Source organism: Pinus tabuliformis, chromosome 6 (genome assembly GCF_031772625.1).
Source record: "Pinus tabuliformis cultivar Carrire ecotype Pingquan chromosome 6, CPIR1, whole genome shotgun sequence".
NCBI classification, from domain to species: Eukaryota; Viridiplantae; Streptophyta; class Pinopsida; order Pinales; family Pinaceae; genus Pinus; species Pinus tabuliformis.
Window position 1 is genome coordinate 2,088,750,699 of NC_142292.1, and position 144,179 is coordinate 2,088,894,877.

General features: G+C 39.8%; 1 protein-coding gene across 1 annotated transcript; it reads left to right on the forward strand.

Annotated features, from left to right (window-relative positions):
- Positions 1–21,420: 21,420 nt before the first annotated feature.
- Positions 21,421–89,117, forward strand: LOC149267589 (uncharacterized). The gene is made up of 7 exons (XM_089433620.1): positions 21,421–21,839; positions 22,548–23,027; positions 23,251–23,424; positions 23,885–23,935; positions 24,051–24,247; positions 87,924–88,011; positions 88,137–89,117. Exons 1-7 carry the CDS (start codon positions 21,825–21,827, stop codon positions 88,383–88,385), a joined length of 1,254 nt encoding a protein of 417 aa, XP_089289746.1. The 5' UTR covers positions 21,421–21,824; the 3' UTR covers positions 88,386–89,117.
- The last annotated feature ends 55,062 nt before the right edge of the window (positions 89,118–144,179 follow it).

Genomic DNA, 144,179 nt, shown 5'->3' on the forward strand with positions numbered 1-144,179 from the left:
TCACCCATTGTCTCGATCTCCATTGTTGAATTACTCTTGCTACTAGGAATTCGAACTACCTATGGAAACTGAGTATCTACACTGGTGTATTCTCCATCTGCCTATCGACCTCCTCTTATAATCTCTCGTTGGGACTACAACGACCAAGATTAAAACTTAATTGATGATTGAGAGCATCTCCAAGTCGATTCGTGTGAGTTTTTACAGAATTCTCAGCTTTCTCAATTAATTACTATTAATTAACCAGTTTTCCTAAGTGGGACTTGGGAAAATTTTAAATGATGGTCCAGTAATTTAATTGAGCTATCTTTAGGTGGAATTTCTATAAACATTTCTAGGTTTTGAAGAAATATTGTGTTTTAGACTCTCCACAAAGTTTAAAGAGTAGAGTACCATCTGATGCTACAAAAAATAACAAGACCTTCGTTTAGGATGTCATCAAATTAGAATGAAGACTAAAGACATTCCGAAAACAACATTCAGAACTCATGAAGGTCATTATGAATTTTTGGTCATGCCTTTTGGCCTTACTAATGCACCTTCCACATTTCAAGGTTTGATGAATTCCATTTCAAACCCTTCCTTAGAAAATTTGGGTTATTATTATTTTTATGATATACTAATCTACAACAAGGCTTGGAAGGATCATGTTCAACATGTTGACAAGGTGCTCAAACTATTGGAGGAAAAACATTTGTATGCAAAAACGTCCAAATGTTTCTTTAGGGTACAGAAGGTGGAATATTTGGGTCATATTGTATCTCATGAGGGTGTTAAGGTAGATACTAAAAAAATTAAAGTCATCAAGGAATGGAAAATCCCCACAACCCTAAAGCATCTTCAAGGATTTCTCGGGTTGACAGGATATTATTACAAGTTTGTTAAGAATTATGTGAAAATATCAGCACCTCTAACAACATTACTGAAGAAAGATGCATTTTTTTGGACTCCAGAAGAAACTAAGCCCTTTTAACATCTTCTAGAGGCAATATGCCAAGCTCCGGTTTTAGCTACTCTAGACTTCACAAAAACCTTTATGGTCGAATGTGATGCCTCGGGAATGTTGACCTAGGTTGTCATTGATGTCAATATGGCAATATTCTAGATACTAGATGATGATATGAAGCCAAGGGGAAGCAGAACAGATCCATGAAGAGACAGGAGCAAGGCCATCGGGATAGCCAAGCCATAAGCAAGAGTTTGTTAATGGAGAAGTTAACAAAGGAGGCATATCAAAGCTACTGCAGAATATCAGAGCAAGAGAGGCATATTGCAGAATATCAGAGCAAACAAGAGGAGGTCTTTGAAAGACACTGCCAAGCCTGAGGAGCCACATTGGAGCAAGAGGAGCCATATCGGAGGAGCATAAATAGAGCCTATCGGAGCTACAAGAGAAGTAATATATGCCAAAGGTTCGGAATCCAAAGGAAGACTGATCAGAGGAGCATAGAGGAAGAGCGGAGGACACAACAGAAGAGAAGTTAACGGAGGAGTATTACAGTGGAGCAATATATAATATTGGAGGAGCCACATAGAACCGATAGAAAGGAAACAACGGAGCAATATATAAACAGAGTTAATGGAGTGGAGCAATATATACTATCAGAGGCGGAGCAGTATATTATATCAGCGGGTTCTATTAAGTGTCACCCTCGAAACCTTTGATTGTGACAATGTATGCGGACCCGATGGTCCTATTATATCGCATCCGCGGTAATCACAATGTATAAAGGGCTATCAACCCCGAACCACCGATTGTGAGATATATATATATATATATATATATATATATATATATATATATATATATATATATATATATATATATATGGACCCGACGAAGGCATTAAAAACAGTCTATAATAATATCACGTCCGTCATATCGGGAGTTATGTATCGCAGCGCTTAAAGCCTTGTCACATTAAAACTGTGATTGCGATAATAACACGGACCCAACTACACCATTGCAATATAAGTTAATCTATTATCGCATTCGTCACATATTGCATATATTATAAAGCCTTGCCACACTAAAGCGCCGATTGTGATAAAGTTGTGGAGCGGACCTGATGCAGTTTTAGATGCAGGCATAATGTTTTTTGAAGTCCGGCCTTAAGCGCTCGGACGGGTTTTTGTCCATGTATTCATGTGTAATTCAAATATTTGTATTGCTCGAGGTTTTTAAGGCAAAAAGCCTATAATAATGGTTCTGATATTTCAGTAGGGTGGAACAATGTCGATTGCGATTGCGATGGTGGGCTCACCCTGATGGTACAGTCTCTCCAAATGAAAGCCTCCATAAGCACTGAAGTCCTGTGTATGAACGTTATTGAAAAAAAGGGGATCCCTCTAATATCTTTTAATAGGCAATGTTTCTCTGTAATACGACCTCTCTTCCTCCTGAACATGTCCTGTGAATATTGGAACGCTCGAATAGACGGAGAAAACCGAAAGCTGGGAAGTCGAAGAAGCAAGCGAGCGCAAAGGGAATGACAACGACCGAGGAGGAAGCTGATAGGATAAGCGAGCGTTGAGGAAGCCTAAGAGCCAACGAAAAGAGAAAATCGATAGACAGAGCATGAGGAATGCATAAAAACAGGAAAAACAGAGAACAATGGGTGGTTGTGTTGTTGAAATAGTTGAAAGAAGTTAGAGGGTCCAGCAGAACAGAAAGAGGGTCCAACAGAATAGAAAGAGGGCCGAAGGACCAACAGGACAGTAGACATTCGAAGGGTAGAAGTAGCTAGCAGAGAAACAATCATGCTGAAGCATTCACTGTGACAATAAGAACATATGCTTGAACAGAAAGCAAGTTCTTAAGCAGAGTTTAGTGTAGCTATAGTGGACTCACTAAACTTGTGTGGAGATATGATCAGAGGTAAGCTATTGGAGACTCTATGTGGACTGTATGAAGAGTTGTAAAGACTCCTTCATGAGAAGACTGGTTGTCATTGATGTTGTAGCATGGAGACTATAGTGAAGCTGTAAATAGACAGAACTAAGTAATGAAGAGTTCTAAGAGCAGAACATTACTATGAAACGTGCCTTGACAAGATTAGGTCAGAACCCTTGGGGCTGGTGCCTAAGAAGTAAGAAAGATTGGAGTCCTTGGGGCTGGTGCCTCAGAAGTAAGAAGGATTGGAGTCCTTGGGGTTGATGCCTTAGATGTAGGAAGGATGAGTGTCCTTGGGACTGGTGTCTCAGGAAATGGAAGGATTGAAGTCCTTGGGAATTGGTGCTCCTAAGTCCAAGATTGGTACCTTGGCGAAATAGAGTTGGAGCTCTGGAGGTTGGAGCCTCACCAAAGTCCAAGATGGTGCTTGGGAACTAATTGCAACCATCTATATATTGTATCTATTTTACTGCAAAGATTATATTAATAAAAGCATTTATTCTTGTTGTTCATATTGTGTTTTGAATATAAATGTTTTAACTAGTAAAACACTAGTCGTAAAAAGAAATACTGATTCACCCCCCCTCTTAGTATTTCCAACAAGAAAATGGAATTGGTGTTGTTTTAATGCAAGAAGAAAGACCCATTACTTTTGAAAATCATCTAATCAAGGGAAAGTATTTACATAAACCTATTTATGAGAAGGAAATGTTGGAAATACTAGATGTCCTAAAGCAATGGTACCCTTACATAATGGTAAGACACTTCAAGGTAAAAAAAGATCATGACAGTCTTAAATACTTTTTGGAACAAAGATTATCTTCAAAAGAGTAGAAAAAATGGGTCACTAAGATGTTGGGTTATGACTTTGAAATCATTTACAAAAGAGGGAAGAAAAATGTTGTTATAGATGCACTCTCAAGAAGGGATGAGGTTGTGGAAGCATTGCTCTATGCCATTTCTATTATCCAACATGAATGGATAATTGAAGTAAGGGAGGAATGGAAGAATGACAAAGAGGTGTGGGCACTCATTCAAAAGTTGTAACAAGATACCTGTACATCTGATACATTTATCTGGAAAAAAGACTCATTATGGTACAAAGATTTCTTATATGTATGTAAGAATTCCCAACTCAAACAAAAGATTCTTTTGGAATTGCACACCTCTCCTTCAGGAGGCACTCAGGATTTTTAAAAACTTACCACAGTGTCAAGAAGGATTTGTTTTGGATGGCCTTAAATATGATATTCAGGAGTTTGTGGAAGAATGTTTGGTTTGCCGACAAAATAATGTTGAGACAATTAAAACCCGAGGCCTATTACAACATTCCACGATTCCAAGTTAGGATTGCGAGGAGGTCTCAATGGATTTTATCATAGGTTTACCCAAGTCCACAGGAAAGAGTTTCATCATGATGGTAGTTGATAGACTTATTGAGTATGCACACTTTTGTGCATTATCTCATCCTTTTAAAGCTAGTACAATTACTACTACATATATGGAAACAATTTTAAAGCTGCATGGAAACCCAAATATTATTGTAAGTGACAGGGATCCCATTTTCAATGGAAATTTTTGGATGGAATTATTTTCTTGTCTTGGTGCTCAAGTAGCTCATAGGTCATCATATCATCCTCAATTTGACGGGAAAACTAAGATAGTGAACAAATGTTTGGAAGGATATCTTCATTTCTTTCTATCTGATAAACAAACACAATGGGTCAAGTGGTTACCTTTGGCTGAATGGTGGTATAAAACTTCCTTCCATACTACAACAAAAATGACCCCATTTATGGCACTTTATGGATATAATCCATCGTCCATCACATCATCTTTAAGAGAAAATTTTAAGGTTCAAGCAGTGGAAGATAACATCGAGCATCAACAACAAGTTCTCAAACTCTTAAAGGATAACCTAACTCTGGCACAAAATCAAATGAAACAGCAGGGATATCAACATCAGAGTGAAAGAAGTTTGGAAGTGGGCGAATGGGTATTTTTACGGCTACAACCATACAAACAAATGTCCCTTAAGCAAGCTAAGAAGGATAATAAATTATCACCCAAGTACTATAGTCCTTACAAGGTTTTGAAAAAGATTGGTACTATGACATACAAATTGGAGTTTACTGCATCTTCCTGAGTACATTGAGTTTACCATGTTTCATGCTTAATGAAGGTTATCTGTGACAAGCTCCCTGTTCAAACAATATTGCCAGAACTTGACGAGGAAGGAAAAATCATATTGGAGCCTGAAGCAGTCATGAAAATAAGAACCCGAAAACTATGAAATCGATCAATTTCAGAGTATCTCATTGAGTGGAAGAACTTACCTGCTGAATATTCCACATGGGAGGATGAGATTTATACAAAAGAATCCAAAACTACTCAAGCGTTGAGGACAACACTTTTTTGAAGGAGAGAGGCATGTTAGGTCCCTAAAATACTATTGTAGCCCCCTTATTTTTATTGTTACTGTAGTTGATCCACGTGGATATTGGTGGCCACCCGCTTATTCCACCTGGAGCCCCACCTTTTTTTTATTCCATTTTTCCTTAATTGTAGCAAAATTTACTATTTTTGGCAAATTTTCTATTCATGGACTTCTGAAGTCGTTTTGAGGCCCTAAATGGTATTTTTTTGGAAAATGGCCAAATCCATTGGTTATGGCACGAATTTGTAGTAAAAAATTATAGTCCTCAGATAGATATTTCTAACGTGGTATCATACACATCAAATGAAGATCATATGCCAAAGTTACGACCTTAAGAAGTTGATGTACCAATTTACCACAAAAGAGCCAACAGACCTTGGCGCTTCCTCTCCTAGGGTTAGGTTTTTGGATTTTTAGGGGTTTCCATTGTTTCTCAATAATAAATAGGCCCTCAAGTCTCATTGTAACATATTCATAAGGCATGTAGTCGCCACATATCTTCTCAAAGATAAGCTACCATCACTTGAGCTAGTTTATTTCCATTATGCATTAAACAATTTTCAATACTTTGTTATTAATGAATTGAAGTTTTGTTTTCATTGTATCTCTATGTTTCTGTTTATGTTTGAATTTCATTTCATTCCTTCATAAAATCTAGATTAGTGTTATCAGAGTGGTCTGCTCTTTCTCCTTTTTTTTGTGCATGTCCTCAACGAGGTTGGGGTATAAGGAGTTGGGACTTGAACTGGTTGAGCCTTTGGAAGACCATCGCCGCCGACACTGACGACCTCCCATGGAGGAAAAAAAGAAACAAAAGGGAGCTAGAGTTCCTATCAAACTATTGCTCGAAGAATCTCTCGAGCAGCAAAGGAGAGAGATGATGGACAACTTTTCCCAACTCCTTCATCGAATGCCCACTGACAATGCATCTTCATCCAATAGTCACTTTGGAGGCATCACCCCCTTCAAAGTACAAGTGAACTTCGATATCACTATATTTTAAGTTCAAATAGATGTAAATGTTGTAGATAAATGGTTGAATATATTGGAAGGTTATTTTTAGTCCATAGATTCTTCAATAGGGAGAAGATCTTTTTGCACTTATTAAGGTTGCCCCCCATGTCAAGGACTGATGGGAAATTTACTGTGAGAAAAGGCTTGAGGAAACCTCTTTGTTTACAGTCGCCCCCTCTTGGAACTCTTTCCAAGATTTTGTCAAGGAACAACATTATCCTGTGGGGAGCTACGAGGACAAGTACATATAGTGGAGCACACTACGACATTAAAGGGACCAAGATGTGCATGAGATTACAAATATTTTTCATACTCTACGCACAAAGTTGGGTATCAAAGACTCTTAGCAACATCTGGTGCTCATGTAACGGGACTGTCTGCCCAAATACATTTAAGAAGAAATGGAGTTCCTGGACATCTCGTCGCTTGGTGCAGCATACCGATATGGTGCCAAGATTGAACGAAAATTTAAACAAAAGAAGTGCGACTTTGGATCTACAAATCAGAAGCATGGCAAGAGCACCCGTAAATTGTAGAGCAAACAACAGAGCCATGGTGGAGCGACCTAGGACAACCCATCAAAGCCACAAGCCAAGAATGGTACCACAAAGACAAAGAAGGACACAGGAAAGTAATGCGAGTTCCACAAGAGCTCCACTCACAACATAAATGAGTGTCGCGCCAAGCAGTCATTGGTGGCCAAGCTGGAAGCTTAAAAGTCTGATGCATGTTCTGATTCTGAGCCAGAACCCGACAAGGGGAAGTAGATTATTGACGTAGAACCTAGTGCCACTGTTGCCACCACCAAGGTCTAGAACATTCAGCCTGAATATCCAGAGGAGGGGGAGCATCTGTTGCACTCATAGATGTGGATGAAGGGTTCTCCGCCGCAGTTCATTATTTACAGCGGGAGCCAAAAGAACCTCATTTCAGCATAGGTCATGAAGTGGTTGGTCCTACCGACAATACCACACCCACAGTTGTACACCATCAGGTGGCTTCACCAAGGACGAGATCTTCATGTCATCCATCAATGTTGCCCTCCCTACAACATCAAGCCCTTCACAAATGAGGCACTGTGTGATGTTGCTCCTCTTGAAGTTTATGATGTGTTATTATGCCAATCATACTTGTGGAAGCATCATGCTGTGTATGAGTCCAGGCCTCGCATTATTATTATTACTTTGGGAAATAAGTTATACATGATACTGGAGGTAGCCCCACTTACCGCCATCTCTTTGATCTCTGCTAAGCAATGTAGTAAGATCATCTCCCAGACCAAGAAATTTGTTTTATTTCTGATTCACTCTCAAAGCAAGGGGAAGATAGTGGCCACATCCATGGCCCCTAGGAATGGTTCCCCCATGCAGCAGAAACAGATGGATAAGGTCATGGAAGAATATAAGGACATATTCTCCTCACCCACAGGGGTACCTTTGCACTATCAAGTCAAGCATTCGATCGATCTGATTCCTGGAGCACCCCTACCCAATGGGATGATATATTGCCACTCCATTATGGAAAATGAAGAAATCAAGTGACAGATCCAAGAATTGCTACAAAAAGGGCACATATGACCAGGTTCCTCACCCTGTGGGACCCCGATTGCACTTGTACAGAAGAAATATGGAACCTAGAGACTTTGCATTAATTATTGGGCATTAAACAAAATCAATGTCAGGAATAGGTATCTAATCTAATGGATTGATGACATTTTTGACCAGCTTAAGGGGGCCAAGTATTTCAGCAAGATCAACTTGAAGTCTGGCTATCACCAGGTGTCAATATAACCCATCGGTGTATGGAAGACCACCTTCAAATCCAAGGAGGGCCTTTTTGAGTGGTTGATCATACCTTTCGGTTTGAAAAATACCCCTGTAAATTTTATGAGGTTGATGGATCATGTCTTGCAGCCTTTCAAACGACTCGTTTGTAGTTGTATATCTAGACAACATCCTCATCTTCAACAAGAGTTGGGAAGAGCACCTACAACACATTTGGTAGGTCCCTCAAACCTTGCGACAACACAAACTATGTGCCAACTTGGAGAAATGCACATTTGGCATGAGCCAGGTCCAATATTTGGGCTACATCATTGATGAGCAACGCATGCATGTGGACTCGGCTAAGATCCAAGTATTTCGGGATTGTCCAGCCTCGACCACTCTAACAGAGCTTCGTAGCTTTTTGGGCCTTACCAATATTTATCAAAGGTTCATGTTGGGATTCTCTCATATCACTTGGCCTCTGAGTCAGGTTACCAAGGGCAGAGCAAAAGAAAAGTTTTCCTAGTCAGAGTCCCAATAGAAGTAATTCATTGAGACGAAGCACCACCTTTGCTCAACACTTGAACTCACATTGCCATACATGCAACAATCATTTGAAATTGAGACAAACGCCTCCACCTATGCCATTGGTGCAGTTCTCACCCAGCAAGGGCATCAAGTGGCCTATCACAGTGGGGCACATTTTGATATAATTCAGAAATACCCCACCTATGATAAATAGATGTATTCCATCATGTAGGCGTGCCGACAATGGAAACATTACATTTAGGGGAAGGAAACGATCATACACACAAATCATCAACCTCTTCAGTTTATCCAAACACAAGGGAAGTTGCAAAACGATCGACATCAGAAGTGGTCTACATATCTACAACAATTCCACTTGAACATTAAATACAATAAATAAACACCAATCATGTTGCAAATTGCCTTAGTTGGTCCACAGTTGCAACACTAACTATTGTTCTCAACTCTTGTGGCAGCGAGACCTCTGGATGGTTGTAATTGTATAAAAATGATCCTGAGTTTTCCACCACATACTAGATGTTAGTGGATGTCAAACAAGTACCATATTCCACCTCCATGATGCATTATTATGCTACCTGGGCCACCTTTGTGTTCCTTCAAGCAAGCATGCCAAGCTGATTTAGGAGGCACACTACAATCAGGTCGCATGACACTTTGGTGTGGATAAAATTGTGGTCATACTATAGAAGTATTTTTATTGGCCAAAACTCCAACATGATGTTGGAAAATATATTAGGTCCTCCACTGCCTATGTCATTTCCAAGCTAACCATCAAGAAGCAAGGCTTGTACACTCCGCTGCCTACTCCAAACCAACCCTGGGAATCCATCTCAATGAACTATCTGTCGGGCCTCCCTTCTACCAAGCATGGTAACGATTGTGTATTTGTGGTTGTGGACACATTTTCTAAGATGTCTATATTGACATCTTACAAGAAGAGTATCACATCAGAGAACACTATCAAACACTTCTTTGAACGAGTATGGGTACATTTTGGAATCCTGCATACCATAATATTAGATCGGGATAGCAGGTTCCTAAGCACATTCTGGTCGAGCCTCTAGAAATTATTAGACACTAAGCTCACCAAGTCAACTACATTCCATACCCAGACTGATGGTCAGACAGAGGTCGTCAATAGGATAATAGTGCACATATTTCATGTACAAATTCAAGCATCCACGAACCTGGGATGAGAGACTTCCTCATGTGCAACACATTTATAACAGATCTCTCCATATGTCGGCTAGTTGTTGTCCTTTTCAAGTGGGTCTGGCTTTTCAACCATTGTGTTTGATTGATGTTGCCATGCCTCATGCGACTACACAAATAAAATCCACACATGTACAATTCAAGGCTGATAAAGCAACTAGTTTATTGAACACATCCAACACATCCACTAGAAAGTGCACGACATTTTGGATAAGTCTAATGCCAAGTGACATGATTAACATAGGGTACCGCACAAGTTTCAGGTGGGCGACAAATTTTGCTTGCATTTACAGAAAGAACACCTTACCAGAGTCCATCGGAAGCTCAAACCACTCCAATATGGGCCTTACACCATCACCAAGGTTGTGGTAGACACTGCTTTTGATCTCAACATTCCCCCATTCCTTGGCTTGCACCCAATGTTCAATGTGGACCACCTTTGACCATACTTTCCACCATTACTGGACACATCAGACATTGTAGAACAAATAACACTAACATAGCTAAACATAGACTACATGGAACAAGCCACAACTGATCAGATCATGGACACGCATATCCCAACATTGTTTCTTTCAATTTTCGTAATTTTAGCACAATTTAGTATTTTTGATAGTTTTTTTGGTCTCGAACTTTCGGAGTTGTTTTGAGGCCCTAAATGATGTTTTTTTGGAAAATGAACAAAACCATGGCTTATAGTATGTTTTTCAATTGAAAATTGTAGTCCTTGAATATATCTTTCTAACAAGGTATCGTACGCGTTAGACAAAGATTGTATGCCAAAGTTATGACCCCGGGAAGTTGATGTACCAATTTACCCCAACAGGACCCACAGACTTTTGGTGCTTCATCTCCTAGGGTTAAGTTTTTGGATGTTTAGGGTTTTCCATTATTTCTCAATAATAAATAGGCCCTATAGCCTCATTGTAATACAGTTCAGAAGGCATGTAGCCACCCCATCTCTTCTCAGAGATAATCTACCATCACCTAAGCTAATTTATTTCCATTCTACATGTAAACTATTTTTAGTACTTTATTATTAATGATTTGAATTGATGTTTTCGTTGTATCTCCGTGTTTCTGTTTATATATGTATTTCATTTCGTTCCTTCATAAAATCCAGATCAGTAGCCCCCTTATTGTTATTGTTGTGCTCATGTAGCCCCCATAATGTTATTATTGTGCCTTTACATATTATTGTTATGTAGGCTCTAATGATATTGTGACCCCTTAGACTCCTATATATACCAAGGAGGTCTTGTCATTTGTATCATCAAAGAATTGTTCATTTATGTGTTGTAAAGGAAGTTTCCCCCTCGAGGAGGCTTATTTTCAAGTCATTGATTCGTCTTTTCTTTTGTTTCCTGATCTGGTTACATAACAAGTGCTAAGGAGTGCAAACTGATTGGGTAGTCATAGGCATTGTTTGTTGGAACAAAGAAAGTATATAGGGTTCCGTGCATCGCTAAAGGAGTCAACTTTAACAAGTATGTTTTTTGGAAGGTCACGTGGAGAGAGCTTTTGTTTCTAAAGTCAAAAGTTTGGTTTTGTTTCGAATGTTTGGAGTGCGGGATCTACCCAAATTTTTTAGTATCACACAAATTTGGTCCTCATATATTTATTTGGGATATTTGGTATTAGATCTAGTGCATTTTTTACTTGGGGAAATGTAAAAATGGAAAATCCATTCATTGATTTACAAAGCTAGATGGAGATGATTATAAAAATTGGAAATTTAAGTTGCATACATCACTGGAAAACTATAATACTTGGTCAATAGTAACTAGAGATAAAACCAAGCTAGTAGGACTGACAACTCAATTCAAGAGTTGGAGCGCATAGAGACCAAAGCCAATATATTCTTGAGAATGTCCATAAATGAGAACATTATTATGCACATTAGGGATTGTACTACATCTCAAGCAACATGGGAAACACTAAAAAAGTAGTATGAAATTCCCAATACTAATTGAGTATTATTTTTGAATAAGAGGCTTTTCTCAATTAAGATGGAGATAAATGAAAGCATTAGTGATTTTCTTTCTAGAATAAAGAAAATTATGATAAAAATGGTGCTATTGGCGAAAAGATTTCCAGTAGTGATCTAGTAAAAATTACTTTGAATGGGATGTTAGATGATTATCGTACGTTGTCACTGGAATTTTGTAGGAAAGAGCTCCTACCTTTGATGAGTTAACAAGTATTATCTTGCAAGAATAAGAAAGAAGGAAGAATTTTACTAGTAGTTCTCAAAGTTTAGATTTAACACTGGTAGCCAAAGGGAAGCAACCATACAAAGGAAAGCCACGGGACAAGAAAAAAGGAGGCAAGTCACAATCAAAACCACATCAAGGCACAACACCACCAAGGAAAAATACCTATATGAAGAAGAAGGATGGATGTTTCTATTATGGTAAGCCTAGACACTTTTCTAAAGATTGCAATAAAAGGAATTTTGATGAGTCCAAGCATAGAAGGCATTCAAGAAATTTTGTTGCTAAAGAAGTTTCAATTAGCGATAAATTCAAAAATCTCAAATTATTCGTTTCAAATGCTAACTTATCAGCATAAATGGATGATATTAATGCATGGTTTATTGAATTTGGTGCTTCAATTCATATGACATGCAAAAAGAATGGTTTGATACCCATCATGAAAATAATAATGGTACTCATATCTATCTAGGAGATGATAGTTCTCATTAAATCAAAGGTTATGGTGATGTACGAGTAACTTTACCAAATGGCCATGTGAACCAAATACAAAATGTGATGTATGCTCCTGGAATCAAGAAGAATCTAATGTCGTTGTCCACTATTGTAGATCAGAATCTCAAAATTGAATTCTTTAAATCACATTGTGTTGTTAAGGATATACATGACAACTACAACATCACAACAAAAGGAGTGAGAGTTGGAGGTTTATACAAGCTTGATGTAAATAGGCAAGATCATCGTGTTGACATCCACCATCATGACAATATAAGCTCTTTGGTATCAAAGGTATGGCCACCTTAATTATCTTGACTTGTTTTTACTTCCAAGAAGCAAAATATGGTAGAAGGGATTCCATTGTTAAAGCATGAATATTCAACATGTAAAGGGTGTGCATTAGGGAAGATGCATAGGGAAGAGTTCCCTACTCATACAAATAGAAGAAAAAGGGATATTCTTGAACTTGTGCATACAAATGTGTGTGGGCCTATGTAGACTAGATCTTTAGGAGGAGCATATTATTTCTTGATATTTGTTGATGATTGCACAAAATATAATTGGGTTTATTTCATGAGAAATAAGAGTGATGTATTTGAATATTTCAAAGAGTTTAAAAACTTGGTTGAGAAGCAAACATGAAAATACATCAAGATCCTTCGATCTTATCAAGGGGGAGAATATACATTAGGAACATTTGTGAAATACTACAAAGCAAATGGAATTGTACAACAATACACAATGCGACATACTTTGCATGTTATATACCTAGGGGGGATAATATGGGGTACTAAGGGAGGTACCCAAGGTAATAATGTAATAATGAGATGGGCCATAGTAATAAATAAGGTGGTTAACCCATATCATGTAAGTGACCACATGTAGTTAATAATAATGTAATGAGCCCATGGTATTAGTTGATGATATGAGGGAACCATGGTAATGACCCATGGTATTGTATGTATGAGGCCTATATAGAGGCTAGAGACTCCACATGGAGAGAGTCAAGGATTATTGTATGAACAGGCATATGGCTTGTGGAGTGTTCTCCTTCCTTTAGGAGTGAATGTATGGTGTTGCCCTACCTTAAGGGTTTTGATAATAAAGAAGCATTTATCTATATTTGATCTTGATATTCTTGGGTTTATTTCTATTCTCGTATAATATCTTTGATCAATAAAGAAGCATTTCTATCTATTTCTCTCTTATTGTTTCTGGGTTTATTTCCATTATCATATATTTCCGGGTTAGATCTATAACAAGTGGTATCATAGCACTTTCTTGGACACAAGGGGAGATTTTTTTTTTTTAATTTTTTGCAGGATTTCGGGGGCGGCGAGTTTGCAGATCAGATCTGTGTCTTTTGGTGAAAGATCTGAAAAATATAATTGTAGATCTGTATTCTTTGTGAAAAAATACCCGATTTCAAAAAAAAATCAGCTGAATCAGAGTCCGGATGAAGGAGATATCGCTGATTTAAAAATCAGTGGGGTTGCAGAGAATTTTCGGGGCAGCGAATTTGCAGCACAGATCTAGACGTCCTGGTGCAAGATCTGCAAAATCTAATTGTAGATCTGGATTTCTTGAGAAAAATTACCTAATTTCAAAAAAAAAATCAGTCGAATCGGAGTCCGGATGAGGAAGATATCACTGATTTAAAATCAGCTCTTTTTTGCAGAAATTTTGGTGACGGCGAGAGAGTTGCAGCGCAGATCTGAAATTTTAGTGTCGGGATCAAGATTTCTATCACATGGATAGATGCAGAATGATTGTTCCATTTCTGAAAACAGGTCATAATAGGGATTCTGAGCAATATTGACTAAACTGTGACAATTTCAAATTTTCGCCAAGTAAGTGAATTTTTTCAGAACCCTCTTCATGGCGGTTCTATGTTTTACAAGAAAAGATAATGGTCCTACTATTGAAGAATACATAAAAACACACAAGTTATTATGGACACATCATTGGAGAACTTTTGTAGTGTTTAATTTTGAAGATGAGGCAGCCACATGGTGGGGATTACTTAACCAAAAGAAGTGTTCCAACCTGCCCGATGAAGAATTTGAAAAATTACTTTTAGACAGATGGTCTCATGCTAGAAAACAAGATAAAGAGAAACATGTGGGCCTATTTCCTACTGGTATATCCTTATTGCAGGTTCATGGATTGATTTAGACAGAGAAGATCATTGTTTCTATAAATCCTAGTTGCAAGCATAATTTTATCAATGTTAATTTGGTAAAAAAATTACAAGTTCCAGAAAAATACATTGAAAACACACAGGTGGATGATGAGGATGTTCTATTGTATAAGGATTTGAAGATTTTTATGGATAAGTATGTGTTGCATGGTGATTTTTATGCTTCAGATATGGATAACATGGATGTTGTTTTGGGATACCCTTTGATGGAATTAGTGGGTACTATCAATATTAATGTACAGAAGAAATTCCTGAAGCTCTGGTATAAAAAAGAAGAAAATTACATTACAGGATATTTCCATTAATAAACAGGTAGAGTGCAAGGAGGCTGAAGCAGAAGGTGTTCCAGGGTCTGATATATTAGATGACGAGCCAGTGATGATAGACAATCAAACACAAACAGAGACGAAAGCAGAAAAGGTTACAGATGCTGATACATCAGAGGAGGACTCAGTGGTGGAAATCATATTGGAAAAGAAGACACCACAACAGGCACCACAGAAGGGTGAATTAAATAAAAAGACACCGTGGGTTAAAACTTCAACATATCATCACCCACATCACCCCGCAAGAAAATAACCAACAAGATGGCAACCAATTAGCCACAAGGACAATAACCCCCGTATGACGAATAACGAGGAGCGACGATCCACCTACTACACACAGAAGAGCTGCCACGGTCAACTTCCATCTCAAGCGAGCGAGGCACTAGCGAGATCGAGGGTTCACCTTTCTCTTGGATAGCTAGATGCACGTTCATGGTATCAGTGGACTACTCTTTTGAGTAGATCTTATATAAAAATATAAGATAATGCAAGTAAACCCAAAGATAATATGAAATGATTCTTTATAGATCAAACCCTTAAGGTAGGGCAACACCATACATTCACTCCTTAAGGAAGGAGAGCACTCCACAAGCCATATGCATGTTCATACAATAATACTTCTCTTCATATCCTCTCCATGTGGAGTCTCTAGCCTCTATATAGGCCTCATACATACAATACCATGCATCATTACCATGGTTTCCTCATACCATCAACTAATACCATGGGCCCTTTACATTATTATTAACTACTTGTGGTCCTTTACATGACATGGGTTAACCACCTTATTTATTACTATGGCCCATCCCATTATTACATTATTACCTTGGGTACCTCCCTTGGTACCCCATATTATCCCCCCTAGGTATATAACATTCCACCCCCCTAAGCATGTTTCGTCCCCGAAACATGGGAAGAACACAAATAATAAGATCTACTCAAAAGAGTAGTCCACTGATACCATGCACGTGCATCTAGCCATCCAAGAGAAAGGTGAACCCTCGATTTCGCTGGTGCCTCGCTCGCTTGATATGGAAGTTGACCGTGGCAACTCTTCTGTGTTGATGTGTAGTAGGTGGATCATCTCTCCTTTCTATCCGTCATGTGACTACTTGGTTTCCATCTTGATGGTTGTCTTGCGGGGTGATGTGGGTGATGATATGTTGAAGTTTTAACCCACGATGGCTTTTGCTTGACTTCACCCTGCTGTGGTGCCCGTTGTGGTGTCTTCTTTTTCAATATGACTTCAACCACCGAGCCCTCCTCTGATGTATCATCACCTGTAACCTTTTCTTCTGCAGCCTCTGTTTGTGTTTGATTGTCGATCATCAAAGGCTCATCATCTGATATGTTAGTCCCTTGAACATCTTCTGCTTCAGCCTCCATGTGCTCTACCTGTTTATGGATGGAAATATCATGTAATGTAATTTTCTTCTTTTTATACCATAGCTTCAGGAATTTCTTCTGAACATTAATATTGATAGTACCCACGGATTCCATCCAAGGATATCCTAAAACAACATCCCTATTATCCATCTCGGAAGTATAAAAATCACCATGCAACACATACTTATCCATAGAAATCTTCAAATCCTTGTACACTTGAACATCCTCACCATCCACTTAGGTGTTTTCCACGTGTTTTGCTGGAATTTGCAATTTTTTTGCCAAGTTGACATTTATGAGATTTTGTTTACAACTCGGATTTATAGACACAATGACTTTCTCCTTCTGAATCAATCCATGAACCTGCAATAAGGAGATACCAGAAGAAAATAACCCTTTAGGTTCCTTGGTTTCCTTCTTTTCTATAAAATCTTTTCTAGGATGTGTGTCTGTCTGTGTGATCTTATCCACAGGATTAGCTTTACGGTCAAAGTGGTCCATAAGATCTTTTGTGAATGTGTCCCAAGTCAAGGGCCTTTGATAGCAACGTTGATGCCATTGCCACCATTGTTGTCTTTCATTGTCCAAGTACATTATTCCCACACCCAACTGAGTTTCATCATCCATGATGTAATTCAATCTAAAATATTTCTCCATTTCTGCTAGCCATTTGGCTAGATGAGAGCCATCAAATTTATACAAGTCCCTGAAATTCTGACCTAGGGCCGCCATAAAGAAAAAATTCACTTACTTGGAGAAAATTTGTAATTGTCACAGTTTCGTCAATATTGCTCAGAATCTCTATTATAACCTATTTTTGGAAATGGAGCAACCATTCTGCATCTGCCCATGTGATAGAAATCCTGATTCAGACACTAGAATTACAGATCTGCGCTGCTACTTTCCCGCTGTCACCCAAAAATTCTGCAAAAAAGAGCTAATTTTAAATCAGCAATATCTCCCTCATCTGGACTCCGATTCGACTGATTTTTTTTTTGAAATTGGGTATTTTTTCCCAAAGAATCCAGATCTGCAATTAGATTTTGCAGATCTCTTACCAAGACGTCTAGATCTGCGCCGCAAACTTGCTGCCCTGAAAATTGACTGCAACCCCACTGATTTTTAAATCAGTGATATCTCCTTCATCCGGACTCCGATTCAACCGATTATTTTTTTTGAAATTGGCTATTTTTTCGCAAAGAATACAGATCTATAATTATATTTTGTAGATCTTGCACCAAAACATACAGATCTGACCTGCAAAGTCGCCGCCCCAGAAACCCTGCAAAAATGAAAAAAAAAATTCTCCACGGTTTGCCCAAGAAAGTGCTCTGATACCAATTGTTGTAGATCTGATCCAGAAATATTATAGATCTGATATGAAATAGCTCTGATACCAATTGTTGTAGATCTAACCCGGAAATACTATAGATCTGATATAAAAATATAAGATAATGCAAGTAAACCCAAAGATAATATGAAATGATTCTTTATAGATCAAACCCTTAAGGTAGGGCAACACCATACATTCACTCCTTAAGGAAGGAGAGCACTCCACAAGCCATATGCCTGTTCATACAATAATACTTCTCTTCATATCCTCTCCATGTGGAGTCTCTAGCCTCTATATAGGCCTCATACATACAATACCATGCATCATTACCATGGTTTCCTCATACCATCAACTAATACCATGGGCCCTTTACATTATTATTAACTACTTGTGGTCCCTTACATGACATGGGTTAACCACCTTATTTATTACTATGGCCCATCCCATTATTACATTATTACCTTGGGTACCTCCCTTGGTACCCCATATTATCCCCCCTAGGTATATAACATCTTATTATTTGTGTTCTTCCCATGTTTTGGGGACGAAACATGCTAAGGGGGGTGGAATGTTATATACCTAGGGGGGGATAATATGGGGTACCAAGGGAGGTACCCAAGGTAATAATGTAATAATAAGATGGGCCATAGTAATAAATAAGGTGGTTAACCCATATCATGTAAGGGACCACATGTAGTTAATAATAATGTAATAGACCCATGGTATTAGTTGACGATATGAGGGAACCATGGTATTGTATGTATGAGGCCTATATAGAGGCTAGAGACTCCACATGGAGAGAGTCAAGGATTATTGTATGAACAAACATATGGCTTGTGGAGTGTTTTCCTTCCTTAAGGAGTAAATGTATGGTGTTGCCCTACCTTAAGGGTTTTGATAATAAAGAAGCATTTATCTATATTTGATCTTGATATTCTTGGGTTTATTTCTATTCTCGTATAATATCTTTGGGTTAGATCTATAACATTGCAACAAAATGGAGTATCTGAAAGGAAGAACAAAACCTTAGTGGAATGTGCAAGGAGCACGATGAAAGGTAAAAATATTACTAATGCCTTTTGGGATGAAGTTATTAGTATTGTTGTTTATTTAAAAAAACAGAAGTCCAACTAAAAGTTTAAATCATAAGATTCCATTTGGAAACTCTTTATGGGTATAAACCAACAATAAACAATTTAAGGATATTTGGTATTTGGAAGTAAAGCCTTTGCTCATATTCCAAGTGAAGATAAGAGAAAACTTGATGCAAAAGCTATCACATGCATTTCCATTGGTTACTGTTCTGATCATAAAGCATATATGATGTTCGATCCTTCTACAAGTAAAGTTTTTGCAAGCATAGATGTTTTGTTCCATGAACATATAGATGAAGGCCATAAGAATGACAATGATGATGCATGCATTATTCCTCATGATTGTGATGATGTCTCAAAAGAAGTTGATGACAAACATGAGCAGAAACAAGAGGAAAAAATGTAGTCAAGGGAAATTACTTTGATATATGGTAATAGAAATGATAATGTGACAAACATCTTTACTAAGCTTTTAGGAAAATATAAGTTTATGTTATGTAGAGAAAAAGTTGGGTGTAGTAAATAATTCATTTCTTCATTAAGGGGGAGACTTGGAGATAATGGAGAAATGTTCTAGATTTGTGTGAGTTATAAGGTGGTGTTCTAGAAGTCATTGTTTTCCAATGTGTGTGAGTAGTAGTTTAGTCAGAGTTCTTATATTCCAGGTTGTCATCTGTATTGAGTCTATTGATCCCATCACTATATAATGAGACACATTGTTATGTATTTAGCACGAGCAGACCCATGTATGGATTAATATAAGTTTCATTTATCAATTCTCCACGATCCTTATTAGTTTAAGTTTGATGACCATATAAGAGTTGTTGCCTCCCACCCGCAATGGCTACGAACAATAATGCTAAGCCATCTACCCAACTTCTTATTCTTGTATGAAATATCTAAATAACATAGAGAAAAGCATAGACCAGTGAAGTCCTTGAGGAGGTTGATCTACAAAGAGTTTGATCATCATGGTATGATCAAATTGTATTGGCAGTGGAAGAGGAACAAATGTTCTGGGTGACTCTTTGCCACATCCTTGCTGGTTTGGAGCTCAGACCGCTAAAACTCTTGGTGGTTTAAAAAATTCGTTGTTCAACATTATGGAAGGCAAAGGGGAGTGGAGAGATTTGTGTTCTTAAGTAGGAAGACATAGGGGAGTGGGGAGTCCCTATTATTAAGCAATGAGACTCCTTTGTAATGGAAAAAAATAATGCCAAATGTATATGTGATACTAAGTGGCTAAATTCATATTTTAGGTGGAAAATTCAGTTAAATTAGATAATTTTTGTTGGAAATGATTGTTTACTTTAATTGAAAGCTTTGACTATGGACATTTTCTCCTAGAAGTTTTAGTCCATTTAAGGCAATTTAAATTGTTTCATTTTTGAAACAATGATTAGATCAATAAATAAAGTAGAAGTAGAACTTTCCCTTCATTAGAGTAGCCATAATATTTGAACCTACGTACATGTTAACTCATTGCTTACTATATTCCATGCTAGGTAGGAAAGATAAATAATCTATTTGAATAAGGTGTTGTGTAAGTTTTACTTAAAATGGCACACCCTTGCATGTACTAGGGAATTTTTTTTATGAATACTTTATTGTTGTATATAATTTTTATTTTTTAATTGATTTGAAGACTTAAAAAATTTCTAAATCATATTTTTGAATTGCTAAGATTACAATTTTTTATAATGAGATTACATATTTTGAATTTTAAACAAAATATTATTTAAAAAAAACAAAAAAAGATTGATAAATAACACCAAGAAAAAATGACTTTAATCAATGTTTTTGTGCATGCCATACTTGCTAGTCAATGTTGCATGAATAATAAAAACTAACATAATATAATGTTGTATGAATAATAAAAACTAAGTGAGAAAAGATAATGCATAAAAATACATACCAGATAAATATGTAAAAGATAGATTCCATTAGTCAATGTTAGTGTATTAAAATTTGGAAGCACTTATCAATTATAAGTTTCATACCTAAAAAGATAGATTCTATTAGTAAGTGTTAATGTATTAGAATTTAAAAACACTTATCAATTATAAATTTCCCCGTTCACATGACAAGATATATTTAACCATATTTCTTATAATTAATGTTACACTATTAACTTTACATAAATATCTTTGATATTATCTCTACAAACTTTTTACTTTCATCAGACACATTTATTTATTATCCTAAAAACTACCCTCTATTCTCTTTTACAATATATCTCCTTTATTCTCTTTGGTCTCTCTTAATATGCTGATTATTATTATTATTTTAATAATCATTTTATATTATTTTATCCATATGAATTAGTTAATATAAAAAGTATAGCTGTCTTTATGAATTAGTTAATATATAAAGTATAACTGTCACCGTCTATCTCCAAATTATATCCCACCCCCTAATATTGGTACGAGAGCGAAAGAAAAACACATCTTAAGAGAAAACACTTTGGTAACGCCCTTCCAACTTGACAAAGCTTTCCATTCGCCTTTTCTATTACACAAAGTATATACAAATTTTTATTTGTCACTTTCACAAAATATATACAAATTTTTGACGAATTATAGTTTTGGAATATGGAGCTGCTGCGCTACAAATATTAATGAAAACCCATCTCTACGACCTCGGGATCCGCATCCGCACACAAGTGATCACGGGGTATCTTCCCACTGCAGGCCTGTCTGGTCTTTTTGTTCATGATCCATACCAATGTGACAGAGGTCTTGAGTTCCATTCTCCAAGGAAACCAGCAAGGATAAAGGATAATGCAAGGTTGATGTTGAGGATAGGCTTATATTTACTCTGTCTCACTAGTCATTCATTGCTTCTCTGTTTCTTCTTCTTCGTTCTTTCCTCTCCCCTTATCCACACAACGTACAATTCATTCCATGGCGACACTCCTGGTAAGCTCTTGCTATTTGTTGAAAATACTCGCATATGTGAAGCTGTTATAGTAACATGGACATTTCTGGTTTTATACATTATAATTAGGCCTTCAAGAGAGAAAGCCATTGCTTATCATTTCAAGGAGTGAAACATATAATGTGGGTTTTGTAGGCATGGATTCCATTGTTCTTGGTAGATTAATTGGGTATCCAAGAATCACAGCTGTTGTCATTTTTATGTTGAGAATATTCGATTATATTAAGGATTCTGTTCAATATGTTCATTGCTGATTGTATTAGTAAGGATTGATTCTGAGTACTACAGGCACCAAAATAGGAAGCTGTGTTTGGGTGCAATTCTCCAAGTTGATGGGATACCATCCTCTCTAACTCCAGCACTATTATGGCTTAGAGTGCCTGTGTGCTTTGTGTGCCCTCGCTATTTCTGGTCGTCTTTGTGATGCATTTTCCATATTGCAAGTTTACAAAAATCACAGTGGGACAGGGCTTAGAGCTGGCTGTGTGCTTTGCTGTAATTCCTGTTTGTTTGTTTGTTTTGTTTTGTTTTGTTTTGTTTTGTTTTTTGTTTTTTTGTTTTTGGTTTTTTAATATTATCCCATATTAAAGGCAAGCTTTCAAAAAATCACACTGGGATATCCCTCGTTGGCCCTCCCTTTCCACCTTAATAGTACTGCTACTGACCAATGCAATAAAATTTGGTTACAGGTGCAGGGCGTGCTAGCAGCACGGTATCTGAGACCGGGGACTTTCACTGACCGTCAACCTCATCTGCCCAGTAATGGTGTTTTAGCTGGCTCTAATTTTTCCCTTGCATCATACACTGGTCTAAGAAAAGACTTGTTTCTGTCTCAAAATAATAGAGTCTACAGTCACTCCTGTTCTGGAATATCAAAAAAACATAGTGTTGTTGTAGTTTCTGCTGCTGCAAAACCTCTGAACCAGTTGCCATTTTGGAGCTTCATTAACAAACATGGAAGAATACAACCAATTATGGATCCAAACACTCTTGCTAGTGTGGTTGCTATCTTTGACAGAAACAGAAGGATCCAATACATAGGCTTCTCTAAGGATTTGAGGAATTCTTTAAGAACCTTGATGGGTCGGCGTCCTGAACTTTGCTACTTTTACAAGGTGCACAACCTTAATGCTTTTGATCAGGAGGTCATGCTCTCCATCCGTGACCAGGTAAGAAATCTTTTTCCTTTGTTTATTTCTTCAACTCTCTTGTTGCATGTGCGTTGAAGAAAGGCCTACTCAAGGGTTTTATCATACATGGGTCCATGCCCAATTGGATCAATCATCAAATAGATGCATTATGTCTAGATTTTGTTCATATTGAGAGTCACCCCAAACATACCAGAGTGCAAATGATTGGGTGCGCTGAAAAGATACAATCTTCTGGCATCAGTGGATTTCAGAACTTGGTTCTATTCCACCCGGTAACGCAAATCCCAGCGATAGGGTGCTCTGGGAGCAGCCAGCTACAGCAGATGCTATTTCAGAAAGGGGAAGAGCTGCAGCTGCAGCTTCAAAAGCAAAGACCCTCCAGCAGATGTTCCGTGACAGAGGCATTAAAGAAGAGGTCTGAAACTCTTTTCTTGCCTCATCTGTTTGCTTCTTGGCAATAAAATTTTCGAAAGCATTATACACTTAGTGGGCTTGAAAATATATATCAGGTAATTTTAATACCTTTGTAATGGGCTTTACAGTGTGGCCTTACAGTAGATGGTCTGCTTCATGTTCTACTTCTTGCGAGACCAGCATCTGATTTTTGAATTGAAATTTGATAATAAGTAGAATGTGGTAAGACTAGAATATCCTTAGAAGTTAGAACAGTAAATAGTACAATTCAAAATATATTTGTCACTTTCAGTTATGGGAAACTAGTTTGAAACAACTTGTCTTGGGTGTCTTGTTACTTTCAGTTATGGGAAACTAGTTTGAAGCAGCTTGTCTTGGGTGTCAGCTACGGCTACAGCCTGCATTGATTTTTATTATGATATGAGAGGAGTAGTTGACAGCATCCTTTTTTGTCAATACAGATGATATTTGACCCTGTTTTACTGGAGCAAGGAAAACTCAATCTTCTTCCAGTATGATCTTTAGCTTGCCCATTGTTTAATCTATGAATGAGTAGCAGTTTGTTTTTTTCTTGACGATTGACTCTCTTTCCTAATCAAGAAAAAATTTCTGGGTGTATCTTTACAGTCCAAAGATCTGAGTCCAGAAGAATTGGCTAGATCTGCTGTAGCACAAGCTCAAGCAGGAGCCAAGAGGAAGAATGTATCTGTGCCAGTTCCATCTGGGGGTGTCATAGAATATGATATTGTATATGAGATGAAGTTTAAGACAAATGGTGGATGGATGTATGATGTTGCTGTGACATACGAGGATAAAGAAACAAAGTAAGTGTCACGATTCACACTTAATGTCCAATGCATAGGTTTCAGTTTGGTTTTCTTTGGAAGCAGTTCTTGTTGCCATGACAATGCATGCATGTTCTATGTCATGTGAGCTTAACTGCATGTTTATTATTTTCCTATCTTCTTTTTCTTCACTGACTGCATAATTTATTTCAATAGAAGTCAGTTCAGCTATAGTTTACCATTATTTGTCTGTTGCTGAGTTTCACGTGTAAACATATATCTAGCTTATCCCATAACTTAGCATGTCACCATAACTGTGTCTAATATAAGAGAGTATTCATTAACAAAACCAAGGCATAGCACAAGAAGGTCAACATATATTGTGGGTATCCTTGATACCTTAATCTTCAACATAAACTTAAATTAGATTATCATTACAATGCATGATGAACTGTACAATACTCTCCCACAATATGATTGATTCAATACAATATGAATAGGGCTAAAGCCTCTCCTATATATAGGTTTGGGTTCACATCTTAAGGTCCCAGGTGTGGGACCACACCCCACAGTTGTCAACATAGGTTGGCCAAGGTACTTGAGAGGTTGCGGTTGCATATGCCTCAAGTGGACCCAATCAGCTCCGACTGTTCTATGTTTGCCCAGCGTGATATCCAACAGATCACCATGCTAGCCATCATCATGCCAGTCCAATGACCACTGCACCTACAGCTGCTTCAAGTTGGGGTCACACACTACATCCCAACACCTTACTTGAAACACAACTTGGGGGTCAATATTAAATAATTACATCAACATCCCACCCTAACTTTATTGGCTAGAGACCAATACAACGTGTTCAATGCTGGCAACCATTAAGTGATCAATATCAAGTATAGTAATGCTCTATAAAGAGAAGCCTGAAGCACTACCACCTCCAAAACAACAACTCCACATGATCCTCTTTAAAAACAGTGAAGTAGATCATGCACCAAGTTCTGAAAATATCTTCAGTGGTGAAAAACAAGAGCATCTGCCCAAACGATCAGAGAAGGAACCAAAGTTACCTCAAATGTTGTCAACAAACAATGCCCATGCTATCAAACAAAACTCCAGTCAATCAGTGTGCTATTCAACAGGGCACCAAACAAGGTGCTACAGTCGGTTTACAATCTAATCTCACAACTTGGTTTCACACATCCCAACATTCCAACGAACTTATGAAGATCAATGAGTATCCAAGTCAAACAATCGTATTAACAACACTCCTGTAGGTAGTAGGTACTCCAAGCCATCTTTCAGTGAAGTCTTCAGTTTGCACACTGTCAGCACAGTGTAAGCAACATCATGTTGGGTTTACATAGCTCAATATCTCGAGTTTCAACATCATCCACCCTGAGACACAATTCAAGGGGTTGAAAACTGTGGCACGACAACCACATACTAATCATGCTCCCAATTGCTGCCACCAAGATGTTAATATTGCTACTGCAGCTGATCAATCAAGAAGAATAATGGGGACTGTATGACTGAGCAGTGGAGGACACACATGTATGAAGTCTTCAAACATCTATTCAAATGTTTCCACGAGCAATTGACAATCTGTTGGCTTTTTAGTACCTCATAAAGTGTCTAGTGGGGCACCATTAATGGCAGCAGCAAGCAAAAAAGATCTGGGCACATGCAAAGATGGTAATGCAGCATTCCATACAGCAGTCCATACAACAACCTTAAGGACAACAGCAGCAGTACTTCCTCCTTCAGCAGATCTGTATAATAGTGAATAAGGGCACAAGGGAATTTACAGAGGTGAGAAAGATAGAGGGCACATGCATGCCAAAAGCATTCATGCACCATCATCTGTTTCAAATTAGCAGTTTAGTTCTATTTTTGAGTTTTTCTTTAATTAGTAGTTGCATGCACACTGGCACAATTAGTTAGGGTTCTTTGCATGTGGAAAGTCTCCAAGAATAGATAAGGTGCAGATCCCTAGAAGAGAGAGATGCATGCATGCATACTTTCACTCTCCTCTCGTGTACTAGATGGCAGAATTGTGAGACCCCAGGTTTATCCTCAGCCTCCCCCTTTGGGAGGCCAACTGATTTTATTGAGATAGGTTTGGTGGTACCGGTCTGTACATCAAGCATTACATTCTTAGAGTGTTAGAGAGATCATCTGCAGGCGGACTCATAGTAGAGCACCTCTCGCTCATTGGACTACTTCCTAGACATAGAGAAGCAGCCAAAGATCCATTTGGAGTTTACTTCTCTTGACCTTCGATGCTAGGAGTATCCCTTGCTAATCAGACCCCCATGATGGTCTTGGAGGACTCGACAAGAAGCCATTGCCCTGTTTGTCTCCCTTGCCCTTGGCCATCAGACTCAAGAGACGTTGACATCATTAACCTTATCGTTCAATTGTTCTTTCTCTTTCAATAGGTTCTGGAGTTGTCCAAATTCACTTAGTATTTTGTATCATCATACCTTTGTCATGGTTTTATACATATGTTTTGATGTTATACTTATGTAGGTTTCTTTGTCTATTATTTTCAACTTTCCTAGGAGTTTCTTTTGCACTCCCACATTGTATTCATACAGGTTGTACTCTTAAGCCCATTGACCTACTTTGGTGGTCATTTGTTATACGTTAATATAATGATCTTATCTTATCTTATCTAGTGGGCACACCTTCCTAGGAATAGTTTTTTCATGCATATTGAGGGCGCTAATCATGAGGCTAAGAATACATCTAAGGTTTAGGTTTATTTCAGTTAAGGTACTATTGTGCATGTGTCCGCAATCATTTGTACCTCCTAGTCTATAAAGGAGAAGGTAGGAGCATAGGTTTTATTCATTCAGTTTCTTAGAGTAGGAAGTAGTGGGTGAAGGGTAGAGTTTGAAGCTTTTTGTGTATTTTCTATTTTCAAGGGTAATAAACAGTTATGTGATTTGAGTTTTCAAATCTTTGTGCTTGCTGCTACCTTCTTCAGTAAAAACTAGATTTTAGTTCTCATAGAGATTTCAATTTTTGCTTTCCTAAGTAGATCAGTTAGAAATTAGACTAAAGTCTAAAACTATTACTATGTGTTGAAGAATTTCAACATGTTAGACTACAAAACCTCTTGGAAGCAACAAACCCTTGTGACTTCTAGAGAAGGAGGTCAAACTTCCTAGAGACCCCAAAGATCTAATAGAGTACAACAAGAATGTAGTGAATTCAACGTGAGTCTTATTGGATTTGGTGAAAAATCATCCAATCTCTCATATCATTGGCAAGGGCACTGTGAAGGAGATGTATGATGCCTTAGAAACCTAGTAACATAGTGTGAGTATATCTATGAAGGTGCTTCCAAGGAACAAGCTTAGCACGATTGCATGTTGAAGACAAATAAGCTATTTGATGAAGCTAGTAGAGCTAAGAGACCAACTTAGTGTAATTGACAGAGTCGAAGATGATGAGCTAATTCAAATTGCCGAGGATGGCTTTGGTTCATCTTGGTACACTTGTGTCTAGGTTATTTGTGGCTAGGAGTAGCTACTTGACTTCCAAAAGTTGTGGGATGATTTCATTAGAGAGGAGATGAAACTAGAGTAAAGACGAGGATGATGGACTAGACCTAACCCTCATTGGAAGGTGAGGAGAGGACGACCTAGGAGAGGTGAGAAGGGCAAGGAGGAAGAATTAGATTCTTTGTGTCTGTTGAAGAAAATGTAACTAGGTTCGGTTTTCACTATGACTTGTAATTATAATATTATAAAGAAAATTATTATTCCTCGCATAATGGGTTTCATGAGCAAGATGTGATTACCATAGGTCAAAGAATTCTCCTTGATGTCTTTAGGTTTTTATGTTTCATTATAAGTATTATAATAGTCATAAGGTCAAAGGTTTACACTCCAAGAACAAGTGTCACTATCCTCATGCTAATCCGCTCTACAAAAATGCTATAATATCCTTGATGATATGTCGGCCTAAATTCAAGGCACTCCTGTTGGCTCAAGGTACTATCGTTGACCCATATATATAAGGTGTGACGTGAAGTCTAAAGCAACAAGTCTTCGGATCATTCATTATAGTCAACGAAGATTGTATGCACAGTGATATCTCGGTGAAGTGATCAAGGGTAATATCAAACTCTCGAAAGCCTATCTCGGAGGTCTATATCTATGTAGTGATAACTCTCGGAAGTTTGCGGATCAGTTCACAGTCAACGAAGAAAAGGAACGCATACACAGTGAGCATGGTAAATATCTCAGAAATCTGCCTACAATATACATACAGTATGTCAAAGTCTCTTGGAAGTCTGTTATGTATCTCGGAGGTCTCTCGGAAGTCTATATGTTATGATAGCTCTCGGAAGAAGATATATATATATATATATATATATATATATCTATAGATATATATATATATATATATATATATATATATCTATAGATATATATATATATATATATACAGTGTCTTCTCTCGGTGGTGGCTCGTGTAAATATGTACTGTGACTACAGCTCTCGTTGGTGGTTCATGTAAAGATATACTGTGACTACAACCCTCGATGGTGGCACATCTAATCAGTATCCTAACCAACAAGAGTATGCAAGAGAATTGTGGCAACCGAGAAAAGAAGGAATAGAAGATAGTGACTAGAAAAGAAGGACATAAGGAGAAGGAGTACAGTGAATTGTGGACTAAACAGAGCTGAGGATAGTGACAAATGTCTTGGAGGTAACCTGGTGTCTGTTTTGTCAAGGATCTTGGTATTCATCATCTAAACATCTATAAGAAGAGATTGAAGGGTTTTCCTCTCAAGAGGAGAGGTTTTAGCCCTGACAGAGAGCCAACATCTTGTGTTCTTGTTTATGTTTTGATAGCAGTTTGATGAAGTACACACACATGCCTTAATAAGAGAACAAGAAGATTAAACTAATAAGGACAAATTGTAAAAAGACTTCACAAATTGTTATCAAGTAACAAAGAATCACTCTACACCTAATTGACCTAGATTCTTCAACATGGTATCAGAACTAAGGTGACACATCAAGGAAAGGGCATCTCAAGAACACTCATCAAGAAACGACATCTACAAGGTTGAAGCATCAAGCCTAGAAATCTCAATCACTTCAAGGACAAGAAGGTCTACAATCCATCATTCATCAAGGAAGTCTACATAGCAAGAAGAAAAGCCTTACATAAAGGCACCTACAAAGAAGAGCAGATTGAAGCAGGACCTACATCAAGCTACAAGTCATCAAGCAAATCTCATCATCAAGCAAGTCCACTTGGAGAAGGCAACTTGAAGAACATCAAGATCCTAGGAAGGCAAGTCATCAAGTCTTCAAGGAGAAAGCAAATCCACTACATCTCAAAATCTATTAAGTAAGTATATGTCCACTTCTGAATATACATCAATGTCTTTTTGCAAGGAAAGCAACAAATTGGTAGGTACCAATAACTTTCTTGCATGGAAGAAGAGGACTGATTTACTTCTCAAGAAGAATGAACTCGTAGAACATGTCAAAGGGAATATCGCTATCCCTACTAAGGAACAAACTCAAGCCTTATCTAAGTACAATAAGGATGAGACAAGAGCTCAAAGGATTCTAATAGAATCAATCAAAGACCCTCTCATTCCTTATGTCTCCAAATTTGAAACATCAAAAGAAATTTATGATAAGCTAGTAGAGCTATTGTCGATATCCACAACCGGAGAAGTAATATCTATAGGGAATGAATTGTACAAGACAACAAAGGAAGGAATAGCTCCCTACTTCATGAAAATCTTTGAAATGAGAGATCAAGAGCTTGGGGAAATCATGTTTGACAGAGAGATGACAACTGTAGTACTCAATGCTCTACCTGAGGATTGGGGCAACTTCACATCAAGCATATATGCCAAGAAAGAAGCAACCACACTCAGTGAAATGTGGTCTCTATGCAGGACACAGGAAACTAGACTTAAAGCAAAGGAAGATGTAGGATCAAAGGAGCAAGCATTTGCTACCATGGCCAAGAGAAAAGGGAAATTTGGCAAGTTTGGTCCACGAAGAAAAAACAACAAAGACATGTCCAAATCCAATGTTTTGGATGCCAAGAATATGGAAATTACAAAAGGAATTGCCCTAAGCTTAAGAAGGACAACAACAACAAAAGAAAGAGGAAAGAAGCTCACATGACTCAAGAGGTGAAAGAAGAAGAAAAGAAGCGAAAGAAGGAAGATCCTCTGGATCTCTACTATGACTAGGTCAAACTCTTTACATCAAGCCTTCTTTCAAAGTTTTGAGTAGGATAGGAGCATGTAGGAATAAGATAAAATTAGATATCATTTTGGGATTCAACTGCGTTAAGTAAGTCATTCAAACGTATGACCATTTCCATGAGAGGTAGTCGTAACTGACTAATTTCTCATGATTTTTGAATAGTTCACTTAGCACTCATTGCATCGGGTGATGCTCACAGGGGTGAAGAAGTGGGATTGAAACTAGTGAAATGTGGAGAACGAATCACATAGCATCAATCATCACTTCCGGGGCTTGCACCCGGTAACCAGGACTTCCCAGGAGGTCACCCATCCCAGAACTCCTCTGGCTCAAGCGCGCTTAACTGTGGAGTTTTTCCCCACAATCAAGCCCACTTAGCTTGCTACCCCATTTGCAAAACCTTAGCAAGTATTGTGCCTCATGAACCATTCAAGTAGAGATCCCTTGACTCTTTTTGAATTTTAAGTATGGGGGATTTACGCAATGCATTATATTAGATATCATTTTTGGGATTCAACTGCGTTAAGTAAGTCATTCAAACGTATGACCATTTCCATGAGAGGTAGTCGTAACTGACTAATTTCTCATGATTTTTGAATAGTTCACTTAGCACTCATTGCATCGGGTGATGCTCACAGGGGTGAAGAAGTGGGATTGAAACTAGTGAAATGTGGAGAACGAATCACATAGCATCAATCATCACTTCTGGGGCTTGCACCCGGTAACCAGGACTTCCCAGGAGGTCACCCATCCCAGAACTCCTCTGGATCAAGCGCGCTTAACTGTGGAGTTTTTCCCCACAATCAAGCCCACTTAGCTTGCTACCCCATTTGCAAAACCTTAGCAAGTATTGTGCCTCATGAACCATTCAAGTAGAGATCCCTTGACTCTTTGAATTTTAAGTATGGGGGATTTACGCAGTGCATTATATTAGATATCATTTTTGGGATTCAACTGCGTTAAGTAAGTCATTCAAACGTATGACCATTTCCATGAGAGGTAGTCGTAACTGACTAATTTCTCATGATTTTTGAATAGTTCACTTAGCACTCATTGCATCGGGTGATGCTCACAGGGGTGAAGAAGTGGGATTGAAACTAGTGAAATGTGGAGAACGAATCACATAGCATCAATCATCACTTCCGGGGCTTGCACCCGGTAACCAGGACTTCCCAGGAGGTCACCCATCCCAGAACTCCTCTGGCTCTGCTTCTAGAATCTAGAAGCATGGAGTACATGTTGGAATTTCTAAGTCTAACTATTAGAAATCCTCCATGTACTTTCTGATTTATTTCTTCCTACTTGTTCTGTTAATTAACAAGTTATTTACCATGTAAATACTGAAAATAAATACAAGGACATGCTCAACACATACAGATCATCAGCTGAAGGAAAAAAACAAGAACACAAGTGACACTGTTATTTTTGGACTAATGTCCCCGGAAAAACCCAATGCGGGAAAACTGCTACAGCTATCTGAGGTTTTTATTATTAAGCAGTTTCAGAATACAATCTGGGTGCCAGAAATGGCTCGCCCAACAAATAATTCTCTCGGCAGTAGTACCTCTCGGTCGAAGACAGATATTCTGGCTAAAAACCCTGGATGAACAATCCCACAGCTCTTAGCTCCAATCTGCCCCACGAAATCTCCCAGCGTCTGCCTCTCTGGCCCAACGTTAGCCCAACTAACCTTGCGTTAGCCTCTGGAGGCTCCACGTCACCCACGCTGTCTCTCCTCAGGCACTGTGCAACTCTTGGCTGCCTCTGCATGGCTTTTGGCTGCCTCTGCGTGGCCTCTAGCTGGCTCTGCGTCCCTCTCTCCCGACTTTTGCGCTAATGCTCCTGGTACCCTCCCTGCCTCTCTGCTTCTATATTCACTGCAACTCAGCTACAACTTCGATCACTCCTTCGATTTCCTCAGCAAGCCCTGCCTCAGAAAATCGAATTCTTGATCAACTCGGTGTGTCCTCCAAGTGACCCTCAAGCCTCCTCTTATACTTTTCTCGTTGACAATTCAACGACCGAGATTAAGTCCCTAATCAATGGCTAAGATTAGATCTGGCTTAATCCATGACTTTTGGACCATTCTAACTCAATTTTATATTAATTCACATTAATATTATATTTTCCCTAAGTTTAGACTTAGGGAATCCATTAAAAATTATTAATTATTTTAATATCTCCCAAACTGGTTAGATTTTACCCAAACCATTTCTGGGTATTGGAGATCTCATATGCCTTAGCCTCTCCACCAATTTTCGTGGCTAGAGCACATCCGATACTACCCCAAATCAACAATACATAGAGTTCTAGATACTCATGAAGAAGTAACACTTATATTGAGAACAAAATACATAGTTAGAAATATCTTCTAGAATATAGGAGCATGATGGACAAAGCTCAAGATATTCATGTAGAAGGAGCATACCTAGTATAGGACCTCATCCATAATGAAAGAAAAATTGATCATGATTAAGAATCTTAGAAGACCTCTATCATGAAAAGAAAAGAAACATTTGCAAGGTAAGGGTCTTTAAGATCCTATGATGGAATCTTCAAAAGAAGGTTCATGAACCAAAGCAAATGTCTTATTGGGAATCCATTCATGGGATTTAAGAAAAGGATGATATGCAGGCAAGCTAAGATGAAGCAAGAAGGGCCACACCAAGGACAACCAAATGAAGCTAAGATGATCAAAGGAGAATCAAGATGAGGTATGTATGCATCAAAGTTTAGTCATGTTATCATTTGTATATTATTGAGTCATGGGAATAGTTCTATAACATGATCAAGTATGAAAGAATCTCTTTCACCAAGAACATGCTCGAAGGCATGTACTACAATGCAATGAAGGTCAACAAAAGAATATGCTCACATAAGGAGTATAAGATTGTTGACTACGAAGCAAGAAGAAATGTTGACTAGTCCAGGAAGCAAGCAATGAAGAAATGCTCTCACAAGAAGCATAAGATGGTTGACCTATCTATCTAAGAAGAAGCAAATGAAGAAAGAGATCAAGCATGTGAAGAACACCATGATCACCGAGAATCACTATCTGACAAGATACTTTGAAGATATCTCCTGAAAGAAGGCATGACAACTTTGACAAAGGAAGGAAGGACCCTTGACACCTATGAAGGCCTTGGAGATATGAAATATGCAGATAACTGATTCTACTCTACAAAGATGTCGTGATGAAGAAGCCATCCAACAAAAGAAAAAGCAATGTTGAAGCAATATCAGGATGAAGTCATGATGGGCTACTAGGTCGAAGCATGTAAACAAGCAAGTACGACGAAGCATCCATGAGAAATGTATTCCGAAGCATGGACAGATGACAAAGGAGTAGCTAAATGACAAGAAAACCTGATGTATGACAGGAAAGCCACTTTCCACGAAGGAAACAATGACATGACAAACCAGGAAGGAAAGTGATCGATGGATGGTGCCCCACTTAGAAGAAGTTCAAACAAAGACTTCACAACATCAAAGAAAGGAAGGGGATCAAGCAGCTGAAGGACCCTTGAAGAAGAAGTTGCCGATGAATGAAAGAGTCCCTAGTTAAGAGGGAGCTCTGACAGGTCCCTGATTAAGAGGGAGTTTTGAATCACTCCTGATTACAAAGGAGTGACAATTGTGTTTTTTCCATTTCATGGGTCATGCACTAGACCAGGACTAACAACCGTAAGTCTAGATGAAGGCCATGAATGGAAATGTAGACACAAGATAGACACAACATTCTTGTCTTCACTTGGGAAGAAAGAATGGGAGGATTGGGTAATCATCTGGCATTCGATACTCTTTGAGGATGTGTAGGGCATCCAAGACAAGAGTAGGCAAGAGGACCAATATTCTTTGAGGGTTGGGAACCCAAGACAAGAATAGTCCTAGAAGGTCATACTCAGTGAACACCCGGGTGGGTATGTACCTTGAGAGACAATGATAAAGGTGTCTATAATCATTGGTCTCGCCAACATTGTGCTCTGATCTATTGAGAGATAGAGCTGTTAGTCAAGGCCTTGCTATGTGACAATGTTGGTTATAATGATGCTATACAGATGGATTACTAGTCCGACTCTTCTTATGAGATCTCTCTAGTATTGAGAATAGTGTTGTACCATTTAATGAATATCTCCATAGTTAAGAGGGAGTGTTGAAGAAAATGTAACTGGGTTCGATTTTCATTATGACTTGTAATTATAATATTATGAAGAAAATTATTATTCCTTTCCTCATGGGTTTCATGAGCAAGATGTGATTACCATAGGTCAAAGATTTCTTCTTGATGTCTCTAAGTTTTTATGTTTCATCATAAGTATTATAATAGTCATAAGATCAAAGGTTTACACTCCAAGAACAAGTGTCACTATCCTCATGCTAATCCGCTCTACAAAAATACTATAATCTCCTTGATGATATGTCGGCCTAAATTCAAGGCACTCCTGTCAACTCAAGCTACAACCCAGTGTTACTTGGGAGTGGGAGCGAAAACGGGGAGCGAGAGCGAAAATAGGTGCGGGAACGACATTTTCAAAAGCTCCCGATTTGGGAGCGAATCCTGAAGTGTTTTATATATATATATATATATATATATATATATTTTGATACATATATGTCAACAAAAACATGTAGAATGATGAATTAGATATAAAAACATAAAAAATAATAGATTGATCATTGAACCATATAACAACAATCATCTAGAAGTTATAATCTTCATCAACCACGTCCACAGGTTAATAACATACAACATATTGAGTCTCATGAATCATGATTCATCAATCTTAAAGTTTCAATTTCAAGCTTTCAAAATTGAAAATTCAATATATAACATTTATCATCATTGATCACCAAAGTTGTACTTGTGAACTAAGTTTAACCATTACAAGAAATAATATCTAACATGAAACGAAATGTTATAAAATGAAATGAAATGAAACAACTTTCACGAAGCATCATATTCATAATTCATTACCAATGAGTTATAATTGCCAACTTCAAACTTCAAGCTTAAATTGTCATATATTGTTTACAAAAAATATCATAATAAATGTGAAAGAGTCAACGGTTATGAAAACTACTTGAAACTAGAAAAGACAAGTAAACTGTAAATCTATTATCTACTACATGTGGCCCTTGCCACGAGAAGTGTCTGATGTATGAGCAGGTCGTGGTGGTCTTCTAGGAGTCTCCTCCCGCATAGACCGACGACCAGAACCAGAAGGCACATGCGCTCCACGTGAGGGTGTACATGGAGGCGACGACAGTAAAGGAACAAGACTCAGAACTCGAGCACTGCTACTGGATGGTGGAGGTGGCATGGTTGTTGCTTCATCTTCCTCTCTCATAAGTTCCACTTCCAAATTATCATCCTCTGGGTGGCTGTCCCAAATTTTATATGTTGGATCCTCATAAGCCCGATCACAATAATGACTCAACAACCTCAAGTTGTAGTGCACATAAACTAAACATTCTACCCGGTTTTCATTGAGTCTGTTTCTTTTCACATTATGTATGAAGCTATAGGTGCTCCAACACCTCTCTGTAGAAGAAGTATTTACAACCTGTGAGAGAACTTTTTTTGCCAATTTTGGCAAAAGTCCCTGGCCGCCATATGCTTCCCACCATGTGAGAGCATCAAATCTGTCTCTATCTTCCATTGCATGGAAGGTACCAAACAAACCAGTGCAACTAAAGTATCTGCCTAATTCAAGACGCAGACTAGCACATTCCTCCCTGTCAGGTATCAACTTGTCTAATGCTTGCAAATATCCTATAGATACCTCTTCATCTATATGGGGTTTGACCCTAACCCCACCCCCTGGTGCAAGTTGGCCCAACCAAGATGCAGAGTAGTATTTTGGTGTAAGGATATATGCCAAGGCATGTAGTGGAACATTAAGTTTATCCCACTGTGTACACGCACAATTGTGAATCAATGTATACAAGTTGGGATCGTTTTAATGAACAATATCTTTTATTTGCCCCAACATGGTATCCATCTGCTCATACACTTCCCCAATCAGTGGTTTATTTGTATCTGCAAACCGAATCATGTGATAAACGGGCTTGGTGAATTCCAATACTTGCCTCACACGTGCCCAAAACATACCATCAAGAGCGGTCTCCTCTTGTTCAAAACCTTGCTTGTCAGCTGCATTTGTAGCCCTTTTCTTTAATACCTGTCAGTGTGGACTTGATACCATGCTAGCCAATGATTCTCTTACCTTCAAAAGGCGCCTGAAGTTGAGGTAATAGCTACCAAATCTAGTCCGCGTAATCTTCCAGAACTCCAATCTTGAGTGACTGCGGAAAAGGCCATGGGTATTGCTACGATTTGTAATAAATTTTATCATTTCTTTGCCTTTCTTGTACAAATCATCAATCCATTTGTATTGTTGGTTTTTGTTCTTAACAATATCATGCATCAAAAGGTTCATTGTGTGAACCAAACACCTAGACCAAAATATGTTGGGGTATTTATCCTCAATAATTGCTCCTGCTGCCTTACAATTAGGAGCATAATCAGTGATGACTTGGATGACATTGTATGCCCCAATACAGTCACTTGTTTCAAGTAATGGTTCTGCAATGTTGATGCCGGTCTTGAACTTGTCTGAGTAATCATATGCTGAAAGAAAGATGGCACCACTAACATACACATCAAGAACACTTATCAATGGCTTGCCTTTTACATTTGTCCATCCATTAGATACAATGGACACCCCATGCTCAGTCCAAGAATTTGTCATTCTACTCAAAGAATGTGATAATTTTGCTTTTTCGTGATTAAGTTCAATGGTTCTAGCCTTGTCATACCCAGGGCTCTTGTATCCTTTAGGGGCATCATTTATGGCAGAAACCATTTCATGCCAATAAGGTGAGCGAAGAACATTGAGTGTTATCCCACATGCATAGAGAAACCTGTAAACTTTTGAATCCACATCATTCCTACACCCTTCATCAAGGAAATCTAATATGCTTCTACGCCTTAAACTTGGTGACCCTGTGCCTCCATATCCACTGCCTTCGGAGGATGCTGAAGGAGTTCTTTGTGCATGTGATTGTGAGCTTTGTTCAAAGAAACCCTTTGATTTTTTAGATTTGTATTGGGCTTCCTCCTCTTCCCTTATGTATTTGGCTCTATCTGCTGCTGACACACCTGTACAAGTTTTGATTCGTATTTGTTTATCTCCATCCCCTGGCCTTTCCCGCAGAGGTGCTTTCTGGAACGGCTATATGAACCTGTGTAATTATTGTTGCAATGGGGGCAATGAAATTTAGTGGTTCCACCCACTTTCCTTGCTTCATACCTATTAACATATTTCCACAATGGAGTTTGGTCTTGTTTATTTTTTTGAGACTCATGTTCACTCTCCTCCAGCTCCTCCTCTTCGGGGTTTTCATCAAATCCACTATGACCCACTTCTTCATCCCCTTCTTCATTTTCAACCCTCTTTTTTCTACTCTCCAACATCATAATAACCAAAAAAGAAACTAAGAAGAAGGAAATGCCAAGAAATATAACCATGATGTTTGAAATTTGAAGTTTTGAAACTGCAAAAAAATGGAATGGGAGAATTTTATTTATTTATTTATTTAGGAATGAACATTAAAAAAATTTGCTAGAATAGGGCCTACTTCTTTGGCCCCCAATCTCCCCTTGCATGTCCTTTCTCCTTGCTCTCTCCTTGCTCCTTGCTCTCTCTTGCTCTCACTCTCACTTGCTCTCTCTTGCCCCTCGCTCTCTCTTGCTCTCTCTTGCCCCTCATTCTCACTCTCACTCTCTCAATTTCTAAAATAATGAAATTCATTTGAGGGAGGGTTTATTTATATTCCCTCCATCCCTCCCTTCCCTCCCTTTATTTTTTCCAACTGTCTTTTTTTTCTGTTCGTTTGTTTATTTGTGCGAATTTTTTTTGGGCGTCGCTCACGCTGTCAGGAGCGACACTCCCCAATTCGATTCAAAAATAGGCAGGGAGTGGAATTTTTTTTTGGGAGCGTGCTCTCGAGTTTCTCCCGCCCAGTGCGCGGATTGGGAGCAGGATCGAGGGGGTGGTGCTCCCCCGCAACACTAGTACTATCGTTGACCCATATATATAAGGTGTGACATGAAGTCTAAAGCAACAGGTCTTTGGATCATTCATTACAGTCAACGAAGATTGTATGCATAGTGATATCTCAGTGAAGTGATCAATGGTAATATCAAACTCTCGGAATCCTATTGCGGAGGTCTATATCTATGCAGTGATAACTCTTGGAAGTCTGCGGATCAGTTCACATTACAGTCAACGAAGAAAAGGAACGCATACACAGTGAGCGTGGTAAATATCTCGGAATTCTGCCTACAATATACATACAGTATGTCAAAGTCTCTCAGAATTTTGTGATGTATCTCGGAGGTCTCTCAGAAGTCTATACGCTGTGATAGCTCTCGGAAGAAGGACTATATATATATATATATATATATATATATATATAGTGTGTGTGTGTGTGTGTGTGTGTGTGCTCTCGGTGGTGGCTCGTGTAAATATATACTGTGACTACAACTCTTGGTGGTGGCTCATGTAAATATATACTGTGACTACAACCCTCGTGGTGGCATATCTAATCAGTATCATAACCAACAAGAGTATGCAAGAGAATTGTGGCAACCGAGAAAAGAAGGAATTGAAGATAGTGACTAGACAACAAGGACATAAGGAGAAGGAGTACATTGAATTATGGACTAAACAGAGCAGAGGATAGTGACAAACATCTTGGAGGTAACCTGGTGTATATTTTTTCAAGGGTCTTGGTATTCATCATCTAAACATCTATAAGAAGAGATTGAAGGGTTTTCCTCTCAAGAGGAGAGGTTTTAGCCTTGGCAAAGAACCAACATCTTGCATTCTTGTTTATGTTTTGATACCAGTTTGATGAAGTACACACATATGCATTAATAAGAGAACAAGAAGATTAAGCTAACAAGGACAAATTGTAAAAAGACTTCACAAATTGTTATCAAGTAATGAAGAATCACTCTACACCTGATTGCCCTAGATTCTTCAACAGTGTCTAGGGAAAAAATACGTAAGTCATATCAAGTGCTTTATGTGCCACAAAGCATGATCAATATGCTTCTTAGTGTCCCAAGAGGAAGAAGGGAAAGGGTAAGCAACAACAACAATAGTAGGAGTCTGCATGGAGTGTAGATTCCTCTAGTGGGGATGATTTGATTGCCAACCTAGCTACCCACTTTGCCATGGTGTCTAGCCTTTCCATTTACACAATTTTATGGGTTGGATGCTATGTTTTGAACATGTTTCATGAGCAAGAAGGAGAAATGTTTGTGGGGTTGGGTGATGATGCCATGTATCTTGGGAAGGGATTGGTTTCCATATCTTTCTAGATGTCTTTAGGTGACGTTCTTGAGTTAGATTTTGTCTTGTTTGTCCTTTTTTAATGAAGAGTATGCTTTCAATTTTTTGCACGATAGATTTACAATGTTTGGGTTAGCATGATGGTCAACAAGTCACCATTAGAGACAAAAGCCATGGCTTTGGTCGAGTTTTGGCTAAAGGAGTGTGAGAAGGTTGCCTTTACAATTGCTCACATATCCAATTGAGTAGGTATGACAGGATGCTATGAAGGAGGGTTTCTTTAGACTTGAGAAGACAATTACGAAACCATTTGTGGAATCAATGATTGATTCCTTGATTGTAGCTGGTGTGAGTATGGAAGAGTGCTTGAATAAGATTGTGTTGTAGCTGCTACAACACCACCCAAATTTTGGGCATATTCAAATTTTGGGTGCCCTACCACTCGCCCCAAGCTTTTAGGGTTTTGATAGGATCCTCAACCGGTTTCTCTCCCCGCGACCTTGCCTATCCAACCCCTTGGGTGCGCCCACTCACGTTTCATGCATCACATTCACGCATCATGTTTTATCTCAAATATAGGCCTCAGAATCGCATTATGATTTCGAAGGTCAATGGCTTCATTGATGCGTTAAGAGTCTCGTGATTTTAAAACTCATCTTTGGATGATACGCATCGTGATCAATGGATGTCCTATATTTGAACAAGCATGCGTTCAACGTGGTTTCCCATAAGAGTGACAATATTAGGGTTTGGGAGAAACCCTAGATTGTTAGAAGAGTGATCCCCTCCCTATTGTCACCATATCCGCGTGCCTCTAGGGGTGTGCTCCCTTCAGCATCACATGGCATCATCGTGGGATTCATAACAACACATTTTCCTCAGGGCCTTGGCAGATCCTTCACCTCAACATGTGTGTTAGGGTCTGTGGGAATTATATCTTTCCCTTGCATCCTTATAACTCTGGAATATGTGATTGAAGGTCCAACCTTGTTCTGAATCAGTCCTCACTCTCAGATATATATTAACAAGCTATTTCTAGGCATTTATCCTATGACTTGGAAATTACCTTGGCCTCATATAATACCATGACCACTTGTAATTAGGAAGCCTATTAAGATGCTTGAATGTTGAATTGATTTCCAAGTGAAAGCATAATTCACTCAACCATACAATCTATGACACCTTAATTTGGGATAGTTGGGATGCACGTTCCTTTAATGAGTTATTTCCATATTTTCATTAAGTTCCATGCTTCCATGTGCAAATATATACATGTGTATGTTGTTTTGGTAAAGTGATTGGTTTGTTTCACCTTTCCCTGCAGGGATCAAGGGGAGGTGGCTCGGGCACATGTCCACGAGGCAATCATTTGCCACAAAACTAATGTCAAATGCGGGCTTGAAGGGTTTTGACAATGAGGGGAGTCAAGGGTCATGGGAATTAAATGGGGCATTAAATGGAATGGGCATGGGTGCACACCCACCAACGCAATATCTACACTAAACAATACCTTTCTTTTTGAGTCAAAGCGTTCTTCATTTATTTCAAGAATTGGCAGTTTCGTCAAAGTGCGTTAACTGCAGGCTGGTGCCCCTCTGGGCTTTACGGGTGATTCCAGAAGAAAGGAAGTGCTTTTTGTGACTTGTGCCTAAGGCGAGTACCCAAGGCTAGGCAGTGTCTCAAAAGATAGATAGATGAATAGAGGCATTGGAAAGTATGACCCAAAGGCAAGATAAAGCAGTAAAGAATACTGGAAACAAAACTAGTTGAGCTTCATGTCATTATTCCCAAAGCACAGTATCATTTTATATGACCCAAAGGCAAGCTAAAAGCCTAAAGGCCTTTCAACAATCAATATCAACCTTGGATCATTGTAAAATGAGTTGGAAATCACAAATCAACGTTATATTAAAGTAGAGGTTTTGATATATATGTATATCCAATGAGATGTCAAAGCAGAACACTATGATGCTCACATTTTCAGGCCTCGCACATATTAGTGTTCGTTAGAGTGGCACTTTTCAAAGAACATAAATATTATGTGTATACATGAATTGGTAGCCTCAAAGGCATCCACGACAATCATGAATAAAGTGATTTTGGATCATCGAAGGCACACCTAGCGATATCACGTGGAGAATATGCTACGCCAGTATAGTATTGGGGTCATGTTACAAGGAGACATTTTGCCGAGTGCGTTGCCCATATTATGTCGAGGTGTCTATACTGAAAAGTGCCAGTGGTTAAACTATGCAGTGAGAAAACCATATAAAGAAGGCATGTGCTAGAATCATGCCCACACCAACCCATAAGGAACAAAGAGCCATGGACGCATAAACATTGGCAAGGCATTTAGAAATCGAGGACAAGCAAGTGCGATGCATTTGACAAGGGGAAAAGATGCTAGTAGTTTAATGTCAAACACTGAGAGTGTAATGAGTCCAAATGCCAAAATAAATGTAACAACTTGCATGGCGTTGCAAAGAGAATTACGGAACCTACACAATATATCCAATGCATCAATGAAGGCTTGGAAACTTTTAATCTAGCTTTATGGGATGTGATAAGGGATAAATATTTTAGATACACATAACAATGTACATACACAACACAAAAGTGATGCACAATCAGTGCATGAAGAACACGAGCTGCCAAGGAAATAGAGATACCACCCATAGTTTTGGCCCCAAGGAGCTGTTGCAGAAGTTGAATGCTGACTTGGACTCATTCTGCAAGTCGCAGTTCCCTTTATCAAGCTCGAGAGTCGCAATATTGCAATCCATGGGCAGCCAAAGGGTGCGATTGTATTACAGTGCGACCATGCGACCTCCAGAAAGTTGCACTCCCATCCAGTGGCATTATCACAGGGATCTACTTGCTTCATAAAGACCACTGACTTTCTTTTATATTTACGAAAAGGGTCGTGGTAAAGACAGTTGAGTTTGCGATTATTATTATGTGAAGTCTTTTTATACTCCCGTTGATAGCCCAACTAAGGCACAACCATCTCATCCATTTCATGCGTCGATTCCAGCAGCCCCGGGTGAACTGAAGAGGAACGAATTAGCGAGATCGACCCCGGTACCTCATGAAGCGCCACTGTGGCTTATGATATGTTCACATTTCACAGCGAGACTATCTACCTGCCGTACTTGCTGGGATTAATATTTTACTAACAACGAGTCATGGTGGTTCACAACAACAAGATTTGACGCATTATGGATGTCCATCTAGGCTTGTTCCAGTCCTCTCAGACCTACACAACTCCGTAACATCCCATGATCTCTCTGAAAGGGAATGAAGGCAGAGTCATCACGGTGCTGCGCTAAGGGGGATAAATCAACGCACCAGGGCACTCGTTAAATCACAGTACCCCCTCGAATGCGACTCTGTGACCTCTCCCAAGTTGCTAGGTCGCAAAATCACCCCCAAAATAGGCAGAGATTGGTGCGACCTCTCTTGTCCTGCGACTGCTGCGACTATGCGACCGATTTTCAAGAATCTCCTCCAACAAGTCGCGAGGTCACAGGCATGACCAACCATCGAAGTGCGACTTCCAACAAGATGCGATTATGCGATTTCTTGATCACAATTCTGTCCACCTTGTTTATGTCACACTTCTTAAATGAGATTAGTTTGAATACTCTATTCCAATTCAAATTTGCCTTCTTCACTCATGGGAAATCTCGAACTAGGCATTTAAGAAATTCAAACAGGTGTGGGATGATTTAAAATAGGGAAATTTCAGTTGGGCAGTAAGAGAACACGTCTAATTCCGAAGAGAATTTAAACGAATATGAAGAGATATCATATTGGATTGAAGAGTTTCTGAGGAAACTTCGGGGGATGCTACACTATTTTGAGCAGGAAACAGGGGTTGATTAGTTTCGACCAAGATTTTGGACTCCGATCCCCATAGAGACCTCTTGCTATCAGAAGGGGCAACATTTTGGCCTCACCATTGTTGTTTTTGCTACTGCATTTTGCTGTTGCCGCGACAATTCTAAGACCAATATCCTATCCCAAAGATGAGGGAGCTATATGCCCTATCCTAGGCAAAAGGAAGCTATGCGAAGAACGACCCAGCACCAACACTTGTGAAAATGGACTCTTTCTTTCCCCTCAAACTATTCATTCATTAATTTATCTCATTTATTTTCATTGACTGCCATATGTTTATCGCGGGTTTTAATCGATGATTATGTCTGTGCAGGATTATTATTGGAGAATGATTCAAAGCTTATGAGGATTATGGAGCATTTTTCCATCCCAAAGGGTTGCGACCATAGCACATCCAGACAAAGCCACACATTCATTGGTTGCTCAAAGTTGCCTCAACCACAAAAGTTAGGAGGAAAGCAAGATGTTGGTCCATGCAGAAAGATTACAGTTTATCATGAAGCTTCCTTGGCTAAGGTTCTCCTCCAGCAAGCTGGATGATCCCTTGCGAGCTTCAAGAACCCCCAAATAACCCCAAGGCACATCACCAAAAGATTGATGTATGTGAGCGAAGCATAGTGGCAAGAGAACTAACCGGTTCAAGAACCAAGCATCTGCATCATTGCGACATATGGGAAACAAGCATTCTAGGGTTCGAATGACCCTCTACATCCCTCCCCTCTCTCTTTCATCATAATGTAAATTTCACCCACCATCATAATAGCCACTATATTGGGACTGATGTGGGCATGTAAAATCATTCTTGGCCTGAGAAAGAAGTGGGAAAACCTAAGAGTCATGGGGGTAGCCGAAGGGACACGAGGGAAGGCCAAGGGTCGCAGTAGGTGAACAGTCACCTCATCTCTATAAAAGTTTCCCTAAGCTTCATTTACAAGGACTTTTAGCACTTGAGTTGAGGCAGAGATAGATAGCTGATGTATGCTTGAGAGCTAGGGTCACTTGCCTCTTAGTAGCTAGTAGAGTGGATCTGCAGTGGGTTTAGGGTTGTGGCATCGGGCGACGGTATGAACAGTCCATGTTCCACTATTGGGTATTGACCAATTGCATGATATGTATTTGAAGTTGTAGCAATATTAATAAGATTGTTTTCTTTTACCTTTTTGCATTGATTCCCATGCTTACTCATGGTGGTTGTATTAGTTGTCTGGTACCTTCACCATATTTGTATGTGTGCTTGCATATATGCAAGATGTTATGTACTGATACATAGTGGTTGCATTTATGTTTCGCTTTCGAATCTGTGTTTACTTGTCCCTTGCCATGTCGGTAACCTATGGTGAACTACTTTGCAATTGACCTCTGGCATGTTCCTGTTTATTATGTCCGATGGGGTTTTAGCTCACTAATCCCTCTCATCGTTTATCTCTTCTTATCGTTGTTGTGACTTGTTGGCACCTCTTTCTGCAATTTGTCAATCTTGGGCTGATTTTGTTTCGCTACCCGAGCACTTCATTCTTGCCCCACTCTGGCATCTTCTCATTTGATAACCAAGAGCAGAAAACATTCATGGTGGTAGCTAGGCCCACATACCGAATGGGGCTCCTATCCCAAACGGTGTGAGGTCTAATTGGGACTTCACACTGAGGAGACCCCTTAGTCGTTGGCGGTACATTTTGGCCCGTCAACAGATTGTTGCAACAAGATTTTCTCATTAAGGGGTAGTTGACCTAGATGAAGCTCTTATTGCACCGAGAGGTGCTCTACAACCTAGTATGGAGAGATGTTGTAGTGTCCATAAATGATTGTAAACATTTAAATATCGATTCTCCAATATGGGGAGATGTTGTAATGTTCGTAATTGAGTGTAAGCATTTAACTGTTGGGTCAAACGGTGTGAGGTCTAATTGGGACTTCACACTGAGGAGACCCCTTAGTCGTTGGCGGTACATTTTGGCCCGTCAACAGATTGTTGCAACAAGATTTTCTCATTAAGGGTAGTTGACCTAGATGAAGCTCTTATTGCACCGAGAGGTGCTCTACAACCTAGTATGGAGAGATGTTGTAGTGTCCATAAATGATTGTAAACATTTAAATATCGATTCTCCCAATATGGGGGAGATGTTGTAATGTTCGTAATTGAGTGTAAGCATTTAACTGTTGGGTCAATATGAGACGAATGTTGTAGTAAAATTGAGCATTAGATCAAATAATAATGTCCGATCAATTAAAAAGGTAATAAATCTAATAAATCAACTCAATTCAATTTCTAATATTGTAATTTTGTTTTTATTAATAAAATTACAAACATTTTATTTTGGGGAAAAATAATAATATGCATATTACATTAAAATAAATTTAAATCATAACCATGATATTTCAAAACATATAATTAATAAACATTTAATTAAAAATAAAAATATTTCTAAATATAGAAATGTGAAATATATATAACATCCAAGTCACATGACATGAGGACACGGGACACAGAGGGTAAATACGAGTATTCAACACGAGACACAACGACCTCAAAAACAAAACACAGGGGACGTGTTATATTTATATATATTAAAAAAATACTGAAATATAGTGTCTGTTCTGTATTTATTAGAATTTAGAACATCTACAGATATGAATTGTGATGATATCTATTTAGTAATTACAATTTTACAATTTTAGAACTAGTTAGTTTATTAATTTATTACATCAATTATATTCATAGTTCAATGTTCATTGTTCATGTCATTAACAATTGTTCAAGCACATAAGAACTAGAAATTTAGAAATATTGTGATTGATAAAATAAAACTAGAAATTTAGAAGTAGAACATAGATATTAAAACCATAAATTTCAGATTTTTCATTAAGTCATCAAAATCAAAATGTATTACATAGATACCGAGGGAATGCCATTGGAAAATACAAAATAGAGTAGATACAAAATAGATAGGAATATTATAACTTGTTAGTGGTAGTAGTCATGACTCACTAGTCACGACTCTATCAATAGTCCAGGTCCCCCATGTCATAATCACCATCACTACCACTTCCATCTGACTCTGCTCTGTTCTCCTCCTCTATGTCCAATACAAGATCTCCTGCTGCATTGGTTGGTGTGGAGGATGACCCCTTAAGAGGCTCATTATCAAAAGTGATTGGCTTTAGCACTAGGTCATTAAGATCCACGTTGGCTAACGCCTCAAGAATAGACACGAAATTGAAAGAAAAAAATGAAAAAAATCAAGGCGCAATACTTTTTACTTTGGAATTTTAGTGGGACAGGTGTCCTGATTTTAGGACATGTTGAAAAATGTGTTGGACACGTTTTATGGTTTGTGCCGTGTCCGACACGCAAAATATGGGACCCCTAAGGACGTGTCCTGTGACTTAGTATAACATAGATGTTAGATATAAATTATTGGCCATATAAATTGAAATAATGATTCATATTAATAACCATTATATTTTGGAACTTCATATTTAAATCTAATCAATAAGCATATAAAAATTCAATATTTATAATTTTTTTTTACAAGTTATATGTCTATCTATCTATATCGTCAATGCTATTCATATCACATTACAAAATTAAATTAAAAAATATATAAAACATCAAAAGAAAATTTCTGCATATACATATATGTATTATCAGGGTTTAATTAAAATAAAAAATAAGAATATTTATATATATAGAGATGTGAAATTTATATAAATATAAATAATACTATTAAGAACTAGCATAGATCCATCTTGACTTCAAATCTACCAAGCGCCTAGAGGAATCAAATCTTTGGAGGTGTAAATCTTTTCTCAAGTTTTGAACTCAAAAAGAGATTTGCATCTTGAGAGATTTGATCCCTCTTGAGGCTTGGTAGATCCAGAGTTAAGATGGATCTATGTGGGTACTATAGTTGTGAAAGGGTTTTCCTAGGAGCGAGTTGCCTTGGATGGGTTGATGTATGCACCACTTGTTTTGGATTTCAATATGAATGAGATTGTTCTCATGTTGGGGTGTTCTGAGTCAAGTGCATGTTTCAATTTGTTATTTGATAGATTTGATATACCTGTCATGGTTTTGTATATGAGTTTGTTTTTACATGAAGTTTTGAACAGTTCATGGTATGGTTTGAGAAGCTTTTGACTAGTGAAGATGGCATGAAGGACGAAGGGAGGTTGGTAGGTTACTGCTGTAGTGTTCCTTGTATAGAAAGTTTTCACCTTCAAGATTTGCATTAATTTTCTTGCAAACCTAGCACCTGACACTTAATTCCTTGTAAAGTTAATAGATCTATTAATTAAATGCAAAACTAGGCATGTTAACACAATAAAATTCAACAGAAGCGAAATATACATCTCAATCACAATAACATAATAGATCATTCCCAATCAAAACTCTTCATTAATAAAACCTTAGAAATTACTTGGGCTCCTGTCTTGGGAAAATGGCTCAACTAAGAAAATACAAAATACAAAATAAACCTGGATTTGATCTAGCAAATTTACCCTAGCATTGTTGTTGGTTACAGATATGCCAAGATCTTCCTTGTGGGTTTGTCTTAGTCCTTTGAGATACCCACTGAAATTAGTTGTTGCCAATCCCTCGATTGGTATGGTCTCCCTCCCTCCCTTTGAAGGTTGACCTCTACCAATCCTATTGGCAAGCTTGGTACTATCCTTTGTACCATGCTCTGTTGGCCAAACCCTGCCGACACCTCTACTCACAACTTGTTGCGAAAGATCCCTTGTCCAATGATTCCTTGCTTCCCACAACATCTCGCAGATATTTGATCACACCCAAAATGGTATGCTACTTGCGACACAACCCTCAATTGCAATCAAATTATTGTGGGCCCTGACAATGCCTTTGGCTTACCTCCTAGATTCATATCTACTGACACAAATTCTCCAGTAGCCCAATGTCCTTGTCAGTTACCACTCGTAGCATGGGATCCCTACGTGGGTTAGATGGTGACTTCTATTGATCAACTTTGCTCAACAACTATCCCAACCCAACCTTTCCTTGGCTTCTCAGATCGACTGTCTCCCAACACTCTGCTAATCCAATCCCTTCTGCTGGTCGTACCTTGACATTGCTGTGACTTGCACCTACTGGCTGCCTCTAAACCCAACTCATCTTTGTGCAACAATTGACAGCTTGTCGACTTATCTCGGCATGCGCCCTACATATAGCCCGCGTTGGTCCTTGGTGGCGGCTGCAATTACTATCTTTAGCCCATAGTCGATCCCACATTTGTGCTTCGTGCACACAACCATCCATGCATCGAAGTCGTACTGCTCTTGACCTAGTTCTTGATTGTCCTCCTACCCTTACCCTGCAACCATGCTCCTTGTAGTGGTTTCTCGTGTTTTGGCCCAAGTTCCCCCTTGATACAACCCTACCACAGATGTTGTTGGATTTGTGTTGCCACACACTCAACCACCCCTATCAATGCCAACAACTGATTTTGGCTCACTATCAGCCACAACAAAAACTCTTTTTTTGTTTAATTAGCCAAAACCTCTTTTTTTATGACATGATGTTTTAAATTCAGCCTGTGTACTCAACCCATAAACCACTTTTTTCTTTTCACCTTATCCATAGTACGACATAGGGCTTTCGACCTAAATATTTCCTTTCTACCACATACGGTTGCGGCCAATCCTTGCTCCAACAATGCCTATAAAAATTTGGCACCTTGAGATCCAAAGAGTAATTCAAAGTTTATGCTCAATACCATGTTAATTTTCTTGGGCTCCCGTCTTGGGAAAGTGGCCCAACTAAGAAAATATAGAATATAAAATAAACCTCGATCTGATCTAGCAGATCTACCCTAGATTGGTGGTTTATCTTTTTTGTAGATTTGGATTTCCATCCTCTTGGCACGATCTTGGACCCAGCACATTGAGAAGCCTCTCTCAATCTATTGTTGTTGTAGTGTGTCTTTCCCATCTCCCTAACTTTGCTTTTATAATATTACATTGAGCTAAATCCCTAACCCAATAATAAATATTGCCTCACTTGAGATCAAAATATATTCACTAATGTAATTTACTTTACTTTTCCTAAGTTTCTTTAGCTCAATAAGCTAACATAATATTATGTGGCTTTTCCTAAGTTAGAATTAGGCTAAGTTACATTAGCAACTTGCTCACACTGAGCAAGTGTTCGAAGGAGAATGTGGGCAACTTCTGCATGCCTAAACATATAGGCCTGTGTAGGGATACCTGCACAAGCTACAAACATCAACAATTCAGAAGAGAGTTTAGAGTATATATGGAAACTATGATCGATATTCATGTTTCTTCACATTCATTGATGGTCAATTGTTTGACCAAGCCGCTATAAAAGGGGATATTCTAGATGTAGGAGTATCTTGTGTTTGGTAGAGAACATTTTCCTTGATAAGAGGAAATGTTGGATTTTTGTACCTTGTAAAGTGTCTAATAGAGTCCCATTAAGGCAACAAAGAACAAAGAAGAATGGGGCACATGTAGGGAAGGTACTTCAGTAGAGATTCCATACATTAGCCTTTAATGAAAACATCAACAATACACCCTCCTCTAGAAAGTCTATATAACAATGAATGAGGGCACAAGGGAATTCATGGAGTGAAAATAGAGGGCACACATATGCTTTTGGCATGCTTGCACCATCATTAGTTTAGTTCTAGTTTAGATGCCATTTCATATTTAGCAGTTTAGTTCCACTTTTGAGTTTTTTCTTAGTTAGTAGTTGCATGAATGATTAGTTAAGGTGCTTTGTATGTAGAAAGTTTCCAAGGATATATGGGGTGTAGATCCCTACAAAATAGAGATGCATGCATTCATACTTGCACTCTCCTCTAGTGGGTGCACCTTCCTTGGAATAGTTCTTTCATGCAGGTCGAGGGTGCTAATCCCAAGCCTAGGAATAGATATAGGGTTTAGGTATATTTGAATTAAGGCATTGTTGTCCATGTGTCCACATTCATTGTACCTCATAGAAGGAAGGGGTATACGTTTTATTCGTTCAATTTTTTAGAGTATGAAGTAGTGGGTGAAGGGTGGATTTTGAAGCTTTCCATGTATTTCATATTGTCAATCAAGACTCCCTCATCAACAAGTCATCCTCAAACAAGCCCATGTCATCACATGAAAGGGACGTCATGGAGCTAGGGTACGATGTCATCATGTAGAGTAGTGTACCATCCCCTTTAAAGGGGTCACATGTCATCATCATCATCATCATCAAATCTCCTTAGAAAGGAGACAACATTTGTCAAGTAGGTGCAATGCCAGCATGAGTGTGTCTTGTTAGCTCCGGGGTACATCGCCTCTCTAAACAACACCCTAGCTCTAGAGGGCAACATTCAAGGTCCTTGAGGGAGAGAAGACTACCATCAATTGTGTTGAGGCATTCCAAGGTCAGTACTCCTCAATAAATGGTCAACGTCCTAGGTCAAAGTACCTAGTGGAGTCATCAATTGGGGTTGGACATCCTTTTTGAACTATTGGAGAAGCATCATACAATCTCTCAAGGGATGGTAACTATACCTAGGAGCAAAGATCTAGCAACATACTCACAGAATGAAGTGAGTTCGACATCATAGGTGCACAAACCATAAGAGTATTAGAGTGGGCCATATTTATCGTTAAAGGCATCAAAGTACACAAGCATAATCTTCAAATGTCTTTCTAGCTTATTTCTTGTAAATGAGTTACCTTGCTTAGGTATGGGAGGGTCATCACAAGGCCCTATTAGGTGCTTCCAACCCTAAGAGGAGGAATAGTTCCTAGCTTGTCCCATCAATTAGTAGGTGTAAGTGATCAATGACCTGACAAGGGGTTTACTTCATGGAGGATGCCACTGTCTTGTACCAACTATGAAATTCACAACATCTTTGAAGTTTGAACATTATGATGTGAAGAGGGAGCAATTGTGGGACCTAAGTTACCCCTTTCTTCAAATATTTTTACGACCCCTCTTGTGTGCCTTCTTCATCAATAATTTTCACATATATAGCTTGGGTTACAAGCTTTAATTGATTAATGATTGGCCCCTTGAAGATAGAAGCGATTCTTTGCTCATCGGGGTCGGGATATTCAAAGTTCCTTTAATTTGTATAGATCATGCTTTAACTAGAAACTAGTGAGGGTTAGTGAGGGGGTAGAGATCAACATAGGATTTTGTCCATCCACTTTCTTTGATCCTTGCCAATGTTTTGCATTTTAACGTATGGCTCATGCTTATTCTTTTGTTTCTACTACATCAACCACTTAGGTCAAAGTTTCCAAGCCCCTACTCAAAGATGAGGAAAATAGGGAACTGATATTGCCAACAAATAGAAATCAACCCAAAGATGGGATGTGGATATAGGGGAAGATGGAAAGGTGTTGTGCATAGATTACCATGGACATGCAACATCAAGTAGAGCCTCCTACTTGTGCTTCTCCTCAAGGAAGGTCATGTTGGACTAGGTCTAGTGAAAGAAAGACCTCAAGGAAAGTCACATTGGACTAGGGGCAAGTGATAGCCACCAAAGTGAAGTGAGGGAACAAGAGTAGAGTCAAAAGCGGTCTAATATCCAATGCAACCTATGATCCATACTGGAATGCCCTTAAACATTAAATGAAAGCATTTGAATACAAAAATGGTTAATGTACCTCATATTTGATGACCCACGTTCATTAGATTTGTAACTTATATGAAGAATGCACTAATTGGAGAGTGGATGATAGGCATTGAAGGCTAGCGATATGTGGATCATGATAGGGCTGTTGGTTGGTAGGTTGAGACATCAGGGGAAAAAAATTCTCCTAGGGGTCACCCACATGGGTGGGTAATGTTGAATTTCCACAATCTTGGGTCTAGGATAGAATCTTAAAATCTCTGACGCTACCAAACCAATCTCTACAAAACTACTTTGCATAGTGCAATATAAACAACAGTATATCACACATGCACAAAATATGGAAAACTTTTTACAATTTTCAACCCGACTTCGTTATATTAAACAACATAATACATCAGTCTAGGGCTCCCAGACCAAGGATAATGGCCCTCATACATCCACTAGTACAGGATACAAAACTGGGGCTTGGTGTAAGTACATTGACAACCAAACTACCCTCAACAAGATACTCTAACCATTTGGTTGTTGCATGCTCTCTCAGCTCCTCTCAGTCATACCCTGTACCTGCCTGGTCCTTCGACCCCCAATTTGCAGCTGCCTCTATCAATGCTCCAAGTCCATTTGGCCACTGAACCTCGACTATCCAATCTACTCACTAGTTGATCGTTCATCCATCAACGCATCAACACATCGAGACTCCTGTTGAGTTGTTCACAACTCCACTTGTGAACAACTCTCAATTGCCCACCGTTGCTCCTCAGCTACTCAGGGACTTCAACCCACTATGGTCTTCCTCTGTTGCTCCGATGTGTGAAAATTCCTGAATCTAACACATCAAAAACCCCTATTGTAATTACTGGTTTACAATCTCCTACTTGTTCTTTAAATTAACAAGTTATTTAATTGCATAAACATCGAAGTAAACACTATTGCAACCTTCACAAATATACAGATCATGCACTGAAATAAACTGAGACAATAACACAAGGGACACCATTATTTTTGGACAATCGTCCCCGGAAAAACCCAATTCGGGAAAATCGGTGCAACATATAGAGGGTTTGTATTATTAAGCAGATTTTGTGAATACAACTAGGGTGCCAGAAATGGCTCACCCAACAGAGAATATCCTTGGTAGTAGTACCTCTATCCGGAGACAGATATTCCGGCAAATCAACAACTGGATGATCAACCCCACAGTGACTCCGGCTGTTCCCTATGCTGGGCAGCGAAAGCTGCTCCAAGCACTGCTCAGGAATTGCGTCACTCCTCCTGGAGCTGCATCACCCTATCCTGGCTCATAATCTGCTGATTTGCTCCTAGTCTGCGCCATAGAATCTCCCCAGTGCTGTCTTTGAAGCCCTCTATGACTTTTGCGTCAGCCTCTACGACTTCTGCATCAACCTCTACATCCCTCTGCGTCCTCTGTGTCAGCGCCTGCGACCTTTGCGTCAGCCCTTCTAGGGCCTGCGGTGTCTCTCCCAACACTTCACTGCCTCTCTGCTATTTCTTTTTCAGCCTCGTATGGAAATCCCTTGCTGAACTGCCCCTCACTACAACTGATCACTAACTCGATTTCCTCAACAACCCCTGCCCTAGAAAATCGAATTCTTGATCTCTCTTGGGTGTATCTCCAACTGACCCTCAAGCCTCCTCTTATACTTTTCCTGTTGATGATTCAACGACCGACATTAAGTCCCTAATCAACGAATAAGATTAGAACTGGCTTGATCCTTGTCACTTAGAACTTTCTCACCCATATTATATTAATACACATTAATAATTTAATTTTCCTAAGTTTAGACTTAGGAACTCATTAAAAATATTAATTATTTTAATATCTCTTCATCCAGGTGGAATTTCTCCAAACGATTTCTGGGTCTTGGAGATCTCATGTGCCTTAGCCTCTCTACCAAATTTTATGGCTAGAGCACATCCAATGCTACACAAAATCAACATGATGAAGACAAACATAGGGCACAGAGCGCTGCCACCTATCACTGCAAGGTGTCCATCTCCTACAATAAACACGAGCTAGGAAGACTACCCATCATCTATTGTAGATGTCCTTCTCCACACACATGTCTCGGGCTCCACAAACTGCTCTTGGTTGATCAGACCCTTGCCTCTCTCGCAACTACTTTCGTCCATCAAGGTGTTGCTCACCGAGCTCCAACTTGGACACTATCTCACTGTCCTCTAGCAGACCATAAGTGCCCAATCACGTCCGCACTTGGTCTACTCTCACGTTGCCCTCCAACGGTCCACGATTGACCAATCCTTGTTGTAGCATCTTCTCCTAGTTAGGGCATCCAACATCTAGGAAACCCTTCCACATGGTTGCTAATAGACTTCCAAACTATGTTGCCCTAGGACATCATTCACTAGCATCAATTCAACCTTAACACGTCAATATAATACATACCTAGCCCATTCCTGCACTCGTGTTCCTGTACTCGTGTTCCTGCACTCACGCGTTCTTGCACTTGCTTTCTTGCATTCGCGTTCCTATACTCACGTTTTTGCACTCGTGCATTCCTGCACTTCGTGCATTCCTACATTTCGTACTTTCCTGCACTCGCGTTCCTGCACTCACGCATTCCTGCACTCGCATTCCTGCACTTGCGTTCCTGTACTCACATTCTTGCACTCGCCTGTTCCTGCACTTCGCATGTTCCTGCACTTCGTGCATTCCTATACTCGTGCATTCCTACACTCGCGTTCCTGCACTTGTGCGTCCCTGCACTCATGCATTCCTGCACTCGCGTTCCCACACCCGAGCTAGCTTACTTGATGTGTAGACTATGAAAGATGCTTCTTGGATGTGTTAAATGACTCTCCTCCACCTTATATTTATACATAATACAAGGGCTCCATGAATTAGTGAAGAGACACATATATTGGTCAAATTTTACTTCAAGCCTACATGACTTGAAAACCAATAATTACTTGTCAACTTCAAAAATTCATTTGTCTAGTTCTACAACTCAGAATTCGACTATTCCCGAAGCATTGTATTCTCCTTTCTGCCCTCTATCGTCATGCCATCACATGTAGAATTGTGCTTTTGGAATTGCCCCAAACACGATGGTTGCAAAACCCCAGGCTTGGGTTCTAAGCCCACAAGCCTACTTTTGGTGCTTTGACCTCCAACCCTCGAACAATAGGGCTTGGAGTACCTCCTAAGCTACACAAAAATCAACACTCCCTCTTAGTGAGCGAGTTACTTTCAAGACTAGGAAGTAACCATCATCATTCGGCGATGACATTAGCCCATTTGGCATCCATCACTACAGCATACCCTGTAGAATGAATCCGACAATCTTGGTAGTGCCTCTGCCTCATCATATCTGAACCTGAAGATCCCAAACCTCCATAGCATTGCTCACTCTGAGGCTAGACTCCCTTTGAGCCTACGCGATCTCCACTGGCTTAGTCCTGCAAGCACTCATCCTCCTGGATCAAATACCACTCGTGCAAATCCCTCCAATCTCAGATATGCAACATCACGATCCGATGAAGCCTCTAGCCTGCCAGTCTGAAGTCCATCTCATGAAGCCATCTCGATCAACCTAATCTCGTCCAAGCCAAAGAAACCGTCGAGTTATCCCAACCATCCATGACAAGACATAAGAAGTCCACGATCTACAAATCGCCACACAACGTATTGAAGTGCACCAGGTTCACCACCGATCCACCAGAACTCCCAGCCCATCTCATCATGTAGTATGTCGAGACCACATCTCCATGTCTTCAGCTGAACCCTTAGCTCCATGATCCAGACACCCACAACTCACTTTGAGTTGCTTTGCTGTGCGCACTCTGATTCACTGTCCTTCAAAGTAGCTTAGATATCCTCTGATACCTTGTTGAATTTCCACGATCTTGGGTCAAGGATAGAATCTTAAAATCTTTGACGCTACCAAACCAAGAATCGCAACAGAACTACTTTGCATAGTGGAATATAAACAACAGTAAATCACACATGCACATAATATGGACAACTTTTTACAATTTTCAACCCAACTTCGTTATATTAAACAACATATAATACAATAGTCTAGGGCTCCCGTACTAGGGATAATGGACCTCATACATCCACTAGTACAAGATACAAAATTGGGGCTTGGTGTCAGTACATCGACAACCAATCTACCCTCAACAAGATACTCTGACCATCTGGCTGTTGCATGCTCTCTCAGCTCCTCTCGGTCGTACCTTGTACTTGCCCAGTTCTTTGGCCCCTGATCCGTAGCTCTTGCCTCTATCAATGCTCCATGTCCATCTAGCCATTGAACCTCAACTATCCAATCTGCTCACTAGTTGATCGTTTGTCCATCAACGCATCAACACATTGAGACTCCTGTCGAGTTGTTCATAGCTCCACTTGTGAACAACTCTCAACTGCCCACTGCTGCTCCTCAGCTACTCATGGACTTCAACCCACTATGGTCTTCCTGTGCTGCTTCGACGAAGACCAACATAGGGTACGGAGGGCTGCTACCTATGACTGCAAGATGTCCATCTCCTACAATGAACACGGGCTAGTAGGACTACCCATCATCTGCTGTAGATGTCCTTCTCCACACACATGTCTCGGGCTCCACAAACTACTCTGGGTTGATCAGACCCTTGAGCTCAACAACTGCCTTTCACAACTACCTTTTTCCATCAAGGTGTTTCTCACCGAGCTCCAACTTGGACACTCTTTCGCTGTCGTCCAGCAAACCATAAGAATCACGTCCATACTTGGTCTACTCTCACACTACCCTCCAACAGTCCACGAGTGTCCAATCCTCGCTGTAACATTTGCTCCTAGTTAGGGCATCCAACACATAGGAAACCCTTCCACATGGCTGCTAATAGACTTCCAAACAGTGTTGTCCTAGGACATCATCCATTAGCATCAATTCAACCTTAACACATCAATACAATACATACCTAGCCCGTTCCTGCACTCGCGTTCCTACACTCGTGCGTTCCTGCACTAATGCGTTTCTGCACTCGTATTCTTGCACTCACATTCCTGTACTTGTGTTCTTGCACTCGCGTTCCTGCACTCGTACGTTCCTGCACTTGCATTCCTGCACTCACACGTTCCTGCACTTTGTGCATTCCTGCACTCGTGTTCCTGCAATCGTGCGTTCCCACACTTGTGCATCCCTGCACTCATTCATTCCTGCACTCGCGTTCCCACACCCCAGCTGGCTTTCTTGATGTGCATTGTGTATACTATGAAAGATGCTGCTTGGATGTGTTAAATGACTCTCCTCCACCTTATATTTATACATAATACAAGGGCTCCACGAATTAGCGAAGAGACATCTATTGGCCAAATTTTACTTCAAGCCTACATGACTTGAAAACCAATAATTACTTGTCAACTTCAAAAATTCATTTCTCCACTTCTACAACTCGGAATTCAACGATTCTCGAAGCGTTGGATTCTCCTTTCTGCCCTCTATCATCTCATGCCATCACATGTAGAAATGTGCTTCCAGAATTGACCCAAACACGATTGGTTGCAAAACCCCAAGCTTGGGTTCTAAGCTCACAAGCCTACTTATGGCGCTTTGACCTCCAACCTTCGAACACTAGGGCTTGGAGTACCTCCCAAGCTACACAAAAATCAACACTCCCTCTTAGCAAGGGAGGTACTTCCAAGACTAGGAAGTAACCATCATCATTCGACGATGACACTAGCCCATCTGGCATCCATCACTGTAGCATACCTTGTAGAATGAATCCGACAATCTCAGTAGTGCCTCTGCCTCATCATATCCAAACCTGAAGATCCCAAACCTCCATAGGGCTGCTCCCTCTGAGCCTACACGATCTCCACTGGCTCAGTCCTGCAAGCACTCATCCTCCTGGATCAAATACCACTCGTGAAAATCCCTCCAATCTCAGATATGCAACATCATGATCCGATGAAGACTCTAGCCTGCCAATCTGAAGTCCATCACATGAAGCCATCTTGATCAACCTGATCTCGTCCAAGCCAAAGAAACCCTCGAGCTGTCCCAACCATCCATGACAAGACATAGGAAGTCCACAATCTACAAACCGCCACACAACATACTGAAGTGCACCAGGTTCACCACCGATCCACCAGAACTCCTAGCCCATCTCATCATGTAGTCTATCGAGACCACATCTCCATGTCTTCAACTGAACCCTCTACTCCATGATCCAGACACCCACAACTCCCTCTGAGTTGCTTTGTTGTGCACACTCTGATTCACTGTCCCTCAAAGTAGCTCAAATATCCTCTGATACCATGTTGAATTTCCACGATCTTGGGTCTAGGGTAGAATCTTAAAATCTATGACGCTTCCAAACCAAGAATCTCATCAGAACTACTTTGCACAACGGAATATAAACACCAGTAAATTACACATGCACAAAATATGGACAACTTTTTACAATTTTCAACCCAACTTTGTTATATTAAAGAACATATAGTACAACAGTCTAGGGCTATCGTACCAGGGATAATGGCCCTCATACATCCACTAGTACAAGATACAAAACTGGGGCTTGGTGTCAGTATATCGAAAACCAATCTACCCTCAACAAGATACTCTGATCATCTGGTTGTCGCATGCTTTCTCAGCTCCTCTTGGTCGTACCCTGTCCCTGCTCGGTCTTCGGCCCCCGATTTGTAGCTCCTGCCTCTATCAATGCTCCAAGTCCATCTGGCCACTGAACCTCGACTATCCAATCTGCTCACTAGTTGATCGTTCGTCCATCAATGCATCAACACATCGAGACTCCTGTCGAGTTGTTCACAGCTCCACTTGTGAACAACTCTCAACTGTCCACTGTTGCTCCTCAGCTACTCAGGGACTTCAACCCACTATGGTCTTCCTGTGCTGCTCCGATGAAGACCAACATAGGGCACGGAGGGCTGCCACCTATCACTGCAAGATGTCCATTGCCTACAATGAACACGGGCTATGAGGACTACCCATCATTTGCTGTAAATGTCCTTCTCCACACACACATCTCGGGCTCCACAAATTGCTCCGGGTTGATCAGACCCTTGAGCTCAACAACTGCCTCTCTCACAACTACCTTTGTCCATAAAGGTGTTGCTCACCGGGCTCCAACTTAGACACTATCTCGTTGTCCTCCAGCAGACCATAAGTGCTCAATCACGTCCACACTTGGTCTACTCTCACACTGCCCTCTAATAGTCCACAAGTGACCAATCCTCGCTGTAGCATCTGCTCCTAGTTAGGGCATCCAACACCTAGGAAACCCTTCCACATGGCTGCTAATAGACTTCCAAACTGTCCTGTCCTAGGACATCATCCACTAGCATCAATTCAACCTTAACACATCAATACAATACATACCAAGCCCATTCTTGCACTCACGCGTTCCTGTACTCGCGTTCCTGCACTCGCATTCTTGCACTCACGTTACTGTACTCGCGTTCCTGCACTTGTGCATTCCTGCACTTCGTGCGTTCCTGCACTCGTGCGTTCTTGCACTCGTGCGTTCCTGCACTCGTGCGTCCTTGCACTCGCATGTTCTTGAACCCGAGCTAGCTTTCTGATATGTAGACTATGAAATATGCTTCTTGGATGTGTTAAATGACTCTCCTCCACCTTATATTTATACATAATACAAGGGCTCCACGAATTAGTGAAGAGACACATCTATTGGCCAAATTTTACTTCAAGCCTACATGACTTGAAAACCAATAATTACTTGTCAACTTCAAAAATTCATTTCCCGACTTCTACAACTTGGAATTCGATGATTCTCGAAGCGTTGGATTCTACTTTCCGCCCTCTATCGTCTCATACCATCACATGTAGAAATGTGCTTCCAAAATTGCCGCAAACACGTTTGGTTGCAAAACCCTAGGCTTGGGTTTTAAGCCCACAAGCCTACTTGTGGTGCTTTGACCTCCAACCCTTGAACACTAGGGCTTGGAGTACCTCCCAAGCTACACAAAAATCAACAAGTAATAGTCCCAAACATCATTCTTCATGAGGTGTACTCCACTATGGCATCCCACCATACATATTGGTTTGTTGCCTTTGATAAGTAGATGGCTTGGAATGTATGATGTTGCTCATCAATGCCATGTAGTCCATAAACTTCTTTATAGGTCTACTCTCTCTAAATTTGATCCTAAGAGCCTTAACATACTACTAACCATCCCTTAATGTCTGAATGAGCCATCAAGGTCTTCTAACAAAAGTGGAAGGGGCTGTTGTTTCCTCTTCACCTAAAGGTCATTGTACTACTTTGGAAGTCATTGGTGACCTTGGTTCAACCTTCAGAACTGCTGGCTCCTCATCCTCTGTCACTGGAATAGGTTCGTGGCACTTCTTGGATGCAAAGTCTTACTCAAACTTTATATACTTGCTCACTATCATCTTCCTCTACTCTAGAATATAGACAATATAGATGTTTGAAGTTTCACTATAATCTACAAATAAACCCTTCCTATCGAACGATTGCAACTTAGTCATCTTTTCTATTGGTGCATGTTTATTAACTAAATAGTTGAAGATGTAGAAATGATTCACCTTTGGCTTCACACTAGTGAATGTGTCCTTTAGTGTCTTGTGCTCCAAGATCTTGTGATATTAGTTGGATTTGGCATTAATCTTTATGTGCTTGTTGTTGATTTTTAGCATGGCATCGAGAAGTATTCCTGCATACCAAGGAGGTCTCCTAGTTGACCTAAGAAATTATAATAAAAAAATTATTTTTAAGTGAAAGTTGGCCAAGAAAAGTCAAGCTGGCTTGCCTAGTGAGGGGAAGTGACCCTTAGGATGTCACACCCATTTTGACAAGTATAAATAGAAGATATGATGTCCCATTTTCTCCACCAACGAAGAAGCAAGTCTGATTTGTCTTTTGAGGCCTATTTTTCTCTCTTGGAATTCCACACGTGTGTAGGAGGATGCTTTTGACTATCTTTGATTGAACTATTTGATCAAGCAGTGACTGTTTTGTTGACCGAATTTATCTATTGTTTAACTGGGCATTGACAACAAAATAGGCACAAATTTGACCGCAATTAATCGCAGTTAACCATAGGAGCCGTAGGGACACATTTGACCACAATCAACCACATTTGATTGTAGGAGCCACAGGGTAAAATTTGACCACAAAGCTGACTATAGGTTCGAGTTTGACTAGGCTGGTTTGATTGCAGATTTTGGGTAGTTTGATCGGCATTGACTTTTGATGATTTTGGGCAGTGTGAACAACCTTGACTTGCTGGAGTTTGACCATATTTTTCTGGTATTTTGGCTTGGGTATTGGCACAAATTTGTAGACAAATTATTGATTTGTAAACCTTGTTGAAGAATAATTTCTCCTAAGAAAAGTTGTTGGGTTTTCTCCCAAGTTTGGGTTTTCCTCGGGTAAATTTGTTGTCTCTATTGTGCATGGTTTTCTTGTTGAAATATGCAACTAGTTTTGGTCTTCATAATATGTAATGTACTCTTGATTCTTGTATATTGTAAAAAGAAAAGAAAATTATTATTATTATTATTTTTAGCATGGATTTCATGCTCAAGATAATTTTTTTTTAGGTCAAAGCACCCATTGAGTGCTTCTAGGTTTTGTCATAGAGAAGTCAAAGAGTCATTGTCATATGTAAAAGACCCCATTGGGCATCTTGTAACATGTCAAAATAATTATTTTTGAGTCAAAAGTGTCAAATTACCCCTCTAAGACCAAGTCGGCCTGGTAGTGGTGATTTGTACTCCTAGAAGGGCTATATATAAGAGACCATTCGACCTCATTTGGAGAATCAATCACTCACTCATCAAGGAAGCAAGAACAAGAAGGAAAAAGGAAAGCGAAGGTCTAGAAGGAAGAAGGAAGACAAAATTTCTGATTTTAACACACTCTCTCTCACACGTGCAAATAAGGCTAGGGTTTCTGTAGCTACAAGGCCAAAGTCTCCAAGTCATCAAAGAAGAGCCAAAATTGGAAGAGAAGAAATCTAGTTGGTCACCTACAAGTCTTTGAAGCGGAAGCAACCCAAGCGAAGGAAAGAGGAAGCCAAATAAGCCCTAATTCACCCACATGTGCAAAGTTGCAGGGGGGCCGAAAATTTCAGACCTACGGTGAGGGCCGAAATCTAAACCTGGGGGTTGAAGTTTTGCAATTGGAAGAGATTTGATTTGGTAAGAAGAAGCACATCTTCCAAAAGGTTTGACTTGGTCTTGGAAGGGTCTTGGTCTTGGTCTAGAGCTCTTGGAATTCGTCATTTGAAGAATCTATAAGAAGAGGAGATTTTTGTGGGTTTTTCTCTCTAGGAGAGGTTTGGCCCTGGTTAGTAGCCTACATCTTGTGTCTTTGTGTACTATTGATCTTCATGTTTTTGGTAGTTGTTTGATGATAAAAACATCATAATGCTAAGAGAAGAAGAAGCTAATAAGAACGAAAAGTAAAAGAATATCTCAAGCAATTATTAGGTTTAAAAGAAATCACTTCAATTATAGCCCTATTGATTTTTCAGCATGTCTTTCTATGATCCTTATTGTTTCTGTTGCATTTACTGTTGATATTTTCTAAAGTATAATTGCTCAGTGGTATCCGTACCGCGTGAAAGTCATTAGGAAGTAATTATCTTGCAGAAAATAGTATTCTACTGTGCACCTTGTAGAAAAATTCAACACTTCCATCACTTATTCTAAAAAACCCTAAAATTTCCAAACTCCATTTTACTGAGGCTACTTTGTTGAAAATGTTACTATTTTCGGTCTTCATAATTGTCATTGTATTCATGTCATTATGTATATCTTATGTATCTATCAAAAGAAGAAAGAAAAGAAGAAATAAATTATTATTTTTCAAGCATGGGTTTCATGCTCCATTTAAGTGGTCATCTAGGTCAAGCATGCATTTCATGCTCCTAGGGTTTGTCAAGTCAATAAGAGATGTGTCATGAGTCAAGAGAGTCTTTGTCCTATGTATAAGACCCTATTGGGCAATTTGTAACAAGAAAGAAGAATTATTTTTGAGTCAAAATTGTCAATATTGACCTCCAAGACCAAGTCGGCCCTGCCAGTCCAAGTCGACCTAGAAGAGGCTATTCGACCCCTTGAAAAGGGTATAAATACAAGTGATTTCAACCTCATTAGCAACCCTCATCACAAGAAGTTTGATCTGCAATAGAAGAGTGTGAAATTCAAGGAAGAAGCCAAGAAAGTCAAAGGAGAGAGAAGCTTAAGCAAGGAAAATTGAAGTTTTGACCTAGTTTAAGGACTATTTTCTATCACATGTGCCAAATTTTGAGATGCTGTAAAGGGTTGAAGTTGTAGACCTACTGCAGTTCTGAAATCTAGATGTTGGGGGCCAAAATTCTGAGTTTGCAGCAATTTTGGTAAGGTATAACCCTTGTTGACTTGGTTTGACTTTGGCTAGTTGGAAGGGATTTTGTTGGAGGGCTTACTTGGTGCTTGGAGGAGGTCTTGGTCTAGAATTTTTGGTCTTGGATTTCTCATTTGAAGTTGTTTTTATAAGAAGAGAAGAATTTTGACTAGGTTTTCCCCTGGTTGAGAGCCTACATCTTGTGTTCATTGTTTCCGTGATCATCATTGTTTTATGGTTTTGGTAATTGTTTGATGAAAGGGAACTTAATAAGAACAAGAAGAAGAAGTTAATATAATATCACTAACAATAATCAAGTAAGAAAAATCAGCCTAAGCGCTGCCATATAGATTTCTCAACATGGTATTAGAGCTAAGGTGAAGAAGGAAGAGGCAACTTGGAGATCACTATTGAGGATATAAGAAGAGGACATGTGTTCTAAATTCTAATCATCTTGGAAGGACACAAGAGAGTCACGAGGAAGAACATAAGGAAGGATGCAAGGAGAAACTCTAAGGAAAGAAGGCTCATCATTCATCTTGAAGGAAGGCTACCAGACTAAGAGGCTCTTGTTTGCAAGGGAGAATCTTGAGAAAAGACTTTCAAAGACATCTTGGAACATCTTGGAAGATCTTTTGAGGACTTTGGAAGACATCATTTGTGTAGAAATTCCTTGTAGATTCAAACTGCTAATTGTAATATACTAAAACAATAGATTTGAATCTACTCATTAGCAGCAAAAATTAAACGATCGTGAAATCACGAAGCATACAAGAGAAAGAATTCAATGAACACATTACAACATGAGATCCTAGGGAAAGCCACAACTAAAAACCCCTGCTATCTGTATATTACATTAGTCAGAAAATATGAGAAGATTACAATGCTTTTCTCAAGCCCGAGCAACCTCTGCACTATCTCTATCTGTCTCACTACTTCGTAGACAAGTCTTGGCCAATACTTAGCCAATTTCTTGGCCTTCCAAGCTACTACTTCCTTGCGCAGTGCAATGAGGAATTAGGCCCTTATTTAATAGAAATTTTCCTCCATTGGATTGCAGTTCCTTTAGGACCTTCCTCTGACTACATGCACCATCTGTACAATTAAGATAATTATACAACTGATAATACATTGTCCCTGAACTTCAATCTCAATTGGGTCTTTCTCAAATCTGACATGCATGAGTTATTTATGAGTGAATCATCAGTTTACTGGTTGATCACTTTAGGTAACACCGCATTGCACTTCAGGCAGCACCACACTGCACTTCAGACAACACCACACTGCACTGCAGGCAACACCACACTACTAGACCTCCCACTAGTTCCTCCATCTGTTGGAACTAGTTTAACTGACTTTAACTCAGTAAGACTGAATTAATTAATTACAACTCAAAATAAACTCAACCAAGGCTCCTATAATGTAGGAGACACTCTACATGACTCTAGTTAGACCCTCAACTCTATTTAATTGAGCCATCTAAGTCAAATTAACCTAGTTAACTAATACAAGTTGTCATGAGATGTGGAATTACAACTTTATTCCCAATTTAATTCAAGGACAATTAAATTAGTTTTTTCTTGATTCTATTTTCAACATTTCTTGTTGCAATTTTCAACGCTTCCTCTCAACAAGAAAGGGATTCACATCTATCCCAGTCTAGTACCTTTGGAATGTTCTGCTGTTGTTGCTACTGCCACTGAAAAGAATCCAAACAAAATAAACTGAATCAACTGTGTCTGCAATTGTTTACTAGGAAAAATTGTGCTGCTGCTGACTCTGCTACTAAACCTCTTGCTCAGTTGTCAACACTGCTCTGCACTCTTCAGTATCTGACTGAAACTGATCCTCCTGCTACTGAATACTGTGGGCCCCCTACTAAGGTAATTTAAAATTATCTGTGAGACAAACACACCTCAATGGGCCCTGCCAAAATTTCTGCAACCCTTGGGACTATTGCTTCACATTGCCCCACCTCACACTTGGAAGTATGGCTGCATGTGCTCCCTCTGCCCATGTGGCTCGAACTCCCCTCCTACTAGATGTGTCTGACTGATCCTCTTCATCGTCATCCTTGTGGTCAACCCAACTGCCAACTAGTTGAGGCTTCCTCTTGAGAGCTAAATCATGCTCCCTCTCAACCACAACATCTCTAATCCCTGCCTTGCTCCTAAAGGATGTGCATGCATCTTCCTCTAATGTGTAGAGGCTCTCGACCCTGACACCAGATTGCTTGAGTTGACGTGAAGCAAGATGCTTGACGTAGGCCTTCCCATCTTTGAAGACTACCTCATACCCATTGTCTTCAATCCTCAATTTCTTCAGTAGTGCAAGTTTCTTGGCTTCACTGCTATTTCCGAATATCTCATTGAGGGTCTTCCACATAGCAAAGGGACTCTCTTTGCCATGTAGTTCCAAGACTATGTGGTCTCTCACACCTCTAGGATGATCCTCTTGGCTTTTGCTACCATGTAGAAATTTCTACAAATCTAGCTCTAATACCATGTAGAAATTCCTTGTAGATTCATACTGCTAATTGTAATATACTAAAACAATAAACTTGAATCTATTATGCTCATCAACGAAAACAATTAAATGATCACGAAATCACGAAGCATACAAGAGAAAGTATTCAATCAACACATTACATAATGATTTCCTGGGGAAAGCCACAACTAAAAACCCCTTCTATCTGTATATTGCATTAATCAGAAAATATGAGAAGATTACAATACTTTTCTCAAGCCCGAGCAACCTTTGCCCTATCTCTATCTGTCTCATTGCTTCCTAGACAAGCCTTGGCCAATACTTAGCGAATTTCTTGGCCTTCCAAGCTCCTACTTCCTTGTTGGATGGCGTTGCCATTGATGTTAACCCATGGAGTTGACTGGGTTTGACTTTGACCAAAAACACTAGTCATTGATGTCAAATGGTTAATGAGTGCTTATTAGTAATTGTCAGATTACATCAAGATGGCAGTTATACTGTTGGATGGTTGAAAACCCAAGTCCTCAGGTTTGGGTTCCTTGGACTGAGGATGTACCCCGACCTTGTCGAGGGTTTTTGAACGGTCAAACCATTGAGTTTGTGTTGAAGATCTAGGTCATTAGATTCTCCTCGAAGAGATGTTTCTGTTGATATGTGGTACGCTCCGTGGTTCCTTCTGGTTTGAGAGAAAATTGAGTTTAAAGTTGAAGACCCAGTTTTGTGGGCTAAAACCCCAGGGGGTAGAGACATGACACCTTATTCACTAACGATTGTCAATATATGACAGGGATTCTCACCGTAATATCACCACGTATAAGTTGAATAACTTCAAGATCCAAAGGTAGTAAACCAATTATTGACGTCACAACCTTGGTAGGACCAAATCCACCCATATGTCATCTACAAAACACGCCAAGAGAGGGTTAGTATAAAATTTCTTGGTATTTAAACAAACAAGTAAATAACAACTATTAAATTAAATTAATATTATTAAGAATAAAAATTGTTTTAAATTTCCTAAAATCCTCACCTAATGAACCCCTTACTAGCCCCTCCAAAACACTATAAAAAGAGACCTTATTCTCCTCACCTAATCCTAAAAGTCAAATCTCTCACAATAAGGGCAGCGACTCTTTTCCTTAGCACACAAGATATTAATTAAATTAACTTTAATGTCTTTATGAATCCTCCTAAAAGTCTCTCCAACGTTCACTTTAGGAACCCTTCTTAAGCCCCTTGAAGGTCTATAAAAGAAGACCTTATACCTTACCTCACATGTCAAAAACTCAACAACGATTTTGTGAGAAACCTTTGAAACCTTTCGACCTATCTGAGGAAGATATTTCGGCCTTTCAATTCTGAACAGAACATCGAAAAACTACAGGAGCTCTAGGTGTCAAGGTAAGGGTTTCAATTTGTATTTCTTTGTTTGTTGCAATGGAATTTGTTATCTCTGAGTATAGTTTCAGAACTTTATTGTATGTTTGTTTAGGGATCCACTGGTATTGTTTTACCTTGATTCTAGGGTTAGTTTATCCTTAGGATCTGCTCTCTTCCTTTTGCCCTTGTGATTCGGTTGGGATTCCTTTTCAATTGCACACACAGAATTTTATTACAGACTTGCGGGCTGTCTTGTAAAAATTCTATAACATATCTTTGGACAGCGGAAGAAGGCTGTTATTTTGATAATTATTACACTTGAAAGTTTATCCTCAATTCTGATTAGTGATTAGCGAGTTCAGAACCTTAAATTTCAGATCTTAATGAGCATTACATCTCTATGTTTGTCTTGGGTAACAGTGCTTTGTTTGGGTGCTAGGGCACACTTCATCTGTTGAAAATATAGGCTCCCTAGGACACAGACTTCGAACACACACACTGCTGTCCTAAATCATCCGTTGGACTCCTTTTTAGTCTCTGGTGAGGGCTGTGAAAGGGACTTTGTTCACTTATGGTTGTCAATATATGACATTAATTCTCACCATAAGACAGTGGTATTAAGGGATTCATTGTTTGAGTCATGCATTAATCCAATGATTGACTTGATACATATAAACTTGACTTGACTTAACAAGGTGAATGTGATGTGACATTGACAATGATACTTTGTGAAAAAACACTGGGATCTGCTTGACATAACAACAGCTTGATGACCTTACCAAACAATGACTTGAATTGACACATGGTGGCTGTCCTAATTCAATAATGAAACAATAACATGACTTGACACATCTTTCCTGATATCTTGACTTTAGTTTGACTTGATGTTGGGACACACAACAGTGAACTAGACAACAATCCTTATGTATGAGTAACATGAATTTTGACTTGAGCTTGTGACACACCTCTTGATATATTTGACAACTTTGACCCTAACTTGATCTGATATGACAGCAGCCTTGCTTACCAAGACTGTGACTTGACTTGGCATGTTTGACATTGGCTGTGATGATATTCGTATGTGACTTTATGTTGACATCTGGTTTTGATCATACTTCTGTTTGATGCTAATGTGGCACTATTCTTAACAAAGCAAACTGATATTGAGTTAACCTTTGTTTGACAAAGTTATAGTCCTATTGATGTTTAATTTGACATCTCACTTTGACCATAGCAACTTAACATAAAAACATCATATTTTGATTTTATTGAGATAACATCTTGACATGACAAATTGACCTTTGCAGCATAGACTTGATTTTGACTGTATTAATACATTTGACATTGGATGACAATATTGAATTACTATTGTTCTTGACACCTAGATAGGACATTGACCTTGACTCGTAGATTAAGGGACATAGGCATATGGCAGTGATGACCTGGGGTTTGTCTTGTAGTGTGACCTAAGGTTTGTGTACAGTTACAAAATTATAATCCTGGAGGGCAGCAAGTGTTGAAGGAAATCACATCCAGTTGTGCAGCATACTGAAGAAGAATGGATAGCAGGGCTTGACCAGTCAAATAGCATGTTGACGTATATGTTGGTAGCTCCCTGGGGACAGAACTTGAGAACACTGATTGCAGGACATTGGGATGACCTAAGACACCTTGGGTTATGCCATTATTTGATAGCAGTTCCAGATGGTTGTAGCATCAAGTGCAGCCTGATACGATGATGACAATGATTGTGCATTGATGACTATTCATTCATGAGCAGTGACATGCAGTGATAGCCAGCGGTTGTGCAGTGATTTGTAGTGACAATGATATACAATGTGTATTGACAGTGATGTGTAGTTGAACAGTGATAGGTTGATGTGTAGCATTGCGCAGTGATTAGTTTGTGGGATCAGTGACCAGTGGCTACTAGGATTCGACATTTATTCTACATCTTTCCTTACAACTATTCTACATTGATTCAGAGTACAGGGGATCTAGTGAGAAAATTGTGAAACGTGATCTAGCGAGTCTTTTGGGTGATTGGAGTCACCTTCAAGTTGTGGCCTGGGAACACTTCAGGGTGGCAAGGTGGTGCTAGGGCAATTTGTGGCTTGCATAAGGCGTTGTGGCGTCCATTCAGTTGTGGCTGATAAACTAATAGGGCAGCGAAGCATCTTTTCCGACAGGGACTGACAAACAGAGCGTTGGGGCACTCATTAGGTTGTGGCTTGATCTACAGGGCGTTGGGGCATCCTTCTGGTTGCAATAGGATACTAAGGTCTAGTATCGACATTTATTCTACATCTTTGCTTACAACTATTCTACATTGATTCAGAGTACAGGGAATCTAGTTAGAAAATTGTGAAACGTGATCTACCGACTCTTTTGGGTGATTGGAGTCACTTTCAGGTTGTGGCCTAAGAACACTTCAGAGTGGCAGGGTGGTGCTAGGGCAAATTGTGGCCTGGGAACACTTCAGGGTGGCAGGGTGGTGCTAGGGCAAGTTGTGGCCTGGGAACACTTCAGGGTGGCAGGGTGGTGCTAGGGCAAGTTGTGGCTTGCACAGGGCGTTGTGGCGTCCATTCAGTTGTGGCTGATAAATTAACAGGGCAGCGAAACATCCTTTCCGACAACAGCTGGTAAACAGAGTGTTGGGGCACTCATCAGGTTGTGGCTTGATCTACAGGGCGTTGGGGTTTCTTTCTGGTTGCAACAGGATACTAGGGTCTAATAACGTCCTATAGGTTGTAGCTTGTGAATTAAGGGGTTGATGCCTCCCTTAGTTGTAGCTGAAATCTTGATGTAATCATTTTTCTTTTAACAGAGAGAAGACAATTACTAAGGAAGCATTTGGTGGTTTTTGACCCGGAGGGGGTTTTCCACTTAAAAACATGTGTCCTCTGTTTTATCTTTTTGCATTATTGTATGGTGTTGTCTACAGTTGATTATGATCATTTGAAGAAATACAATAATGATAACTGAAGATTAACTAATGCTTTGAAAAAGATTAAAAAGTGCTAATTGTTAAGAAATATTGATTTGCCCCCCTCTTAGTATTTCCAACAATTGCTATCAGAGCCTGGTTTCTTCAGTAACATCTTAACCTCTGGAAGGCAGTTTTTAGAGCATAGAGATGGGAAAGTCAAAGAAGCAGGTTGCAAGGATTTCAAAGGAAGCTACAAGTACAACAAAATCTGAAGAAAGTGAGTAATGTGTACCTGCCCTTGATTTTGAGGCAGATAATTACTGGATATGGGAATCCATGATGGAAGTACATTTGCAGGCACATGGAGTATGGGAATCAATTGTTTCTAGAGACACATCTACTGACGAAGTTAAAAGGTACAATTCAAAGGCCATGAATGTAATTTTGAATGTTTTGCCAGATTCTGTGAAAACAAAAGTTGGTCAATGTTCAACAACCAAAGTTCTTTGGGAAAAGTTTCATAATCTCTATTCAAAAAAGCAATCAGGTCAAGATGTTATTGAAAATTCGGATCCTTCTGATTATGATGAAGAAATGGGAGAAATGAGTAAGATAGAGTTTCAAAATCAAGTGATCAAGGTGATAAAGGAACTCAAAAGTCCAAAGACAAAGATGAGACTTTTGGAAGCAGAATTGAAGACAACAAAAAAACTCATCAAAGAAAATGAAGAGTTTGAGAAGATGATTAGCAGTCCTAGAACTCAATTGGAAGAAGTCAAGAATACAAAGACACAAGACCTCAAGAGAGAAGTCCAACAGAAGCAACAAGAAATTGACACAACGTTTGTAGAGATTAGCAGGCTCAAACAACAGATGCAGGAAGCAGAAATTGAAAGGAAGGAATCTAATCAAAGATACATATCCGTAGTTGACCAAAAGCAAAAGGAATTGGAAACCTCTTCAGCTGAACTAAGCAAGCTCAGGATTGAAAATGAGGAGCAGAAGGAACAGATACAGGCTCTCAACAGAGAAGTAGAGAAGACCACTCTTCTCAAGCTACAGGTTGAGGAGGCAAAAAAAAGAAGGGAGATCTTGAAAAGATGGTTTCAAGAAGATCTTGCTCAAAAGCAAGAAGAACTTGATGCAACGTAATGAGATCAACAAGCTCAAAGAAAAGGACCATTTACAGGTTATGGACAGGACAAATAAAGAATTGGCAAAAAGAACAGGTAAGGCTCCAATTGATGAAGGTACAAGCTCCACATCTTCGCATAGTGAGATTGAGAAGATGATTGAACCAAAGAAGAACATTGTAACTCCGAAGAATGATGCCAAAGCAGTCAAGGACAAAGGACGACAACAGACTACAACACCGCCTTCAAAGAAGAATGAAAAATCTTCTAGGTATGTTTGTTTATTTAATGGTTATTGTTTTTCATGTGCTAACTTTGGACATATGGCCAGGGATTGTAAAGTTGTTGACAGGTACAATTATCAAGGACCACTGCCTCCGAATGAATTATCCAGGTACGCACGTTCATTTGATGGTTATTGCTTTTTATGTGCTAACTATGGACATATGGCTAGGGATTGTGAAGTTTTTGACAGGTACAATCATTATCTGCAAAACCCTAGAAGCAAGTTTGCAGGATTACGAGGCAGGTTACACGATGATTTTGTTAGAAGAGAAGTGCTAGATGGGCCAAACATTGAATGTTGCAAATGCCATAACTATGGCCATAGTGCTTGCGATTGCAGATATCAGATGGAATCACCTATGGACAACATTCAATGCTTCAAGTGTGATAACTATGGGCACATGGATCGAGATTGCAGGAATAAGAAGGTCTGGAAAAGTAAATAGGTATAGAAAGACCAAGCAGATAAGAAGCTTTCAGCAGTTATGCTTTTAGGATTCGTAAAAGCAAAAGGTCATGAGGAATCGGCAATTGCTTTAGATAATGACTCAAGTCAAGATAGCCCGTTAAATGATACACTATTTTGAAGAATCTGGCTCGTCGACTCTTAAATTTTGAAGGGAGTCTATTCAGCAGTATATAACACAAGTCTAAAATTGACAAACAAATAGTTCAAACAAGATGGCAGTTTCATTACAGGTTCAGGGGGACCAGAATAGTTGAAGGATTACAGGTTCACAAAGGAAGGTTTCTCTTCAAGGGAAGCACATATAGGACACAGGTCCACAGGGATCGTCATTGAAAAACTATTATAAGAAGGCTTCTCGTCAGGGGGAGCATAGGCAGATAACAGGTCCACATGAAGCAAGCAAATTCTCAGGGGGAGTAACCCTTTGCCATTGATGTCAAAGGGGGAGAGAAAACACTGAGAAGGAGATTGAAATCTCGAGAAGGAGATGAAGCATGATGTCAGGGGGAGTTGTACTCACAAGAGGAGTACATATGTTTCCATCAATGACAAAGGGGGAGATTGTTGGATGGTGTTGTCATTGATGTCAACCCATGGAGTTGACTGGGTTTGACTTTGACCAAAAACACCAGTCATTGATGTCAAATGGTTAATGAACGCTTCTTAGTAATTGTCAGATTACATCAAGATGGCAGTTATACTGTTGGATGGTTGAAAACCCAAGTCCTAGGGTTTGGGTTCCCTGGACTGAGGATGTACCCCGACCTTGTCGAGGGTTTTTGAAGGGTCAAACCATTGAGTTTGTATTGAATATCTAGGTCATTAGATTCTCCTCGAAGAGATGTTTTTGTTGATATGTGGTACGCCCTGTGGTTCCTTTTGGTTTGAGAGAAAATTGAGTTTAAAGTTGAAGACCCAGTTTTGTGGGCTAAAACCCCAGGGGGTAGAGACATGACACCTTATTCACCAACAATTGTCAATATATGACAGGGATTCTCACCGTAATCTCACCATGTATAAGTCGAATAACTTCAAGATCCAAAGGTAGTAAACCACATTGACATCACAACCTTTGTAGGACCAAATCCATCCATATGTCATCTACAAAACACACCAAGAGAGGGTTAGTATACAATTTCTTGGTATTTAAACAAACAAGTAAATAAAAACTATTAAATTAAATTAATGTTATTAAGAATACAAATTGTTTTAAATTTCCTAAAATCCTCACGTAATGAACCCCTTACTAGCCCCTCCAAAACTATAAAAAGAGACCTTACTCTCCTCACCTAATCCTAAAAGTCAAATCTCTCACAATAAGGGCAGCGGCTCTTTTTCTTAGCACACAAGATATTAATTAAATTAATTTTAATATCTTTATGAATCCTCCTAAAAGGCTCTCCAATGTTCACTTTAGGAACCCTTCTTAAGCCCCTTGAAGGTCTATAAAAGAAGACCTTATACCTTACCTCACATATCAAAAACTCAACAACGATTTTGTGAGAAACCTCTAAAACCTTTCGGCCTATCTGAGGAAGATATTTCGGCCTTTCAATTCTGAACAGAACAACGAAAAATTACAGGAGCTCTAGGTGTCAAGGTAAGGGTTTCAATTTGTATTTCTTTGTTTGTTGCAATGGAATTCGTTTAACTCTTTGAGTATAGTTTCAGAACTTTATTGTATGTTTGTTTAGGGATCCACTGGTATTGTTTTACCTTGATTCTAGGGTTAGTTTATCCTTCGGATTTGCTCTCTTCCTTTTGCCTTGTGATTCGGTTGGGATTCCTTTTCAATTGCACACACAGAATTTTATTACAGACTTGTGGACTGTCTTGTAAAAGTTCTATAACATATCTTTGGACAGCGAAAGAAGGCCGTTATTTTGATAATTATTACACTTGAACTTTTATCCTTGATTCTGATCAGTGATTAGAGAGTTCAAACCTTAAATTTCAGATCTTAATGAGCATTACATCTCTGTGTTTGTCTTGGGTAACATTGCTTTGTTTGGGTGCTAGGGCACACTTCATCTGTTGAAAATCTAGTTCCCCTAGGACACAGACTTCGAACACACACAGTGCTGTCCTAAATCATCCGTTGGACTCCTTTTTAGTATTTGGTTAGGGCAGTGAAAAGGACTTTGTTCACCTATGGTTGTCAATATATGGCATTAATTCTCACCATAAGACAATGGATTAAGGGATTCATTGTTTGAGTCATGCATTAATCCAATGATTGACTTGATACATATAAGCTCGACTTGACTTAACAAGGTGAATGTGATGTGACATTGACAATGATACTTAGTGCAAAAACACAGAGATCTGCTTGACATAACAACAACTCGATGACCTTACCAAACAGTGACTTGAATTGACATATGGTGATTGTCCTAATTCAATAATGAAACAGTAACATGACTTGACACATCTTTCCTGATATCTTGACTTGATGTTGGGACACATAACAGTGAACTAGACAACAATCCTTATGTATGAGTAACGTGAATTTTGACTTGAGCTTGTGACACACCTCTTGATATATTTGACAACTTTGACCCTAACTTGATCTGATATGACAACAACCTTGCTTACCAAGACTGTGACTTGACTTGGCATGTTTGACATTGGCTGTGATAATATTCGTATGTGACTTTATGTTGACATCTAACTTTGATCATATTTCTGTTTGATGTTAATGTGGCAGTATTCTTAACAAAGAAAACTGACATAGAGTTAACCTCTGTTTGACAAAGTTATAGTCGAATTGATGTTTAATTTGACATCTCACTTTGACCATAGCAAATTATCATTAAAACATCATATTTTGATTTTATTGAGATAACATCTTGACATGACAAATTGACCTATGCAGCATAGAATTGACTTTGACTATATTAAGACATTTGACATTGGGTGAAAATATTGCATTACTATTGTTCTTGACACCTAGATAGGACATTGACCTTGACTCATAGATTAAGGGACATAGGCATATGGCAGTGATGACCTAGGGTTTGTCTTGTAGTGTGACCTAAGGTTTGTGTACAATTACGAAATTATAATCTTGTAGGGCGGCAAGTGTTGAAGACAATCACATCCATTTGTGCATTATATTGAAGAAGAATGGATAGCAGGGCTTGACTAGTGAAATAGTGTGTTGACATATATGTTGGTAGCTATCTGGGGACATAACTTGAGAACACTGATTGCAGGACATCGGGATGACCTAAGACACCTTGGGTTATGCCATTATTTGATAGCAGTTCCAGATGGTTGTAGCATCGAGTGCAGCTTGATACAATGATGACAATGATTGTGCATTAATGATTATTCATTCATTAGCAGTGACATGCAGTGATAGCCAAAAATTTTGCAGTGATTTGTACTGACAGTGATATACAGTGTGTATTGACAGTGATGTGCAGTTGAACTATGATAGCTTGATGTGTAGCATTGTGTAGTGATCAGTTTGTGGGAACAATGATCAGTGGCTATCAGGATTCGACATATATTTTACATCTTTCCTTACAACTATTCTACATTGATTTAGAGTACAAGGGATCTAGTCAGAAAATTGTGAAACGTGATCTACCGAGTCTTCTGGGTGATTGGAGTCACCTTCAGGCTGTGGCCTGAGAACACTTCAGGGTGGCAGGGTGGTGCTAGGGCAAGTTGTGGCATACACAGGGCGTTGTGGCATCCATTCAATTTTGGATGATAAACTAAAAGTGCATCGAAGCATCCTTTCAGACAACAACTGACAAACAGAGTGTTGGGGCACTCATCAAATCTACAGGGCGTTGGGGCTTCCTTCTGGTTGCAATAGGATATTAGGGTCTAGTAGCGTTCTATAGGTTGTAGCCTGTGAATTAGGGGGTTGATGCCTCCCTCAGTTGTAGCTGAAATCTTGATGTAATCAATTTTATTTTAACAGGGAGAAGACAATTACTAAAGAAGTGTTTGGTTTTTTGACTCGGAGGGGGTTTTCCACCTAAAAATATTTGTGTCCTTTATTTTATCTTTCTGCATTGTTGTATGGTGTTGTCTACTGTTGATTATTGTTTATGATCATCGAAGAAGTACAATAATAATAATTGAAGATTAACTAATGCTCTAAAAAAGATTAAAAAGTGCTAATTGCTATACTGATTCACCCCTCTCAGTATTTCCAACATTCCTTGCGCTGTTCAATGAGGAATTAGGCCCTTATTTAATAGGAATTTTCCTCCATTGGGTTGCGCAGTTCCTTTAGGATCTTCCTTTGACTGCATGCACCATCTGTACAATTCAGATAATCACTTCAGGCGACACCACACTTGACTATAGGCAACACCACACTACTAGACCTCCCACTAGTCCCTCCATCAGTTGGAACTAGTTTAATTGACTTTAACTCAGTTAGACTGAAATAATCAATTACAACTCAAAATAAACTCAACCAGGGTTCCTATAATGTAGGAGACACTCTACATGACTCTAGTTAGATCCTCAACTTGATTTCACTGAGCCAACTAAGTCAAATTAACTTAGTTAACTAATACAAGTTGTCATGAGATGTGGAATTACAATTTTATTCCCAATTTAATTCAAGGACAAAATTAAACTAGGATTTTCCTGATGCTATTTTCAACATTTCTTGTTGCAATTTTCAACAATTTGCAAGGTAGAAGGAAACAAATTTCTCTCTATATAATTGGAAGCTCTTGATTCCAGGTCATTATCTTGAAGAAGGATCTCTCTCTCTTGAAATATATTCTAGAAAGTCTTTGAAGAAAACAAGAATCTTGGGACCATCATTAAAGTAAGTTTGAAGAAATATCAAGTACCTTTGGAGCATCATTAAAGAAGGCTTAAGAAGTGACAAGCACCTTGGGACTATCATCAAAGCAAGAAGGATACCTCTTGAAGGCATCAAGGAATATCATCTTCAAGTATCTATTGACAAGCATAGTTGCAGAACTAAGCAAGAATAAGATTGAAGAATGGATAAAGTACTTTAAAAGTGAAGTGAGGATTAAAAGGATTCTCATTGAATCCATCAAGGATCATCTAGTTCTAGTTATGAAGAAGTATAAAGTCACATATGAAAAGTCTCAAGCCTTTGCTACTAAAGGAAAGAAGTAGAAGAAAGGAAGGTTTGGAAAGTTTGAACCTCATCAAAAGAATCAATTTCAAGGAAGACAAGATATGTCCAAAATGAAATGCTATGGATGTAATTGTCCTAAGAATCCTCAAAATAGAATGAACAATAAGAAACAAGAAAGGGATGGAGCTCACACAGCTATAGATAGAAAAGAACCTGAAAAGAAGTTGAAGGTTGTAGATCCCAAGGATCTCTTTTATTGAAGTCTCATGACATCATGGATAGAAGTATATGGAATTAAAATAGTTCGAATGCATATAGACAGTTGCATTGGAAGCAATCATCTAGCAAGAATAGAAGGTTTTGGACCTATTCATGCAGCAACACTTTGGCATCATAAGGATCACAAGGATCCTCTACAAGAATAGAATCATGAAAAGACTTTTCAATATATGGAAGAATCATTATGACATGGTAAGAGTATAAGAAGTTTGCAGGTATAGTTATAGCATGAAGGAAGTCTCATCTTCAAGAAAAGAGGCAGTTCGTTCAAAAGAACTAGACTAGATGGTTGTCTGAAAGAAGAAGAATATGCTTGATAACTTGAACATGAACATGGTGTGGATAAGTTTTGGATAAAGTTTGGAACTCTTCCGAATGGAAGACATGATAGTTGAACCTAAAGATAGTGATCAACATCCGATATAGTCTCTTGAAAGACTATTGACTACAAAGGGAATTATTGAAAGATAAGTGCTCTATCTCTCTTCTTATACTATTATTTTCTTTAACTTAGTCCTTTGTTTTTATATACATTGCTTGACTATATCTTTTCTTTTTATGATCTCCTTGAAAAGGATTGTAGGTATATTCTAAAGACTGTCTGTGAAAGAAGAAGTCAAAAGTTTGTGGCTAGATTTAGAGGGAGCCTCGAAGGGAGATTTAAATCTTGGAAGAAATTTGAATTCAAAAGAAGCCTTGATTTAGAGGGAGCAGTTCAATCTTAAAGCAAAAACCAAAAGGAGGTACGATCATTTAGTTAATAATGCATAGCCTTTGCATGTGAGGTATGTTGGGGTTTTGTAGTTTCTTTGTGATAGGTCTAAAAGACAATAAAAGTGTTAAGGTTTGAAGATGACATATTTTGCATGATTAGAATCTAGGGTTTGTAGACTTTATATTTTTTAAGGTTTTTGGTATCTAGGGTTTGTAAAACCTAGATGGAACTTGAATTAGAAAAACCCTAGAATAGTGAAAACTATAACCCTTATTATTTGTTCCCTCTTGAAGCCCTAACTCTTGATTTCTAGGGTTTGCAGATAGAATCTAGGGTATGTGATAAAAACCCTAATAAGGGTTAGGTCATGGGATATCTAAGGTTTGTAACCAAAACCCTAGATGCACACTTTTGAAGTCATGATAACCCTAGATTGACAGAATTAACATCATGCTCTTGTATGTGTATATTTTGCTTGGTTGTACTTGATGAAAATTGCAGGTACATGAAGATGGTTTTCAAAATTGTGAAAACTAGATGAGAAAATGTAAGAACAAAAATCAAATCTCGTGCTTGATGATGACCTCGTGATAATGATGAGCATGATGGAAAGAGGGAGCTGCAAAAACCCTGATGATATTGAAGTTTTCATCTAATGAGCATATTGATGATTGAAGGATGAAGTTGAATATGTTGTTGCTTGTGAGATTGGAAAGGAAGTTGTTTGGTTCAGGAAGCTTCTATTTGATTTATTTGGAGGACCGATGGATCCCACTATTATATATTGTGATAACCAAAGCATCATAAGGTTGACAAAGGACCCCGTGTTTCATGCTAGGACTAAGCATATTAATAATAAGTACCATTATATTAGAAGTTTGGTACAAGATGGGGTCGTGAAGCTATAGTATATTCTGACAAATGAATGGGTAGCTGATATTTTGACTAAATCTCTTCCCAATAAGAAGCTTGAGTATTTGAGAAGCATGCTTGGATTGGTTGATATCTCCTATTTGATTGAGAGGGAGAGATGATGAGTTGTTGTACCTTAGGTTGATTAGCCTGTATGATGGTACTTTGAGTTGGTATCTTGGTAGGTAGCCTAGATGATACCTAGAACCCTGTTAGGTTTGGTGTCTTGGCAGGCACCCTAAATGACACCTGGTGTCTTGGCATGTAGCCTAGATGACACCTGGATCCTTGTTGAGTTGGTGTCTTGGCAGGTAGCCTAGATGATACCTGGAACCTTGTTAGGGTTGGTGTCTTGGCAAGTAGGCTAGATGACACCTGGATCCTTGTTGGGATGGTATCTTGGCAGGTAGCCTAGATGGTACCTAGATGGGTTGATACCTTGGTAGGTAGCCTAGATGGTACCAATATGGGTTGATACTTTGGCAGTTAACCTAGATGGTATCTAGATCCCTAGCATTGTGCATGTTGTTTATGATACTCTTCTTATGAGAACTCTTCAGAGAATCCTTGTACCGGTTGTACAATTATGAATACCTCTCTAGTTAAGAGGGAGTGTTGAAAATGTAACTATGTTTAAATTGTCATTGTACTCATGTCATTATGTATATTTTATGTATCTATCAAAAGAAGAAAGAAAATTATTATTTTTCAAGCATGGGTTTCATGCTCCATTTAACTAGTCATTTAGGTCAAGCATGCATTTCATTCTCCTAGGGTTTGTCATGTCAATAAGGTATGTGTCATGAGTCAAGAGAGTCTTTGTCCTATGTATAATATCTTATTGGGCAATTTGTAACAAGAAAGAAGAATTATTTTTGAGTCAAATTTGTCAATATTGACCTCCAAGACCAAGTTGGTCTTGCTAATCCAAGTCGGCCTAGAAGCGGCTATTTGACCCCTTGAAAGGGGTATAAATACAAGTGATTTCGACATCATTAGCAACCGTCATCACAAGAAGTTCGATCTGCAATAGAAGAATGCGAAATTCAGGGAAGAAGCCAAGAAAGTCAAAGGAGAGAAAAGTTAAAGCAAGGAGGAAGGAAAACCGAAGTTTTGACCTAGTTTTCAGACTATTTTCTATCACACGTGCTAAATTCTAAGATGCTGCAAAGGGCCGAAGTTGCAGACCTACTGCAGGTCTGAAATTTAGATGTTAGGGGACGAAATTCTAAGTTTTCAACAGTGTTGGAAGGGTTTGACCCTTGTTGACTTGGTTTGACTTTGAATAGTTGGAAGGGCTTTTGTTGAAGTTGTTTCTATAAGAAGAGAGAAATTTTGACTGGGTTTTCCCCTAAGAGAGGGGTTTTGCCTTGGCTGAGAGCCTACATCTTGTGTTCATTTCTTTTGTGATCTTCATTGTTTTATGGTTTTGGTAATTGTTTGATGATAGGAAACATAATAAGAATAAGAAATTAATATAATATCACAAACAATAATCATGTAAGAGAAATCACCCTAAGTGCTGCCATATAGATTTCTCAACACTCTCAACATCACCTTGTGTTTCATTGCTTAGTCTAAGTAATACTAGTAGGAATACTCCCCTTGAGTTGGAGGAGAGCCAGCTTAAATAGGAGAGGACATGTTACTGAGGTGACAATGGTGACCATCCTAGAGGTTTTTCTCGGATTATACCTTGTGGATAAGAGTTTTCATCATGTACAATTTGGGCAATAACAACCCCCATTATATGATCCCAAAACTTCGGTCTTCTTCCTTGTCTAGTTTTTAACTAGAAATTTGAAATTTTAAAACCTATTGAAGACCTCATCCTTGGTCTTTACAAAGTAGATTTAGGTTCTACAAGAGAAGTCATCGAGGAAGGAAACATAATACGTGCTTCTTGAAATTGATGCTGTTGGAAATCTAAGAGAGTCCGCGCCGATAGTGTATTTGCCATATAACTCAGTCTTTTTGCCCCCGATAGTGTATTTGCCATATATGTATAGTTTATGGCCGCCGATAGTGTTAAATGCATATATATATGGGTTTTGGCCTCCGATAGTGTTAAACACACACACACACACATATATATATGTGTGTGTGTGTGTGTGTGTGTGTTTTTATGCCTCCGATAGTGTTAATGCATCCATTGCTCCTCCAATGGCTCTCGATAGTGTAATTGCATGCATATATGTGATTTCTGCTCCCGATAGTGTATATGCAATCCATATGCTCTCCGATGGCTTCGATGGCTCTGTTTGCTTCCTCTGGCTCCTCGAATATTGCCATATTGACATCATTGACAATCTGTGTCCAACAGATGCTACTGACATCGGTCCACAAACATCCAAATGCACTAGCTCCAAAATCTCTTTGAACCTATACTCGCTGCTTGGGAAAGCAGCCTCCCTCTACATACTCCATGCTTCTCAATGCTGAACTCTGAAAGAATTGTGACGATCTCCCTCAGAATAGGCAATTCCTTGTGATGCAGATGCCTCGTCATCTTTTGCCACAATTGTGTAAGTTGTCATCATTATGAAATAGGGCTCAAACAGGGTCGCCTTACCACTAGTAAAGATTACCCTCTTGCTGATAGATGAAAAATTCCTCCTGCAACAGGGGATCAACACCTGATTGAGGCTTTAATTAGACATATACTTGCTTGGTAAGGTGACATCCACTGATATGTGGGCTCAGTTGCCACTAAATAGATTGTTTCTCGAAAGGAGACTTTTTTTGAAGCTTTCCTAAAACCTAAATGGAGTTTAATCTATTTAATTGGAATAAGGCTAACTAATTTATCTATATCTACTTTTTATACTAAATCTAAATAACCCAACTAGGAGAATGATATAATTCTATGTATTCCATTCAGGAGCATATGAAATGATAGGAATTGAATATGAGAAAGGATGATGAATGACTAAATCTGTTGAGATAATTTTAGGATTTAATAATTATTATTTATTTATTTATTTTGTGACCAGAGGAATCAACAACTGGGTTGGTTCGTACTTGTGTGACATGGGGTCGATTCCGACTACTACCACTATAACCTCTAGATGCCTGCATATGCCTCTTTTACAGACACTGGTAAGTTGGGGAGATTTGAACTTCGAATCTCTTGGTACATAACACTACAGTTTTATAGCACTTGCCAATTGAGTTGCCCCCCAGGGGCTGGATTTTATAATTATTATAACAACCAAGTAACTTGTTTATTCAAATAAGTAGTTATTTGATATAACAATGTACTTGCTCTCACATTCAATTTGTTATCAATTTGACAAAAATCAAATCAACTCATGAAAAATGGTGTGACATGAATTAAAAAAAAATGGAAAATATATTTCTCTAACAATAGTGTAGACGACACATGTATACAAAGTTGCCACAGTTAGGATAGGTCAATATCGTACATGAGAAGAGGACAAGAGAGAAACGAAGAAGGGCACAGTGCATTCAAATTTCAAGGAGAAGAAGAGCAGATTGCTAATATGACTAGCAAGTACAACAGACTGTACACTGATGTAGCAGTCTTTTTCATGCACAGGATGTACACCTTTAGATTTGTAGCCTGTAGTTTAACTTATGTGATTGCTTGAGTGTGCTTCAGTGTTGAGGAGGGAAGAGAAATCTGCTGTTCAGAACAGGTAGGAAAAGAGCAGATTGTACTGTTGTAGCTTTTTCTCTCTGTTGTAGTTTTTTCTTTCTTATGCAGGCTGTACACTTCAGATCTAGGAGATTTAATTACCGTATAGCCACTGGTTAAAGCAGGCTGTGGAGGTCACCTTGTAAGCTTTAATGAAAGGAGTGAAAAGCTGATTAGAAGGAAAAATACTTGTGTTTTAATTCTTGTGCTGTTCATTTTTCAGCTAGTGTGATGGATGTCATGTTCAGAAAATTATTTTTCTGCTGTTAAATAAATTCTGTTTTGGGTTATTTGATGAGAAAGCATTAGGACAGTAGTCACCTAGGCTTAGAAATTATAGACATTTGATTCAGTCAACTTGGTTGAGTCTGAGCTCAAGTCAACAGATTTTTAAAATGCTGGCTGTATTACAGAAAGTGAAGAGGTACTCCCTTGGCAGACAAGTTGTTATATGCCAGTGAGATTGACTACGAACCAACTCCAATCTTTGAGACGTTCCCCTCATATCATCAACCAAGGCATCCATTGTAAAACCAACTCCTACAAAATAAGGAATGCCTCCAATGATGGAGTAGAAATCATAACATCTTGGAATAGCTAGAGCATAACGTAAATACTACATTGCCATATGTGCACGTAAAATGATGTCAATGACATCATCTTTAAGATTTCTGTTGCACACTATTATAACTTATCCCTGAACCAAATCTCCCCACGAATAAGTAGACTAACAAAGGAGTGCATGAAAGAAGGTTTTGAAACCCTAAAATGAAGATGATATGAAAACCCTAGTTCATAAGCCCTTAGGGAAAATGCCACTGGTCAATAGTCTCATGGATCGGCTGGTTAACCTAGAAAATTCCATTGCCAAGCAATTTTTTGGACCAAAATACTGAAAAGTTGGGCATAGTGGGAAGCCCTAAAAGAAAGAAACCTGAAAAAAATGATTCTTAAACACTTCCGGATCAGCATTATAGTGAGCCCTTGAAGTGGGTGAAATCCTTGAATAAATGAGATAATTGAAAGAGGCAAGTTTGGAAGCCCTTGGGACATTACTACCCACCAATAACTTTGGATCAACTCAGAATAGAGGCTGAAAAGAGTGCTGGATCACAGAAGACCAGCGTGAACATCCATAAAAAACCTTGAAATATACATGAAAGAAGTGTTGAAAAGAACCACTGAAAATGATGGTCCAGAAGAACTAGTACAGCCCCTTATAGGTGCTTCTAACCAGTGAAAAAATCTTCCAATCAGAAGAAGATATGTTTGAATAAATCAGCCAAAAAACTGTGCAGAAATTCCTCAAGTCGATCCTTAATTGTGGGCCAAAACAATCCTAAATGGGGTGCCCTTCTTCAACAAATGATATCACCTAAAAATGACCCTAAAACTCTGTAGACTAGGCACAATTTTCTGCTGTAAGTTCTGATCACTGATAGAACAGCCAAGAGGAAACCGTAAGACCTGCAATAAACAGAGGATAACAGCCCTAGGGCAGCACACTTCTTAGACAGGAGGAAAAAAGCCCTAGAATAAGTGTTCTAGAGGGAGAAATTAGCCCAAGATTAATAGAAAATGCCAAGCTTGAAGAGGGAATGGTTGAATAAGAGGAGGTTCACACGGACTTTGATAACATGTTGAGATCACAAGAGATAGTTATGGATTAAATAAAACCAACCAACAAATCCTAAATCATGATACATATAAAGTTTAAACAATAAACACATAAAGAAATAAGAGGTGAACCCATGAAGAAGAGAAACACAAGATGTAGGTGCTCATATGCGAAAGAATCGCATAACAGATCACTTAGCTCATAATCATTTTTCTTTCAAATACAAATGAGGGTGGGTGTGTATTTACTATTTACACATAGTCATAGTGGTGGGGTACTATCCCTAAGGGAGTTGACAACAATGTTTTAAAACTCCAACTCGGACTCTGGCTCGGCCGAGGGTCTACTCCGACTCGGTATCGACTCGGTCGGCTCGATTTCAATGACTCGGTCATTGTAAAATTTACATTAAATATTTATCTTTTTATAAAAAAACATAATTTTAAAGATTTTCATTCATGTTTCCAAACACATAGCATTAGAATATAGATAGAAGACAACATATGATCAAAGTAGGCTCATGAATATATCCATTATATCAAAATGGCACCCAGTGCACTGTCCAATACATACATGATGATGATATAGAGATCAAAACAAAAACACATAACCAAGGACGTTGGAAATGGCGTTATCCTCCAAAATAGATTGTAAGTCATCAAGGAACTAATACAAGGGTCCAAGAATGTTCCTTACTCCAAGAAAGTCCCAAAGTGCATGTGTACATCTTCAAAAGGTGCATCCTCCACCATGATGTCATCTAGGAGAGACCCTATGTCACCCTTTTCAAGCATGTGAGTGACATGGCACCCCTAAGGGTAAGCATTGACATCAAAGAGGGATGTGCTATCCCTCCTAAATCATCTCAATGATAACCATCCTCATCTGTGCTTTGGAAGAAGGCACCATCCACCAACATAGGGTCAAGGCCAGCCAGGGGTCATCTTCAATCCATTTGGGCATATCATCAAATAGTCCAATGTCCAAGCTTTTAAGTTTAGTGTTTTAGCATTTGGAGGCTCATAAAGGGGTGTAGCATCACGTGGAATCAACTCAAGGCTCGATGCTCATCTTTGGAGGGCCAAGGTTGGGGCCACAATGTTAGGTTTACTTTAAGAAAGGGGCAAAGAACCTATTGGAAGGTTTTGAAGAAGAATGAAGCTATCCCTTAAGGAATCTCTACTACATATGTGATACCACCTAAACAAACCTCTCAAGATCAAGCGAGATAAATTTATTTAGGGACAAAAAACAATTAAGTATCATCGTGAAAACCTTGGAGTCCCCCAAAAGCAAAAGAATTAAAAAAAAATCGTTGTTTTTTAATTCACAGGCCACTATCATCCAACCTAGTCGAGTAGGCTCGAACTCGGCCGAGCCGACCAGGTTATTACCGAGCCGGCCAAGCCGACCGGGTTATTACCGAGCCGGCCGAGTTGTTAGACAACTTGGCCGGCTCGGTAATAACTTGGTTGACCGAACCGGTTCACTAGCTGAGTTGACCTGGTGAGACCTTGACTCAGACCAACTCGGTCGAATCGGTTCCGAGCCGGCCGAATCTTAAAACACTGGTTGACAACGTTGGCCTTAGCCAAAAATAGTACAAAATACAATATAATGAGGGGATTGCATGTTGGATATTAGTGTTAATTACAAGTAAGGTTGACACGTAGCTACAAGTGAAAATTAGATATCATTTCAACAAAAATGAGGAAAAACTTTTTAATTGTCAAACACAAGTACATTGACTTTGACACATACAAGTGACAACAAATTGAAATATGAAAAGATTTGAAGAAAACTGAAATTGCTTACTACATTTATAAATTGCAACTTGAGTTTATACTTCTTTGGAGTTTTGAGCTATAACATTGTTATCTTAACATTCACAAATATGATCTTCCTCTTGGAGAACATAAAACAACCCCATGCAATGAACTTATTTGAATTTTGAAATAACTACCATAAATGGTTCCATAACTTACTATAAGTCATGGATTGAATATGTTGAAAACTGTAATCAAACATGGAAAAGTGTAGTTTTTTAACCCTGTACATAAATTACCAACAAACGAAGCCTTGAAAATAGAAAAAAAAATATACAATGGTAAGAACATAAAAATATACACAGATTTTCTCTTGGAACCCAGAACCGGGAAAACTAGATTGATTTTTCATTATATTCCTTTCAATGTTACAATACATTATATACATGTCAAAGCATTCATAAACCCCAATCCATTAACCTTGGATTAGAACATAAGTTACATAACTATAGTTCCCTTGACCGGATCTACAAAATACCATGAGCAAAACCATCATGCCCAAAATCATGCGCAAAAACTATGCGCAAAACCATGGGTGGTTTTGCCCACCATCCTTGGGTCGCCCCCATGCTTGGGTCCACAAAAAATGATTCTTAGGGCGCTGCCCTAGACCCTATGCAGGGGGATACTGCCCTCTTGCAAACCCACCGGCAGGGGGGGCTGCTGCCCCCCTTGTGACCCCCCCGCTACGCCCAGCGCAACATAACAATGCGTGAGACTAGTCGTGGAAAAAATATAACACATACCCAACAAAAAGACTGGTATTTATTAGTGGACAAAGTAGCCAATTGTACCATACCACATATGAGAAGGTAATCAGTTGACAATTAATTTGCTAAATTGTTGTCAACTAAATGAACTCTATTTTATTGTATTCCTTGACAAACATCTACTGTATGTGTAGTCGTCAAAGTCATTGTGACAGGGTTAGTTTGGAATGCCGTTTGTGGTGGATGAATGGAAGATGTAAACAAATTGCTTTCGTGATATGTTGCTTTAGCTATGTAATGGTTGAATGGGTTTTATCATCATTTTTCTTTTATTCAGTATTGATGAAATGCATATGCATATTAAAGGGACGGGCATAATTATGTCATGTTTTATGATGGCATACTCTCAAGTATAAACTAATTTAGATATAAGATTTGGATATTAACTGCCAAAGCTATCTACTCATCAAAGGAGCGTTTGATTAGAAGGTTACAAAATGTTGATGCTGTGAAACGTTTTGTCCTTGGAAAGTACATTAGAGATTAGGACCATTATTCCCTGTTTGATATGTTGGCCTTTTCTAGCATAGGCATGAAGAGGACGTAAATCCTTCTCTTGTACATCATGTATTTTTTGTAATTATGCAACAGAAGGCTTCATCTTATATATCCTTCTTGTTTTTCTTGTTGCAAAACAGTCATTGATGAACTTTTATCATATATAATTATGTTTACCTTTTAGGCATCGGATTATTGTTGGAAAAATATTCTCAGAGGCTGCTGACATGGCAGAAGATGACTTTTTGGAAGTGGTAGTTGCATTTTTGCTGGTATGCCTCAGTCATCTTTGAGTTAAATTATTTTCTGTACAAGTTCCATGATCTCATGTCTATATGGTATATCCTTATTATTTTGGCGGCCTTTTTCTTATGCTAGTTCTGTTTGCATGCTGCAGCGTAAGGATATTCCCCGTCACACTGAAGGCATACTGAGTCCAAGTGAGTTTAACATTAATTACTTCTCAATAGGAGAAGTGTCAGTGAGGTTCAAAGATTTGCGAGAATGGTTTTCAAAGGAACTTCCAGAAGACGAATGGGGATTCGTTAATGTTGAAAGCTATGGTGCAGAAATTGATCCACCACCTGTTACGGGTCCACTAGAATTGTCAGAACACATTAAATCTCCTTACTCCCCTACTCTATGAGTTGTCCGTGGAGTGCTCTGAACTTGACAAGACACTAAGAGGCAATAAGTTCTCTTTTGTGTTTCTGATTTTTGACTAATGGCGATGTTATTGTTCACCAGAAAAGGGATATCCCTGAAAAGGGATATTACACAGTCAAATTTAAACCAAATGAGCTAAAAAGCTAACGGACCACCGTTTAGTAAAGATTTGCTTTCATTAAAAGGAAAAACAACACAAAATGCAACCGAGGCAGGTTGTGATTTGCTTTCATTAAACGGTGAAACAGCGTAAAATGTAACCAAGGCTACTCAGAGACCAGGATATGGTATGTTTTACAACCAGAAGCTTGGCCCTGGGCTACACATTCAAAATAGGTAAGGCTGAGATATAGTATGTTTTACCACCAGAAGCTTTGGCCTGGGCTATACATTCAATATAATTAAGATAAACTGTATTACTACTATTCCAAATTATAAAAGTTTGTACTGTTAAAGGCTTGTCCCTCATAATAAGCCAACCAGAGCTAGTCTATATTGCTACTGCCAAACAAAAACGAAGAGTAAATAATATCCATTAAGCCTATCAAATATTGAAGCTATATTTAATGCCATTGTCTATTGCTTGGCCAGACATTGTGGTGAACTGGGGCTCCCAAATCCCTATTATTCATTGGCATTATCGTGCCAACTGGAATGCTGCAACTACTGTAAGTTATTTGATTGGAAAATTAGCAGCTAGATTGAATTGGAATCTTGGAGCCATTCTAAATAGTGGTGCTTAACACTGTTGCTATACAGAACTAACACTATCAATAGTATTATACTATTACTAATTAAATTCAGAGAGATAAAGTTGTTATAGTGAGATCGAGAATAAGAATTTTTTTATTTCTTAGAAGATAAATATTGTAAAAATAAGAACTACTGAAACAAAGTATTGGGTAATATCTAAAACACTTCGCGAGAAAGGATATGTAAAGCTGGTGAGTTTAACAAAACGGAGGATGAAAAACATGTGTTTATGGACAGCCCAACCTTCATGGAAATTGGATTTCATTTCTAATACACCTTATTTTTTAGTTTTCCATTTTCCTTTTTCCATCTTCTTTAGTTTTTGCTTAAAGCTTTGGTGCTGCCTTAGCCCTTATTTCTTACTAAGCTCTTTCTTTCTGTTGAATACGACTCTGCATTTCTTTGTATGAACTTGTTCCTACTTTGACTTCTTGTTAATTTTTAAGTACTAAACAAGTTTCCTATAGATATTTTATCCCCAGAAATTACTTTAATTCAACACTTTTTGTTGTAAAATAAAATCTAAAAATTGTAAAACATAGTTATTTTAGTACTTTTAACTCCAAAAATTAGCGACAGAAATTTGCAGAAAATCTGCCACGAAAACACAATGAAATTGCCCCCAAACAAAGTCTCCCTCATTAAATTCTTCTCTGGAAAATTAGGAGCTCCCTTACCATGGAAATTGCCCCTAAGGCAATACAGAAATTACAGCAAAATTAAATATGGAAATATTCCGAAAAGTTCTGGCAACATCACCTTCTCCATATATGCCAAAATACCTATTTAGTCTCTCACATGCCACCGATCACTGTCCCTGATGCCACCGATCACTGTCCCTGAGCTTTGGTAAATTTCTGCATCTCTTTTTTGTCTTCAATGTCTCAAATCTGCAATTTGTTTTCACAAGTCTGCTGGAATTTCTCCAAATACATGTGTCTTCATCCTCTCCCTTTGGCTCTTTTCATAATTTCAAATTCAGCAAAATCCCTAGCTGTCAATCTCCAAAGTGATAGATGTCTAGGAATCCTAATCCATTTAGATCAATGGCTGAGATTACATCTAAATCACTTAAAAAATTAAATATTTATCCTTAGAAATGTGCTCAAGAGCTAACATTAATAAGTGAAATTAATTAATGTGCTTTTCCCAAGTTAGATTTAGAAAAAATCATATTAGTTGTTCCTCTTCAACAACCAGCTAAAGAGGACCTCTTCTCTTGCATGCAAGACACTAGCCTATGCAACATACCTTCCAAAGCTACACAATCAACACTCCCTCCTTGTAAGGAATGGATTCTCCATCACCCCCAGCTTGTCCATGTAGAACACAAACTGCTCCTTCACTAGCCACTTTGCACATTCAGGGATATATATTGCAATCTCACAACACCTTTTTGGACTCTGTCTCTGATGAAGTGGTGACTGATATCTATGTGCTTGGACTTGTCATGAAACACTGGCTTCTTCAAAAGCTTGATAAAGCTTTGGTTATCACAGTGAATCACTATAGGTCCCATCTCAAGACCAAACAACCCTCAGAGCATTTTGCGGAGCCATATGGCCTCACAAATTGGCGAACTCATAGCCATGTACTTGGTCTTTGCTGAGCTAAGTGCCACTAAGTGTTGCTTCCTACTAAACCACGATATCATAGTTGATCCCAAACTGAAGCAACAACTTGAAGTACTCTTCCTATCCATTGCACTCCCAACGCAATCTGAATCTATATAGCCCTGCAACTGCACTCCACCAACTATAGCATACCTCAGTCCATACTCCATTGTACCTCGAAGATGCTTGAGCACATGTTTCGTTGCCGCGTAATGAACCCTCCTCGCCTCCACCATGAATTGGTTGAGTGTGTTCATAACAAAACAAATATTTTGTTAGGTATTGACTAGATATATCAAGGATGTGATCAATTGCCTATGCAAAGTGAGATCCATCATCTCACTCTCATTAGCATTTAGCTTTCTCAAGTTGGTAATCGCAGGTGTCAACATCACCTTGCAATACTCCATCTTGAATATGTTGAGGATATCAGTTGCATACTTGTCATTCTCAAGGAATATCTCTCCTGATTGTTGCCACATCTCCAATCCTAGAAAGTAGTGCATCATCCCTATGTCCTTCATCTTGAACTCTGAAGCAAGGGTCCTTTTTACACATCACCGTGAGCATCTAAGATCCCGTCATAAAGAGATCATCCACACAGAGCACCAACATGAGTGGATCACTATCAACAAGTGCATGGTACAAGTTGGAATCCAAAATTGCTTGCTTAAGTTTGTAAAATGCTTTCTTTAACCTGCAAACATGGGACTCCCTCCCATGCACGTCAAATCCTTGATGATGCTCAACATACAACTCTTTCTCATTTACTCCATTGAGGAAGGTAATCTTCACATCCATCTGATGTATCTTCCAATCCATCTCTGAAGCAATGGAAATAATTGCTTTGATCGATGCATATTTGGTGATAGGAGCAAGTCTCATCATAGTCTACTTCCTTCTTCTAAGAGAATCCTCTTGCCACTAACTTTACCTTATACGTCTCGACATTGCCATTTGTTTCATTTTCGATATTGTAGATCCATCAAGAAGTGACCACTGACTTCCCCTTGGGTGTAGGTACAATTCCCTAGACATCATTCTTTGTCATGGAGTTGTACTCCTCCACCATGGCATCCTTCTAAACTTGTTGGTATGTTTCCTCCTCAAAAGTAGATGGCTTACATTCATTGATGTTGCTTATCAAGGCCATGTAGCTACAAAGTCTCCTAGTGGTATACTCTCCATGAAAGTGTTTCTAGGAGCCTCCATATGCTCCTCAACATCCCTCAAAGTATGCTTGGCCAATCCTGGCCTCCTCCTGATAGAGCTTGAAGGAATATCTCAATCCTCCTCTTGATCAAAAGGCTATGTCCCTACTGTTGGTGTTGGTGATTCCTCAATCTTTGGAGCCTCCTACTCCCGATCTTCTACCATTGTTGGATCCAACCTATGTAACCTCCTAAAGGTCCTAATGTTAAATATTGTAGCTCGAACAAGTGTTCTAGGCTTGAGAAGTGTCACTAAGGCTAGGAACATAGAGAAGTGAATTATATACAAACCCATGTAATTTCTCTAAGTTTCCCTTAGGAAAAATGTCTTGATTAAGTCAATTAGCGATTTTTTAAATATTTCCCTAGTTAAAACTTAGAAAATTTGGTTAATTAATTGGCATTATTGAGATAAGGTTGATTTTTCTCTAGAAGATTCTTCAAATTTTTTAACATGATCTTGGCTATCGATTGAGACAAGATCACTTCATTTGTGAATGAGAGATTATAAAGAGAAATCAATGGGCAAGATTGGAGCATATCGAGTTTGGGTAAGTTTTCGGTAAGACACCAAGAGGGTTTCAACAACAGTAATTGAGAAGAAGATTTCCAGGTTTATTCTTCATGTGAGAGGCTTCCAACTTTTAAGTTTCAGAGGGAGGTTTTGTTTGCTGAATTATTCTGTAGAGAAGACAATGCGAGTTGCCAGAGGTAGAGCAAGTTTTCGGAGTGTTAAAGGACAAATACCTCTTGTAGACAAGATAAATCTCCCTAGATCTTGTAACCAAATCTACAACAAAACAAACAGGAAGATGAAACTTTCCCTAGGTTTAATTACAATCAAATTATCAATGGAAATGAGAGTGGGATGAACTCATACCTTTTTACGAAGGTTGTCCTTGCTAGTTGTTTGAAACATACAACAAATAAACCGTCGAATAAGACCCACAAATAACACATACAAATGAACCATCGAAGCACATATAATTCAAAAATGATTTGATAAAACTTATATATATATATATATATATATATATATATATATATATATATATATAATCAAGTATATACCAAAGATTGCCAAATAGATAGATAATAATTTGTGGAAAGAAACATGTAACGTACTATAATGAACAAAGGGTTACAACCTGAAGCCACCTTAATGTTGTAGGTCCCTTTCCCACGGTTCTCTATTTCAATGTCTTGCCTTCAAAAGTATTGAGATCAAAGGTTTGATATTTCAGTAGAGTTTCATCAAAGCCAAAATCATTTATGAGATTTACCAACTAGCCATCTCAATGGGAGATGGTTGTACTTATAGGCTCGGGAAGGGATATGAGGAAGGGATAGGAGGAGGATAAGGGATGGAGGGTGGGATCCAACAAGTTAGGGATGCGAGCGAGATCCAAAGTGCACATAAGAGATGCCATCCATGAGGCTAATTTTCTAGAAGCTTCTCGTACTTTTTAATTTTTCCTTTGTAAAAACAGTGTCGCACTATGTGAACTAGCAACATGCGACAATGTCATGGTTTGATATTTATGCAGCTTGCAACGATCAACAATGTCGTAGGCTGTCAATGTGCAAACTGTGACATCCTTTTTGAATTAGGGCTTTTTAAGGTATTTGCACAAGATTCTTATCTTCCAGAGAAAGGTTTTTCTTCCATATTCTTTAAGGATTGAATGGAAATGATACTTTGGATAACGAAGGATAGGGGTACGATATCAATTACCATGAATGTGACAAAATAATTTGTAACATAGGTAGTGCGGGTTTCCAGTGTGAGTTAGCAAAGGTTTTGCGAGTTGTCGGAAGGGCGTTGCGAATTTCTAGAAGAGCAATGCGAGTTACTAGAGGGTCATGTAAATTCTAATAAAGGCTGAGTGATTTGTAGAAAGAGGGTCGTGTGGGTTTTCCTAGTCGATTTGATCAACCATAGTGAAGATCAAATTTCCAGTGTTAGGAATGTAGCGAATGAAATTTCTCATTGATAGATTTGTTGAAGATATAATACTAAAACCCTCATTCTAAAAATTGGTTTTCCCCATCTTGGGATTTTTCTCGGGACATTTGTCGAAATATATTTGTGTCACTTTTGTGATTTGTTGCTTGTATGTTCCACTGCATTTTAATTCGGTGAATGGTGTTGTTCATATTTTTTATTCTTACTCTCAGCTGAAAATTTAATTTTGTTGTGTATAAGTAATCAAAAAATTTAATAGGTTAAGGACACTCTTTGGGCAAATTTCACATGGTATCAGAGTTACTGCAACATTTGGGGTTTTTCCTTTATTTGAGTGCTAGGTTTTTGAAAAAGAAATTAAGGGTTTCATCCCACAGGTCGATTTTCTTCAAATCTCTTTAGATCTATTGGGGTTTATTGTTTGAGGTTTCATAAATGGCTTCAGCTAGTTTGAGACATCAAGATAGACTTTACAGTGCATCAAACTTTGGTGATTGATGATTTTCCCCTAGTCACCTTGAAGTATTCATTGCAAGCTACAACCTCTTGTATACTTTCCTTAACAACTTTGACAATCAACAAAACTCAGTTAACAACTCCCTTAACATTGTTATTACACCTTAAACATACCTCCACCTCTTCATAAATTCAGTCATGATTTTGGGCCTCAAAACTGGTTTGCAAAATATGAAATAAGACTCGACCTCCATAAACAAGCTTGAAAATAGCCTCTAATAGAGCTCAATCAACTTCAAAATTGGATTAAAACTTTCCCTCAAAATTGTGCAACAAAAGGACCTCCAACCAAGTTAGGACTTGGCCTTTAAACTAGGCTGGAACTCGGATTTCAAATAGACATGAACTATGACCTAAAACCTCCAATACTCTACTCTTAAAATATGCCTCAAACAACTATAAACCCTTTTAAAAAAATATTCCAAAAACCCTTCAAAATATGTGTTGAAACCCCTCCATAGAAAGTTGCTTCAACTTGGCTTCACTTCACTTCTTCTTGGTTCATGAGGTATGAATTTTGGACCTACTCTGTGACTCTTCTAAACATATAATTGAGTTCTTGAGTCAAGTGGTTGGAAATTCTCCTTCTCATGCCTATTTATAGTGCATTTCGATGTTGGGTTAGGGTTGAATTGTCCATTGGATGGGTTGAATGGTGCAACTAGAAGATTGTATAATGAATATTCAAAAATTCATTTCTCCTCAACTATGAGGAGTTAGAAGGTGTGCCATATATATCATTGGAAAAGTCTCAGAATAAGATTACCAACCATATATCCTATGCTTCCATTTGAGCTACGTAATTGGAGTAAAAATGCCTTCAAAGATAGGGTATCCAAATTCTTGCTTGTACTTTTGTTGGGTCATCTTGAAAAATATTTCATATCTCCTCATCCCTATGGAATTAGAGTGTCATATATTGTTGGAAAGGTTTCAGCATATGCTATTTGACTATGTAATTTCCTCTTTCATTTGGGAAACCTTTGAAATCAATAATTTCAAGAATTCCCCCTTTGTTATTGATGGAAATACTTTGATATTTGCTTCTTTCAACAATTTCTCCCCCTGTCTAAATCCTCTTCATACTTCTTGTTAGTTTCTCTCCCTATTTGCATTCTCTCCCCCTTTTAAATCGATAGCAAAGGGTGCTCCCCTTGTTTGCATCTTCTCCTCCTTTTTTTTTGTCATTAAGGATTGCTCCCCCTAATTTTGCGCTCCAATAGCTCAGAACATCATATGTATATAAATAATGTCTAATATAGTTATTTTGTTATATGTAACTTTAGAGTGTCTTCAATATTGGTCAGGCCTAAGTCCACAACGTCAAAGCTAGTTGTCTCCATCATAGGCGCTTGTTGAAAAACAGGTTGCTAGATCATTGATTGTTGTGCTTTTATTTAAAACCTCTTCCTTATTGATGAAACCCTCCTTCATGTTCATTATAATTTATTACCACAAAAGTTCACCCTCAAAGGGGAGTGCTTAATGCACAACGCTATCATGTTTTCGCTGTTACCTACTCTCCATGGTTTTTCAAAATCATGAATTAGAGGCTCTTCCACTTTAATCTCCTCATTGTGTTTTGGTTTTCATTCTGGACCTCACTTTTTTATACTCTTGATTTTCTTCTGGGCTGTCTTCCTCTTTCTCACACACTTCATTCTTTTCTAGATGCAAATATCCTCTTTTACATACTCTTCTTCCTCACCAAAATGATTTTCATCCTCAATCACCAATTCCTCATGATTTTCAACAAATTTTGAATCTGGGGCATCATCCTCCACACATCCCTCCATCACCAACTTCTCGGTAGATCCTAGTGTCTCATCAAGGTGAGGCATAACTTGTTACCTATGCTTCATCTTATTGAGGTCTAAGACTTTTCCAATCTTCCAAGTTATCATGTAAGCCATGACGTGGAAAACAAAAGAGATTGTGACTCAAATTGCATCATGTTCTTCAAGTACTGTTGTCCTTGGAAGACAAGCTTATCCTACAATAATGATACATTTGTTGCTTCACTCTCGTCTCTATGATATTTTTCTATGTTTGATTGCACATTACTATCATGTATTGGATGACTTCTCACTTGATTAATGAAGACGAGTATAGTTTCACACATTATTGTGGTCTGAGGACTCCATAGGTGCTCTAAGCATTTCCAATTTCAATAACATGTGTAGAAAATTTGATAGAAATTGTAACTTCTCAATATTTCAAACTGAAAAACAAAAGAAGTAATTCCTACTCTACTAATCTGTGGAATGGAAACCACGATTTAGAACAACATGCATAAACATGCAATAAGCAAAACCACAAATACACTATGATTTCTAGGTGAACCCAAATGACAAAAATCCCTCAATCATTTTTGCATTAATCAGTTGAATAAAGAAACTATTACAATTGCTAGCTCCAATTTTGAGCTCAAACTGCAAAAGAATAAATGTTCTCTCTACTAAATGAGAAACTCTAGCCAACCCTTATCCAATTATTTTCCCACCAAGCCTCTTATTTCCTTGTGCAAATCCCGAGGAAAGGAAATTAGACCCTAAACAATAGGAATTTCCTCCAAATTGATTATGCAATTCCCAAGGATTGATCACTAATTGCATGCAACACCTGTACACTCAAAACTAATTTACAACTGATGTTACATTGCCTTGTCATCTCCACTTCAATTGAGGAATTCGAATTCCTTGCATGCACAAGCTATTTTGGGCTAATTGATTAATTGACTCACAGATCTATGAGTTAAACTATTGTCCCACTGCACAACTGACTCTATCAATAGTTAGAGGTCAGTTAACTGAATACAACTGAAAATAACTGAACTGGATTACTAAAATTTAGAAATCACACAATAATAACTGAACTCCAATTCCTCTTACTCAATTTTACTAAGCTAACTGAGTGACAAGATCCATGTCACACTAGTTAATTGCCTCCAAATTGTCCTATTGATGTGGAAATTCGATTTACTCATTTTGACTAAGGATAAAGTCAAATTGAGCTTTTCTTGCTACAATTTATCAATAGTCTCTCTTAGCAAAAAAGGGATTTTCCACCACCCCTATCCTGCACATGTGGAATTTGAATTTACCTCTTGAAAATGCCTTTGTCAAGATGTCAGCAACTTGGCCCTCATCTGGAATGTACTGTAGAAACATAATTCTCCTCTGCACACAAGCCCCACAAATGATGATGCCAGATATCAATGTGCTTGGACCTATCATGAAATATTAGATTCTCAGAGAGCTTAATGCAACTCTGATTATCACAATATATCATTTTCGAATCCATCTCTTGAATGAATAGTCCCACAAGTATTTTCCTCATCCAGATTGCTTCACATGTTGCTTGGCTTACAACCATGTATTCAAACTTTTCCGAGATGAGCGCCACAAACCTTTGCTTCATATTGTACCAGGAAATAGCTGCGGACCCAACATTGAAGATAACACCTGATGTACTTTTTCTATCAGATGGACTCCCTGCCCAATCTGCATCGGTGAAGCCTTGCAACTTCACTCCCTTTGTCTGTTTGTACCATAATCCATACTGGGTAGTGCCTCTGAGGTACCATAACACATGCTTTTCTGCCTTCCAATATAATTTGGTAGGCCTCACCATAACTTGGCTAAGTTGGTTGACTGCATAACACATGTCGGGTCATGTGTTCACAAGATACATTAGTGAACCCACAAGCTACCTATAAATGGTAGCATCAACTTCCTCACTTGAAGAAGCATACTCCTTCCTCTAGTTTGTAACTAGAGGTGTGTCCATGGGTTTACAATTCTCCATGTGAAATCTCTGAAACTATCTTGGTAGCATACTTTCCTTGAGACACAAACAATTCACCATCACCTTGCCATACTTCCATCCAAAGTAAGTAATGCATGAGGCCCATGTCTTTCATCTCGAATTCCCTTGCAAGATCCTCTTTGCAAGAGTGGATCAACTGCTCATCACCTGTCAATATTAAATCATCGACATACAAAACAAGAATAAGCAACTTACCATCTACCACAATGTGATAGAGGTTCGCATCTGCTTCACTTTTGGTGAAGCCCAATCAAATGAGATAATTTTTGATTCGAGTGTACCATGCTCAGAGCGCATGTTTGAGGCCATACAATTCTCTCTCAATTCTGCACACATGTGACTCTTGATCATATGTCTCAAATCCTTCCATCTGCTTTATGGGAATTTCCTCCTCAACAATACTGTTGGGAAAGGCGGCGTTCACATCCCTCTGGTGGATTTTCCACCGCAACCAATGCTAGAATGGATCTGATTGAGGAATATCTTGGAACTGGTGTAAAAGTGTTGGGCAGCGGATCCCTCCATATTATGTTTTTGGGGCTTGAAGCCTGAATTTTGGTCAAGTGAAATGTAAAGACCCGCGAAATACGGGCGCGAAGTGCGAGAGTCTAGGGTTGTCCGCCCTAAAATAATGTAATTTAATGTATGGTATGTCGGCCTACCCATAGTTCGCGGACCATGGGATTGTATATATAGAGGGAGGCTCTAAGTGTAAAGGCAGTCTTAGTTTTTGAGGTGTGTTTTGGGGATGAGAAATTCGCTCTGAGTCTGTAAGTCCGAGTCTTGGGTTGTAGTAGTAGGAAGAGGCTCTGCAACTGTGTGCGCAAAGCCCTGATAGAGTCCGCAGCTATGTGTGCGGACCCCTGCAGCTGAGTGCGTAGGGCGGAGTTGGGATTGTACTTGAACAAATGATTGATAAAAGATAAGTTGATTCTGAAATACTATGTGTTTATGCTTATGTTATATTTATGCATCTCTTTATAGTTTTATGATTGCGTGCACTTGTTATGAATTTTGAATGATTAATGAGAATATTGGGCCAACACAATTAAGTTAAGATCTATAATAATAGCACAAGGATCTAGACAACACCTCTTCGTGCTCTTTACAAAACTGCGTGGAAACAGTTGCACAAGTTGCAAAGGACAGGCGGCTGCGTGGAGCAGTGCAAGCACACAGGTTGGGCTCGCGAACTTCCTAGACTTCATCAAGACATCCCTAGGGTGCGGAAGTTTGGTTCCAGCACCCTCCCATACTACCTCGGGTGAGACCTCAGTCCCCACACCGCGGACTGTTGCCGAAAGGGCCAGTGGTTTTGGGATTTGTTTGGCTAAATCACTTCTGAACCTGGGTCAGGTCCCAACAAGCCAAAAAATGGTTCTGTTGTCGGGACTGGGATCTGCCTAAGGAATGTCTGATGCCGTGCTATTGGAACCCAACAAAGAAGGAAATTGAAGAGTGGTTGGACAAGAAGATTCATGAGTTCGTGACACAGGAAAACAAAACTCTGCAGGTATCCGAGAAAAGGTGGTTGGATCGCTACGTATATATGGAAATCCATGAGATCTTCTTCGCGTCCTTTCCTTCTAAACTGTATGAGTGGATCGCAAGGTTAGCCGACAGCCAAGGAAGGTATAAGCTCGACCAACCGATAGTGTGGACTCCGGAATTAGTGCACAGACTAGAGGCATCAGAAGATAAGATCACGCGAGTTGTGGACCATTGGCTCGACCGGATAATAGGGGGGTTTATCACTGAATTTGCGATAGACACGACCGTGAGCTACAACGAAGCAGAAAGACGTTTCCTCAAGGGACCGCGAGGTAAGTACATGAAATCTTTGAATACTTGGATTAATATGCTGTTATGTGAAAAGCGGGTTATGCGAATACATTAATGTTTGGAACGACGCAGAGCGGGAAGATCTACAAAGGTAGCGGGGAAGTAGGAAACAATGCCTTGATTTCACCTTTGCGAGAGAGCGAGGAAGAGCTCGCTCGAGTCTCTCCAAGAAGTGCAGTCAGTTTGATAAGGCAACGCATTCCACAGTTACCACTGCCATCCATGCTACCACCCGCTTCACCTCCTTCACCTCCATCTCCACCCACTCCACCTCCACCGAACTGCAGTTTAGTATGGTGAGCATGATCAAGCTACTTGTATTCAGCGTAGGGAATGAGGATCTGGACCAGTTCTGGTTCGTGGTAAGAGCAGTGTGGGAAGCGCAAGGGGTCATAGATGACAACATTAAGAAGGCTACATTGGTGAGCGCGCTGTAGGATCACACATTGACATGGTATATCAAGCACTCTAATGATCACCCAAATGTAGGGATAGCCGAGATCCAGAATGCGCTGAACAAAGAATTTCGCCGGTCGAAATCAGAGACACATTCAATCATCGGGTTCAAAGAGATCGCCATGCTTCCAGGCGAGATCCCCTAGGATCTGGATTAGCGACTGAAGAGTACGATCCGCGAGGCTAATATGACACTAATAGATGCGCAACACCGCGCATGGTTTGTGGCATCTTTGACACCACACCTAAGGACGATGCTGTCACAACAGAAGCTTTCAACCCAGGCCGAAGCGTTGGAAATGGCAATGAGGTTGCATGAAACACCGATACAAGATCTAGGGTTGGGAGTTCAACAAATCCACGCGCAACTACAAAATCTCTGCCTGGAAATGTAGAGCTTGAAGTAGGATAGGGCACCGCAGCCAGAGGCACGCGAGGAAGTGTGGTGCATAAAATGCAAAGGCCAGGGCCATGACAAGGACCACTATCCAGTATTTGCGAACTACCTAGCAAGAGGGGGACCAATGTCGTTGAGACCAGAGGCACAGGCAAGGCCGAGTGTGACACCCGCGCTATGGTGCGCGATCTGTTAGATAGGAGGAAAACACACGACGAATAACTGTCCTTTGTTGCAGAAGTATACACCGGCTCCCCGCAGCTATTTTGTAATTTTTGCAGGTCAGTAGGCCACGACGAGCGCACTTGTCATAACTACGAGTTAATGATGGATCGGACCCCAGCCTATAGAATGCAGACAGAAACGCGAAGTCTCGACCTAGCTGTGGGGATGGCACGTGTTGGATTTCAGGGGCGAGGTCGAGGACAAGGAGGAATGGGGCCAGGAAAGGGCCGCAGACAGTTAATTTGTTACAATTGCGGAGGACCAGGGCACTACGCCCGTGATTGTACCAACTTGATGAGGGTATCCTGTTCATACTGTGCTTAGATTGATCATAAAATGGTAGATTGTCCTGCGTTGATTTCACAGATGCGCGAGAAAGGGGTACTCCAGCCTCCTCCGACTCAGAATATCCAAATGATGAGGTCTGAACCATGCGAAGAAGACCCAAATGTGAACATGATGCTCAAAAGTGGTGCAACCATAGGAGAGGATAAGGGGAAGCAGCCCGAGGAAGATACATGGGTTCACAAGGCTCCTACAAAGGAACCTGAGTTTGACTTAGAACGCGCAAAGGAGACGTTCATGGAAGCTAAGAAGAGCTTCGCGGAGGCTTCTACTTCAGGTAGTAAGGATCAAACAGAGTCAGGAATGGATCCTTATATGCTTACTACCTTTTTAGAGACATGCATGAAATTGCTGGGTGACAATAAGGCAGTTAAGGGAATACAAGAGTTGATCACCAGGTATGCGTCGTCAGGGGAACCGTGCATAGTCTGGAAATTGGGGAAGCATACATTGCGCACTAGGAGGGAAATGAGATTGACGACGCAAATTGGCGAATATGAAATGGATCATCCTAGACCTAGGTTCGGACGCGAATGTGTTACCAACGCAGACATGGGAACGCATGGGCAGGCCCGCGTTGCAGTGGTCCCCTATTCAATTATGAATGGCGAACCAACAGAAGATTTTGCGCATGGGGAGGTTGCAAGGGGTAACAATTGATATCGAAGGTGCGAGCACACAGACAAACTTTGAAGTAATAGAGATTTTCGATGACAACAATCCTTATCCCACGTTGCTAGGAATAAATTGGGCCACTGATATGAATGGAGTCATTAACCTGAAGAAGCGGAAGATGATATTCAAGAAAAAGTCCCTACGCGTAGTAGTCCCGCTAGACCCAACCGAAGGAGTGCGCTACACTAAACCAGTGCGCGACGAAGAGCTGGAATGTATTTACTAGATAACCGTGTGAGACCAGGATCAGGTGAACCCGACTGCAGATGGGAAAATCTCATGGGAGCATGATGGTTCTTGTACCTTAGATTCAGATGAAGAAGTAGAACGTTGGAAAAACCAGTTGCACGAAGTGACAATGCTAAATTGCAACATGATGATTAGATCACTGCGTTGCGTGACGATAGAGGCAAGGGAACTGCCAACATATGATGGGGTGACAGTGGTGGATGAATTCCTGGACAAATTTGAAAGCGCAGTACCGGAACAACAGTGGTATGGTGCGATGGAATGGGCGCTGCATGCAACACCCACATGATGGTGGAGTACACATCAGAAGACCATTGGAAACTGGCGCGAATGTAGAAGATGGATGCACTTACGGTTTGGAAATCCCCAGTGTCAAACGAGAGCCGTGCAGCCAAGACGAAGCAGCTTGGATGCCCACTTGTGTCGACGGGTGCAGACATGTGCTGTGAGGAAAAACCTAGACTAAGGATCGAAAATCGGAACCAGACGTTGCAGTAGGAAAAGCGACGCGCCCCACAAAAATTCCACGACAGAACATTCAAAAGCTATGCAGAATCATGAACAGAATTCACCAGGCGAAATGAAATGACTGGGACCTGCGCGTACCAGCGGTTCGATGGACCTATAGGGCCATAAGCAAAAACCAGAGCCCGAAAGTGATCCCAACACGGATGAGAAGAGATGAAACCATAAGAGTAGAGAAGAATCCCCCTAAAACAACTCCCATAGTTGGGACAGTACGTGAGGACCCGGGTAAAGGAATTATGTAGTTACAAGAAGCCCTTCAGCGAGGGAACTTGAAACTTTGCGAACTCGAAGAAGATCAGGTATGACTGAAGCAGAAAAGCATGTTAATGGACACAAAAATCAGAAAATTGGAAAGCGAAATCGCGCAAACATGTTGCGTCGATAGAAGGATAGGACAAGATAGGGGTAGCCATACCACCACATTAGAAGATTGTCGCCAAGAATTTTTGGCTTTGTTACCATGGCTGCGATTGCACCTTATCAGACGAAGTAACCAGGAAAGCACACCACATAAGGACGAACACGAGGTGCTGATTGGTGCGAGGGTAGCTAAGGAAGGCCCGCAGACCGGTTGGAAGGTGACTTGAAGCCTCGCACCGGTGTTTCGACCACCTGACTATCTGTAGGAAGCACAGTCTCAGCGCTCCAAGAAGTTGAAAGAGAGTGTGGGACTTTAAACAAGTCTGTATGGGAGATGCGCGACAATGAGGTTGCGCATAGGATCAGTATGGCATAGGGGTCGCGGTCGCGCATAGAGAGCTGCGCTGCTGCCCGGGTAGGCTAGGAGGTGATCATTGGTGTCACTGTTCATGTCAAGAGGTCCAATTTAAGGCAAAAAGGAGTGGGTAGCGGGCAATTAAGACATGAATTAAGAACGAGATTTGGGACGATCTGCCGCCAAGGAGGCATTAATGATGCAGAAGTGGGGGGAAGGGTCGAATTCAAATTCAAAGGACGCTATAAAACCCCCAGGGCCAGCTCCAAGGCAACACTTGGGTGTTTGAGAATTGAGCAAGCACCGAGCATTGAGCGCTGCGTACTCTTACCATCCTCAAGTGTAAACACAATGACAGCTGCTAGAACAAGAGTGCGATTCACCAAAGTTACTGCGGAGCCCGATATGGCCCATGAGGAGCTTGGAGAGGCGACCATTATGCCCGAAGTTTCAAAATTACCACGCACGCCGCGGCCACAAAAATATAAGCAAACGATGGAGCTAGTCTGTGTATCCCCAAGAAACCCACAATTTGGAAAGTTGTCAATAACAGAGAAGGGAAAATCAATCACCATTGAAACCGAGGAGGCGGCGGAAGACTTGCAGTACCTGATTGCCCAAATTGAGGCGCAAGACGATAAGGCAGAGCATGCCTCCCAAAATCATTCTGCGACAAAGTTACCTCCTTACATCCCCCTGTGGAAGGGGAAGGCCAAGGTACCGAAGGACCTGGAGGCCACGAAGAGTGTACTCCAGACCCCGCTCCTCCCCGATGATTTAAAGTTTGAAGGTCCGCTGTTGGGATGAGTACCTACTATGAAGTTCAAAGACTAGGACCTCACGGATAGCGAGAAGTTCCCTCAGTTGGTTGCGGAGAAGTTAATAAAGCAGAAATGGTTGCGTGGTGTGGAGAAGGCTGGGTTACTCCATCTGCGATTGATACCCCACTACCACCATGCACCCATCACCATTTTTATCATCAGGGAGCTCCAGTGCCTAGTGCATGATGGGTATCTCTTGCTGAAGGAGCCGATTGCCATCACGGCCGATCTGATTCATTGGATTTCTCGACTTCTAGTCAAAGGAAATGACCCCGTGGCCATAGCAGGAAAAAGCAGCGCCTTGGTCCTCGCAGAATCTATGAAGGCCAAGTATAAGCTCGAAAAGAGAAAGCAGGGGTATGTAATAGCAAGTATTAAAGACCAAGGGGTGCGCGTAGCCGCCCAGCTATTGGCCGGAAAGCTAATGAGGAAATGTCGCGTCGACGAAGTACCGACGTCTGTGATTGTGTTGGAAGACCAATGCGTAGAGGGGGTCCAGTTCAACTGGGTGCAGTTCCTATGTGATGAATTCTTGACGAACTGCAGGGAGGCCCAAGAGCAGGGTAAGACCTTCCACTATGCATGGTTGCTCTTATCCATCCTATTGGTTGCAGGGGAGCTGCCAGCGGACAACCAATTTCCCACTACTGAGGGTGACCTGCCTGAAGCCGCGAGGTACACCTCGCTCTGGGCTACAAGAGATGTGAACAGGATTCGCGAGATAAAGGTGTTCTGGGTGTTCGTGGAGGCAAGCATCCGAACATGGATCAACCGCAGGCCGCACTTGTCCCCTACAGTTCATAACAACTTGCAAAGCGTGGCAAAATTCAAGGCGGATATGCATAACCTGTATATCTGGGCGCGCAAGGATCCAATATGAAAATGGGAGAAGCTTTCGTTCATTGCAACGGACGATGCGATCTTCGCAGTAATGGAGTCATGGTCTCTGGAGTGGAACACCTCGGACTTGGCGGAAATGGAGAAGGTCGCAGCACCACAACGTAAGAAGGACACCATGCTGTGCCTCGCGCAACTGGCTGAGAGGAAGTGCTAGGAACAAGAAGCAGCATAGACGACAGAAACCACAACCGCGCTAACTAGAGAGGTCGAGGAAGGCTAGTAAATGTCGTCAGGGCAACAAACCGGGGAAGTAGGCAGGGAAGAGGACCGTGCGGACCCCGGTACAACATCAACACACCTTAAGTGGCCTCGCGATCTAGAGAAAACCATCCCCAGAAAGAAAGGGAAAGTCACAAAGACGTCCGAAAACCCGATCACGCTCACGGAAGGTGATCTATTGGATATTGGAAAAACGATTCGAGAAGTCGCACTCCAGGGATTGCGGATGGAGCAAAACACTGTGTTGGGGGCGCTCAGTTACAAGGTTTACAGGTACAACACCCCCAAACAGGTACAATGGCCTAGTATGTCGTAGCAGGAACCGCTGAGGCTGAACAGACACTGTGCACCCGTATGAGTAACAACTTCATATTGGTCAACTTAGCAGCAACAAACGAGGATGACCGGGCTACGATGAGTAGCATGAAAGGCGTCGGCTTGAACTTGGCCATCTTGTTGCATGAAATACTATACCAGCTGCAGGATGGGGTCATTGCCGAACTTCGTGCCCCAGAAGGTCGAGTGATCTAGGTCCTAAATGACCTGAAAATCAACATGGACCAGCTCAACATCCAGAGAAATGCGTTGGTTACGCAGGTTAGCGGATTGGAGCAGGCTGTGGAGGATGCATGCAGAAACGTTCCAGAGTTGGCCATGCCAACAGAACTACCAGCAGCAGAGCGGGTCCATAGATTGGCGCTCGGAGTCCGTGAGGCCCGGGAGGAAACGATAAAGGTTCAGTTGGAGTTGAACCTCCAAATCGTCGAGCTACGATTGAAGGCATGACCCTCCACACCCCTAGAAGTCAGAGAGCAGCGCGCCCGCACTATCCAGATGAGGTTGGAACAAATTGGCCAGGCGACACAGGGGTGCATCAGGATGTTGGAGCAAGCACTCACCATACTTACTCATCTACAGGAAGAACCGAACCTACAATGCCTAGAGACAGAGGCACACGAGTTGCAGCAGGAGTACGACAATGTCCGAGGCACTGTGTAGATGGTTTCCCTTACTCAACGACTTGCCAAACTACAGAAGGCAAGGGAACTGAAGGACCGATTAGACGCCAAACACCAAAAGGAAGCCCTATTTAAAGCACACGTCTAGCCATGGATCGATGAATCGTTCACAATCACAGCTACCATTGAAGGGAAGCTAGCATAGATGCAAGAATTGTACATGCTTGGACAAGAATGTGACCCGGCACACAAAAGTTCAGCGATACGTGTGCAAAAATTACAATAGGCAGCGGAACAATGTGCTGCAGACATCCAAGCTGCGCAAGACCTGCTGCATGGACTTCACGCAAAGATCGCCGCGCCAACAGAGTGACTCGGAACGAGTCATGATGATTGTGTTGGGGGCCTGTTGGGCAGCGGATCCCCCCATAGTATGTTTCTAGGGATTGAAGCCCGAATTTTGGTCAAGTGAAATGTAAAGACCCCGCGAAATATGGGCGTGGAGCACGAGAGTCTAAGGTTGTCTGCCCTAAAATAATGTAATTTAATGCATGGTATGTCAGCCTACCCATGGTTTGTGGACAAGGGGATTGTATATACGGAGCGAGGCTCTAAGTGTAAAGGCAGTCTTAGCTTTTGAGGTGTGCTTTGGGAATAATAAATTTGCTCTGAGTCTGTAAGTTTGAGTCTTGGGTTGTAGTAGTGGGAAGAGGCTCTTTAGCTATGTGTGCAGAGGCCTGACAGAGTCCGCAGCTGTGTGCGCAGAGGCCTGATAGAGTCCGCAGCTATGTGTGCGGACCCTTGCAGCTGAGTGCGCAGGGCGGAGTTGGGATTGTACTTGAACAGAGGATTAATAAAAGATAAGTTGATTCTGAAATAATGTGTGTTTATGCTTCTGTTATATTTATGCATCTCTTTAGAGTTTTATGATTGCGCGCACTTGTTATGAATGTTGAATAATTAATTAGAATATTGGGCCCACACAATTAAGTTAAGATCTGTAATAATAGCACAAGGATCTAGATGGCACCTCTTTGCGCTCTTTACAAAGCTGCGCAGAAATAGTTGCACAATTTGCGAAGGACAAGCGGCTGTGTAGAGCAGCGCAAGCGCGCAGGTTGGGCTTGCAAACTTCCTAGACTTCATCAAGACATCCCTAGGGTGTGGAAGCCTGGTTCCAACAACCTCCCATACTACCTCGGGTGAAACCTCAGTCCGCGCATCGTGGACTGTTGCCGAAAGAGCCAGTAGTTTCGAGATTTGTTTGGCTAAATCACTTCTAAACCTGGGTCAGGCCCCAACAAGCCAACAAAAAGTTTCCTCATAGTCCACTCCCTCTATCTAAGAGAATCCTTTGGCCACAAATATCAACTTGTACTTCTTGATGCTCCCATCAGCTACATGCTTCACTTTGTAAATCCATCTGGAACCAACCACTGATTTCCCTTTTGGTCTTGGCGCCACCTCCCATACACTGTTCTTCATGATGGATTCATATTATTCCACCATGGAATCAACTCAAAAAGGTTGAGAGACTACTTCCTTAAATGAAGAAGGCTTTGTCTCAATGAGCTCTATCATGAGAGCCATGTAACCAGTGTGCCTATCAGGTGACCTCCTTTCCCTGCGCTATGATATGGGGGCTCACACATTCTCCCTAGCATCCTACACCACTCTATCAGATTCTCTGGTTCTCTTTATCCCTTCTCTGGACGATTCTGGTTGAGTGGATGCCTCCACTTTGCCTCTTGTTTGCTCCTCTGAATGTGACTGCTCTAAAACCTCCTGAAGCTCTTCCCAAGTTTCCTCCTTTGGAGCTAGAAGCTCCTACTCTAGTGGGATTCTCAACTCCTGTTCCAGAGAGAATCTCATAGCATTGTCCTCATCGCACTTGACATATCTCCTCACAACTGTTATCCTCAGTGAAGGAAAATACCCTCAATAATTTTGTGGAGTTTCAGTGTAACCTAAAAAATCTCCCAACTCTATTGTAGGCTCAATTTTCGTCCTCGAATCCTTGGAGATATGACAATAAACTGAAGCTCCAAAAATTCTGAAATGATACACATCATAATTTCTCCCAGAGCAAGCTTCCTCGAATGTGATCATACGAAGTATTCTATGAGGACTCCGGTTTTGCAAGTAGACTGTTGTGTTGCATGATTTTGCCCATAGATGCAATGACAACCCATGATCCTGCAACATGGCCCTTGCTACTCCCACTATGCCCCTGTTCTTTCTCTCACCCACCCATCTGTTGAGGGTTATGGGGTGCTATGAGTTCCCTTCGAATACCTTCTTTCGCATAGAAATTCTTGAAGGCATGCAAAACAAATTCACCTCCATTGTCACTCCTGAGATCCTTCACCCTCTTTCGAGTCTCCTTCGCAACCAATGCATTGAATTCAATAAATTTTGAGAAAACTTCATCCTTCTTCCCCATGAAGAAGATCCAACACTTTCTAGAGAAATTATCAATAAAAATAACATAATACTTATGTTTTGCAGTGGAGGATATTGAAAAGGGTCCACAAACATCAGAGTGGACTCGCTCCAAGATTGAATCCGCTTTGCTATCTCGGCGATTGAAAGTGGATTTGACATATTTACCAATGTGCAACCATTGCAGACATCTTGCTGCTCAAGGGAGACTTTAGGGAGTCCGACGGTAATTTGCTACATGATTTTTAAGGTGCCATGGTATAGATGACCCAATCTCCCATGCCAAAATTCTCCAACATCTCGACTCTGCACTTTTTCTGCCTCACTAGTCAATGCAACACAATCTCCCACCTCAAGTTTGTATAGGTTCTTGACTCGAACTCTAATTTGCTTCACTTTCTTGGTAGCTATGTGTCTCAGAAAGGATTTCCCTTCACTGAAAATAACATCAAGCCACGATCCTCCAAAACTGATATAGAGATCAGGTTCTTCTTCAACCTAGGTACATACATAACATCTTTGATGTGAAGATGAGAGGGTTTCTCCCTCTCAAAGGTGACAATACCAATTCGTAGACCATTGTACCTCTCATCATCACCCAATTCGATATGCATTTGGAGATCCTTCTCCTCCAAGCTACTGAAAAACTCCCTACACCCTTTCATATGGAACGAGGCACCAAAATCAAGGTAATACACACTCCCCATAATAGTGATAGGCATGCATGCTATTAGGGTGAAGTATAATTCTAATTTTGAAGCCAACACTTCACCATGCTGTGCCTCACGCAACTGGCTGAGAGGAAGCGCTAGGAACAAGAAGCAGCATAGACGACAGAAACCACAACCGCGCTAACCAGAGAGGTCGAGGAAGGCTAGTAAATGTCGTCAGGGCAACAAACCGGGGAAGTAGGCAGGGAAGAGGACTGTGCGGACCCCGGTACAACATCAACACACCTTAAGTGGCCTCACGACCTAGAGAAAACCATCCCCAGAAAGAAAGGGAAAGTCACAAAGACGTCCGAAAACCCGATCACGCTCACGGAAGGTGATCTATTGGATATTGGAAAAAAGATTTGAGAAGTCGCACTCCAGGGTTTGCGGATGGAGCAGAACACTGTGTTGGGGGCGCTCAGTTACAAGGTTTACAGGTACAACACCCCCAAACAGGTACAATGGCCTAGTATATCGTAGCAGGAACCGCTGAGGCTGAACAGACACTGTGCACCCGTATGAGTAACAACTTCATATTGGTCAACTTAGCAGCAACAAACGACGATGACCGGGCTACGATGAGTAGCATGAAAGGCGTCGGCTTGAACTTGGCCACCTTGTTGCGTGAAATACTATACCAGTTGCAGGATGGGGTCATTGCCGAACTTCATGCCCCAGAAGGTCGAGCGATCTAGGTCCTAAATGAGCTGAAAATCAACATGGACCAGCTCAACATCTAGAGGGATGCGTTGGTTACGCAGGTTAGCGGATTGGAGCAGGCCGTGGAGGATGCATGCAGAAGCGTTCCAGAGTTGGCCATGCCAACAGAACTACCAGCAGCAGAGCGGGTCCATAGATTGGCGCCCGGAGTCCGTGAGGCCCGGGAGGAAACGATAAAGGTTCAGTTGGAGTTGAAGCTTCAAATCGTCGAGCTACGATTGAAGGCATGACCCTCCACACCCCTAGAAGTCAGAGAGCAGCGCGCCCGCATTATCCAGATGGGGTTGGAACAAATTGGCCAGGCGACACAGGGGTGCATCAGGATGTTGGAGCAAGCACTCACCATACTTACTCATCTGCAGGAAGAACCGAACCTACAATGCCTAGAGACAGAGGCACGCGAGTTGCAACAGGAGTAGGACAATGTCCGAGGCACTGTGTAGATGGTTTCCCTTACTCAACGACTTGCCAGACTACAGAAGGCAGGGGAACTGAAGGACTGATTAGACGCCAAACACCAAAAGGAAGCCCTATTTAAAGCACACCTCCAGCCATGGATCGATGAAGCGTTCACAATCACAGCTACCATTGAAGGGAAGCTAGCACAGATGAAAGAATTGTACACGCTTGGACAAGAATGTGACCCGGCACACAAAAGTTCAACGATACGTGTGAAAAAATTACAATAGGCAGGGGAACAATGTGTTGCAGACATCCAAGCTGCGCAAGACCTGCTGCATGGACTTCACGCAAAGATCGCCGCGCCAACAGAGTGACTCGGAACGAGTCATGATGATTGTGTTGGGGGCCTGTTGGGCAGTGGATCCCCCCATAGTATGTTTCTAGGGTTTGAAGCCCGAATTTTGGTCAAGTGCAATGTAAAGACCCCGCGAAATACGGGCGTGGAGCACGAGAGTCTAAGGTTGTCTGCCCTAAAATAATGTAATTTAATGTATGGTATGTCAGCCTACCCATGGTTCATGGACCATGGGATTGTATATATAGAGCGAGGCTCTAAGTGTAAAGGTAGTCTTAGCTTTTGAGGTGTGCTTTGGGGATGAGAAATTTGCTCTGAGTCTGTAAGTCTGAGTCTTGGGTTGTAGTAGTGGGAAGAGGCTCTTTAGCTATGTGTGCAGAGGCCTGATAGAGTCCGCAACTGTGTGCGCAGAGGCCTGATAGAGTGCGCAGCTATGTGTGTGGACCCTTGCCGCTGAGTGCGCAGGGCGGAGTTGGGATTGTACTTGAACAGAGGATTAATAAAAGATAAGTTGATTCTGAAATAATGTGTGTTTATGCTTCTGTTATATTTATGCATCTCTTTAGAGTTTTATGATTGCGCGCACTTGTTATGAATGTTGAATAATTAATTAGAATATTGGGCCCACACAATTAAGTTAAGATCTGTAATAATAGCACAAGGATCTAGATGACACCTCTTTGCGCTCTTTACAAAGCTGCGCAGAAATAGTTGCACAATTTGCGAAGGACAGGCGGCTGTGTAGAGCAACGCAAGCGCGCAGGTTGGGCTCGCGAACTTCCTAGACTTCATCAAGACATCCCTAGGGTGTGGAAGCCTGGTTCCAACAACCTCCCATACTACCTCGGGTGAAACGTCAGTCCGCGCATCGTGGACTGTTGCCGAAAGGGCCAGTAGTTTCGAGATTTGTTTGGCTAAATCACTTCTAAACCTGGGTCAGGCCCCAACAAGCCAACAAGAAGTTTCCTCATAGTCCACTCCCTCTATCTAAGAGAATCCTTTGGCCACAAATATCAACTTGTACTTCTTGATGCTCCCATCAGCTACATGCTTCACTTTGTAAATCCATCTGGAACCAACCACTGATTTCCCTTTTGGTATTGGCGCCACCTCCCATACACTGTTCTTCATGATGGATTCATATTCTTCCACCATGGCATCAACTCAAAAAGGTTGAGAGACTACTTCCTTAAATGAAGAAGGCTTTGTCTCAATGAGCTCTATCATGAGAGCCATGTAACCAGTGTGCCTATCAGGTGACCTCCTTTTCCTACGCTATGATATGGGGGCTCACACATTCTCCCTAGCATCCTACACCACTCTATCAGATTCTCTGGTTCTCTTTATCCCTTCCTTGGAAGATTCTGGTTGAGTGGATGCCTCCACTTTGCCTCTTGTTTTCTCCTCTGAATGTGACTGCTCTAAAACCTCCTGAAGCTCTTCCCGAGTTTCCTCCTTTGGAGCTAGAAGCTCCTACTCTAGTGGGATACTCAACTCCCGTTCCAGAGAGAATCTCATAGCATTGTCCTCATCGCACTTGACATATCTCCTCACAACTGTTATCCTCAGTGAAGGAAAATACCCTCAATAATTTTGTGGAGTTTTAGTGTAACCTAAAAAATATCCCAACTCTATTGTAGGCTCAATTTTCCTCCTCGAATCCTTGGAGACATGACAATAAACTGAAGCTCCAAAAATTTTGAAATGATACACATCATAATTTCTCCCAGAGCAAGCTTCCTCGAATGTGATCATACGAAGTATTCTATGAGGACTCCGGTTTTGCAAGTAGACTGTTGTGTTGCATGATTTTACCCATAGATGCAATGACAACCCATGATCCTGCAACATGGCCCTTGCTAATCCCACTATGCCCCTGTTCTTTCTCTCACCCACCCATCTGTTGAGGGTTATTGGGTGCTATGAGTTCCCTTCGAATACCTTCTTTCGCATAGAAATTCTTGAAGGCATGCAAAACAAATTCACCTCCATTGTCACTCCTGAGATCCTTCACCTTCTTTCGAGTCTCCTTCACAACCAATGCATTGAATTCAATAAATTTTGAGAAAACTTCATCCTTCTTCCCCATGAAGAAGATCCAACACTTTCTAGAGAAATTATCAATAAAAATAACATAATACTTATGTTTTGTAGTGGAGGCTATTGAAAAGGGTCCACAAACATCAGAGTGGACTCGCTCCAAGATTGAATCCGCTTTGCTATCTCGGCGATTGAAAGTGGATTTGACATATTTCCCAATGTGCAACCATTGCAGACATCTTGCTGCTCAAGGGAGACTTTAGGGAGTCCGACGGTAATTTGCTACATGATTTTTAAGGTGCCATGGTATAGATGACCCAATCTCCCATGCCAAAATTCTCCAACATCTCGACTCTGCACTTTTTCTGCCTCACTAGTCAATGCAACACAATCTCCCACCTCAAGTTTGTATAGGTTCTTGACTCGAACTCCAATTTGCTTCACTTTCTTGGTAGCTATGTGTCTCAGAAAGGATTTCCCTTCACTGAAAATAACATCAAGCCACGATCCTCCAAAACTGATATAGAGATCAGGTTCTTCTTCAACCTAGGTACATACATAACATCTTTGATGTGAAGATGAGAGGGTTTCTCCCTCTCAAAGGTGACAATACCAATTCGTAGACCATTGTACCTCTCATCATCACCCAATTCGATATGCATTTGGAGATCCTTCTCCTCCAAGCTACTGAAAAACTCCCTACACCCTTTCATATGGAACGAGGCACCAAAATCAAGGTAATACACACTCCCCATAATAGTGATAGGCATGCATGCTATTAGGGTGAAGTATAATTCTAATTGTGAAGCCAACACTTCACCATGCTGTGCCTCGCGCAACTGGCTGAGAGGAAGCGCTAGGAACAAGAAGCAGCATAGACGACAGAAACCACAACCGCGCTAACCAGAGAGGTCGAGGAAGGCTAGTAAATGTCGTCAGGGCAACAAACCGGGGAAGTAGGCAGGGAAGAGGACCGTGCGGACCCCGGTACAACATCAACACACCTTAAGTGGCCTCGCGACCTAGAGAAAACCATCCCCAGAAAGAAAGGGAAAGTCACAAAGACATCCGAAAACCCGATCACGCTCACGGAAGGTGATCTATTGGATATTGGAAAAAAGATTCGAGAAGTCGCACTCCAGGGATTGTGGATGGAGCAGAACACTGTGTTGGGGGCGCTCAGTTACAAGGTTTACAGGTACAACACCCCCAAACAGGTACAATGGCCTAGTATGTCGTAGCAGGAACCGCTGAGGCTGAACAGACACTGTGCACCCGTATGAGTAACAACTTCATATTGGTCAACTTAGCAGCAACAAACGACGATGATCGGGCTACGATGAGTAGCATGAAAGGCGTCGGCTTGAACTTGGCCACCTTGTTGCGTGAAATAATATACCAGCTGCAAGATGGGGTCATTGCCGAACTTCGTGCCCCAGAAGGTCGAGCGATCTAGGTCCTAAATGAGCTGAAAATCAACATGGACCAGCTCAACATCCAGAGGGATGCGTTGGTTACGCAGGTTAGCGGATTGGAGCAGGCCGTGGAGGATGCATGCAGAAGCGTTCCAGAGTTGGCCATGCCAACAGAACTACCAGCAGCAGAGCGGGTCCATAGATTGGCGCCCGGAGTCCGTGAGGCCCGGGAGGAAACGATAAAGGTTCAGTTGGAGTTGAACCTGCAAATCGTCGAGCTACGATTGAAGGCATGACCCTCCACACCCCTAGAAGTCAGAGAGCAGCGCGCTCGCACTATCCAGATGGGGTTGGAACAAATTGGCCAGGCGACACAGGGGTGCATCAGGATGTTGGAGCAAGCACTCACCATACTTACTCATCTGCAGGAAGAACCGAACCTACAATGCCTAGAGACAGAGGCACGCGAGTTGCAGCAGGAGTACGACAATGTCCGAGGCACTGTGTAGATGGTTTCCCTTACTCAACGACTTGCCAGACTACAGAAGGCAGGGGAACTGAAGGACCGATTAGACGCCAAACACCAAAAGGAAGCCCTATTTAAAGCACACCTCCAGCCATGGATCGATGAAGCGTTCACAATCACAGCTACCATTGAAGGGAAGCTAGCACAGATGCAAGAATTGTACACGCTTGGACAAGAATGTGACCCGGCACACAAAAGTTCAGCGATACGTGTGCAAAAATTACAATAGGCAGCGGAACAATGTGCTGCAGACATCCAAGCTGCACAAGACCTGCTGCATGGACTTCACGCAAAGATCGCCGCGCTAACAGAGTAACTCGGAACGAGTCATGATGATTGTGTTGGGGGCCTGTTGGGCAGCGGATCCCCCCATAGTATGTTTCTAGGGTTTGAAGCTCGAATTTTGGTCAAGTGCAATGTAAAGACCCCGCGAAATACGGGCGTGGAGCACGAGAGTCTAAGGTTGTCTGCCCTAAAATAATGTAATTTAATGTATGGTATGTTAGCCTACCCATGGTTCGTGGACCATGGGATTGTATATATAGAGTGAGGCTCTAAGTGTAAAGGCAGTCTTAGCTTTTGAGGTGTGCTTTGGGGATGAGAAATTTGCTCTGAGTCTGTAAGTCTGAGTCTTGGGTTGTAGTAGTGGGAAGAGGCTCTTTAGCTATGTGTGCAGAGGCCTGATAGAGTCCGCAGCTGTGTGCGCAGAGGCCTGATAGCGTTCGCAGCTATGTGTGCGGACCCTTGCAGCTGAGTGCGCAGGGCGGAGTTGGGATTGTACTTGAACAGAGGATTAATAAAAGATAAGTTGATTCTGAAATAATGTGTGTTTATGCTTCTGTTATATTTATGCATCTCTTTAGAGTTTTATGATTGCGCGCACTTGTTATGAATGTTGAATAATTAATTAGAATATTGGGCCCACACAATTAAGTTAAGATCTGTAATAATAGCACAAGGATCTAGATGGCACCTCTTTGCGCTCTTTACAAAGCTGCGCAGAAATAGTTGCACAATTTGGGAAGGACAGGCAGCTGTGTAGAGCAGCGCAAGCGCGCAGGTTGGGCTTGCGAACTTCCTATACTTCATCAAGACATCCCTAGGGTGTGGAAGCCTGGTTCCAACAACCTCCCATACTACCTCGGGTGAAACGTCAGTCCGCGCATCGTGGACTGTTGCCGAAAGGGCCAGTAGTTTCGAGATTTGTTTGGCTAAATCACTTCTAAACATGGGTCAGGCCCCAACAAGCTAACAAAAAGTTTCCTCATAGTCCATTCCCTCTATCTAAGAGAATCCTTTGGCCACAAATATCAACTTGTACTTCTTGATGCTCCCATCAGCTACATGCTTCACTTTGTAAATCCATCTGGAACCAACCACTGATTTCCCTTTTGGTCTCGGCGCCACCTCCCATACACTGTTCTTCATGATGGATTCATATTCTTCCACCATGGAATCAACTCAAAAAGGTTGAGAGACTACTTCCTTAAATGAAGAAGGCTTTGTCTCAATGAGCTCTATCATGAGAGCCATGTAGCCAGTGTGCCTATCAGGTGACCTCCTTTTCCTGCGCTATGATATGGGGGCTCACACATTCTCCCTAGCATCCTACACCACTCTATCAGATTCTCTGGTTCTCTTTATCCCTTCTTTGGAAGATTCTGGTTGAGTGGATGCCTCCACTTTGCCTCTTGTTTGCTCCTCTGAATGTGACTGCTCTAAAACCTCCTGAAGCTCTTCCCGAGTTTCCTCCTTTGGAGCTAGAAGCTCCTACTCTAGTGGGATTCTCAACTCCTGTTCCAGAGAGAATCTCATAGCATTGTCCTCATCGCACTTGACATATCTCCTCACAACTGTTATCCTCAGTGAAGGAAAATACCCTCAATAATTTTGTGGAGTTTCAGTGTAACCTAAAAAATCTCCCAGCTCTATTGTAGGCTCAATTTTCGTCCTCGAATCCTTGGAGACATGACAATAAACTGAAGCTCCAAAAATTATGAAATGATACACATCATAATTTCTCCCAGAGCAAGCTTCCTCGAATGTGATCATACGAAGTATTCTATGAGGACTCCGGTTTTGCAAGTAGACTGTTGTGTTGCATGATTTTGTCCATAGATGCAATGACAACCCATGATCCTGCAACATGGCCCTTGCTACTCCCACTATGCCCCTGTTCTTTCTCTCACCCACCCATCTGTTGAGGGTTATGGGGTGCTATGAGTTCCCTTCGAATACCTTCTTTCGCATAGAAATTCTTGAAGGCATGCAAAACAAATTCACCTCCATTGTCACTCCTGAGATCCTTCACCTTCTTTCGAGTCTCCTTCGCAACCAATGCATTGAATTCAATAAATTTTGAGAAAACTTCATCCTTCTTCCCCATGAAGAAGATCCAACACTTTCTAGAGAAATTATCAATAAAAATAACATAATACTTATGTTTTGCAGTGGAGGCTATTGAAAAGGGTCCACAAACATCAGAGTGGACTCGCTCCAAGATTGAATCCGCTTTGCTATCTCGGCGATTGAAAGTGGATTTGACAAATTTCCCAATGTGCAACCATTGCAGACATCTTGCTGCTCAAGGGAGACTTTAGGGAGTCCGACGGTAATTTGCTACATGATTTTTAAGGTGCCATGGTATAGATGACCCAATCTCCCATGCCAAAATTCTCCAACATCTCGACTCTGCACTTTTTCTGCCTCACTAGTCAATGAAACACAATCTCCCACCTCAAGTTTGTATAGGTTCTTGACTCGAACTCCAATTTGCTTCACTTTCTTGGTAGCTATGTGTCTCAGAAAGGATTTCCCTTCACTGAAAATAACATCAAGCCACGATCCTCCAAAACTGATATAGAGATCAGGTTCTTCTTCAACCTAGGTACATACATAACATCTTTGATGTGAAGATGAGAGGGTTTCTCCCTCTCAAAGGTGACAATACCAATTCGTAGACCATTGTACCTCTCATCATCACCCAATTCGATATGCATTTGGAGATCCTTCTCCTCCAAGCTACTGAAAAACTCCCTACACCCTTTCATATGGAACGAGGCACCAAAATCAAGGTAATACACACTCCCCATAATAGTGATAGGCATGCATTCTATTAGGGTGAAGTATAATTCTAATTGTGAAGCCAACACTTCACCATGCTGTGCCTCGCGCAACTGGCTGAGAGGAAGCGTTAGGAACAAGAAGCAGCATAGACGACAGAAACCACAACCGCGCTAACCAGAGAGGTCGAGGAAGGCTAGTAAATGTCATCAGGGCAACAAATCAGGGAAGTAGGCAGGGAAGAGGACCGTGCGGACCCCGGTACAACATCAACACACCTTAAGTGGCCTCACGACCTAGAGAAAACCATCCCCAGAAAGAAAGGGAAAGTCACAAAGACGTCCGAAAACCCGATCACGCTCACGGAAGGTGATCTATTGGATATTGGAAAAACGATTCGAGAAGTCGCACTCCAGGGATTGCGGATGGAGCAGAACACTGTGTTGGGGGCGCTCAGTTACAAGGTTTACAGGTACAACACCCCCAAACAGGTACAATGGCCTAGTATGTCGTAGCAGGAACCGCTGAGGCTGAACAGACACTGTGCACCCATATGAGTAACAACTTCATATTGGTCAACTTAGCAGCAACAAACGACAATGACCGGGCTACGATGAGTAGCATGAAAGGCGTCGGCTTGAACTTGGCCACCTTGTTGCGTGAAATACTATACCAGCTGCAGGATGGGGTCATTGCCGAACTTCGTGCCCAGAAGGTTGAGCGATCTAGGTCCTAAATGAGCTGAAAATCAACATGGACCAGCTCAACATCCAGAGGGATGCGTTGGTTACACAGGTTAGCGGATTGGAGCAGGCCATGGAGGATGCATGCAGAAGCATTCCAGAGTTGGCCATGCCAACAGAACTACCAGCAGCAGAGCGGGTCCATAGATTGGCGCCCGGAGTCCGTGAGGCCCGGGAGGAAACGATAAAGGTTCAGTTGGAGTTGAACCTACAAATCGTCGAGCTACGATTGAAGGCATGACCCTCCACACCCCTAGAAGTCAGAGAGCCGCGCGCCCGCACTATCCAGATGGGGTTGGAACAAATTGGCCAGGCGACACAGGGGTGCATCAGGATGTTGGAGCAAGCACTCACCATACTTAATCATCTGTAGGAAGAACCGAACCTACAATGCCTAGAGACAGAGGCACGCGAGTTGCAGCAAGAGTATGACAATGTCCGAGGCACTGTGTAGATGGTTTCCCTTACTCAACGACTTGCCAGACTACAGAAGGCAAGGGAACTGAAGGTTCGATTAGACGCCAAACACCAAAAGGAAGCCCTGTTTAAAGCACACCTCCAGCCATGGATCGATGAAGCGTTCACAATCACAGCTACCATTGAACGGAAGCTAGCACAGATGTAAGAATTGTACACGCTTGGACAAGAATGTGACCCGGCACACAAAAGTTCAGCGATACGTGTGCAAAAATTACAATAGGCAGCGGAACAATGTGTTGCAGACATCCAAGCTGCGCAAGACCTGCTGCATGGACTTCACGCAAAGATCGCCGCTCCAACAGAGTGACTCGGAACGAGTCATGATGATTGTGTTGGGGGCCTGTTGGGCAGCGGATCCCCTCATAGTATGTTTCTGGGGTTTGAAGCCCGAATTTTGGTCAAGTGCAATGTAAAGACCCCGCGAAATACGGGTGTGGAGCACGAGAGTTTAAGGTTGTCTGCCCTAAAATAATGTAATTTAATGTATGGTATGTCAGCCTACCCATGGTTCGTGGACCATGGGATTGTATATATAGAGCGAGGCTCTAAGTGTAAAGGCAGTCTTAGCTTTTGAGGTGTGCTTTGGGGATGAGAAATTTGCTCTGAGTCTGTAAGTCTGAGTCTTGGGTTGTAGTAGTGGGAAGAGGCTCTTTAGCTATGTGAGCAGAGGCCTGATAGAGTCCGCAGCTATGTGTGCGGACCCTTGCAGCTGAGTGTGCAGGGCGGAGTTGGGATTGTACTTGAACAGAGGATTAATAAAAGATAAGTTGATTCTGAAATAATGTGTGTTTATGCTTCTGTTATATTTATGCATCTCTTTAGAGTTTTATGATTGCGCGCACTTGTTATGAATGTTGAATAATTAATTAGAATATTGGGCCCACACAATTAAGTTAAGATCTGTAATAATAGCACAAGGATCTAGATGGCACCTCTTTGCGCTCTTTACAAAGCTGCGCAGAAATAGTTGCACAATTTGCGAAGGACAGGCGACTGTGTAGAGCAGTGCAAGCGCGCAGGTTGGGCTCGCGAACTTCCTAGACTTCATCAAGACATCCCTAGGGTGTGGAAGCCTGGTTCCAACAACCTCCCATACTACCTCGGGTGATACCTCAGTCTGCGCATCGTGGACTGTTGCCGAAAGGGCCAGTAGTTTCGAGATTTGTTTGGCTAAATCACTTCTAAACCTGGGTCAGGCCCCAACAAGCCAACAAAAAGTTTCCTCATAGTCCACTCCTTCTATCTAAGAGAATCCTTTGGCCACAAATATCAACTTGTACTTCTTGATGCTCCCATCAGCTACATGCTTCACTTTGTAAATCCATCTGGAACCAACCACTGATTTCCCTTTTGGTCTCGGCGCCACCTCCCATACACTGTTCTTCATGATGGATTCATATTCTTCCACCATGGCATCAACTCAAAAAGGTTGAGAGACTAATTCCTTAAATGAAGAAGGCTTTGTCTCAATGAGCTCTATCATGAGAGCCATGTAACCAGTGTGCCTATCAGGTGACCTCCTTTTCCTGCGCTATGATATGGGGGCTCACACATTCTCCCTAGCATCCTACACCACTCTATCAGATTCTCTGGTTCTCTTTATCCCTTCTCTGGAAGATTCTGGTTGAGTGGATGCCTCCACTTTGCCTCTTGTTTTCTCCTCTGAATGTGACTGCTCTAAAACCTCCTGAAGCTCTTCCCGAGTTTCCTCCTTTGGAGCTAGAATCTCCTACTCTAGTGGGATACTCAACTCCTGTTCCAGAGAGAATCTCATAGCATTGTCCTCATCGCACTTGACATATCTCCTCACAACTGTTATCCTCAGTGAAGGAAAATACCCTCAATAATTTTGTGGAGTTTCAGTGTAACCTAAAAAATCTCCCAACTCTATTGTAGGCTCAATTTTCGTCCTCGAATCCTTGGAGACATGACAATAAACTGAAGCTCCAAAAATTCTGAAATGATACACATCCTTCTTCCCATGATCCTGCAACATGGCCCTTGCTACTCCCACTATGCCCCTGATCTTTCTCTCACCCACCCATCTGTTGAGGGTTATGGGGTGCTATGAGTTCCCTTCGAATACCTTCTTTCGCATAGAAATTCTTGAAGGCATGCAAAACAAATTCACCTCCATTGTCACTCCTGAGATCCTTCACCTTCTTTCGAGTCTCCTTCACAATCAATGCATTGAATTCAATAAATTTTGAGAAAACTTCATCCTTCTTCCCCATGAAGAAGATCCAACACTTTCTAGAGAAATTATCAATAAAAATAACATAATACTTATGTTTTGCAGTGGAGGCTATTGAAAAGGGTCCACAAACATCAGAGTGGACTCGCTCCAAGATTGAATCCGCTTTGCTATCTCGGCGATTGAAAGTGGATTTGACATATTTCCCAATTTGCAACCATTGCAGACATCTTGCTGCTCAAGGGAGACTTTAGGGAGTCTGACGGTAATTTGCTACATGATTTTTAAGGTGCCATGGTATAGATGACCCAATCTCCCATGCCAAAATTCTCCAACATCTCGACTCTGCACTTTTTCTGCCTCACTAGTCAATGCAACACAATCTCCCACCTCAAGTTTGTATAGGTTCTTGACTCGAACTCCAATTTGCTTCACTTTCTTGGTAGCTATGTGTCTCAGAAAGGATTTCCCTTCACTGAAAATAACATCAAGCCACGATCCTCCAAAACTGATATAGAGATCAGGTTCTTCTTCAACCTAGGTACATACATAACATATTTGATGTGAAGATGATAGGGTTTCTCCCTCTCAAAGGTGACAATACCAATTAGTAGACCATTGTATCTCTCATCATCACCCAATTCGATATGCATTTGGAGATCCTTCTCCTCCAAGCTACTGAAAAACTCCCTACACCCTTTCATATGGAACGAGGCACCAAAATCAAGGTAATACACACTCCCCATAATAGTGATAGGCATGCATGCTATTAGGGTGAAGTATAATTCTAATTGTGAAGCCAACACTTCACCTCCTACTCCTCCGAAAGGTGTCTTGGTAGACTTCTTGTATGAACATTTTTTTGCATAGTGCCCAAATTCGTGGTGGTGAAAGCATTTTATCTTTCTCAAGTCTTTCTTCATTCCATTATTTTGGATGGATTCAAGTTTTCTCAAGGTCTTCTTTCCTTTTCCCTTCTTCCCCTTTCCAACCAATGCAAAATTCTCTTCATCCTCAACTTTGGATGATGTTCCATCCTTGGTATTTCTTCTGAACTCTTTAGGGCCAATTTTCTATGGTCAATACTATTTTCGAATAGCTCAATCGATGTCTTCCACATAGAAAATGGTGCCTCTTTGCCATGGAGATTTGAGACCACATGGTATCTCACACCTTCCAGAATAATTTTTCTTGCCTTTACAACATCCTTCTTCCATTAGGTTAACTGTTGTGCATTTGACTGTGGAGGTTTTGCAATATCAGTTTTCACATATGCTAACACACCATTGCCATCAAGCACTACTTCCATTTGATCATTCCATGCTATAAAATTCAAGCTACCCTCCAGGGCATACTCCAATCTTAGTCCATTGAAAGAAATTTTCCTAACCCTGAAGAAAAATTGTTGCACTTAAGCTGCCAAATTGAAATTCCTGAGAGACAAGTTCGAAATACTAGTTCTAATGTAATTTCAGGGCTCTAATACTATGTAGAAATTTTGATAGAAATTGCAACTACTCAAGATTTTAAACTGAAACACAAGAGACACAATTCTACTCTATTGATCTATGGAATGGAAACCACAATTTAGAATAACATGCATAGACATACAATAATCAAAACAACAAATACACAATGATTTCTAGGGGAACTCAACTAGGAGAAACCCCTCAAGCCTTTTTGCATTAATAAGTTGAATAGATAAACTATTACAATTGCTAGCTTCAGCTCTGAGTTCAACCTGCAAAAGAATAATTGTTCTCTTTTCTCAATGAGAAACTCTAGCCAACACTTAGCCAATTATTTTCTCACCAAGCCTCCTATTTCCTCATGCAAATCCCAAGGAATTTAGCCCCTAAAAATAGGAATTTCCCACAAATTGATTGCGAAATTCCCAAGGATTGATCACTGACTGTGTGAAACACTTGCATTATGAGAATTTTGAGGTAAAAAATGGGCCTCCTAAGGAAATTATAAAATAAAGTGGAAATAATAAAATAAGATTAGATTACATCATCAAATTTTAGAGGGAAAAAAGAAAAAAACTATTTTTTCAACTCGTATTTTCAACTTATCTCCCTATGGTTTTACTCAAATTCCGATCAGAGATACTTGTTGGATACATAATTTGATTCCTCATCAAAGGAGTACCTATGTTGCATACTTTCGATGGATCTTACTACACGAAAAATGAGAAATACATGAAAAACGTGATTGAAATCAGGTTTTTTCATGTATTTCTCGTTTTTCGTGTAGCATGGTCTATCGGAAGTATGCAACATGGGTACTCGGATGAGGAATTAAATTTTGCATCTAATGAGTAATCCCGCTTGAAATTTGAGTAAAAAATTAGGAAGATAAGTTGAAAATACGAGTTGAAAAAGTAGTTTTATTTTTTTACTATTTTTTAATATTTTTATTTTTTTACTCAAAAATGGTGAATCATCCCCCATGGTTGAAATCATCATATTGAATCCTATTAGTTCTTATAAAGTTTATTTTGGTTGTACATTTTTCTAAGGAGGCCCATTTTATACCTCAAAATTCCCCTAATGTTACACTTCCTTGTCATCTCCACTTCCGCTGAGGAATTCAAATTCCTTCCATGCACTATCTATTTTGGGTTTATTAATAAGTTAACTGACAGATCTTGATTCTCTGAGTTAGATTGCTATCCCACTGGACAAAAAACCTTCAACTGACTCTATCAATAGTTAGAGGTTAGTTCACTGAATACAACTAAAAATAACTAAACTGGATTACTAAAATTTAGCAATCACACGTATAATTGAACTCCAAGTCCTCTCACTCAAATTTACTAAGCTAATTGAGCGACAAGATCCATTCACATTAATTAACTTCCTTTGAATTGTCCTATTGATGTGGAAATTTGATTTACTCAATTTGACTGAGGCTAAAGTCAAATTGAGCCTTTATTGCTACAATTTTTCAATAACATGAGTTTTGGTTACCATGTTGTAGTGTTTTGAGGGTAGAGCAATGGGACGGTCCATCCTCTATATACAAAAAGTGACATAATAGAGGTGATATGGGAATTTGTATTAACAACATTGGAAATACTAAGAGGGGGTTGGGGGGTGAATCAATAGTTCTTTTTACAATTGTTATTTTATGATAGTTAAGGTCACTTAGCAAAACCATAATACAAAAAAGTACAAAAAAATTATTTTTTATTAACAACAATAATAATGACTCCAATCCTCTTTACAAAAATAATGTGTTCAATCACACTTATAACTTTTCCAGGGCTCAAAACCTAGAAGAAGTCTCCAATCTTTGATTTCAAACCAAGATCCAACCTGTGCTATAGATCCAAGCTCCAACTTGGTCTTCTTGAGGAATCCAATCCTCTCAATAAATTCAGGGTTCGACCTAGTTTTTCATAAGGCTCCAACCTTGTGTGAGGACTCATATCCTCTAGGGCTCTAATCCTTTGCTTCAAAAATTGGTTTTAGTACTACTTCAAGCCTTCCAAAGGCTTCTTCAACATGAGCTGAAAATTTCTTCAACAAGGCTTCAACAATGCTTCAAGGTCTTCTTTCAAGAGTTGCTACTACAAGTGTATTCAATAGGTCTTTGAGATCAACTTCAATTCTTCTAGAAAGTTTTTAATATAGGCACCAAAAATTAGATAAATTTTGAGATAAAAAATGGGCCTCAAAAGAAAAATATACAACCAAAATCAAATTTATAAGAACCAATAGTGTTATGTAGAATCTACGATTGTAGACAAAAGTATCTTCCCTAGGCCTGGTGGACTAACCTAGAATAATATAAATACAAAGGGACTAATGTTTTCCTTAAAGTAAATAGATAATGGGATGACGTCTACCTGAGATCTGTCGTATGCTTCGCTCCTTTGGCTTGAAAGCTCCAATCCTAGCTCCGATCACTATTATTAGAACCTGCACAGTCAGATAACACAAGCCAACGATCCACATAATCTATGAAACATTATCTAATCACTTTATTCAATAGATTAACATGGTATTGAAATATATGAAACCATAACATCATATATAGGAAAACAAAGAACTCTTTGCATTAATAGAAATGGAATGAGTTACAACCAAAAATAGGTGTTGATCCTGTAAAAGAGCTCTTTCAAGTTGACTTGTCCTTTCCTTGTCACAAAGTGCACCTCTAACGACCCTAATGCATTGAAATATATCTCTCAAATCAACAACATAAGGGTAGAATAACTCTCCAAAATCCAACCACTTACCTATGGATGACAGTAAATATATAGGTGAACGAGGTAGTTCACGAATCCTTATCCTTTTACCAATCTGGGCTTGAGATCCACTCTTGATGAGAGGACGAGCTCAAGGGATAAGGGATGAAAACTCTAAGGTAGGATAGGATAGGATTCAAGACTTTTATCTGAGGTAAATGGTTACAACAGATCCTGGAAGCTTCTAGAAGAAGAGGCTTCAGGATTCTCCCTCTTTTTTCCTAATTTCTAGAATCAACGCACCCCGAACACTAAGCAACCTACTAGTGATCAACACAAGTGCAGAGTGGAGCAACCTAGTAGTCAACGTTGTCCAGTAGGAGGCCAAGGAGCGTTGGTCCTTAAAATGATTGAAACAAGGTGCTTTTAGGCAGAAACTTAGGGATTATAATGAGTCATGCTTAGGGATTTGTGCAATGATGATGAAAAGTAGGTCAAAGGATGTTGATTGATCTAGTTAAAGGACTATTGACCATATGTGACAAAATGACCTATAATAGATTCCCTCCTAAAGCACGAAGTCATAAGTGATAGCTGATGACTGAAGTGCTTTACCTTGTGACAAGTTGGGATCAAGAACAACTAACAAGATCATAATTTGTTACGATATGTTTACATCATGATATATTTACTGAGGGAGGCATACCCATACTCAACGCATAAGCTAACATTACATGTACAATGATAAAAAAACACGTCCACAAATGACTGATGGTGGACCCATGACTGGATAACTCTCTGTATTATCATAACCACCATATAATGTGATCTTGTATTATTCTTGAAACCACAGCCCGAATGGATGAAACTAGATTCAGGGTCTTCTATCTCATTCACACGACTAACCAATTTACGAGTCTAACCATGTGAATCAATGAGCTGGAGTTGAACATGGTAGGCACCATCTAATTACTGGCCAATGATGTAAGTTGTTAACATATGCGGGAGTAACTACCGATGATGTTAATGGCTCTCAAGGTACTGCAGTACAATCCATGGTGTGAATAAATGAGTTGATTTTGAACACCACACAAAATATTTTGGTCGAAGTGTAAACATGTCCCCGAGAGCGAGGAAACTTGTCATTGATGTATGCAAGCACCAAGGTACCAAGTGATGTTTCTAAGTCAATTTCCTGGATAATGAGCTAATGTCAACAGGAAGCGACCCATCACAGGAGGGCCTTGATGTATCCTCCATCAACGTCATGAAACATGTATGATGATTTGAGACAGAATGATCAGAGTGATGCTGATACGAAAATAGATCATGAAAGGCAGACATGGAATGAAGGCTTAAGAGTATTGTAGCAGATATTGACTAAATGAATTTTCTTGAACACAACGACGACACTGCATGGAGTTGGCAACATTGACCAAAAACAAAAATAGGAGGCTTTGAAATAGTATGATAAACAAAAATATAAGAATATTTCCCAACCCAATAGCCATGAAGATGAAGCGGAAGAGTGTCGTGTTCAAGAGCGACTCGTTTCCATTAACAAATGGAGTGCCCTGTTTTCCCAGTTTCCCCAATCATACTGGTTAATACCTTTTTATTTTTTAACACGATTGAGGAGGATAAAATATGCTTGATCTGTAAGTTCATCCTTCAGATGAATCCCTCTGAGAATATTTAACTAACCCAAAGAAGGAGTGGTTCGGTCCCGTCATTAATGATTAATTCATCGTTGTTTGATGCTTTAATGAGTCCAACAAAGGTAAAAATTGACATCTTTTTCATGTTTAGAGAGTTTGAAAAAAAGAGGCAAAAAATAAAACTCTAGATGTTCCTTTTCGTAGATAGTCCCTTAGGTCCGAAAAGGTAGAAAATAATACCTAGAGAACCTCTGAGCCATGTTCGACTAAGGTATTTCTTTTTTGTAGTTAGTCTATCTCATTTCCGAAAAGGGTTAAACTTATATCGAGTAGACTTATTTTCATTTACTTTAAAGAGTTCGAAAAGACAAGCGATCAACAATCTTTTCATATTTTGGGAGTCTAAAAAGAGAACTCCAGGGGGTTCCTTTTTGTAAGTTTATGCTTGAAAAAGTGATAAACTTGTGCTGCTTGGTCAAAATAATTTGTTCAAAACATGAAAAAATCCATCAGACAACTGTTGACCTGCTCAAAACATCACAAAAGGATTAAAAATACACGTTTCATGGTAAGAATGGGTTGTAACTAGGTCAAAACATTAAATGCGAATAAAATAATGGAAAAAACAACCATAACTATCCAAAATAAGTATTCATATTTACGGTTTCACATTTACCTTCGACATTGAGAGTTCTGAGTAGTTTTTTCCTTTGATCTTCTCTAACTGATTGCGCTCAAGCCGGTGGATCATTTCAAGTGTCGTCACTTCTAGGTAGGAGCTAAGACCTTTCTCTTTCAATTCATGTCCCATTTTATGATTTCATGCAAGTTTTACGTATTTTTTATGGCCTTTGGGTTCAAAAAATTCACCCTAAGACCAACGCAAGCCCAGGTAGTCAAAAAGTGTGTTGCACCTAGGTGAGGGTACAATACAGGGAGGGGTGAAACACTCTGTCTCTCCTCTTGGGGGTGCATTGGGTGAAAATCTCAAATTTGTTTTTCAGTTTCCCTTCAAAATTTTAGAGTTTTGTTGCATGGAAAGGATCCTAATGAGTCTTCTTTTGATGTTTCAGGTCTTCATTAGCATAAAATGGGTTTTATATGGAGAGAAAGAGAACATGAAGAACATGATTTAAATGCAGCTAATGATCTTGCTACCATCTAGGCACTAAAATACTGTGGATTGTTGAAATTCTTCTGGATTCTTGGTATGAGGCAACAAATGGAGCTACTAGCATATATTGTTCATGCATGGGATGTGCAAGCAAAATCATTTAGATTTGGGGAACATCTGCTCGAGATTACAATAGAGGACATATATTTTCTGATCGGTTTATCCAGGAGAGGTGCCCCCATCTCTCTCTTAGGTGGGAGAAGGGGTGGAGAAACGGTGAAAGATTATATCACTACTTACTGTAGACCTCGATCCAAGCCAACTAGAGATGGAAATATTAACATAAAATATGTAACCCATTTTCCCTTAAGAACGATCTTGTTCATCATTTCTAGATTGGCAGGTAGCTCAACACTTCATGTAGCTAGCAGATCATACATGCAATACGGTGTGGAGTGTTTGGAGCCAACAATCTTCAACTGGAGTGAGGGAGTATTGGTCAATATGAAAGAAAAGTTGTCTAAAGAAAGAGAGGGAAAGTTGAAAAACTTTAGATATTGTTCCATCTTGGTCTCTTTTGCCTTAGAACGAATTCCATTACTAAAACCTCAACATATTACACATGAGCCCATTGATCTGAGGGTACCATGGATGAGGAGGTGGATAGAACATATGCCTTGACATGTAGGTCTTTCGGTGATCAATTTATCACCAACCTTCTTTGGATGGCTGTGCAGACAGTTCATTATGGTCAATGATAATCTATACGTAGGGATGGATTTCCATGACGACCCTGAGCTCGTGCTTCCTGAGGGTGAGCGATGGGATCTTATAGGTAATACTTTTCAACCATTTGAATTTTTGAAAGTTTTAGAGTTATTTTTTGTATTTTTGATGTTTCCGAGACTTAAACTATTGATTTCTTCATGCAGATATTGGGCTTGTACGACCGGTAGGTGCTTCATATCTCCGTCGTGCAGGGGAACAACCACAAGCAGCAGTAGAACCAACATAGGTTTTTGTAGTAGGACGGGATGCACCACGAGATCTAAATGTAACCGAGATCCTAACAAAGGTGGAGTGCCACATGGAGGGGTTGACACACGGGACAGATGACATTGCAATCGACTAGATTCTAATGCAACTTCAGCAACACACCTTCTGAGTGCCTAGTCGTATTGGTCGGCTATTATGCAAGATAGCTTGTGTGGCCATATGTGTTTTAGGCACATTTTTTTGTAAAACCAAACTTTATATACATATATCTTCAGTGTTTCCGTGTTCCTATTGTGCTTTCAATGATGTGATGTGTATTGAAACTTATTTACATTCTTTGCAAATGTCTATCTAAAACATGATTAACAAGTGCATCTGTCAATGTATTTATATTTCTAAAAACGTGTTCATATTGGATGAAATCAAAATGTCTTTCTAGAAGGCGAACCCTTAAAAACATACAGAAGATGGTAGGATTTCTAACTAAATAAACATTAGCAAGTTGTAGTACCATGAGCTGTGAGTCAAGTCTGATGACTAAACGACGGATACCATGTGAAATAGCATTAGACAGTAGCTCAACCAATGTGCTATACTCAGCGATGATGTTGGTAGAGAAACCAATACAAATGCCTTGTAGATTCACTAAATCGCCATTTGGAGCAAATATAGCCCATGTTGCAGATGATAGGTTCCAAGTACTACGACTAACACCATCAACATAACAAAAATACGGTTCAAGGGATGCTGATATCTACAAACCGAACGTAAAATGAATCAACATAAACCTTAGGAAAATCTAAAAAGACACACACTCAATACAGTCAACACACCTATAGAAAATATGTACACAACATTACTACGCATGAGATCAAGCATAATATTTATTTAGGTACAACCCATTCCTAGGCTGCGCCAGTGGAATTCCATTAAAATTGACTAACTCATAGGCCCCTTTTGCAAGGACATGCTTGACAATATATGGACCTAACCACATAGGTTGGAAATTTCCTGATCCTAACTTATCAGATTCTTGGTCATATAAAAGAACAAGGTCTCATTTTGAGAAGAAACGAGGCTTGAAATTTTTGTCATATTACACCTTGATACGTCTTTTATGAGCTTCATTAGCTATAGTGGCATGAAATCAGAAACAACAACTCGTCAGGGATAGAATGGTCAGATGTCGATTCAAAATCAGGGGAAGGAGGGTCGCATATAAGCTCAACAAAAATCAAGGATTTCTTTGACTTGGATTTGATGAATTCTAGGTCAAATTCTTGCAAGATGAAGATCCATTTAGAGTATTTTCACCCCAACAATTGATGTGACAAAATGTATGTCATAGGATTTCAATTTGAAACAACTGTAGTTTTTCGGAGCAAGATGTAATGGAAAAACCTTTGGACGTCTTGAACAACCACCAAAGACAACTTTTCTGCGTGATATACTTGATATTGTATCATTGAGATTCAAACTCAGATAATATATGTGGTGTTCTATCCCTACATCGTCTTCTTGGACCAATACCATTACTATAGTAGAAATGGAAACAACGAGATACAAGAAATAGTTGTGCTGGTAATCAGAGGGATATAATAGAGATTCCCGAACTAGTACGTCTTTTAGGGCATCAAACGCTTTATGAGGTGCTTTATCCCAATGGAAGGGAACCCCTTTTTGAAGTAGGCAGATAAATCCTTTGGTCAACTTAGCGTAATTAGGGACAAATTGTCACAGGAGTTTAGCTTTCCCTTGAAGTTGTTGAAGCTGAATGAGCGCAAGGGGTGCAGTCAAGTTGATGATTGCTTGTACTTTCATAGGATTCATACGAATTCCATGTTTTGAAATAACAAAACCAAGAAGTCAACCAAAACTAATGCAGAACACACATTTTTGTGGATTTATTCGAATATTATAGTGTTTACACTGTAAGAAAATGGCCCTAAGATGCATCAGCAGATCAAACTGATACTTAGAATACGTGCCATAATCCAATGATTGATCGACCCAATTGATCGAAGATAAGGTATGGTCCACACAAACCAAATATATAGCTTTGTAATCAAGTTCAATAGGGCTAAGTGACATTCAGTCACCACAACTATGGATGCTAGTTTCATCTGGTACAATCCATGGATTGGTCTGGATAGTAGAAGATGATATCATATTGATATAAGAAATCATATATGAGTTGTTGGGAAGAGGAGGAGGAGGAAGTGAAAACGCTCCCATGAGCGGGGAATCCTTCAACAATCCAATCCCGATATATTGATAAGAATGCAATGTTTCCCCTACAAGAGGGACACTTCCAGTAACATGAGAATCAGAGGCGAAAAAGCTGAGTTGGTCAATGGCCACAATCTTGCCCTTGTAAGGAAAGGCGATCATATGGAAATAAGTCAAAACGACTACGACCATGGCATAAAACCACATGCGACCCAATATAATATTATAATAAAGAGGTCCGTCAATAACTTCCACTTCTATGGATACAATTTTTCCCCCTAATTCAACATGTAAATAATTCAAAATACCACAAGGCTTATATGTTCTCCCATCGAAATATTTCAATGTTGTAGGTGACTGACTGAATTGAGGTGAACCAATCGCTTTCCAAAAATACATAAACATGATGTAGGTCAACACTCCCTCATCCATAATAGAATGATGAAGGTTCTTACCATGGATGACGACTTGAATGATAAAGGCCAACTGAGATGGAAGGCGAGGGGTATAGTTTTCATTATTGAAAACAATGAGGTTGGAATCCGAAGGATAAACACATCTAATAGCCAAAAACAAATACTTTTTCTAGGCAGGGCAGTTTTGAAACACCTCGAGGGTCGACATAGCTGATGGAGACTGAACCAATTCCTCAACTACGCTATAGTTTTTAGCAGTCCTAGCACGAGGGTTGAAAGCATATTTATGAACAATGCTCTTTAGAGGCTTCATAGTTAACTCCTTAGGAATCATGGGCGGAGGAGGATCGGATGGAGGTGATGCTGAACTGGAAATTTGATCAGTAGCCTGACTGTTCGGAGGATTCACATTACCATAATCCTTGTTTCGAGTAGCCAACATAACATTAGATTTATGCTTCGCGGAGGAAAGAATTAAAACCATGTTAGAGGAAGTTGGGTCTTGAGAGACCATATGGGTATCCTCATTGGGAAACAAGTTAGTCAACATAGCAGGAGAAGTGTATGATTTCAGAAACTAATTTACTTCTGTGTGGTGAGGACAATCACGAGTAAAGTGCTCTTCATTGCAAATCAAACATGGGTGGGGAGGCTTTCATTTCTCATCATAGGACTGATTTGTTTGTTTATCCTATGAAGAAGAATATTTCTTCTTTTTTCCTTTTCCTATCTTCTTTTTTCCTAGTTGCTATTGATATTTTCCTTTATCAGATGAAATGACATTTATCTCAGAAGAAGAAGCCGCAAGAGAGTTGGATGAAGAGTTTTGGGCAGAAATAGTGAGAGAAATGCCAGATGGTTATATCACTGTCTGCAAGCTGACAAAATGATTTCATCATAGCATGATATTCTTTACCAAGAGTGGGAGGAATAATGTTGGAAGGTCTCAGAGCATATGGTATCATTTCAAAGAGCATGTCAGATTGGGTATAGATGAGGTCCAAATACCAAGCACGAACAATTACTTGCTCTTTAGTGATGACTTCGCCTTTGGATACATCATCTGTGATAGATGTCAACATGGATTTAATGAACAATTTTGCTAACAATTGATTCGGAACATAGGTCTTAACCAATCGGTGACAACGCCACAACTCATGAATGTAATCTAAAATGCGATTTGCTTTAGATTGTTTGAGGTTGGTTAGAAGTTCCAATCCAATTTCATACTGTATGGGTAACTGGAAATGTGTAAGGAAGGTGGTAGCCAAGGAACTGAGATCATGAAACGAAGATCTAGGTAACTCAATGTACCATTTAATTGTGGTACCTATAAGAGTATGTTGGAAAAGGCGTAATCGTATGGAATCATCATTAAGGGAGTTCAAAGAACACCATAGATGATATGTCATGACATGGGTTGACAGGTCTTATCTAGGATTCCCATTGAACTTTCAGATATCGTAAGGCACTTTGGTGGGAATTATTGGCCACCAAGGTGAATGAGCGATGGGATCATTGGTAAGATGAGTAAAATCTATAAATTCAAGAGTCATCACAAAAGGTAACTATCGGTTAAAATCCGGTGGAGGATAGCTTGGATAAAAAGAAATAGCCTGAGAAACAGGTTCTTGCGTTCCTAGATAAGGAGGGTTTTGATAAAAAGGAACCTGGGCACCAAAATAAGGAGGATTTTGGTAACCAACATATGCATAACCTTGTTGACCAGCTCCAGGATAACCCTGTAAAGGCTGGAATGGTTGGGTTTGGATATGTTGGCCTTGAAAAGGCACTTGAGGAACACCCTGATAAGGTCTATACTATTTCCCTGCGGGATTTTGCATCATCTCGACATAAGGTGGGTTTGTTTGGGGTTGTGCCATACTATACACATTATGTCCCATTGAAATTTTAGGAGTACCTTGCCCAAGCGGTTGAGACTGTAAGGTGCCTTGTAAAGGCTGGGTAAGTGGAACCTGAAGGGTACAATATATCGAAGAAATAGTTTGAGATGCAAAAACAACCTGTAAAGTTTGACTTAAATGTATTTGAAATTGTTGAGGTACGGATGGATGGGTAGGAATTTGAGAGGAAGACGACATAGGTTGAGGATTTAACAATCGGTCCCAAAATGAACTAGGTCAAACGAGAAAAGTAGGTTTCCAAACATTGGCAACCATCCTAGGATAAGGAGGATTATAATAAGACTGATTACCAATTTGAGGTATACCAAAAACAGGTTGCCCCCCTGCCATAGGAGGAGGGGATGATGGAGGCAACTGCAATCTACATGGATGGAGCCCAACATATGGAGAATTATGCTGTTGAACATAACCTTTACCACTAACATAAGGTCCAACTTGCTGTTCAATTGTAGGTGTAGGAAGAGGAGAATTAGTAGGCTATGCAACGTTGATAAGAGAAGTGGCAGATGGAATTATTGAAATGGATGACATGGGATTGGTCCAAGGACTGAAAGCTACACTAGTGAAGGTACTAGATAAAGACTGATAACTAGGTGGGACAGACGGGCCACCATATGTATGTGCCTCTGGTGATGTTGCAAACATATATGAGGAAGCAACATTTGATGTCTCAACCATAGTGGTGGACACGGGTTAGGAGGTCATATCAGATCGAGTCATGGTTAATAATCCCAACGAAGATTGCCATGAGAAATCTGCAGGTGCATCCAAAGAATTAGGTAAAGGAGTTTGTGCTGCAGTATGAAGAGGAGGAAGAGGACCGGTCTAATAAAAATGGAGTCCACTCCAATGAACAAGAGTAGAGGGATGAGGCTACTCTCACGGGATCTATTCAATACTCACAATTCTATATGGAAGAGGTTCACCATTGGGTCCAAGATACATAGTTGGAGGTTTTGTTTGAGACAAAGGAAGAGAAGGGAAATGACCTGAAGTAACAGGTGAAGATGGTTGAGGTTTCTTAGGTTCAATAACCTTAGGAAGTAAAGTATCTGACTCAGGAAATTCAGGTTTAATAACCTCAGTAATGAGGTTTCAAGGACTTCTATTTCGATTGTATCAGATTCACCAGTAAGAGTAGAGGTAATCTCAGGCTCAATGTTCAAAGTGAAAGATGATTCTGGTTGATCAGATTCAGGAGGAGGACTAGAAGTAGTTCCCAAATTTCCCAATTCGGTAGTTTGCATCTTCTTATGCTTCTAACGACGAACAAGAGTAGCCTCTGGTGGAAGTGGAGGATTATTTTTCATTCTACGCGAATGATGGAGTGGGGGATTTTGTTCTTCCACGTTGGATAATAATTTTAGAAATTAACACAAAAATAAATAAAAAAGAGGGTAATCTAGGCATAAAGGATTACCAAGCAACCATGAACTGAAATATACGCCTTGGCGAACCAAGGAATTAACGTACGTGCAGGAAATCTCCCTAAATTTTGTGTTTAGTGTATCATTGTACACAAGGCGACCGACTCAGTTACCTATGGCGAGGGTAGAAACCTATAGGGTACTTCCAAAATATACTCGACGGCACGTGGAAGTGCAATCTGTAGTAGTGATGTCTAATGTGTAACCGTTCGATGAGAGCGTTCCCATGTACTTTACGTGCGTGGAGAGTCGTCCAATATACCCAAATATATGTGGAGAAAAATCCTATACACTCACGTACGTGGAACAAGATTTCACTCCCGAGATACAACGCTGGAAAACAACTACAACTCCTACGTTTAACGACGCTAGAACATGTCTCTAGCCTATACCTCTAAATTTTTTCATTAATGTTACTGTTATGAAACCAACTCACAAAAATATAGAAAAGATAGATCAACGCCTTAGAATTCAACCTCTTTTAGGGGGGGACCTCCTTTACATTACATAAATGAACAATTCTTGGATGATACAAATGACAAGACCTCCTTTCTATATATAGGAGTCTAAGGGGTCATAATATAATCAGAGCTGACATAACAATAATAATGTAAGGGCACAATAATAACAATAATGGGATTTTATGGGGCACAATAATAACAATATAATAAAGGGGTTGTACTAATAACAATAAGGGGTTACACTAGTAGTATAGGGACCTAACATGCCCCTCTCTTTCAAAAAGTGGTGTCCTCAACGCTTGAGTATTTCTTGATGCTTCTGTATAAAATTCTCATGCTTCCATGTGGAATCTTCAGCGGGTAAGTTCTTCCACTTGATGAGATACTCTGAAATTGATTGATTTCGTAGCTGTCGACTTCTCAGTTCTGTGAATGCTTCAGGTTCCAATATGATTTTTCCTTCCTTGTTAATTTCTAGCAATACTGTTGGAACTGGGATCTTCGACAACTTTTGAATGAGTTCCCACCTTGCTTCACCATTCTTCAATTCATCCCTTGCTTTGTTTATCAAATTTGGCTGGATAATTATACCAACCTCTACCATTTATACAACCATATGTTCAATTTCACTCCTTTGGGCATATGGATACCTATAAGGCCTGATGTTTGGAGGAACACTTCTTGGAATCAAATGAATAGCATGATCATGATCACGAATATGTGGGAGACCTTTGGGAGTCTCAAATACCTTGGAATGATTGTCCAAGACTTTTTGGAGATATGGAGAAATAGATGATTTTGATGTGGGAACCATTAGCGAACATAATTGTGCAATTATGCCTCGTTGTTCTTTCTTTAGAAGCTTTGTCATTCTGTTAGAGCTGATTATCTTTCCTAGTTTCCCTGTGATAACCCTTAATTCAAATTCCTTTCCTTCCGAAGAAAATTTCATGAAAATTTCTTGAAAGGCTATTGTACCAAAGGATTGTAGCCATTAGACTCCTAGTACAACATCAGTACCACCCATTGGAATGGAAAGCATTGGGCTATTCAATACATATTTTGCCATGGATAGCTTGATATTATGGCACTTTCCAGAGAAATTTATGGTTCCTCCACTTACAACAGTCACTTGACACTCTGGTGCTGGATATAGGAAGCAATTCAATTCCTTGTCTATCTTACAATGAATAAAATTATGGGTACTACCCGAATCAATCAACACTATTACCTTTTTCTTCTTGATATGTCCTTCTATCTTTATAGTTTGAGGAGTGGTAATTCCGACTAATGCATTACAAGATATGGTCGGATTCACTTCTTCTTTCTCTGGGGTTGATTCCTAGTGAGTATCCTTTTTTTTGATGTCTCTTGATATTTTTCTTTATGATATTTCACTGCTTGAACCTTCTTCTTCTTGATATGTCCTTCTATATTGAGAGTTTAAAGAGTGGTAATTCCTACCATTGCAATACAAGATATGCTCAGATTCATTTGTTCTTTCTCTAGGGTTGGTTCCCGGTGTATATCCTCTTCTTTTGACGTTTCTTGATCCTTTTTGTCATTAGGAGGCCTTTCTCATAGCAGCTTTGTCCCACCTTCCTTCAAACCTTCCATGTATTTCTTCAAATCTTCCATGCCTTTCTTCCAATATGCTTCAATACCATTGATATCGGCTTCCATGGCATAGATAAAACTATTTATCTTTTGCTTCTCTAGAATATCATTTACCCTTATATTCAATTTTTGAAAGTCTGCAATGTGCTCTGCCATTGAACCCTTTTGTTTGATATTTATCAATTAGGTAAAGAAGGTGTTGCTCTTGGTATCCTCATAATGTGCTATCATTTCCTTCGTGAAAATTGACCACGTGACAAGTGGTTTACAAGAACAAAGCCCTTTATACCATAAAAATTGATTCAATTCTAAATAATTAGATGCAATACGTACCTTTTTTAACAGTGGTACACCATGTAGATCAAAATATATCTCCATCTGTAGTATCCAATTTACTGGATCCTTGCCATCAAACTTCCTCATATCACTTTTTCTTGATTTTAGGAGCTTGATCTTGAAACGACTGTAACTATATAATTTCGGATCTTTAAGTTTTGAAATTTTGGCTTGTAATAACCCTTTGAGTTCTCTTTCTAACTCCACAAGTCTGATCGCAATTGGATTCCCGAAGAAAGATTTATTCCAAATATCCTGCGATGACCTAATTATAGACTAGTTCAGTAGAGTGAACTTGTACGACATGCCACGTGATACTCTTTCAACCTTATGTTCTGAAAATTATACCCAAACACAATAAAGTCTATCTTCTTTCTTTATATTCTTACGAAATTTCAATATGATGCTCAGAGAGAACGTTATTATGATTTTCCCAAGGTCACCTGTTTAGGATGTAATTCGGGAGTCTGAAAAAACCCTAACTTCCTCAGATCATATATCCCAAATTATAGCGATCCAAGATCTGAAATTTGGACCCGAGTTTAGAACGATTTTTTCTTAAATGGGTTTTTTCTTTTAGCTTCTGAAACTTCGTAGCAAAAACGTTATAGCAAAAATTCCACGATGACTTGTTTTAGATGAAATTCTGGAGCTTGCAAAAACACTACATTCCTCAGATCATATCTCCGAAACTGTAGCGAAGAAAGATCTGAATTTCGGACCCAAGGTTTAGTGTGATTTATTCTCAAATGTGTTTGTTTTTGTGCTTCTGAAACATCACAGAAAAACGTGATAGTGAAATTTCCACTATGACCTGTTTGGAGTAGCGAAACCCTAGAATCAAAAGCTCTAATACCAAATGTTATGAAACCAACTCACAAAAAGATAGAAAATATAGATCAACGCCTTAGAATTCAACGTATTCGAGGGGGCAACCTCTTTTACATTACACCAATGAACAATTCTTGAATGATACAAATGACAAGACCTCCTTTATATATATAGGAGTCTAAGGGGTCATAATATAATTAGAGCCAACATAACAATAATAATGTAAGGGCACAATAATAACAATGGTGGGCTTCTATGGGGCAAAAAATAACAATATGGGGACTACATGGGCACAACAATATAATAAGGGGGTTGTACTAATAACACTAAGGGGTTACACTAGTAGTATAGGGACCTAATAGTTACAAATGCTCCTTAGGTTGATTCAATAAATTTTACAGTTTATCTTCAATTAAGTTTTAGTTTTGGGGCTCACCGCGAATGTCACCTGAATATCATAAAAATAAAACTAACATGAGGAAATGGAATCTTTCTCATTCAATGAAAATATATCTAAGGGAAGAGACAAAGAGTATGCTGCAAACAATATGCAACAAACAATGTGCAAAATGCGATTCTCTTTTCAATGCAGTTTTTCAAATTTCGATGCACACACAAAACCCTAAATTCCAATGCAAAGATTTTTCTTTTCAAGTCACTTATTTTTGAAAATGAAGAAAACTAAGATGCAAAGTCTAATCACTGATTCAAACAAGCTTTTCAGAATGATGACTAGAACACTAATTCATCTAAGCACTCAATGATCAAACAAAATCAATTTGCAAACAACCTAATGATAAGAAAAAAGGAAAATCTTTAAAAAAATCCTTACCAAAGGTATTAAAACGAAAGTAAACCAAATGGAGGCTTTAGAGGGACCACAAGACACTTAGAGACTCAAGGAAGAGCAGCTAGAACAAGGCTGATCAAAGAGAAAATCAAGGAAAAAAAACTTGTGCATGAACAGGGGTGAACACAGGTGCAAAGGAGGCACAAGTGCTATGTAATGTAGGCACAGGAAAGGCTCAACTGGGGTGCAACACTCTGTCAGAATACCAGAGGGTGCGTTGGTATAGGGATGCAAAGTTATGACACAAGGATTGCAATTGAGACTCAATGAAAGGTCTTCCTAGGTCTGTTCTTGAATGAATAAGATAGTAAAGGTCTGGAGAAGAGGTAGGAAAAACAAAACGGACAAAGAAACCACCAAGGGAATACACTGTTCCCTAGTATGGTCGTAAATTTATTATGCGAAATATACAACTGCGAACATAAGTATCTTCCCTAGGCCTGGTGGACTGACCTAGAACAAAAAAAGTAGACAAATAGACTAATGTTTTGCTTATAGTAAATAGATAATGGGATGAAGCCTACCTGGGATCTGTCGCATGCTTCGCTCCTTCTTTGGTTGGAATGCTCCAATCCTAGCTCCAATTGCTATTATTAGAACCTGCACAGTCATATAACACAAGCCAACAATCGACAGAATCCATGTAGCATAATATAATCACTTTATTCAATAGATCAACATGGTATTGAAATATATGAAACCATAACATCATATATAGGAAAATAATGAAATCTTTGCATTAATAAAAATGAAATGATTTACAACCAAAAGTTGGCGTTGATCTTGTAAAAGAGCTCCTTCAAGTTGAAGTTTCCTTTCCTTGTCACAAAGTGCACCTCTAATCACCCTAATGCATGGAAATATATCTCTTAGATCAGAAGCACAAGGGTAGAATCACTCTCCAAAATCCAACCCCTTATCTATGGATGACAATAAATATATAGGTGAAGGAGGAAGTTCATGAATTCTTATCCTTTTCCCAATCTGGGCTTAAGATCCACTCTTGATAGGAGGATGAGCTCAAGGGATAAGGGATGAAAAATACAAGGTAGCATAGGATAGGATTTGAGACTTTTATCTTAGGTAAATGGTTACAACAGATCCTGGAAGCTTCCTGAAGAAGAGGCTTCGAGATTCTCTCTCTTTTTGACCAATTTCTAGAATCAACACACCCATAACTCTGAGAAACCTGCTGGTGATCAGCGCAGGTGCAGAGTGGAGCAACCTAGTATTCAACGTTGTCCAGTAGGAGGCCAAGGAGTGTTGGCCCTTAAAATGGCTGAAACAAGGTGCTTTCAGGTAGAAAATTAGGGATTAGAATGAGTGATGCTTAGGGCTTTGTGCAATGATGATGAAAAGGAGGTCAAAGGATGTTGATTGATCCAGTTGAAGGCCCATTGACCATATGTGACAAAATGGCCTTTTACAAATAGGATTCAAGATAATGATGTTAAACATGGGGGATGATTCACCATTTTTTGATTAAAAAAGTAAAAAGATTAAAAAATACTAAAAAAATAAAAAACTACTTTTTCAACTCGTATTTTCAACTTATTTCCCTGTGATTTTACTCAAATTTCAAGAGGGAAAACTCATTGGATGCGGAATTTAATTCCTCATCCAAGGAATATCCATGTTTCATACTTTTGATGGACTTTGGTATAGGAAAAATGAGAAATACATGAAAAAATGTGATTGAATACATTAAAAAATGTGATTGTAATCACACTTTTTCATGTACCAAGGTCCATTGAAAGTATGCAACATGGGTACTCCTTGGATGAGGAATTAAATTATGCATCCAATGAGTGCTCCTGCTCGAAATTTGAATAAAATAGTAGGGAGATAAGTTGAATTTTTTTTTTCTTTTTTCCCTCTAAACTTTGATGATGTAATATAATCTTATTTTATTATCTCTACTACTATTTTATAAATTTCCTTAGGAGGCCCATTTTAGACCTCAAAATTTCTCTAATGAAGGTTTTCAATAATTCTCCAAGAAGGTCTTCAACAAAGCTTTAGGGACTGCTTCAACAAGGTTACAAAACTTCAACCCCTGCTTCAAAGATCATCAATATCCTTTCCAACTTCGCTCCAAGATGAAGGTCAACACCTGCAAGACTTTATGGCTCATAGAAGGTATCTCCAAGACTCTTCATGTTTTATCCATATTTACTACAATAAGGTCTTCAAAATACTTCAAGGTTTGGTATAGCAAGAACATTTTATACCATTGTTCTGTACTTTTTACAGGTCCAAAATTTTAGTGCCACAGGTCCAAATTTTTAAGCATGAGGTCCGAATTACAGAGTCATTCCACAAAGTCGAGTTCACAGAGAATTTCAAGGTATATTTCTAATGAATCCCAAAATCCCACAAAGAAATAACAAGAGGAAAAGTTCCCATGAAAAAATCTTGTTTGGATCTTACTTCTTCAAATCCGAGTTTATATTCCTACCTCTTCTTGATTGAATTGGATATAAAAATGAATGAGGCATAGGTTGTATGTATACTTGTTCAAGTCTCTAAACTGTCATATCTCTTAGGAGGGCCGAAATGACCATTTAGGAGTCGACCTTCATGGCTCGGAAACTAAGTATGCCTCCAATTGTATTGACTTATATTTATGTTTGGAAAAATAATATTTATGTATTCTAATAAGCTGGCCAAGAATAACTCGTTATATCTACTTATTGTTGGAATAATATATCAACGATTAATGTAATATTCCACCAGAGTATTCGAGTTAACCATTGGAGCAATGTAAATATCCTCTATTTCACATTAAGTGTTCCTTTTGGGGTAATTTGTATATTTCATCATTTGCAAGAGTTTTGTAAGCTCTGTATATAGTTTCTTCCTTTTGTTTCATGTAAGGTTTCTACAATAAGTATATTTTTGCAGTTTTCCAAATGTATAAGCTTGTGCATTGCAAATGATGGAAAACATAACAAGTTAAGCTAATTAGCCAAGGTTTTGAGAAATAGAAAGTAATTTAGGTGGTGTTCTCTGCAAAGTTTGTGCTCCATCTAATATCTCTTCCACAACAAACAGTCTTATGCTCTTACTATTTGTTGTAATCATGCGATGTTTTGTCTCATAATTTTTGAAACATTAGATTTCTTTCTTAACCCATATGCTTGAAGTTGTTATTAACATTTTCATATTCATCACTTCTTGTGATAGGGGAAATGGTAATAAGTTTCTTTTAGTGTTGTTCCTTGAATTGTCCTTGATTAACAATTATGATTAGTTCCTTGCACTTTTCTTGATCTTACCATAGATCCCTTTGACATTGTCACCATGACCACCTTATGATCATGCCACTAATTGTTAGGGCTTGATGCATAGGTACTTTTATAAGCACCTGGGCTTCATCGCTATAAACATACACTTTTTCATCTAGGGCATATTAATGCATGCTTCGACAATGCTAAGGCTTGACATCAATGAAAAATTTATCCAACAAACAAGGCATATGCGGGATCTCCATTTCTTGGAGGATGCAGTTACAACATTCAGATGTTCAAAGTGTAGAGTAATGGGGATGGTTCATACTTTATTTAGAAAAATAGGCACAATAGAGGATGTGAGATGAAATTCATATTAATAAAAAATTCGTGGGATATCTATATTTTTTCCTAGAGGACGTCTTGTAGAAGTATCTTCCCTCTTTGTCCTAACTATAAAACTTATTAACCCCTATATAATAGGTTAACCCAAAATCCCTTATTAATCCCTATATATTCATTTATATTGTTATATTGTTATGTAGGCTAGAACCTCTCATGGTTCCATTTTATTATAATTGTATCCCTTGTCTCCTATATATATACTACGGAGACCTAGTCTTAGGATCATTAAATATTAATACTGTTTAATGCATTTATTATATAATGAGTTTTTCGCCTCGAAGTGGATTGTAATTTTTTTTTTCTTATCATTTTTAAGGCACATAAATTATAACATTTGGTTCCAAAGCTCTTGATCGTAGGGTTTTGCTGCTTCAAACAAGTCATTGTGGCATTTTCGATATAATTTTTTCTTTCTATGTGGTTTCATATGGTGAAACCCTGAGATGATTTAGAAGACATCCAAAGAAATATCTAGTAAAATTTCAAATCTTATTCAGCTATATTTTCATATATATGGTCCAAGGAAGTTAGGGTTTTTCAAGGCTCGTAAATTTTGTCTCAAATAGGTCAGTTCATAGTTTTTGCTATAACTTTTTTCTATGAGGCCTCAGAGCATGAAACTTCAACCACATTGAGGTAAAATCATGATGAATATTTGGTCCATGTTATAGATCTTGTTTCAATATATTTTATGATATATGATTTAAGGAACGTAGGGTTTCTGTATGCTCCAAAATTCAATTTCAAATAGGTCAATTTGGAAATTGGACTAT

Bases quoted from the DNA above. Each gene is read 5' to 3' on its own strand.
- LOC149267589 (XM_089433620.1), top strand. The intron at 23,425-23,884 runs GTCTGAAACTCT...TTGTCAATACAG, and splicing joins ACAGAGGCATTAAAGAAGAG to ATGATATTTGACCCTGTTTT. The intron at 24,248-87,923 runs GTAAGTGTCACG...TTTACCTTTTAG, and splicing joins TACGAGGATAAAGAAACAAA to GCATCGGATTATTGTTGGAA.